Consider the following 123911-nt stretch of genomic DNA (forward strand, 5'->3'; position numbering starts at 1 on the left):
TGTGATGAAGACGTACAAGGGTGTGTGTCGGGGGGGGGGGGGGTTTATATTATCATGACTTTATTTTTAAAGGAAAATGTTGAAGTGACATTAAAATTTACATCGTTTCACACATTGTTGACGTTGGATGTGTGTACGAAACCATGAATTATTTTCATCTGAGATAAGAGTGAAAAGCATCAATGGTCATGTGGGTACCTCCACGTCAGCAATGTGTGAAATGATGTAAATTTCCATGTCACTCCAGCACGAGTCTATTTTAAAAAGTGGTCGGGATATGTAGACTCATGAAAAAGGAACTCATATTTTCACGTATAATCTTATTCGTATAAATGCAAAATCCAATGGTCAAGATAAAAGATGTATCCCGATAGTTCATCATATCACTCTATGATAAATCTTGATCACATGAAAGTTTCTCAACATGCAACAAAACAAGTTAGGAGACCACCCAATTTCAAATGCATGATTTAAAAGCAAACCTTGGTCGTTAGTTTTACTGTTGAGCCAACCTCTTAGGGCTACGAGTTCATTTTTATGAGTTATACAAATCCTTCAAAAATATAAATCGAGTTAGATAGTGTATTTTGATAAAACTGAATAATTTTTAAAAAATAATTTTAACGGTTGAGTTTGAGTAACTCATAGAAGATGACTCAAGTAAAAACACATTTGAATTATACATGTCCAGATAATACAAATCTTGGAAGAGTTGTGATAATCTGAGGCCCCTCTCTGACATCCGACCCCATCACAGAACCATAGATCATTTTCTTCGGGATACACAAGAAAAAGATTTATAATGCTATGTATCTCGAGGCAAATGATCTATAGTTCTATGATGGGGGGCGTATGTCAAAGGGAGCATCAGAAAATCATTATTCGTCTTAAATATACACAATCATGATCATATGTTCTTTCGTAATTCATGGACCCTGACACTAATTTACATATTTATCATCTATAAAGAAAATTAATTTTGTGATCAAACATCTTCTAATCACTTATTAATGGATATTCTGTATTTTCACTTTTTTTTTTAAATGGAGTGCTTTTTGTGTATGTGCGAGGGATGGGGGAATGAGTGTGAATCCTTATTAATTTAGTGTAAGAAAAGTTATAATTATTTATTTAATTTTTTTAAATAATAATATTTATATAAAATATTAATGACGAATAAATCATAATTTTTGTAAGAAGCCGACTAGTCTTAGTAAATTAGTAAGGCTTTCACCCTTTCTAAGGGTCCTTGGGACCAGTTTGTGGCAACCAAAAACATGATCCGATATTTCAAGGTTTTAGAGGATAAAATTGTATGAACTTTGAAAAAATAAATTCTAAAAAAACTATTTTTCACCAGTTGGATTTTAATTTTAAGATTGTGAGTTACACCGACGTTTGGTAGCCGCCCATTTTCAAAACTGTTTTTTTTTATATGAAATTTACAGGGATGTGGTGGTGTTGGATTGCTGATTTGTTAATCCATTTAAGCAAAAGGACCCTAATTATTAAGGCTTAAGTTCGTACTATGTTAGTAAGGAAAGTGTTTCACTTCTTGTAATACATGATGTCACCTATTAGTTTGTTTAATGAGATGAGATGATTCGGACGAGTCAACTCGGTACATTGGAGAAGTGAGACAAGAAACCTCGATTTTATAAGCCATGGTTGATGAGCTACACTCACTTCCAAAATGAAGCGGTTAGAGAACCGTGCCTAATTCAATACTTCAGGGAGTCCGAGTATCACAGCCTCTAAAATGTTTCTCATGTTTTGGGTCATGTTTGGATGATAAGTCAAATCGCTTTAATTATATTATGAGTCGTGTTGGAGTGACCTCAAGATTGTACCTCATATCGCATATCCTGACGCGAAAATGTGTAGGAATCATAAATACTTTTTTACTCATATCTCGATGAAAATCATTTATGGATCTTTCACTTTAGGATGTGAGATATGAGGTACAATCTTAAGATCACTTTAGCATTATTCTTCGGTTATATATAAAAAAAAAAAGTTTCAAGAAATTTTTATAAATGATTCAAATGATGTTTTTCGGTTTTCTTCCCAAAAATCCATCAACTTCGACTTTGGATAAAATCCAATCTTGTTCTTGAGACTTAATGTTGAAGAAAATAATCTACTATGAGATAGTCGTTTGTCGTGTCAATTTAAACAAACAAATTCTACCAACCACAAAACTTATTTAAGAAATTTGAAGATGAAGCTTTGTGCCCTTAAATTTTAGTTGCTTATCCGCAGTGAAAAGATTTTGTTGTTGGAGAAGGTCATGATTTGAGGTTCCACCAACCTCAAAGGTTATCATATATTGGAAGGTGGCATGTGCAAACACACATGTATAAAAATGACTTATTTATAATTTAAAATATTGGTTAAAGAATTTTTCAATATTATAAAAAAAGATATATATGGTAGTGGATTGCAATTTTCTGAGGTTTTTAAAACCAAAATAACCGTAATTATATTAAATTTAATATAAAAGGAGGCTATTCTCAAAATTTGGTATCAAACCAGTTCTACTCCACCTTCTCTCATTGTCATAGTAAATATGTATGTATACATACATACATATATGCGTGGCCTTAACTAATGAGTGTTGGGCATAGTGGACAGGGGCTCCCTACAAAAGAGAGAGGTTTTGAGTTCAAGGCCCGTCATAAAAAATTTATTGAAAAAGACCTTAAAAAATTAAGAAATAAAGAAAGAAAAATAAAAATAATCATTAATGTCTTTAACTCAAATATAGGGCCGTTATATAAATTTATCTCGAGACATCTTTCGATCAAGGCATATGTTTGTATAGTTTTTCTTACCACCATAGTTTTAAATCTCATATTCACCTTTCATAGCTCATCCAAGATAGCGAGATGTGATCAAGGCATCCATGATTTTAAATCTTGGATTACCATCTCGTCTTATTCACTGATGAATTCGACTATTAATCATACCTTTTTCTACATTAAGGACTCTTATCAAATGAAAGAATATAGTGGTAAAATAGAATACTATTAAAAGTTTGTAAAACAAGTAAAAACAGGCCAAACATTGTAGAAGTATCCGACCGAATTTGAGTCGGATCTGAATATGATATTATTTAGTAGGATTTGAATCAGATCAATACACAAAAAATCTGGAAATGAATATGAATATACTTAGATCAAGCAAAGGTCAAAACATTTCATTCCCTTGGTTACCCAAGTGGATAGGAGTTCGAACTTCAAAAGTATCTCCCATGTATATTTGATGATTCTTGGAATCGTGAGTTGTGATAGTTGCCTATTCTCCAAGTGGGAGCCATCTATGTTTTCTAAGTATATATAGAACTTACCCGGTGCGTGTGATGTACGGGCATTGCATGTGTTTCGAGACTAGTCCTTGGACAAGACCATGGTCTATGGACTAGGCAAAGTTCAAATACGGGTTTGGTCCGCTATCTACAAGGCTACTTAGTTATAAAAAAATAAGTATATATATATACAAGGCTACTTAGTTATAAAAAAAAAGTATATATATATATATATATGAAATTATTGTAGTATGTGACTTATATTGAGTGGAACATGTATATAGAGAAAGCAGGAGGATGTCGGAGTGAAGAGTGTAGCATTCCAAACGGAATGGAGCGGAATGACAGTATCTGACTTTTGAGGTCATTTACTATTTTATTGCAAGGGACAATTAATAGGTTGAAGGTGAGAGGGCAACGCCCTCGTGGTACGGTACAAGGGTATTATTAAAAATTTCTAGTACCTATTGTATAGTTAGTTCATATGATATAATCCTAATTTGATATATAATGAAAATTCAGCTCCTCGCTCATGTGGATGTAGGCATACCATCAAACCATGTTAAATATGTGTGTTCTTATTCTCTTTTCGTACCATTCATCATAATTACTGCACGTAGCCCAACAAAAATAGAAAAATAAAGAAGAAGAAAGAACAATGAGAAGGAGACAGATCAAACTCATGCACCATATTTTTTGTCTGCCCAAAGTAAATAAATTAGAAGAATAAGTACTAGTAGAAAAGGGGGAGGATGAAAGAGGGTGAACCCCCTCATTTTTAAGGGGGGAAAAAAAGGAAAGAAGAAAGAAAAAAAAGAAGAACAACAATAACTATTCAAAGTCTATTATTAGAACTGTGGAGGATGCAATGTGAAGAAAAAAAGAAAATCATGTTTCTTCGATGACCTCCATTAACCTTTCCTCCCATGGTTTATCTCTCTCTACTCTTCTATTCTCTCTCATGACTTCTCCCTTATCTTCTTTTGTTGTTTCCACTTTCTCTCTCTTCCCTCTCTCTCGTTAGGATTTTCTTCTTCTTGAATATTTTAAGAAATCCAAGAAAAAAAAAAAGATTCCAAGAGATAATAGGTGGTGTCTCTTAATTCGTATTTGTAGTGAAAGTTGGTATGCCAATAGTGATTCCCTTTCTTAAATAAGCAATTTGTGCACGAAGCCAGGCTTTGAACTCAGGTCTTGGTATCAACATTCACAAACTTTACTAGCTTAGTCGGTTGGCATCTTCAAATATATAGTATTACTTTATAATATATGGCCAGATCGTTTAATGTAATACAAGACTACTTTTATAATTTTTCTTTAAAAATTATTAGTTAGTGTGGTTTTGCCTCATGAATATTCATAGTTCTCTCTTTAGGGCTGTCAATGGGCTGGGTTTTTGCCCTGATCCGGCCCGTCATGGCCAAGCCCACTTTATTATAAGACTGGGTTTGGGTTTTGAATGTCGGCCCATTAGAAGACTGGCCCGCATTATATTAAAATATATTACATAATATTTTTTTATAAATTAATAATGATGCCCATAAAATATGATTATATAGAATGCAATTAGTTTTCTCAAATCTAATAATAAAATATTATTTTGATCAATTTATTGTTATTTAGTATGTTTTTAATATAATAAAAAATAGTTTAAATGGGTTTGGCCCAGCCCACAAATGGCTCAAATATATGTGGATGGGGCTTGGAATAATGTTTAATTGTTAAGCCCGGCCCGATATTTAGATGAATTGTGTTCAAGATTTTTAACCTTAAAAGGCCTGATCCATTTAAAGCCTGGCCCATTAACAATCCTATCTCCCATTATTATAGTAAACAAAATAAAGGCACTATAAATATATTTTTGTAATTTAAAAAAATTAACTAATATTCATTAAGTGTATTTATTTTAACTTTAACAAAATAATTAATCAATGTGAATTTGGATCAAAAGTGTATTATTGAATATGGTCAAAAGTAAAGAAATAAGGAGAGAAACCTGAGAGTATGTTAGTAATTATGGTTGAATTACATGGCAAATTTGGTATTTTGTATAATGGGGAAAATGAAAAACCTTTAAATGCAAATACTTTTAATTAAGTAAACAAATAAACAAATCAGTTTAGATGCACTTCTCTTTAATTAACTTCCTTTTAACTAAGTAGTCGAATCAAATAATCACATATTTCGAATCTAAATATGAGATTCGCTTGTGCACTCAATGAGATGGTGTTGTCAGGATCTAGCACACACTACCCAAAATGCAATGATCCATTTTTTGTTTAATTAGCATCTTCGGATGCAGAGTCTATGGACTTTGAGATGGTTATGTAATCTAAGTTAGTAATAAAGATCGAAAATCAATCAAATTTGAACAAACAAATGGTTGGAACTTTGGATCAATCGACTAGATACAATGAAGAATGTTTGAGAAACAAATGGAGAATGTTCGTATATAATTGGAAGAGAACAATTTTATAGACCACCTATAGTGGCCAGTTGCCACATTTATGCACCACTTCAAAGGGAGTCTTGTGTGTTTGCATTTTGTGATTTATGATTAATGTTTAATCCAAGTAACATGCGTCCATTAGTGTGGTTACCATAGTTCTTGTCCTATCATAATTTTATTCAATATATGTAGTATTGGTATTTAATAATCTTACGAGTTCTTTTTTCTTTGAGCAATGTAGAACTAAAATTATAATTAAAAGATAAACAAAAAATAATTTTCTATCTTGAATATTTCTTTGGATTTGGAGTATTATTTTCATTCATATTAAGTATACTAATCATATAACATTTTTAATGACTGTATTAGAGACAACAAGACTCAACGAACTTTCCCCAAATGAGGGTCCAACACAAGTTATCAAAAGCAGGTACAAATATGTTCATTTAAACCGAAATGAAAATAAAATAAAACAAAACTACCATATAATTAAAAAAAAATATATCATATAATTTGGTGAAGCAAACCAATTTATTATTATTTTTCATTGTTTCTATTTAGAATTTGAATTAATATATTAATATATTTATATTTAACATAGAATTTTTTAACATTATCACTGTACTTATAACTTATATACTTGAATTCTATATATGCACAACCAAACCAAATTAGGGAATTAGAGAGAACTCAGAAACGAATTATCTCTACCTACCCCTACAAATTGGGTACATTCTAGAGTAGCCAACCACAAACCTCTATTTGAATCAAACGAATCGATGAACCAGGTAACATTGTTTGTGACAAAAGTTTTGAGCACACTAGCTTAAAACATAATATGTAATCGAGGCCCACTCTAACTAGTTAACTCGTATGTTTAGAGAGAGGAAGAGAGAGAGAAATTCATATTTCATAAATGGCTCAACAATATAGTAAAGATTGGGAGGTCATCATATTTCATTAAATGGATCAAGAATTGAAGAAGAGTTGCGATGAAACTGACGCCCAAAATTAATGCTCTTGACGTGACTGTGCCCAAAACCATAGATCTTTTTTTCTTCGGGAAACACAAGGAAAAAAATCTATGGGTATCCTGAAGAAAAAAAATCTATGGTTGTACACTGCCACTTCAAGGACCTCAGTCAAAAGCACCAATTTTTACGAGTCAATTTATCATTAGTCATTGAAGAAAGGTTAAGAGTATAGATAAATTATAGGCTACTAAGCATTTAATTCCCCAACTGTGAGTGAGTGAGTGTGTGTGTGTGTGTGTGAGAGAGACAGAGAGAGAGGGATTCATATTTCATTAAATGGATCGAAAATTGAAGAAGACTTGTGATGAAATTGACGCGCAAAATTGACATGACTGTGCCCAAATCATAGATCTTTTTCTTCAGGATACACAAGGAAAAAGATCTATGGGTATCCTAAAGAAAAAAGATCTATGGTTTTGTGCACTACCACTTCAAGGACGTCAATCAAGAGTGCCAGTTTTTGCGAGTCAATTTATCATTAGTCATTGAAGAAAGGTTAAGAGTATAGATAGATTATAGGCTACTAAGCATTTAATTCCCCAACTGTGAGTGTGTGTGTGTGAGAGAGAGAGAAAGAAATTCGTATTTCATTAAATGAATCAAGAATTGAAGAAGACATGCGATGAAACTGACATGCAAAATTGATGCTCTTGACGTGACTGTGCCTAAAACCATAGATCTTTTTTTCTTCGGGATACACAAGGAAAAAGATCTATGGGTATCCCAAAGAAAAAAGATATATGGTTTTGTGCACTGCCACTTCAAGGAAGTCAGTCAAGCGCCAGTTTTTGCGAGTCAATTTATCATTAGTCATTGAAGAAATATTAAGAGTATAGATAGATTATAGGCGACTAAGCATTTAATTCCCCAACTGTAGGGTTGTGTGTGTGTGAGAGAGAAAGAGATTTATATTTCATTAAATGAATCAAGAATTGAAGAAAACATGCAATGAACCTGACGTGCAAAATTAACGCTCTTGACGTGATTGTGCCCAAAACGATAGATCTTTTTTTTCTTCGGGATGCACAAGGAAAAAGATCTATGGGTATCCCGAAGAAAAAAATATATGGTTTTGTGCACTGCCACTTCAAGGACGTTAGTCAAGAGCGCCAATTTTTGCGAGTCAATTTATCGTTAGTCATTGAAGAAATGTTAAGAGTATAGATAGATTATAGGCGACTAAGCATTTAATTCCCCAATTGTGGGTGTGTTAGAGAGAGAGAGAGAGATTCATATTTTATTAAATGAATCAAGAATTGAAGAAGAGTTGCGATGAAACTAACACGCAAAATTGACGTTCTTGACATGACTGTGCCCAAAACCATAGATCCTTTTTCTTCGGGATACACAAGGAAAAAGATCTATGAGTATCTTGAAGAAAAAAGATCTATAGTTTTGTGCCCTGTCACTTCAAGAACGTCAGTCAAGAGTGCCAGTTTTTGTGAGTCAATTTATCATTAGTCATTGAAGAAATGTTAAGAGTATAAATAGATTATAGGTGATTAAGCATTTAATTCCCCACTTATGTGTTAGAGAGAGAGAGAGAGGTTCATATTTCATTAAATGAATTAACAATGTAGGAAAGATATTGAGGTCATTATATTATTAATGTCCTAAATGAAGGAGAGAGAGATGTTGATTTTTCATTAAATAACTAAAGAGAATGTTGAAAGGTTTGGAGTATGTATTACTCTCTAATCCTAAATTCAAGTTTGATGTGAAGGTTTCGCACGATTAGCATTGTGTGAAGTCATGTATGTTTGCCACATCAGTAATAAAATTTCACATTCAATTAGAGTTGTGCATAACTTTTTTTTTTTTTTGAAGATTAGGGGGCGGGGGGAGGGGGTAGGCAGACCCCCAACCAAAAAAAACAAGATTACATTCTGTTATAGGCATGCCCATTCGCATCCTTACTTACAATACTTTGTAACTCTCTAGGTAAGTTCATAGGATCCAAAATAATCACCCCTAGCATGTTAAGAAGAGAAGTTAGGAAGTCAGTTGCTTGATTACTCTCCCTATAACAGAAGGAGAACTCTATCCTTCGGAAGTGTGTTGCTCTTGTCTTGATCACTTAGACGGTTCTTTCTTCTCTCCAAGGAGCGTTAGCACTCCCATTAATGCAATCTATGGCAACTTTGGAATCAACTCTAACCTTCAGGGATCTAACATTAAGGGAGGCAGCCATGTTCATTCCTTCTAGGATAGCTTGTAGAGGCATTAAATTACATGGCTGATGTCGTTGGCATGTGTGGCTTCGCACAACTCAGTGAGAAGTCTTGCCATCAAAAGTTGATGTGACACTCATGCCTTCCTTCACACAATGCTTATTGTGCGAAGTCTTCGCAACAAACTCGGACTCACAAACTTATATTTTTCTTGATAGTCACTCGTTCGCTTCGTGTCATAGATTATAAAAATTGAATAAGTCTTGTGCTTCATTGAGAAAAACAAAGAGGTTGTAATATTTTATGTGAAATTTCAGGAGCAAATCTTCTAAAGCCCAGTTTTTTTTGTAGCACTTTGCAGTTAATATCAACGATTGTGGGTGTGCCACATCATCAAGATGGTTACATCCAATCGTTTAAATTTAGGAGTTTGGTGATCATCTATTTTCAAACACTTGATTTGAGCCAAAAAAAAAAAAAGATTTTGTTTTTTTATATTTTTTTTTTCAAATTTGATCTAAACCACGAGAACAATATGACTAATATATATTTAAAAAATTTTGATTTTTTGTGGACTGTACAACAAAAGCTACAGGAAAATTGGGCTACAGAGGATCCACTCTCCAAATTTAAGGTGAAAAGTGTGTAATAGATTTAACTATTAACCAACTAAAACATGTAAATATTGATATAAAGTCATCAAATAAAATAAAAAGGGTGTTTTAGACATACACCTATGTTTTGCTGGATATTAGAGATACGTCCTTATGTTTTGAAAATGATGACATGCATGCCTTGACCTCAATCTTTTAAATAGACTACGGGAAAAAGATTCAAATGCCCTCATCTTTAATCTCTAGCCAAAAACCCATATTATTTATTCTCTAAAAACCAATCATCTTCAACCTCTTTAGATAAAAAGAAAATTTAATCCTCACCGTGCAGCTTAAGATTGTATCTACTTCAAGCCTTTAACATTCAAATCTCAAAGAAAGATACAATTTTTAGGAAATAAAAATGATGAAATTTTGGATAGAAAAATCTAAGATGTTTTACAAAAGGAGGCAAGATATAAAATGACAGACGAAAATAATGTTGAATAGATTAAAATTATCTTAGAGGTTGAAGAGCTTGAAGATGATTGGCTTTGAAGAAGAAAAATCTGGATTTTTGGTTATATTTGAGTCTTTCCCCCTTAGTCTATTTAGAAGATTGAGGTCAAGGGATGCATGTCATCAGTCTCAAAACATAGGGGGGAATCTCTAACATTCAACAAAACATAAAGGATATGTCTAAATCACCCAAATAAAAATGTATCTAGACTAATATACATATAATATATATATATATATATATATATATATATATATATATATATATATATATATATAAAGCGTTCTGAAGCCCTAAAGAGAGCCAAACATATTTCAAAATAGGGGTTAGAAGTTTTGAAATGGGCTGATTTTTTGTGAGGGTGATCTCTATGGTGAAGATATCATCCTCACCAAAAATCAGTTAGAGATCACCCTCACAAAAAATCGGTTCATTACGAAACTTCTAATCCTAATTTACAAGTTGAAGAATTGTGGACCGTCTGATTTTTGTAAATCACTTTTGATGGGGGTTAGAAGCTTCAGAATGGGCCGATTTTTTGTGAGGATGATTTCCTCGTCATAGAGATCATCCTTACAAAAAATCAGCCTACTCTAAAACTTATAACCCATACATTGAAAAAATGTTTGGCTCTCTTTAGGGCCTTCGAACGCTACCCATATATATAATAGGTTAGGTTCTGTTGATTCAAGATATGACACAAGATCTTAACCGTGTAAACACAAAATCTAATGGTTGAAAGTTATTCTTAAGATAAGTATTATTGAGATATGTATTGTTGAGATATGCATAAAATCTTAACTGTTGGACTTTGTGTTTACACGGTCAAGATCTTGTGTCATAACTTGAGTCAACGGAACCCCACCCTACATATATATACGATTAATCCAACTTCACAATTGGATTTTATATTTGATTAAAAACTAGAGAATTTGGAGTAAAACATATGCACGCTCGTCATGAAGCTGTTCAAGTAATTAGATGTCTACCGAAATGTTTAAAATCTCTTGTTGAGGCAAAGTTTCAGTTGAGAGAAAATTGAGATTGTCATATGCAATTGAGATATTTTGAGACAATTTAAAATATTGGAAGGAGCCAATGGTTCGAGCAAATTGTGTTATAGAATTGATTCAGTCAGTGAATCATTGGCTTTGGTAAATTTTTGGTTCAATCATCATTTCGATTTTCTAGAACACTGCATAATATCTCTGAAATGGTCAATGTTTCATTTTGGTCTCGATCGAAACTAGAATTTCTTGGTCGAAACATTCTAAGACTATGGTCTATATAAACATCACAGTTGTTAGAGTAAATCTATTACACCTAACCCAATTTGATAACACGATCATATAAACTAGTTTCCCAATCAAATTGCATCTTAATAATTCTTAGTCCATTTTTATAAAAACACTCATCATGTGATCCAATTTTATAATTATTTTTCGTAGTTGTTTATTTTGATCAAAATAATTATATATTGTATGGTCACATTTGTTATCTACTTATGTACCCTTTCAATAAATTCAGCACAAAGATAAATTCAACACATTATTCATACAATAGCCATATATCAGATAATATTTAATATATATATATATATATATATATATATATATATATATATATATATATATATATATAGGGTGGCGTTCGAGGCCCTAAAGAGAGCCAAACATTTTTTCAATGTATGAGTGAAGAGATCATCCTCACCCCCTATTTTGAAAAATGTTTGGCTCTCTTTATGGCCTCCAAACACTTCTCTTTTGGCACAATGTGTTAGGATCCCATGACTTATGGAGAATGACTCACAAGAAAACACATGATCTCAACAACGTAAACATGGAATCCAACGGTAGGGATTTACACATATCCAATTAACACAAATCTCAAGGATACTTATTTCGAGGATAAATCTCAACCATTAGATTTTATGTTTACATGATTGGGATCATGTGTATTTCTCAGGAGTCAACAGATCCCAATCCACTTATAGACCTAGCTAAAGATTTTTCCTATATGGGCTAAAAGTTTTGGAATTGGCTAAATTTTTGTGAGGATGTTCTCTAGGTGAGGAGATCATCATCATCCTCACAAAAAATAAAAAAAAATAATAAAGCCTATTCTAAAACTTCTAACCCCATCAAAAGTGATTTACAAATTAACGATAAAATTAAACTGACGATCCACGAGTCTTCAACTTATAAAGTGGGGTTAGAAGTTTCAAAATGGGCTGATTTTTTGTGAGGATGATCTCCTTGCCATAGAGATCATCCTCACAAAAAATCAGCCCATTCTGAAATTTAGCTTATAAAGAACAAAACATTTTGACTATTGAACCCGACCCTATATGTCAATGTTTTAAAAACTGGACCGGTCATTCACCCGTTCGATTGAGCGGGTTGATACGTGCCTAACCGGTGGGTCAAATGGGTCTGATCCAAAAGTAACTTACAATGAATTTTTCTGAGTTTTTTTAGTTTTATACAAACGAGACATCTTCAACTCTTCCTCTTAGTCGAGAAAAAAATACAACTCTTCAACCTTCAAAATCAATTTTATGTTTCTTTCCAACCTTAAAATTATATTTAATTCTTCAACCTTCAAACCTAACAATCTCGATTCGATTTTTGAAGTAAAGGATGATGAAATCATGAATGGAAAAATCTAGAATTTTTTACAAGGGATAAAAGTGATATTGAAACGATGGATCGAAGATGAGGTTTAACAACTTAAAAATAATTTACCATAAGGTTGAAGAGCTTTAAAATGATTGGTTTTGATAAATAAAAAAATTCTGGTTTTTTTGGTCATATGTTGCACAAATAATAGAGTCGAAATATTTCAATACCCGATCGAGCCAACTGAGTCATCGGTTGAACCGGACTGGTCAATTGGTTTTTAGAAAAATGGGTTTTTATATTTGGATCGGACCGTGAAAGCTTCCAGGTCAGATTCGACCCGGTCCGATCTTGGTTTATATATATAGGTCAGGATCAAGGGCCATATGAAAAAACATATGTAAAAACAATGTAACATTAATAAAATTTTAAAATATTAGTTAAAAGTTTCGGATTGAGCTGATTTTTTGTAAGGATGATCTCTATGATGGGAAGATCATCCGAAAAAAAAAATCAGTCCAATCTAAAACTTCTAACCCCATTAAAAGTGATTTAGAATGTGGACCATCAATTTTTTGTCAATAATTTGTAAATAACTTTTGATGGATTTAGAAGTTTCAGATTGAGCTGATTTTTTGTGAGGATGATCTTCTCACCATAGTGACCATCCTTGCAAAAAATCAGCTCAATCCAAACCTCTAACCTATATTTTGAAAAGCCATTGTTTTTACATATGTCCCTTGAATCGCCTCTTTTATATATATATAGATAGAGAGAGAGAGAGAGAGAGAGAGAGAGAGAAGTGTTCGGAAGTCCCAAAGAATGCCAAACATTTTTCAAAATGGAAGTTAGAAGTTTTGGAATGGACTGATTTTTTGGGAGGATGATCTTTATGGTGAAGAGATCATCCTCACCAAAAATAAACTCATTCTGAAACCTCTAACCCTAGTTTACAAGTTGAAGAATCGTAGACCGTCCGATTTTTGTAAAGCACTTTTGATGGGACGAGGAAATCATTCTCACCAAAAACCATCCCATTCTTAAACATTTCAAAATTGTTTGGCGCAGTGTTTAACTCTTTTTAGGGTATTCGAATGCCACCCATATATATAACACAACTGTAAGACCCACTTTTGTGAGATACAAACTTCCATTTAGTTAGGATAAGCATTTCATCTAATAATAGTTTTTGCGGGACTCACTTTATTGTCTTTTCTCTTTACTCCATATAACTTTACTATATTTTCTTATTTTACTCATATTTTAACTTATTTTATTGTTTTACATCTTTTACCTTTTAACTTAAAATTTTAATAATATTCTCCAACTTTTTTTTTTTTACTCCCTTAATCCCAGATGGATGCTCATGCCATAGGCACATGTGAACTCTAGTATACATATGCCATCCTCTTTGGGGTTTAGGGGGTGAAATAAGAAAAACAATAAATTTGGAAGGGTCTAATTGGAAAAGGGGACAAAAGAGTGGGATCCACTTTAGGGATAAAGGGGTACAAGAAGAAAGATAATAAAGTTAGAGGGGCATCATTGAATAAAGGGTGTAAAAAGAGAAAGATAGTAAAATTTGAGGGATATTATTAAAGGGGGAGGGAGGGGGGGGAAGGAAAGACAATATAAAATTGAAGGGGTAAAGAGAAAAAACACTGTTGTAGGTGATGGGAAGTTTATCCCTCATAAATGGGACTCACCACTGTATTTTATTATATAGATATAATAATAAAAGTGGTTTGCAAGTTGAGGAATTGTGGATATTATTAAAGGGGGGGAGAGGAAGTACAATATAAAGTTGAAGGGGTAAAGAGAAAAGACACCGTTGTAGGTGACGGGACGTTTATCCCTCGTAAATGGGACCCATCATTGTATTTTATTATATAAATATAATAAAAGTGGTTTGCAAGTTAAGGAATTGTGGATTGTAGATTTTTATTGTTAATTTATAAATCACTTTTGATAGGGTTAGAAGTTTTAAAATGTGCTAATTTTTGTAATGATGTTTTTCTCACCATAGGAATCGTCCTCACAAAAAATCAGCTTAATCCAAAACTTTTAACCCATATAAAACAAATTTTGGATCCATGGTCTCCCTAATGTGGTCTTCCGAACAAGACCCATATGGAGCCAACACAATTGTCTTATATGGGTTAGAAGTTTCAAAATGGGATGATTTTTTGTGAGAAGGATTTATATGATGAGAAGATCATTCTCACAAAATATCAGTCCCATCTAAAACTTCTAACCCCATCAAAAGTAGTTTGGAATTGTCGATCGTCGATTTTTTTATTGTTAATTTGTAAATCACTTTTGATGGGGTTAAAAGTTTCATATTGGGCTGATTTTTTGTAAGGATGATATCCACATCAGGGAGATCATCCTCACAAAAATCAGCCTGATCCAAAACTTTTAAGATATATAGGACAAATTTTGTCTCCAAACCTTGTCTCTCTAATGTTATATGTCAAACGCTACCCTATATATATATATATATTGGGACGGGTCAGGGTACAACGATTTTTGTCCGATATGGATTAGAAATTTTGGAATGAGCTAATTTTTTTTTGTAAGGATGGTCTCCTCATTATAGAGATTACATACCCTCACAAAAAATCATCCTAAGCAATTTTGAACCTTCTACCATCAATTTACAATGATAATGAATTGTGAATTGTCAAATAGTTATAAACTATTTTTGAGGGGGTTAGAAGTTTCAGAATGGGTTGATTTTTTGTGAGGATGATATCTATGGTGAGGAGATCATCCTCATAAAAAATCAGTCATTTTCTTCTAACTCATATGAGAAAAAAAATCATCGTCACAATGTATGTTCCTTAAACAATTCCTTATATATATTTATTAAATAATGATTTTTTGACGCCCCCATTATAGAATCGTAGATCATTTGCCTCGAGATATATACAGAATTATAAATCTTTTTCTTGTGTATCTCAAGACAAATAATCTATAGTGTTATGTCGGGGGGTTCAGAATATCACAACTCATTTTTATTTTTTTGTAAATATTGAGAAAAAAAAAAAAAAAAGACTGATTCAATAATGCAAAAATATAACTGTTTTTGTAATTTCCTTGGACAAAAATATCAAGTCTCTCTCTATCTCTCACACACGCATTTGTATTGGTCTCTTTCAAATTTCATATTCAAATCAAATCAGATTTGACATACTTTTGAAAGGGTTTCTTTCACATGTCTTACTCAGATCAATTTTAAAGATCTGCACGTCAAGGAGAATCCAAAGAGTATTAAAAAACCAAAATAATAAACCGACAATACCTACTAACCATCCTTCCCACCACCACCAACATTACCATTTGATTGCTATTTCTATGTGATTTTTTCTAATCCAGCTTTGGCGCTTAATTGCAATTATTATTAGGTAGACCCCTCTTCAATAATGCGATTATAATAAAGGATTAGCTCTTATTTTGATTTATTTACCTCATTTTGGCTAATACATGTTTAATGGGTACCTAACTCCTGTCCATTTCTGTTGCCAAGAAGTGATTTGCAATTTTTCATTATTTATTTATTTATTTTAGAGAGTTGTAATTGAATCTAACTAACTTCACCAAAAACAGGAAAATCGTTAAATTTTGATCATAGCGAAAAAAACAATTTTTTTTATCGATCAAACAAGAAAGAAGAATGGAACCAAATTTGAATTTAAATTGCCTCGAGTATGCTTATCATTGATGGAAAAAACCAGTGATCCATCTCAAACTTAATTTATGTTACATTTTTGTATATTATTTTTGCGTAATCAAAATCTAAGGTTTCAATTGACAAAAAATTTCTAGAAAATAAGAGATATAGTGACAGAAATTTTTGGCCGTTACTAAAATAATTACCAACGAATTCAACTGCGACGAGTGGCGACGAAAAACCTGGCCATCAGTATAACATTGTGTGACGGCCTATGAGCATATAGCGACAGATCTAACTGTCGGTACAAGGATTTTTTCTAATAATGGGAAGTCCTAGTCTAGGTAGAAGAAATATTCAACTTGAAAATCTTACAAGAGTAAGAAAAAGATTAAAAAGAACGTATGTAAAGATAGTAAAATAAAATATGAACCCACTTTCAAAAACAGAGACTTGGTTATAAACAAAGTGGAATGGTGGAAAAAAATTTGTTTAACTAAACTTAAATCTACATTGTAAAAAATATTATATTTAAATACATATAAAATAAAATAAATGCTAAATTTCGTAGAGATGTTAGTAGGGGAGGTAATCATAACATGACTCACAAACATGACACAAAATTAATTGATTTGAGTCAAGCCTAATTGGATTTAGGTCATAATAATATTGACTAATCTAAAATGATTATTAAATGGGTCGTGTTTAGGTTAGGGATGTCAACCTGCTTAATCCGTTTTGACACGTTTAGTTATTATGTTATTAACATATTTTAAATCATGAAACATGTGAGGTATCTTAAATATTAATAATTATTTAAGGATTTTTAAAATTACACATTTTTTTACTAGAATTTTGTAGAAAATTTTCATAATACTTTCTTTTTTCAAATTTATAAAATATAGAAGATGTTTTAAGATATTTTTCAAATAATTAAGGATTAAAATTTTAATTTGGAAAAGAAAAACACTTTTCTTACTAAGTAATGACAGTTTCCTGATTGCATTATCTTGTGGCATCCCAATGCCATAAAGACGTAGAAGACAAAACTCGAAGAACTTTGGAATAAAATAATTTAAAAAAATGTTTAATTTATGTTTTTTGATTCTTAATTTATGTTGTTATATATTGATTTATGGTTATGTGATTTTATGTTTATTAATTATATTTTATTTTTGGTGGTGGAAATGGAACGGATTCTTTTCACTTAAAATTACAATTTTATTGAAGGGATTACATGGGTTGGGTCAAGTTACCTATTTAATAAATGTGTCAGGTTCAGGTTTAAGTTTTTGACACAATTATTAAATGGGTCAGGGTTTGGGTTAGGTGATTGTTTAGAATACCCTTACCTCAACACAACACAACACAACATGACATGACTCGACCCATTGCCACCCCTATTAGCATTCTCCACAATTATTTTTCTTTCGTAAAAATCCATTAAAAAAAAACATATCGAATGTCATTTAAAAATAAAGAAAATAAAAAATAAAAAAGTTTGGTGTCTAAAATTGTACAATGACACTTTTGTTAATATTATAAACCTCAAAAAGGTTATTTACTAGAATGCCATTAAACAATCACAACTAATCTCTTTTTTTTTTTTTTCTATTTTTTGTTTTAAATTTTAAAATGATGAGTAGGAATCCCATTTCAAAGATATTTATAAAAGAAATAAGATCGTGAGAGATGCTAATATCCCCATTAAATCTTTGATATTAACATATCCCCAAAATAAAATAATATTTATATCTTTAAAATTTCTCTTGAAAAGTAACAACATAAACAATGGCATATGCCCACAATTTTGAAAATGGGGCACGAAAGCATGCATCCTTTCCCCAATTTAATTTTAAGAGAACATGTCATGTTTTAAATAAGAATAACGATGAATGCACACAATTACGTATATGGCTGACGTGATAAGGGCATAGAACCGCATATCTTTTTCCTGTGTATCTCGATAAAAAATATCTATGGTTCTATGCCCTTGACACATCATCCACATACCCAACCGCATGCATTCATCACGACTCTTAGATAATCAATCTAGATTAAATGCAATAATTTGATTAAGAAACTTATAAAACATATTGCCAAGCAATGACAAAGAAATAATTGACAAAAAAAGATACGTTTTCGATCTTCTCAAATCCTTAATGATTTGTATCATTAAATAACAAATGATCGGTGTGTCTACGCATGTCTTTCTTTTAGTAAGTTTGATTTATCAAAAAACAATTACTTCCAAGATGTTTCTTGCGTTTCGTTTCGAGATTTAGAAGGTCCCACATTTCTTAATTGGGCTATTTCTCATTCCCATTTTGGCTCAACTAATACCACAAAACTTCAGAAAAATAAATAAAGTATATAAATAATTTATAAAATGAATAATTTAATTGGGTTACAAATTTATAAAATGAATATAGTTGTTTAGTCAAAATTCCTACTAACTTAATAGTTGGAGTGTAATTACAGAGAAAACAAAGTTGAAGTTTAATAATAAGAATCAATCAAGGAACTAAAGACAAAAAAAATTAAAATTAAAATTGAAAGAAATTGTGTACACTTGAAATGGTAGGTACGATTTCTCAATCAGGAAAGATCACGTTCATGTAGTCCTCAATCTTGTCTCTTTCTTGTGTCACCTTCTCTAGATTAAGAATAAAAATAAGGGTGATTTGGACATGACCCCTATGTTTTGTTAAATATTAGAGATGCCACTTAAGTTTTGAAAATGATGGCATGCATCCCTTGACCTCAGTCTTTTATATAGACTTAGAAGAAAAGACTTGAATGCCCTCATCTTCAACTGCTAGTCAAAAACCCAAATTTTCTTCTTAACACCATTCATTTTCAACCTTAATGAATATTTTTTTTTACTCTCATCAACCAGGGGCAGAACCAAGATTTGCTCATGTGGGGGCAACTAAGAGTGGATTTTTTTTTTTTTAGAGTCAATAGTGGCAGATTTTTTTATCCGTCGCTAAAATCTATTGCAATAACTCATTAGTCCATAGACTTTGAATATTCTTGTGGGGGCAAGTACCCAAATCTCAAGCCAATATAGAATTTTTTAGAAAATCTAAAATGATCAAATTTTGAGTTGAAAACTAAAAGGTTTTCTATAAAGAAGGCAATGTAGAAAATGATGGATTAAAATAAGGTCGAATAGATTAAAGTTACCTTCAACATTGCAGAGCTTAAAAATGACTTGTTTTGAGAAGAAAAAACAATTCTTTTTTTAAAATGATGGGATTTTGGGTATAAAAATCGGGTTTTATGTAAATGATTAGTTCTAGGTAGAAAAGGATGAATTGAAGATTAAGTGGAGTATAAAGATGAGGTCATTTGAGTCTTTTCCCCATAGTCTATTTAGAAGACTAAGGTCTAGGGATGCATGTCATCAATTTCAAAATGGGGGGGTATCTATAATATTGAGCAAAACTTAGGGGACAGGTCTAAATCACCCTAAAAGTAATTGATTATTTAAATTTGTTGAATGGGTTTGAAGGAATCCAATACCATGAACAAGAGTAAATAGGTGGGCCACCACCCAATTGGACTTTTTTTTATATTTTTATTATATTTTTAGTGGGCTTTATTAGTAGTATAATGTCCGTGAACTTCTGAATTTGTCGGTAAAGGTGTCACAGCTTTCAATCTACTATGTAACGAAGGCTATGGGCTATGGCCCACGCAATTGACCTATTAACTATAATTTTGAAAATCACTGGCTACCAAGTCTTCACATTTTAGTTTTTTTTATTGGTCTTAAAAGAGTTTTTTTTTTTTTTTTTTGTTTTTTTTAATTCTTAAATGTAAGTGAATTATGAAGAACAATTTACTTTGGTGTAAGTGCAGCTTCTAAAAAATCGCTACTAAAAATATGATTTCAAAATTGACATTTGGAGAATGGGAAGCGAGTTTTGGGAACGTGGGCATTTGGCGAAAAACAATTTATGTAAATATTTGATTAATTATATTATTATTATTTTTGGATATTTTGTTTATTAAATTAAAACCATAGTAGCCTAAGGACCATCAGTCCGAATCGGACACATTTTAGGAGAAAAAGACCAGAAATAGTATAGAGGAATTTGTTGAGTTTAGTCCCACATGGAACACTTGTTGCTTTGTCTCTCTCCTTATAAGCTCATGAGCATCTCCACTTATTTCCATTTGATTTTGAGTTGAACCCCCAAATTTATTAAGGTATCAGAGTGAGTCTTTCTCTCTTCCAGGTCATCCAATTCATATCTCCACGTGCTTTGGCCTAGTTTTGCCCACACTTATTAGGACGTGTTGAGTTTACTCCTATATCAAACACTTATTGCCTTGTCTCTCCTTGGCCTCTTCACTCATCGCCAATTGATATTGAGTTGGACCTCCAAATTTATCAAAATTTGCCTAAAGTTACACCATGGGTACAGATAATACATATACTAGTATAAATGTGGATTATTACCATTCTAACTTATCCCTCGACGGAGCTATTGATATGTAGCCCGGGCCAGATCTGAGCACTTGATTCAGCTATTGATGTCTTCACCATACGGCTTCAATAAGCAATTAATCTTTTAAAAATGATAAATTTTTTATACTATTTATGTAACTAATAATTAAAGAACATCAAGATTTTGTTAATATTTACCAAAATAATGGCAACAACTAGTACTTCTCGACGAAAAAAGGAACACGGAACGATGGTGGGACAAGTGATGAATAACATAATAGGATAAAAAAGATAATTAATTAATTTTTTTATTTTAAAAAATCTGACATTTTGAAAAATAAAAAATAAAAAAAAATAGTTGTTGACCAAAATGGTATTTTATTAATTTTGAAAATATTCTCAAAACCTTGGTGGTTAATCCATCTTTCTAGACTTTTTGTAAGATGTCCAATATTAAAAGTATCACATGGTTAATAGGTTTTAGTGAGATCGCCTCAGTGATTAGTCAAAACTGCATGTGAGTTTCAGTGATTCTTCTTCTTTTAGAGACTGAGTTGACTCAATATTTCACAAACTGATTTGACAAGGTAAATTGAGTGGCTGTCAAACTCAATCACAAGGATTTATGGACTATATTTAATTATCTTTGATGTAAACAATCATCTTCATTGTTACTAAAGTTTTATCCTAAAATTTTGGGATCTTTTAACGAATCTTTTTCTTTTGTACAATTCTTTTAATTTAAAATCATGTCTTTTGTTAGTATAGGTGGGTTCATATCTTATTTTTACCATCTTAATCCATGTTCTCTTGAATATATTTTTTTTAAGACCTTTAACTAAATTAAGAGAGCTGCTATTGTAACCTCAAGGGGTTGGCCTAGTGGCAAGCCCAACCTTAATAAGCTCCTTAGGAAGAATAGGTCATGTGTTCGAAAACCCATGAAGCCATAAAGTCCTTGGGGCCACCCTCCAGGGTCTAATTGACCCTCGATTCAACCAATTGCACATAGGACTTTTCGATGAGATTAGTCTCACCTGAAGGGTGGAGATATCTACAATAAGAAAGAAGAGAGGGAGAGAGAGAGAGTTTCCATTGTCCACAACTTTTACTTTTTAAACTCCAATTAAAAATAAAAAAAATAAATGAATGGTCAAGTATAAGTAAAAGTTAGGTTGAGTGCTCTCTCTCTCTCTCTCTTTTGTTTTTTTAGATTCTAACTTTTTGGGTTTAGAATTTTATATGAGCTTAATCATAATTGTAAGCAACTATTGAAATTATTTGAACAAGTGTTTTGATGTTTTGCAATGTTGAGTTTTAATTTGAGCCAAACCTTTGAAATGGTTTGAAGAGTATGTTCTAAACTTTAATGGAGGTGTGTGATAATAATTTAAGAAATTATGGTGTAATAAGTAAAAGTTAGGGTGCCAATAGCAGCTCTCTAAATTAAAGAAAAGTTAAAGAAAATTGAACTACACTTTAATCGTTGAAGTTGATTACTGAGTCGACACTATTCAAGACCTATCACTATGATCATATATGACAAGCTTGTAAAGGTTGCTAAAAGTAGTGGTGATAGAAAAGATACCTATCTTGTATAAGTCAAATAATATTTAAGGAGTGTTGATATTCTTAATTGCTTAGGCACGTGGCAACACAATCAACTTATCTAACGTGACAGGTTTGGAATCGTAGATGTGCTCTCTTCAGGATATAAAACTACGACTCTTCATAAAAAAGTGCAATCTTACATTCTGATGAGGGCAGATCTACGGTTTCCGAGCCTATCACGTCAGGTAAGTTGATTGAGTATGGCACAAGCCTAAGTCAGATTATCAAGACTCATATCTAAATCATCTTTTTCTTTCACTATGATCACGAATGTTTTGAATTTGTCTCCTTGCATGTATAACTCCTCATCATCTCGGCTCCCTTGTATGGTGGGCCCACCAATCTCACCATTATTTATACCAACTGTACTACCATACTCCTTCCCATACTTTTCTCTCTCTCTCTCTCTCTGGTGTCATTTAATCACAAAATCATTCAAATTGTTTCCATTATGTCTCTCTTTCTAGCTCTTTGTGTAATGTTCATGGTCCCTCTCCCTCCAACCAATGCTCAACCTTCACCAGGTTACTACCCTACATCCAAGATTAGTCCTATTGGCTTTTATCAAGGTTTTAGAAACCTATGGGGTCCTCAGCATCAAAATCTAGAACAGAACTCATTGACAATCTGGCTTGATAGTTCCTCAGGTTTAATTTCATTTTATTATAAATTGTATGCTTCTTAATATATAACTCCTTAAATTTCTTCATGGGTGTCTAATATTTTCTGTTGTTTTCTTCAAATTTTTTTTTTTTTTTGCTTGATTTTGAAAATCAGGAAGTGGGTTCAAGTCGATTAATTCGTTTCAGTCCGGGTTCTTCGGCGTCTCGGTCAAGCTTCAACCTGGTTATACTGCAGGAGTGATAACTTCTTTCTATGTGAGAAAACTGATCTAGAGCTCATATGTTGTTTGTGATTTTGGCCAGTGTAGATGACACCTTTAAAAATTATGATCTGCAATGGTATTTTTGTAATTATTTAATAAAATAATGGTAATTTTTTAAAAGTTAGCATAAGGGTATTTTGGGTAATTTCATCTAAAAAGACTCATTTTGAAAGTTAATTTATTTCTGTGTAGAGGGTATAAAGGTAAACTTAAATTAATATTGTGCATATATTATTTTCGTAAGTAATTTTTTTTTATTGAAAATGGATAAATTATCTTTTAGGTAAATATTTTTTTTCCTTCTGTTTATACCCCTTGGGTTTAGCCAGTGTAAGTGACCCCTTATAAATACGCCATCTAAAAGGGTATTCTTGTAATTATTTAATAAATAATGGTAATTTTTCAAAGTTAGCAAAGAGTATTTTGGTAATTTCATCTAAAATTATTTGTTAGGAAATTTAATTTATTTCTCCATGTGTACGGGTATAAAGGTAAATTTATAATTTTCTATTAACATTGTATTTGTACCTATATTTTTTTCGAAAATTAAACAAGATTATCCTTTTAGGTAAATATTATTCTTCTAATTATTTAATTAAATAATGGTCATTTTTAAAAGTTAGCAAAGGGTATTTTGATAATTTCATTTAAAATGATTTGTTTTGAAATTTAGTTTATTTATGTGTATGGATAAGTAGGGAATAAAGGTAAATTTATAATTTTATATTAACATTGTACAATTTTATTTTATTTTTTTGTAAATAAATCTAAATTATCTTTTTATGTAAATATTTTCAAAAGAGACGTGCTGAATAGACCTCAATATTGTACCTCATAACACACTTTCCTAAAAAGGGAATGTATTGTGAGTCGTGATTTTCTGACTCTCCCCTGTGACATACTCTCCAGACGTGGCATGTGCTAGAACCATAGATTTTTTTTCTTCGAGATATACAACTACACAATAGGAGAGTATGTCAGAGGAGGGGAGCCAGAAAATCATTATTCATATATTTCTATTACTGCAAAATAATCAAGTTTCTTCTCATCATAATATTTTTGTAAATATATAATTTTCGAGATTTTGAATTATTTACAAAATAAAATGTCACTCTAGAATAACAATAATGCCCCTCACTTACTTTTATTGTATAAAAAATAAAATATAAAATGCTTTTAAAGATTATTTATAAGTTTGGAAGATTATTAACATCCCCATGAAGTCTTAGATGTTAGCTTCTCCCTCATTTTAATGTCTTAGATGATCCTTATTTTTTTATGAATTGGGGAATGCACGATAGCTTTCAAACAACGAAGCACATCCAAGCAACCACGATGAAGTTGATATTGAGTTCCTTGGAACAACGCCCGGGAAGCCTTATACATTACAAACTAATGTCTACATAAGAGGAAGTGGAGATGGAAGGCTTATTGGAAGAGAGATGAAGTTCCATTTGTGGTTTGATCCAACTACAAATTTCCACAACTATGCTATGCTATGGAATTCTAATGAGATCATGTAAGTAGTGTCTTCAACCACAATTTATTACTAGGTGGTAAAAAATTATTCTTACAAAAAAAAAAAAAAAAAAATAGGACAATTAGAAAAAACATAAATTGAGGTACGAGGACATAGATATATTAACGTTACTTTATAGTACTTGAGGTAATTACTAAATTCAGTTGTTGATTGTATATTTTCCTCTACTCTTAGGTGTGTCAGACCCTAGTTAAGTCTCGTAACTAGCTCTCTCCTTCCCCAGCAAATCAATCTTTTGGAGTAGTTGGTTGGTTAACAACATTGTGACAAAGTAGGGGTTAGAGAATAATTCGGCAGGTGAAAGCTTTGGGAAAATTTGGCAAAAGTCAAGAAAACAGATAAGTTAAAAAGTAAAAAAATAATTGTTTAAAGTATAAAAAATGAAAAAATAATACTTACAAAATGCTAAAAATAAAATTAATCCATGATTTTTTGAAAACAAATTGGGATTAAGTCACGATTAATTGTGATTTTTGGAAAATTAAAGATTTTTTCAAAAAATCATGATTTAATCGGCTATTATTAGAATCGTGACTTTTTTTTTTAAATCGCAGATTGTTGTAACTATGGTTGACACTTGTACCTCTACGTTGGACCCTTTTTGAATATAAATTGCGTCGTGACATATATTTGTTGAATCTCTATGTCAACCGATTCAAATCATCATCGTTGTCTATACCTTATCCCTATTATTGTATATTACATATGATGATGGTAGCCAAGATGTATAAGAATTACATGTTTTATGTTGTGGGATCAGATTCTTCGTGGACGACATCCCAATAAGAAGGTACCAAAGGAAGAGCGACTCAACCTTTCCGTTGAGGCCAATGTGGGTGTACGGATCCATATGGGATGCTTCATCGTGGGCCACCGAAGATGGAAAATACAAGGCCGATTATCATTACCAACCATTCGTCGCTAGGTACACCGACTTCAAATTAAGTGGATGCTCAACTGATGAACCCACCTCATGTCACCCTGTTTCAGCCTCTCCGGCCTCCTCGAGCGGCCTAAGTAGCCAACAGTCCTCAGCCATGGAGTGGGCTCAAAGGAACTACTTGGTTTATGACTATTGCAAGGATTCAAAGAGAGATCATTCCCAAACACCTGAATGTTGGGCTTAAAGAACATATAGATAAGTCAAGTCTTTGTTTCTCTTATAAAACTTTGGGGTGTGTTGAGATGTGTCTCATTTAATTTGTATTGTAAGAGTATTTGAGCGTCCAAGCCTCCAAAGACTTTAATGTTTTATTTGTTTTACTATGTTTTTGAGAGAAAAAAGAAAAAGAAAAAAAAAAGAGAGGAGAGATGGGGAGATAGAAACCAAAGAAATGGGGGTTGAATTGAAGTGTATTTACTTGTCATTTCTAAATAAAAGTTGGGGTTCATAGTTTGAACCATAGTTTTAAAATTGGTTGAATCAACTCAAAACACGAGTGAGTCAACTTGGAATCTTGCCACATCAACTTAAAACTACACTGAGTCAATTTAGAAACTCAACCTTGATGGAACTCTAATAATCATTATGATGTTGTTTCAATCAAAAGAATTTTTTTTTCTGAAGTTTCTGATCATTAGTAATGAAGATTTGGAATATCATGTATGATAGATCAAAGAGAGATTCAACAACTGAAAGAAAGACCGATTCTTTGGGATCCTTCCTTTTTTCATATTAAACAAAAAGTGAGAATTAAATCAAAATTTCCTAAATGTCTTTCAAGAGGTTCACTAGAGATTAAAATTTGTTAAAGAAACGATAAGATGTGTCTTTCCAGGGGTGGATTTACAAAGGGGGCAATTGGGAGTGGCGGATAAAAAAAAGGAAAATGCTGAAATGACAAAAAGTATTTACTGCGATTCTCACAAGTCTAACGTGGGATGTGCACATAACCATAGATGTCTTTCCTCGCGATACGAGTAAAAATCATCTATGGTTATGTATGCATGCCCACGTCAGACTTGTGAGAATCACAGTAAATCCTGTGTCATCCCAGCACGACTCTAAAAAAAATCCACCACTATTACCCTCACAAAAAAAAAAAATAAATAAATTTTAGTTGCCCCCACAAAAAGTTTTCCACTCTTAGTTGACCCCACGTGAACAAAATCCTGTCTCGGCCCTCGTGTCTTTTTACAACTCGTTCTACGACTACATCACATCAAAAAATAAAAGTCTTTTTGGGCTCAGTTTCAAGTTGAAGCTTGGCCCAACACGTGTAGTTGAGCCTAACTCGTTCTGCCCTTCCTATGTAAGGCCAAAACATTCAGATCCAAGCTAGGTCCATAAACCTTGATATCCCAAGGCTCCAAGTCCAAACCCATAAGTTTTGGTCCTCGAAGCCTATTAGACTTACCTACCCTATTAACACATGTAGTTAATAGGGCTAGGGCAGTCAACGAATGCTTATCGGTTCGAATACAGTAATATCCGAATCCGAATCCAAAATTTTTATCTTATATCCGAATTCGAATTTGAATCCGATGGATATTCTAAAATTCTATTCAAATTCAAATTCGATTTTCCTATCGGATATCAGATAATATCCGATTAGAATTTGAATAATTTGTATATTAAAAAAAATACAATTTTTCCTTATCCAATTGATTTTTCACTATTAAAAAAAAACCTATTATATATTATACCATATATATAATAAATAAATCAAATAAAATAATATATATTATATTATTTTGAATCGGATATTATCGGATTCAAAATGTTAATATTCGAATCCGATATCCGATTTTTCAAATTCAAATTCAAATTCAAATCGGATTCGAATTTTCAACTACCCATTGACACCTCTAGATAGGCCGTCAATGAATTGGATCAAACCCAAAATCTGATCTGTGTTCCATCCAATAACTTCGTGTATGGGTCTTTGTTTTGGATTTCGATAAGGATTCAATCCAATAGGTTTCAAATTGATATCTTATTGGATCGGATTTGGATAAATATTATCCAAATCCGATAATATGTTAGAAAGTATATAAATTATATTATATGTTTGAGATGTATGAAGTTTATTTAGATTTTGTATATAAAATCAGGTTAGGCTCAATTCGGATCCAACCCGACTGTTAATGGATCAAGTTTGAATCTTAATATTGAGTTCTGATAAAAACCTGATCCAATCCTAACTGGATCGGTACCAAAATCAACCCTGATTCGGACCCAATCCATTGACAACCTTAGTAATCGACCATCTTTTTTAGGTACAAACTGGGGCCTAACATATAGGCCACATTAAATGGATCTTAACGAGTATTGATTGGATCAGACACAAAATCCAATCGATAACTTGGATCTAATTCAAGGTTAACTTATCAAATCGGCCCTAGATCAAACAGATTCCCATCTAGTAGATCCTAATATGGTAAAATGTGAGAAATTATGGAAATTATATTATCTATATTTTTTATATTATTAAACTTTTCACCTTTTATATATGAATTCGGATTTGGATCATAATCTTTAAATGGTTAAAAAACCATGCAACGGTTTGGAACTAAGTAGCAACTTAGTATAACTTACTATCGACTCTATAATATCACAAGCAAGATCATCTACTAGATACGAAGTCATGAAAGATCTTTCACAATAGTACTTCCCTGACACACAGACAAAGAAGAAGAAGAATGGCACGAAGCATCTCCTACATCACTGGTTCTCAGCTTCTCTCTCTCAAACAACGCCCAAATATAGCCGTTGTAGATGTCAGGTTAAATCTCTCTCTCTCTTCATTTTATTTTTTTTTTAAATTTTCATGTTTTGGGTTCTCAAATTGATGGATTTTAGGGACGATGAGAGAAACTACGATGCGCACATAGCTGGTTCTCTCCACTATACGAGCGCCGATTTCTCTGAGAAAATCCCTAATCTCATACAAGATGTTAAAGGGAAAGATACCCTTGTCTTTCATTGTGCCCTAAGCCAGGTATCTTGATTCTTTGACCATTCTCTTCGATTTTCTGAAATTGGGTTTTGTTGTTTGGTCAATTTCTTGATTTCTAAATTTCAAGCATGATTTTACAAGAAACTAGAAAATCTGATTGAATTCATCAATTCTTGATTTCAATTTAATATTGATTCCTTCCACTTTAATGCAATTCTTTGTTGAGTTGAGCCCTAAATTGTCTTCTTCATATATTGATTTTGTTCTTACTAATAATTATCAATAATGTTCATGTGAGAGTAACATAAAGTTATGTATTTTTTTTTTTTTTGGGATAGACAAGTGGATTGGTTGTTCGTAATTAGTGGGTGAAGGCAGGTTTTGATCCAAGGTGGTGGTATAAATACTCACAAACCTTACCAAGTTAGCAAGCTTGCACCTTTATCGTTGATGATAGTTGATGTTTTTAATCCACTTGTGAGAGAAAAATGAGTAAAGGATGGACCTTTAATGTGCATCACAAGCGATCGAAAATTTATAATATGTGATGTACAATCTTAAAGACTCTATTAGTGCATCTTCTCTGTTTCCTATATAATTTTTAATACATCTTGAGGTGTCAAATTTTTTCGAGTTTGGATGAATTTCTTCATGTACGATTCTTTGTTTCACTTCCAATAGTAGTATAGTTCATTTATACAAATGGTTAGTTCTAGTTGCATTGGATTGCAAGCATCAAACTAAATCTTCTTCTCATGTTTATTGCTTTGGAAAGAGTATGGAACTAATGTGTGATCACTTTGGGAGTATGATAAGTCGATTATGTCTACCCTAGATGTCAAACTTGAGGTCATATGTGGGATGTCTTTCTCTTACCTATGTCACTTATGACAAATGACTAAGTTTCAACACAAGTGATGCCAATCTTGTTAAAATTGTTTTATAAGAAATTTTATATCTGTAGTTTACAAGGGCGGAGCCAGGATTTTCTTGGGCAAACTATAGTTCATGGTAAAGGTTGAAGAGCTTGAAGTTGAATAGTTTTGGAGAGAAAAATCAAAGGTTTTTGGTTAGAGGTAGAAGAAAAGGGTATTTAGGTCGTTTTCAATCAGTCTATGGGTAAAGGCCCAAGTAAAGGGGCAATGTCATCTTCAAAAAATTGGGGGGGGGGGGGGGGGGGGGGGGGGGGAGGGAGTGAGGGAAAATGGGGCATCTCATTAGTTGAAATATAGGTATACTTCAAATTAAAGCATAAATACAAGGGCCCAAAAAAAATTGAATGGGAGCAATTGCCCCCACTGGCTCCTTACTAGCTCCGCCCCTAGTAGTTTACTCCCTCAGTATTAACAATCTTTAGATTTGTAAAGCAATGTACACGAGGCTCTTCTTGTTAAATGGGATTTGTTCAACACATATTACTAAATGTTGGGGGATTGTGGAAATCCAACCCAAGCTTCTCTTGCACCGTTTAACACTCGTGAGTTTATATGGTCTTGGCATAATTGGATGGTACTATCCTACCCAACCCAAATGTTCCAGATTTGATCCTAGTTTACTTATCCATTGAGAAGAGTCTAGGTTACACTATACTGTAAGCTAATTATAGAATAGAGAGAGCTTGCTTTATATGAATTCTTTCTTGTAGGAATGCAATTTTTTGGGGTCGTACAACACAAATCCTTTTTTCCTCCATTCAATTATATGAAGGGCCAAGTATTCTGTTAATTCATGTGTTCTTTCGAAATTTTCTTTTAAACTCAATACATAGTCTTTTTGGCATTTGTCAGCTTGTTATAGAGCCTTCGACAAACATGTTCTTTTTCACTGTTGCCATCATTGCTCTTCGTTGTACATATAAAACATCTCAATCGATTCTCCATAATTTTTCTCTTGTTTGGGGGGTGAATCACAAGTTCCCTCTGATATGTTAATTTTTAGTTTTATCTTTCCTAGTATTTCCACCTGTTCATCTCAGAAATCCCCATTTTAGCTATTCTTATTTTATAAGCATGTTATTTCTTGGTTTTTGCAACATTCTTGTTCATAAAACATAGCTGGTCGTAGCATTTATTTCACCACTGGTTGTTCTTATGTTAGTTACCAACTCTCCACTCGAGACTCCTTTCTTGTCTAATATCTTAGAGCAACTCCAACGCACTCTCCATCCCCTCTCAACTGCCATTTTGGAGAGGTAAGACCAAATAGGGGTCTCCAACCTACTACCCATTTTGGAGAGTGGGATTTTCACTCTCCATTTTGGATTAGCAAGTTTGGAGTCTCAATTTTTTGGCTCCAAAAATTTCATGAGCCCAACTGCTATTTTGGAGAGTCATTTTTGATAATAAGGGTCTCCAATGCACTATTCATCTTCATCTTCATCTTCATTTTGGGTTGAATTAAAATATATATATATATATATATTAAAATATTTATGAGTAACAATTTTGGATAGCATAGTTGGAGTGCATACCCCCCTTGAATTTTCAAAATGCCCATGGCTACCCATTATTATCATATACTTTCTCTTGGCCTAACTATTGGATTATGGATGCTTTTATAGGTGCGTGGCCCATCATGTGCTCGCAGGCTTGTAGATTATCTTTCAGAAACAAAGGAAGATGTTGGAATAAAGAACGTTTTGGTTTTGGAACGCGGCTTTAATGGGTGGGAGGCTTCTGGCAGACCCGTTTGTCGCTGTACTGATATCCCTTGCAAAGGCCACAGCAATCCTTAGAAGTTGGTCTTCATAAAAGCCTTTTTATCATATTTATGCTCTTATAACTCACTATCTGATCTAAGGTTGCAACTGCGTCAAGCATGTTACACTATGGGCCTCGATGCGTTATAAACACATGGCTTATCTCACTATTAACGATATTGCTTAAAAATTGAATCTGTTTCTGTGGTTTCCCTTTAGTTGGGGCAGGTTTTTGGAGTGTTTGTTTCAAAACTCGTTTTTGTAGAAATGGGTTTTTCTTACATGTTGTAATTGGTGCTCAAATGGTCAACCCATTTTCTTTTTCCTACCTTATGCTCAAAATGGTCAAACAATTTGTATTTAGATAAACGACTTACCAATTAACTTACCATCCAAACTACGTTATTTAAAAGAATAATGATTTTCTAACTAGAAAGTCTTCACCCGGTCAATACTGAGCTGTCATGTTATGGACATGGAATCATAGATCTGTTTCATTGGGATAATCAAATGCAAATTTTCATAAATAAATAAAAAATGTATATTTGTGGATCACGAGGACACAGATCTATGGTTCTATATCCGTAACACATCAGCCAAGTATAGGCCGAGTGAAAACTTTCTAGTTAGAATATTAGCACTCTATTTACAAAAGAATCGTGATGTGACAAGTTTGGGAATTGTAAATCTGTGCTCCTCGGAATACATGACTGCAATTCCCCATAAAAAAGAGTTTCATGAGTGAGTTGTATATCCCGAGGAGCACATATCTACGATGAACATGTCACGTCAAGTAGTTGATTGAGTATGTCACGTGGGGTAGTCAGATTATCAATACTCTATTTAAAAAAGGATTGTGATAATCTGATTATTGTGATGTGACAAGTTTGGGAATTGTAGATCTGTGCTCCTCGGGACTTGTATATCCCGAGGAGCATATATCTACAATGAAGCTGTCACATCAGGTAGTTGATTATGTCATGTGGAGTAGTTAGATTATCATGACTCTTTAAAAAAAGGGTAATTATTAAATGACTCCCACACGTGGCCACTGACGTGATGTGCTAGAACTGTAGATTTGTACTCCTCTCACGTGACATACTCAATCTACTTTCCTGACATGATATGTGTTAGGACTGTAGATTTGTACCCCTTGGGATACACAATTGCACATATCCCATGGAGTGCAGATCTACGATTATTGCACATGTCACATCTGGAGTAGTCGTTTTATCAATACTCTTTAAAAAAATCAAAACGATTTATGACGTCGGTGGTTACCTCATCAAGTGTCACGTTATATAGGAAATTGGGGAATTTAATGGCCAATAGTCCATAAAATGTATTAACATATCTAACTGAGGTGAGGTCATTGATGAACAAACTCCTAAAATTAAAGTAATATATAACTAATTTTTTTAGTGATCGTAATCATGATTTTAAAATGGATTCAATAGATCCTAATATTGGGCTTTCTTTCTAAATTTTTGGGTGGTAACTAGACAACTTAGCAATATTTTTCGGATTTTACTATCTTGTCGACGTGGCACTTTCTCAATTATGAAAAAATGCTACAAGATAAAAGCCTAGAGAGATTCCCTTCCCAATCTGTTTGACATCAGTATTCATGAGATGAGATGCAAAAAATTTAGTAGGCGTTTGGATAGGACTCCTTGGCTACTTTTGACTCTTGCAGGGAGTTAGAAGTCATTTGGATGCATTTGGATGAACAACTCCTTCGAAGAGTTACTCCGCGCAAGAGCAAGAAATTACTCTTTGTGAAGAAGTCGAGAAAACCTATTTCTCAAAACTCATCTTGCGGAGAGTCAAAATCTAACGGTTCGTTTTACCAAAATACCCTTAACTTTATTAATTTTTTATGAAAATATTCCTAATTCATTTGCCTTTAAAATCAAATGAAAGAAACATTTATTAATATTAAAAAAAAATTTAAAATTTTGAGTATAATGGATTTAAACACATTATATTAATATTTAATATTTAAAATATTATATTATATTATATTATATTAATATTATTATATTATATTATATTAATATTTATAGTTAAAATGTCAAAAACAATATAGTTTGAAGGCATATTATGACACTAAAAGACAGTCTGTCAATTTTTTTTTTAAATTTTGAGTATAATGAATTTAAACACATTATATTAATATTTAATATTTAAAATATTATATTATATTATATTAATAATTATTATATTATATTATATTAATATTTATAGTTAAAATGTCAAAAACAGTATAGTTTGAAGGCATATTATGACACTAAAAGATAGTCTGTCAAATTTTTTTAAAAATTTGAGTATAATGGATTTAAACATATTATATTAATATTTATTATATTATATTATATTAATATTTATAGTTAAAATGTCAAAAACAGTATAGTTTGAAGGCATATTATGACACTAAAAGATAAAAAACAGTAACTGGTATAATATAAGGGTATTCTGGTCTTTTTTATAAAAGTCATGAGAAGTCAGTATGGTTCCCAAACAGACTTCTAGCACAAAAGTACTTCTGCCAGTACTTCACAGAGTTGATAGTCAAACGCCCTTTCTGCACAGAATTACTTTTCCAACTCCTCCATAGAGTACTTCAGCTCTTGTTCTTTGGAAGAGTAGTTCTGTTCCTGGTATCCAAACAGGCCCTTAGTTATTTCATCTGCTTTATGGTTCAAAAGTCTTTGAAAAATCAAAATTTGTCTTATATATCAATTATCTCAATAGTATTCGTTAACAAGATGAGATACAAATTCGAGATTTAAAATCATGATCAAAATACTTATAAGAGATTTTTTGGATCTCCCACTCCTCGAGATTTATGTGACTCTTGATACTTCAATCCTTGATTTTCATATTACAATAAATGTTTATTCTGATCGTCTTCTCCGATGACCTCTATTTTTTTGTTGTCTTTTCTATCAATTCTTACATGAAAAGACATCGGTGTGGTGTCAGTTATAAAGTCTCCGACAATCAAATTAGTACTTGATAAAAAAAATGCAAAGCAAAGAAAATAGAATTTAAGTAAAACAATTATAGTATGACTTAACCCTTAGGGTTTGAGTGGGAGAAGTCTCCATGTTTATAAAATTACCTCGTTAATAATGGGTATTTAATTGAATTATAACCACTTTCCATGTTATCTAGCATTTATATCAATAAATATTCATATTGCTTTGATGATACTAAAAACCCACTCCTTATAATTATTGTAACTTACATAAGAAATAATTTTAATTATGTAACTACTTCAACTCAGTAATTATAATTGACTTCATCGAGTTATACATCTATAACTCTTTCGAGCACAACGATTATTTTACCTTGGCAGTTGTGTTCATTGTAGTAACTTTCATTACTTGGGTAACTTGATTTGGGATGACAATTGATAGTAATACCTTGTTATGTTGCTACTTGGGTAGTTTTAAACAATTTCCTTAATGTATCAATCCCTTAAAGTAATTCCCCCATGTAGTAGTAGTAGCAGTGAGAGATCACTCTCAAGGTAGGAGTAGAATGGTAGTACAAAACTTAATTGATAAGAGGGTAAATCACTTTTGAGTGATTGAGAGAGGGATCACCTCCTAAGGAGGAGGCCGAATCACCTATGACATAAAAGAGAGAGAGAGAGAGAGAGAGGAGGGGTCGACTCCCATGAGAGAGTCAAACCATCTTCATACTGAGTGAGAGGGGTCAACTCTAATAAGGGGCCAAACTACTTATGTCGATCCCCTATGCAATCGCGTAAGCAAGATGGGTCGGCTCATGTTGGGGGCCAAACTACCTATGTAACTGAGAGGGTGAGGGGTCGGCTCCCACATGAGGGTCGAACCCTTTGTTGTTCGTTTGCTATGGATCGACTCCCAGGAGGGGGCCAACCCATTTGGTTCTAACATAAGGCTCCAGACCAATTTGATTTGGTTAGGATGGATCAAATCGGATTGGATTGGATCCGATTGCAAAAATGTAGTTACTTTCTAATCCCAAGGAAAAAAATATTTACGATTCTTATAATACACCTGAGTAAAAATGTATAATCAACAGAGATAACAGGTGTAACATCACTTGCTTTCGAAAATGTTCTCTCAAATCAAATCTATGGGGGCTCATGGGATAAGATTCTTTCAGACCTTTTACACGAACATACGCGGTTGCACGTGGGAAACATTGAACAAGATAAAGGACCCGGGCCCACTACCCAGCTATCTGATTGGCCCTGACCTTATTAGAATCCATATTTCATGATTATCTATTGATCATTATTACATGTATGTGTCAAGGAGGTTAACCTGTCCATTTGTTGATGGAAATCTTTACTCCACAATCACTCCCAACAAAATACTTCTCTAATAAACAAAAAATAATTTGATAGATTTGATGGTTTTGATAATGGGTCCTATTGAATTGTGGGTCCCTTCATTGTGATCCTAAAGGCCAAATCAAATTTGAATTGGGTCGAGTTTAAATTAGTTGATCCAATCTATGTAAAATGTAAAAATAATGCCCCTTAAATCATATAACAATTGTGTTAAGAGTTGTGATTTTCTGACTCGAGTATTTTTCACTCAGTCTGATGTGGTAAGTATACAAAACCATTGATTGATTTTTCGGGATGTTTCTGGATACACAAAAAACCGATCAATGGTTTTGTGTCCTTACCTTGTCAAACCAAGTGAAAATACTCGAGTTAGAAAATCATTAGCCTTGTGTTAATTGTTCTATAATACCCTTAAAATACTCTTTATGAGATATTTTCAATTAATATAATGAACCATTTTCCTAATTATATGTAGGTTACAACTAAGATATCTTCTCAATCTTTTGTTGATGATGCTTATTTTGTCTATTGAATCACAATAATTCTAACGAATGCACTTTGTCGATAAAGTCAATTATCAATTTTGGTAGAGTGATAAGGGTACTTTTTTGTTGATTTGCATATATTTGCCATCATTCGTTTCCTATAATAAGATTTCATTTAGGTTGGTCATTGTCCGTATCACTCTTAGAAATATCAACATGTGTTAAGTAAAAAGTTTCATATGCAACCATTCCTATACATGCAAACAACATGTTGGCTAGACGTCACGACCTGTTTAATCAATTTGTGGGGTCTTGAGTTCGAATCCACCTTAAGGGCCACCCTCAGGGATTTGTACCAGAAATTACCCGATGCGTGATCTAGAGCATAAGATACATTGTATTTCGGTGTATAAGATACATTAGATCATTGTCAGTGTATCTCATCACAAATGGAAGGTTGTAATGAAGATTGATATATTTAGAATATATCAATTAGTATTTTCTATATTAAGAATGATTTGTATTAATTGGGATTTTTTTAAATTAGACTTACCATCTTGATTGATATAATTTCTATAAATACCTTATTAGGATTCATGTAATGATCATCCAAGAATTCTCAATAAAATCATTTCTTCTACAGTGTGTGTGGAGATGAGGAGATTGCAAGTTCCCCAATGATTAGTGGATCGGTTACTCTAAAAGGCTCACCTTAGTTCCAAAAAAATTAATAAGTGACGATCAAGGTGCCAACTTAATTAACAAAGTTGGTAAAGGCGTGTGAAGTGTTGTTTCCATGATGGTGGATTTTGATTCCAAGCTGCCGTATCATCACTCTAGAAACTTTAACGAATTTATCAAACTGATGCCTACCATATGAACTTAAAAATATTTTAATGACATAAGCATGTTGGCGACATTAGCAATTCATGCTATTAGTAGTACATCCAATGCACTTTGATTTGAATCACTTCCATAAGAATTGAGGTTAGAAAATTGGTTTTTTGGTGGTTGTTTTTAGAAAGTATTTTTTGGGTAAATATAACTTCTATCAATACTTTGATATCAGATTAAAATTTTGGGCTTTTCAATTGTTGATATCTTAGAAGAAAAGTAAGGGTATTCTTCTTTGAGAAAAATATATTTTTACATTTGTAAAAATTTATAAATACTAGAAGCAAAAAAAGTTGGTGTAGACAATTTCTATGTTTAGACAAATTTTATTTATTTATTTTTTTTTTAAGTTTTCAAAGACGAATGATAATCTGACATCCTTTTTTCTTAGACGCTCCCTGACATGGAAGTTACAGAATCATTAATCTTTTTCTTGTGCATCCCTAAGCAAAGGATCTACAGTTTTGTGATGGGGGCGTACGAGGTGTTTGAAAAAAAAAAAAGAGCATCAGATTATCACGACTTTTTTTCAAATAATAATAAGTCTAAGTCGATTTGTAACCAAACCAAATTTCAAATCCTAAAACATTTTCAGAAAGACCCAAACACAGCTCAAAACATTGCGTCCGAAAAATATTGGGTGTGAGTCTCATTCTTGACAATATCTTCCAAACGACCCTCTTTTTTTTTAATTTTTTCTTTGTTGGCCCCACCAACACTATGTTTTGTTTATTCTTGAAGATAAATTAAGGCAGAAAATTAAAAGATCTTGTCGTTGAATCTTTGTTGGGAATCCTCATCAATCCACACTAGTTTGGTTCCCTTTCGGTCAGTCCACATCCCCATACCTCACATCCACAAATGTGACACTTTTTGCCTAAACTTTTGTCACCCTTTCTCCATTTCACATTGATACACCAACTGTTTAGGATCTCTTTGTATACAAAATCTTCCTACATTTCACAATCATTCCGTAATCAACTTGGTCAGTTTGCTTGAAAATCAAGGTTTGGGAGTAGTTAGAATTGATGGCAATTCTTTAATGGTAGTAATTAAGAAGTTAAAAGTCATTTTACGATACCTAATCCAAAGTGTCGACGTCAACTAAAAAAAAACTAGTAAGGACGGCGAGGATGGATTATGTATGATCAACACACCCTAGTAGCAAGTCGAGTCTTGATAAGCTCCTTAGGAACGGTAGATCAAGTGTTTGAAACCCCACGAAGTAATGACTTCCTTAGGACCACTCTCTAGGGTCCAGTTGACCCTCGACTCAATCAGTTGCGTGTAGGACTTTCCGAGGGGCAATTCTTGTGATCATGGGATTAGTCTCACTTGAAGGTTGAAGCAATGAATTCCTTGGGACCACTCTCTAGGATCCAATTGCCCCTCGACTCAACCAGTTGCGTGTAGGACTTTCCGAGGGGCAATGCTTGTGCCCATGGGATTAGTCTCGCTCGAAGGTTGAGGATACCCACGATAAGGGAAAAAAAAGAGTACTTTGGATTTGGACATAATGAATCTAAGGCGGCTTGGGCACGAATGGTCTAGGTCTATTCCGAGTTTAGTTGGTCAAAGAAGTAGTTGTATCTCTGACCCTTCCAAGTGGGAGTTACAATTCCATCAAATTTAATAGAAAATTTCAAACCACTAAATCGAGTCAAAAGAATTGCAACTAGAACTTGAAGTAGATTGGATTGGAACAAAACTTAGGGTCACGAAGTTGAGGTAATCTACAAGTCTACATGGGACCACACATGCCATCTTGACAAAGAAACCAGCTATGTAACATGGGACCAAATATAGTTTGAAAAATAATACAACATTTGGTAGGTGATAGACTACGTCAAAAACTAATTGGATGATAATAACTATTCAATCAAATGCTAGCTATCAGATCATATGATGATGTGATCTTCAATCATGTAAAAGAGAATCGTGATCCTTTTTCGATTAGATTTTTATTGGATCCCACTATTAAAGTTTGTCTAAACATCCTCTTTGGGATTAAGACAGTAGAAGATGAAAGAATTATATAAAATTGAATGGATGTTCTTAGAAAGAGGATGAAAATCAAAGTTAATCAAATTAAAAAATTTGCTCAAGATATTAAGTTTTCCTATGAGGTATAAAGATTGAGAAAAAATAGTGAGATAAATTGATCATTTCTCACATTTATGAAGAGACAATACTAATTTCTAGGAAATCTATATTTTTCCTCTTATCCTGATCAAGGTTACTGAATTTACTTTGAAAGAATCGAACCAATTCACGATACGATTCGCTCTTGGTTCGTGAAACTCAAGGAACCAAGCGACTTCATCATTTAACATTTTTTTTACTTTAACTTTTAACCCCTCTCCACATATTAATAGTATTTGAGATATCCCTCTAATTTTTAAACTGAGATAGTATGCCCCTTTGACCATAGTCTATATAAGTAAACTGATGAAAATTGATCACATACACTCATCTTCAACTTGTAAATAAAAAATTCAAAAAATTTATTTCCAAAATCTATCATCTTCGACATCTTTTTTCTCCTACTCAACACTTCAACCTCAAATACCCTTATCTATGCCTACAACAACATCCTATGTTCAATCAAAGTCAAACCAAGCAAACCCACAAATCAGGTAACATTGATTGTGACTTGAACTATTATAAGTTGCATGTGGAGACTTCTTATCTAAGCTGCCTAAGCAGAAAACTGTGTCCCTCTCGTACCCATCAAAGTTCATATCAAGTAGATCTCGTTAGATTTCGAATTGATGTACTAAGATATAAAAAAAATCTGTTTAAAAAAATCTAGTTGGGCCCACTAAAATGAACGGTAGGCTCGCCTCCACGTAGTAACCTTAACTGTGTTTCAAACGGGTAGGGGTGTTACGTGGAGGCTAGACTATGGTCCATTTCGTTAGGTTATCTACTGAGATAGACACGATAGGGACTTTGATGGATAGGGCGCACGGGAGAAGTTTCTCTGTTCAAAACGATGCTAGAAGTAAAATATTTATACTACACATGGCAGTTGAGAGGAGTCCACGTGTTGCACGTTGTTCCAGATGAGAAAATTAAAAGTTGCTAGCGCTTTGGATGAGGTTACGTGGATCCATCACTATTGAGTAGTCTACAGCGAATTTATTTCCCAATATTCCGCGAAATGTTTTTTAAGAGAAAAGGTAAAATGACGATTTATTGACTCTTGAAATCCAAGGAACCTCCCTAGTCCTTCCTTCATCCTTCATCATTATTGTGAAGGAGTAAGAGTAACCATGTGACCTCTTTAAATCCTTCAAAAAGAAGAAAATAAATAAAGAGAAAATTAATATTACAAAAAGGGTAAAATAATTTAATATTTATTAACACATATATATATATATATATATATATATATATATATATTATATATATATATATATATATATATATATATTTTTTTTTAAAAATCACCACAAAAAAAAAATGAATTAGTAATTTGTTGGACTGTCCAACGTTTTAAATAGAGGGTAAATAATTAGAGTGTTAAAAGTAAGATTAAAACGTTGGACAATCCAGTGTTTTAATCATCCAGAGGGCATTTTTAGTAAAATAATGTAAAACGAGTTACTAAAACGCTCGACTGTCTAATGATTTAATTCGTTTTTGGTAATTTTTGAAAAAATAGATTATTTTTCATAAATATTAAAATATTTTAACCTCTTTTAATAATTTACAAGTAAATAAAAGGATTTCAAAAGAAAAATGAGGGTTGCTAATCTCACACCAACTTCTCTAATGCCATATCAACTGGGTGCCATTCTTTGGTGATTTAAATAGGAATTGGTGTGGCAATGGAATTTCTTGAAAAAATATTCCAACACACAAGACACCAATTCTTTTGGGCCAGTTTAATAAAACTATCAGATTTTGCAATTAGAAACAATTGAAACTGTGAAAAATTTATTTGATAGAGTATTGTAAAAATGCTTTATTTACCAGAATTTGATAATTAGTTTTTTTATGGGTAAGTTGGACTTGAACTCACGACCTCAAAGTAGTTTTGTAATGTGTCAAATCAATTGAACTACAGGTCTAAGTCTTGAATTAATGTTGGATACAACTAGTGGATTATGTTGTATTCTGGTAAAATGATCAAAATGTCCTTAGTGTTTAATAATGTATCAAATATACTAAAATAAATAATAATACCTTAATAATAATACAATTATATAAAAATACATTAATTTTTAATTAAAAAATTAATTAATATTAATATATTTATTATTTTGATAAAAATTCAACAAGTTTTAACAAAATTTCAACAACATATTATGCAATAACCGATTGAAATAATGATCAATTGACCCAAATCGTGAAGAACTAATCCAATTATGAGATAATCGATTGAGATCGAAAGAGAACCAAAGGTCGATTTGCGATAATTGACAAAAATCATCAATAAATAGTAGATTTTTTTTATATATTTAAAAAAAAAAATGTAAATTTAACTCACTTTTAGATATATGAAAATTTGGTTAGGGTATGATGTTGATTGAAGCTCCAACGACAACAACAACAAATGTAATGCACATGTGTGATGTACTGACCCTAATCGTGAAGAACAAATTCAAATTGTAACAATCAACTCAGGTTGAAGGAGAACCAAAGGTTGATTTGAGATAATCAACAAAAATCGTCAATAAATAGTGGATTTTTTAAAATATATTTTTAAAAAAAATGTAAATTTAACTCACTTTAAGATAGATCGAAGTTCAGTTAGGGTATGATGTGGTTTGAAGCTCCAACTACAACAACAACGAATGTGATGCACATGCGAGATTAGGATGGCAAAATGGAAACGAAGAGTTCCTATATTCACTTATAGAGATGGATAGGCATGTATATTGTTTAATTGTCAAAGGGCATTTCGGTCTTTTCACCTAAGTCATTTTTACGGCCTTTACTTCCCTTGTAAACGTAGAACCTAAAAGCTTATATTTATCATTTTTTAAATTACATTTAAAAATCTGAATTTTCATGTGCTTTTCGTGCCAAGCACATATTGTGGTTTAAAATTGTGACTTACAACTGCAAACGCACCATAAGCACATTTCAAAAGTGTTATCAAACACCACCTTTGAAAAATAAAGAATTAGTTTACAGTGTGTCATAAGTAAAAAATTGGTGGATCTATAAAATCTTTTAAAATGCCAAACTGATTAATCAATAAGGGAAGAAACAGAGGGTATGGAAAACTAAAGACGTGAAGTCCTGAATTATATCGTTAAGTGTTATAAATTTTATTTTCATCTATATACACATGACATCATGTTATTGGTTGATCAGTTTAGCACTATTTTTAGCTACTATTGACACTCCAACTTTTACTTTTTACATTTCAATTAAAAAAAAAAAAAAAAATTGGGAGAGCCAGTAGAAGAGCCCTCTCTCTCTCTTTTCTAGATTTCTATTTTATGGTTTTAAGATTTTGTATGAGCCTAATCATAATTTATCAATTATCAAAAACTACTACATTGTTTGATCGACTGCGAAATAATATTTTATAATGTAGAGATTATAATTTGAGTGAAACCTTATAATGTTTGAAGTGTATGTTTTAATCTTTAATTAGAGTGATAAATAATTTAAGAAATTGAGGTGTAATAAGTAAATGTTGGGATGCCAATACCAACTTTGTGTATGTCTCTTATGAAGTCTTGTTAAGGGGTGCCCTTAACAAATACAATTTGAAAATTAGATTTTATATCGAAAATGCCCTTAAATAAAAAAATTTACCAAAATATCCTTACATTTAGTGCAAAATCGAGTTTGAATTTTACCTTGGTTGTTAGGTTTAGTACTCTTATAGTAAAATAAGAAATAAAAAAATTTAAAAACAAACTTTTCTTGAAGACCACGTAAAGGAAGACACGTGTTGAGACTGTCGATCCAAATACAACTAGTGATGTCGGCTTTGAATTGAAGACAGCTTTTACGATATCTCTCCAATTTATCCTTAAAGGAGATAATAAATAATTAAGAATCTTCTTCCGACATCTCCTCAAAGGATATATTGCCGTATCTTGAAAACTGCAAATCAATGAGTTGACTCGTAGAGTGAACCCACTAGGTTAAGCACTTAAATGAGTTTCATCTCTTTGAGTCCTAGAAGTTATCATTTGAGAAAGTCGACGAAAAATCGTCCATCACATTGACTTGATCGAGATCCAAGATAATTTGTATAATATATTTTAGAATTATCAGTCCAATTAATGAAGATTCAATCGAGTAATCTGGATCTTTTATATTTTTATTTTTATGTTAAGTATTTAAATTTTTTATTGATTCCAATATTTATAATCCAAGAAAAACAATATTTTGTGATTGAGCATCTATTGATGTATCATATGATACGAAAAAATATTATAATTTTTTTAAAATGGGTCAAACTCCCAGCCATCGAGATTTATACGTATCCAGATAGCAGAAATCTAGGCTGTCCATTGGATTTTATGTTTACACGGTTGGGATCATTATATTTTTTTAATTAGTTATTTTTCATGAGTCAACGAATCCTAACCCTTTAAATATATATGTATTAATAAGTAATTTTAAAATGATTTTAAAAGTATGCGTTACTCGAGTAATTTATAATAAACATGATTCAAACAGTTTTCTAGTATAAAATGTCATTATCATTAAATAATTTAAGAAGAAGATTCTTCGGATATCCCATTTTTCGGTGTAAAAATAACTTAATTACTTCGTCCATATCTTTACAATTATTTATAAAAATAATTAGATAAATTGATCTAGAATGTCGGCAAAATCTACTACCATTTCAAATAAGTTTGTGAGTTCAAAAACATGTCTGGTCTTATTATTTTTTATATAATTTTTATTTTAATTTTGTTAACCTTTCCAAAATATACGCCCACTTTAACCATTCGTTTCCAGTTATATTGATAGTATCCTCTTTAATCTCTTTCTATCCTTGTGAAACTTCATAGTATTTTTTGACCATCAATTTTTCTTTTTCTATCGATGTTATTACTAAAGTTGCAGAGTATATTAATTTTAATTAGACGTCTGCAATGATAAAATGTAGCATTCACTTCACGAAGATAAGTGACACCTTGAGATACATGCTGAATCTAAGCCTTGAGACCCAGCCCGATCAAATGGTAGAGATGGGATGATTCGTGTTTCTCGAGCTTACGTTAGAAGTTGGTCAATGTGCCTCAAAAATTGTGTTGGGAGTGGATGATATCTCACAGGATGATTGTTTATTTAGGGAGTAGGTGGATATGTTTATTAAAATAATTATTGCTAAAAAAAATGACCAACAATAAGCAAACACAATGTAAAGCAAAACTGATGGGTTACTATTCGTAAATTGCAACACAAAATCTATATAATAAAATAAAACGGTTGTCTTCCCCTAATATTTATCTTCCATAAAGAACGATTCAAATTCAATTTTGCATGCATCTCAAGTAATAATTTCAACTTTGTTTCATTTTCTCTCCTCCTTTGGAAGAATATCCCTTCAACTTTATTGCATCTCCTCTTCTACCCCTTCTCAATAATATTCATCTAACTTTATTTTCTTTCCTCTTCTATTCCTTTCAATAATACTATTCTAATTTTATTATAATTACCTTTTTACCCCTTTTTGTAATAATACCTCTACAAATTTATTATCTTTTTGGCTTTTGCCCCTTTAACCTCGAAGAAGATTACCATGTTGTAGGCACGGGCAAACTCTAGAAACAATATAAATTTAATCATACCATTGCAAGAAGAATATGATAAAAAGGGTTCGAAGTCAAAGCATATGGAACATACAAGATTCTTTTCGGTTATAAAAGAAGCAAGCATCGAAAGTTAAGAAAAAAAAAATCGTGTTATAATTCTTCATCAAAATTTTAAGAAATTGTGAAATAATTTGAATGTTCAAATGGGATCATAGGTATGTCATCAGAGTCAAAGAGAGAAGTGTTACTTCCGTCTTTTGAAGTTTTTTTTTTCGACTTCTATCATTTGATCTATCATTGTTTCATCCAAGGTTTCTTTATTTGTGTGGCTTGCTTCCTCATGAAGAATCCTAGCTTTGGGTAATTTAATTTCACGGGGTTGGATTGTTCTAAATTTTGGCTCCTTGTGTTCAAGGAACAAATAATCTACGAATCATATTTTAATTCATTACCCATTTTCTCAGGATATCTCGATGTCTTTCTTATCTCGTTCTAAGTGAAATGGGTTTTACTTAAATCATTTTTCTTTCTATTGGAATGGTGAATTTTTAATATCTTTTCCATTAGGAAAAGACACATTTGAGCTATCCTCCCTATTGCCATCGCTTATGAGGTCTATAAAAAAGTGAAACAACAAGGTATTCTAGAGCAAAGAAAGTACATCTCAAATTGTATTTTTGGAGATTTTGAGTCTTATGTACTTATGATTCAAGTTGAGCAAGGAGTTTGTAGGTGTCCACTACTAAGACTTTGTGTTTATATGAGCTTCTATTCGTGATTTTTAGTTTGCATTTCTGGTGCTTTTGTTTTATTAATTTTTTCTCACTTATTTGGATGCTATCTCACCATCCTCTTATCTTTCTTTGTTATTTATAAAATTTTACACATAAAAAGAGAGAGAGAGAGAGAAAAAAAAAAGATTGATCATTCTGTCAAGTACTATATGTCAATGAATGATTTTTTTTCAATTGAGTCGACTCAACCGAGTCTTACAGTCTTAAACGAGTTATAAATTTTCTTTACCATGTACTGCTCCTGTATATCTAGCTTCCGAGATCATTGAAATTTTCGATATCTTCAACCAATTTGTAATTTTATAATTAATTAACGAGAGAGAGAGAGAATAAAAACAAGTTAAAAAAAAAAAAGGTAAAACAAGCAGTCAAGAAGACTGAAGCAGAGAAAAAGAGAAGAACGCATCTTTCTTCCTGGATTTTATTATATGTTCTTCGATTGAAAGCTGTAAATCCTGAGTCCAGACCGTCGAAAGATCAGAGTCGAGGAAAACTCGTTGTTTCTTCTACCTCACCTACTCCAATTCTGCTTCTTAACCAGCTTTTTAAAACCTCTTTATGAAGAACAAATCCAAGAGAAAAAACAGAGAAGTAAACCTCAAAAAGATCGATTTTTTCAAAGACCTAAAGTGAAAGAAGAGATGGGTATACCTTTCGATGATGTGGTTGTCGTCAGGAGATCAGAAAAACTAGGTGACCCAAGCGTGATCACTGTAAATTGCCCAGACAAGACAGGCTTGGGTTGTGATCTCTGTCGAATAATTCTGTTTTTTGGGTTGAGCATTGTGAGAGGAGGTAAGAGAAAAGAAATGGTTCTTCTAATTTTCTTTGGATTTGTCAAATTTTGGTGGGGTTTTGAAATTTTTTGTTTGGGTTTTGTTTGATTTTGTGGTGAAGATGTTTCGACTGATGGGAAATGGTGCTACGTTGTGTTTTGGGTGGTTGGGAAACCCACTACAAGGTGGAATTTGTTGAAGAAGAGGTTGGTGGAGGTGTGTCCTCCGTGTTCTTCGACTTCAGAGATTTACTCTTATAGGTTGGAGTCTCAGCCACCGAAACCTCCAGATGTTTTTCTCTTGAAGTTCTTTTGTCATGATCGAAGAGGGATCTTGCATGGTGAGATCTTATTTTCTTCTTCTTCTTCTTCTTTTTTATTTATTTATTTATTTAGAAAAAACATATAAAAAAAGGAGATATGGGGATTTTGCATCTTCTAAAGAGTTCTATTTGTGATTTATTTTTATTTTTTTTGTTATAGAGTTGAGATTTGTTATTTTTTTATCTTTTCATCTTGACTTTTATTGGGCTTATAGGTCTCCATTAGTTTGCTAAGTTTGCATCTCAGACGGGTCTTTTGTGGGATTTTGCATCTCTAATGGATATTTATCATGTTTTGTAGAGTTGAAAATTTTGATTTATTTATTTATTTATCTTATGTTCTTAAGATTTATTGGACTTATGGGTCTCCATTAGTTTGCAAAATCTGCATCTCTAATGGGTCTTGTATTGTATGGATTTTGCATCTTTAATGGATTTTGTCATGTTTGATTTCATTTTTTTGAGGATGGGTCTTTAATTTTATTATTATTATTATTTCTTTTTTGTTTTTAGGTCTTTAATTTTTATTTATGGAGGAATTTTGGCAGATGTGACAGAGGTTCTTTGTGAGCTTGAGCTTACAATAAGGAGAGTAAAGGTATCTATTACACCAGATGGGAGAGTGATGGACCTGTTCTTTGTAACAGACACAAGGTATATCTTACATTCTGTGCAATTTCTTTTTCTTCTTTTCTAAAATATAGCAATATATTTTGCTCATTTTACTTTGAATTTTCTTAATTTCTTGCATTTATTAGTGAAATTCATGTTATCTATTGTGATTACTAGCATACCCAAATAAAATTAAGTTAATTATTGAAGACTACGAGAAATTTGAAGAGGCAAGCCTCATCTTGTTGTAACTACTGAGAACTTACTCCCATGGACATCCTATGTTGTTTATTCACCACGACTCGTGCACACAAGATGACGGTAGGACTCTTTTCTCACTGCCCATCTCACATGGATAACTCAAGGTAGGATTAGTTTGGAATGCTCCTGTAATACAATTTATTGCCACTTTGGTTGGTTTCTTAGTGAGTTGTTATTGCAGAGAAATAAGTAGGGACCATGGGAGTTCCTAGGGCATGTTCTTTAATCAAATGAATTTTTTTTAGCATTAGGGGATTCCTTTTTGCTTATTATTCCTTGTGTGAATGGGTATCTGTTGTGAACTCAAAAAGTGGAACCCTATGGCTATGCATAATGAGATTGAGACCGTGCACCATAGATCCAATCCAAATGTGGAGATTGGGGCACTTGTTGATGTAAATGTTTTCTAAGATGTGTGAGGTGTATGCCTTGAGACACATATCAAGGCTAGGCTTCTTAAAAACACCTCGAGGCTCAAAGAAGAAATATGAAAACGATTGAAGCACAAGCCTTGGTGTGAGGCATGTGAATTTTGGGAGGCATATGTCTCACAATTAATTTTCGGTATTTTTTTACTTCTTTCTTCTCATCTTCAATTTTTTGTTGGTCCTGGCATGCAACATAATTGGAGCATTTAGAAATAATATTTGAATATGAATATTAATATATGAAAAGAATGTTGTGAAATTGATTTTACTCATAAATTTGTGTAATATTTAGTTTTGTGCAACGAAATTTTATAAATGGTATTAAGACCAGCTATGCTTTGTGGAGTTGAATGTTGGGTAGACAAGAAGCATCATGGTAATGAATTGAGTGTAACATAGATGTAAAAGTAACTTTAAATATTCTTGCCTGATTTCAAATAGTCTTTGATAATTTTCTTCATATTCTTCATTTCTTGGTCTATTTTCTCTAATATAAGACGTGTATATTGTATAATTCTTGATAATACATTTTCAGAATTTCTAGTCTTTCTTTTTTGTTATAATTGTAACGAGGCATCATAAACGAGATAAAACTGATAAAAGTAAATAGAACAAACTATTAAACAGGCTTGTTTATAAAGACTTGCTTACAAAGATAACTTACTTACAAAGATAGAATAAGGAAAAGCTGGAAAATACTGACTAAAAGTTTGAAAATTGAAAGATTACCTAAATAGTTTTTCTTTTCTGGAGATGGTGGAAAAGAGTGATCGGTTTCGTGACTTAGGATGGTTAGCTGAAAGGTTGGTTCAAAGGTTTCTTTTCTCAGAAGTTTTCTCGGATGCCTTCAAGTGAAGTTTTCTTTTCCTTTTATAGAACATGGACTTGAAACAAATTATTTTAAGTCCGAATAGTTTTTTGGTTTGGAGTTTGACACTTGGCTCTTGCTTAAGGATTGTCTTTTTGAAAGTAAGATAATGGGATTTTCTTTTTGAAAGTAGGATATTCTTTTGACAGGATAAGCTTATGAGATCAATTTTTGAGGGACATAAAGTTTGATGGGATTAGGATGGATGGATAGGTTAATAGGTGTGTCTCGGACAGGTGGCTTGTTTTCTCCAGAGAAGACACTATTTAAATATTCCTTCTTATCTCTAACAGCACATGGGCGGCTGCCTTTGGGTGGTTTCCCACTAGAGATAATTATGTCGACAAAACTTGACCTTTGATGACTTGATTTTCTTGAAGGTTCTTGAAGATATAACAAAGACTCAATTATTGTTAATGACTTGACTTGACTTTTGACTTTCTTGAAGGTTCTTGAAGAGATAATAATAATATCTTGACAAAGATTAATGCTGTTGATATTCTCTTGATGGGTCTTGAACATTCTTGACTGTTGGTCTTGTTGACTTTCTTGGACGTCTCTTCTCATAATTCTGGAAAATGGCATGGAGGAAGGATGCCTTCACAATCATCTTCATTGAGGGGTGTGAAGTCTTCATAAGGATCTTCATCTTCATCTACTTGAGACAGTGCTTCTAGTAAATGCTTGCGCATTTCAACTTTTGAAGAGGCTCCTGCTAGTTTGGATTGCAATTGTGACTTGGATAAAGGGAAATCTGAAGAGCTTGGTGCAGTTATTCTTGACTGTTGAGGATGACTGTGTAACCATGCTGTTACACCAGCTTTAGTGGCCTTGTCGAATTGTAGATTTACCCACCATTTAACTTTGAATTTCCTGAAAAATGCTGGTAATGGATGAAATTGAGATATTGAACCTATGCAATATTCCCAGCAACAAATCCATGCTAGGGAAAATTGAGAAAAAAATGTTAAAAGATTGGGAGTTTGACTTAAATGTTCTGGTGCCATGAAATTCTGGATGAAATACTGGAATCCTTCTTGTACTGGTGCAGGGAGAATGGCTGGGATTGGTCCGTATTGGTTCCACCAGTCAGCAAACCAATTTGAAAATTGGATCTTGATTTGGTTATTGAATAGGAAAAACCAAGAATGGTTGTATTGATCATTTTGGAAGGTGAAGGTATTGAACCAGGCCTTTTGGTAGTCCCAGTAATTGTAATACTGAGGATTGAAAGATTGGGAGAATTTCTTCATAGTATTGGGATTTTGTCCCCAGGTTGTGAGGGTGAGTATCTTTAAGATTTGACATTTAGAGTGAGAAATTCTATTAGGATCATTTTTATTGTTTGTTCACATGTTTTTATTGTATAGTCTGTTTTGGTGAGGAAATTCCCTTTTGTATAAATGTTTTTGATTAGGACTTTTGGTATATTCCAATCATGTAAACTTGTTTTAATATCTGTAATAGAATTTTCTTCAATATTCAAGACATCTGGGTTTTCTGGATCTGAACTATGCTTTCCAGAAATAAATTTGACTAAGGAATTCATAGTAACTTCACAAGATAAATTTTTCGGACTGTCAACGATTTATTCCAAAAAAAACGGCTCAACTGGCCAACAAGAGGGATACGCGACTTAGGTCAGACGAAAATTTTCAAATGAATCTACTGGAATTACTTTGTCAAACTAATCTCTTGAAAATAACATGAAACAAGTTTGGAAGTACTATTATGAACACATAAATGAAACAAAGAAACAAATCCCTTTCTTTATATGGTACAATAAATATTTCAAGAAACCAATACAAAAAGAAATTGATGTCATAAAGTCAAATCTATGGGATGTTCCCAGATTAGGACAAATAGAATCTGTACACCCTCCGCCAATAAATGAAATAGTAATTCCAGTAGATAAAGATACAGTAATAGGATCACCCTATAAGACAATAACAATCAAAGATTTAGACTTGGTATCTACAAGAAAAGACATAGATAATGTAATGAAACAAAATAATTATACAAACAGATATCTCAATTCAATTGGAGAACAATTAACAAGAATAGAAAACAATTATACAAAACCCACAGAAGTAAAACAAACACCTGTGATAGATCAATCAAAAAACAAGACTCCCCTATTTACCCCATATGAAATACCAGAAAAACTATGGATAACAATTTCAGATAAGCAAGAAATGTTACAAGAAATAAGCGAAAAATTAGCCAAGTTAAACTTAAGAAAAGGTAAAGAAATTACAGTGGTAAATAAAATATCAGGGTCAGAAATAGAAACAAGTTCCTCAGAGGAAGATGAAGAACAAAAATATACAACAAAAGATCTAGATCAAATCTCAAATCAATTCCAAGATGAAGTCAATATGGCCTCTACCATCCATAGAGCAAGAATCAGACCTAATTTGCCAAATTATTATAGTAGACCTACACCACTAGACATAGGATACGAAGAGAGAAACATGATGACCCAATCGGTATATGATGGAAAATCCTTATATGAATGGAACATAGATGGCTTAACAGAATACAATATTATAGGTTTACTACAAGAAATGACTATGGTTGGCACAGCTGCACAACCATATGCATCAGATCACCAGATAGCTCAAAGATTAGTGTCAGGATTTACGGGCCAATTAAAAGGATGGTGGGATCATTATGTCACCGAAGAACAAAGAAACTTCATTCTTACCAAAAATAAAACAATTGAAACAGGAATCCTAATAAAAAATGAACAAGGTCAAGACATAGGAGATGCTTGTCAATACCCTCATACTAGCCATAACAAGACATTTTATAGGAGACCCAGATCCATATAGAGATAGAACCTCAGAGCTATTAACAAATCTCAGATGTCCAAAATTCCATGATTTCCGATGGTACAAAGATGTCTTTCTTACCAAAGTAATGCAAAGAACAGATTGTGTACAAGGTTTCTGGAGAGAAAAATTCCTTTCAGGATTACCTACACTTTTTGCAGAAAAGGTTCGTACAAGAATTAAATCCCAAAACAATGGCACAATTCCATATGATAACCTCACCTATGGACACCTCATAGCTTATATACACTCAGAAGGACTCAAACTCTGTAATGATCTTAGGCTCCAAAACAAATTAAAACAAGATAGATACTCCTCCAGAAAAGAACTAGGTCAATTCTGTGAACAGTGTGGCCTCCCTCCACCTTTCCAATCTTCTCCTTCCAAACTCTCCAAACGTTCAAAATCTTTTCGCCCCCGATATAGTAATAGATACAAGGATGAAAACAAAAACAAACCAAAACAATCTTATTATAAGAAAACTCCTAAGCAACAGAAGAAGAAACCTTTTGAACGTTTCAAACAAGCAAACCAAAAGAAAAAGATACCTACATGTTTCAAATGTGGAAAAGTAGGACATTACAAGAATCAATGTAAAGTAAAGCAAAAAAATAAATGAGCTAGAAATAGACAAAGATTTAAAGGAACAATTAGAAAACTTGATGATAAATTCTGATTACAATAACACTAGTGGTAGCCAAGAAGAGACAGTTGAAGAGATAACACCAAGCTCTAGTGAACAAGATGAAACAAAACATTCACTACAATTTTGTAATACAACTTGTAAGTGTAAGTCAATAAATACCTTGACCAGAGAACAAAAAGTATTATTTGACTACATAGACAAGATACAAGACCCAGAATTACAAAAATGATATCTACTACAATTAAGAGAAACAATAAAGAAAGAAGATACAAAACCCCCAGACTTTCAAGGATATAATCTTCAGGAAATATTCAAGAGGATTAAAACACCAGAAAAGGAAGTAACAATTCAAGACTTGCAAAGAGAAGTAAACCAGATCAAGAAAGAGATAAAAAGATTACACATCATAAATAAAGGACAACAAGAACAGATAGATCTCTTGAATTTTAACAAGCTAAAACAAAAAGAAGTAATACAAGAAGAAGAACAAACAGAAGAACAACATTTTATTCAGATAATCAACAAAATCCAATATCAAAAGTGGTTTGTTAACATTGAGTTAGTAATAAATAGAGAGTTTACCATAACAATTGTTGCCTTAATAGACTCAGGAGCAGATTTAAACTGTATACAAGAAGGGATAATACCAACAAAGTACTTTGAAAAAACTACAGAAGGAGTGTCAACAGCAGATGGTTCAAGTTTAAAAATAAAATATAAACTAACAAATGTCCATGTCTGTAACCAAGGAATCTGTATAAATACCCATTTTATTCTAGTAAAAAATCTAACAAAATTTGTAATATTAGGAACACCCTTTTTAGCTTTAATTCAACCCTTTACAGTAGATTCAAAAGAAATAAAATCCAGACTGTTAGATCAAGAAGTACATTTTGAATTTATAGAAGAACCCCAAGAGAAAGAACTACATATGATAAAAAACAAGGTTATTACAAAAACTATTAACTTAATAGACAGAAAGAAGAAACAAGTAAAGTTTTTAAAACAAGAAATAAATTCGTTAAAAATCAGAAAACAACTAGAAGACCCAGGATTAAAATTACAAATACAAAAATACAAAGAAAACCTCGAAAAAGAAATATGTTCAAAACTACCAAATGCATTTTGGCATAGAAAACAACATGAAGTTACCCTTCCATATGAACCAGATTTTATTGAAAGAGAAATCAAGACCAAAGTCAGGCTCATTCAAATGAAAAAAGAAGATCTAGAATATTGCAAGAAGGAAATACAAGACCTATTAAAAAAGAACCTAATAAGACCAAGTAATTCTCCTTGGAGCTGTCCTGCATTCTATGTAAGAAAACATTCAGAAATAGAAAGAGGAGCCCCTAGACTAGTAATCAATTATAAACTATTAAACAATGCCCTTAGGTGGATAAGATACCCAATACCTAATAAAAAAGACTTACTAAACAGGTTATATGAAGCCACTATCTTCTCAAAATTTGATATGAAATCAGGATTTTGGCAAATCAAGATAACAGAACAAGATAGGTACAAAACAGCATTCACAGTACCATTTGGACATTATGAATGGAATGTAATGCCATTTGGATTAAAAAATGCCCCCAGTGAATTTCAGAAGATTATGAATGACATATTCAATCCATTTTCAAAATTCATTATAGTTTATATAGATGATGTCCTTATATATTCAAAATCAATAGAACAACATTGGAAACATTTAAAAGCCTTTGTCAATACTATCAAGCTTAATGGACTAGTCATATCAGCCCCAAAAATAGTTTTATTTCAAACTCAAATTAAATTCTTAGGACATAATATTAAAGATGGAACAATAATACCAATAGAAAGGTCACTACAATTTGCAAACAAATTTCCTGACGAAATAAAAGATAAAAAGCAGTTACAAAGATTCCTAGGAAGCTTAAATTATATAAGAGACTTTTACCCCAATCTTCATATCATAGCAAAACCCTTATTTCAAAGACTAAGAAAAAAGACGCCAGAATGGAATAAAGAACACACAGAAGCTGTTAAACAATTAAAAATAAGATTACAAGAATTACCTTGCTTAAACATTCCAGACCCACAATTGTTAAAAATAGTAGAAACTGACGCAAGTGAGATAGGTTATGGAGGAATATTAAAACAAGAAACAGACAAAAAACAAGAACAATTGGTAAGATATACCTCGGGGATATGGAATCCTACACAACAAAAGTATTCTACAATCAAAAAAGAAATCTTGTCCATTGTTTTATGCATCTCTAAATTTCAAGATGATTTACTCAATCAAGAATTTGTTTTAAAAATAGATTGCAAATCAGCAAAGTTTGTTTTAGAAAAAGATGTTAAAAATATTGCTTCAAAACATATTTTTGCAAGATGGCAAGCTATATTATCTATATTATCTATATTTGATTTCAAAATAGAATATATAAAAGGAGAAACTAATTCTATACCAGATTTTCTTACCAGAGAATTTTTGCAAGGAAAACAAGATGAGTGAAAATCCTATAAAACCCAAAACCAAGAATTCATATGCCATGGCAACCGCCACACCAGCATCTACCCCAACCAAGATAACTCCAGTAAATCCTCTTCAATTTGGCTCTCCAAGCAACCTATCAAATAGGTTTCAAGTCTTAGGAACCACAAGTTCAAGTTCAATGAAAACATATTCAACCACCTCCAGTCAAGAACAAGAACCCGGTTCTCCTTTTTCTCTAAGGCCTCAATACATTTACAAGCCCAATTTAAGCCCAATAATGACAATAGAACCAGAATTAGAGAAGTCATGTCCAAAAACAATTGCACAATCAATCTTTGTCAAACCGAACCATTTTATCTCCCCTGTCCATACCAAGACCCAAAAATTTTATGAGTTCATCCTCGTTGACTCAGACTCTGCTCTTATTACCCATACTCCAGACAAAAATGATCCTAATAGAATTTCCCACTCTAAATGCCAAATCTTAAAGATACTCACCCTCACAACCTGGGGACAAAATCCCAATACTATGAAGAAATTCTCCCACCTTTCAATCCTCAGTATTACAATTACTGGGACTACCAAAAGGCCTGGTTCAATACCTTCACCTTCCAAAATGATCAATACAACCATTCTTGGTTTTTCCTATTCAATAACCAAATCAAGATCCAATTTCCAAATTGGTTTGCTGACTGGTGGAACCAATACGGACCAATCCCAGCCATTCTCCCTGTACCAGTACAAGAAGGATTCCAGTATTTCATCCAGAATTTCATGGCACCAGAACATTTAAGTCAAACTCCCAATCTTTTAACCTTTTTTTCTCAATTTTCCCTAGCATGGATTTGCTGCTGGGAATATTGCATAGGTTCAATATCTCAATTTCATCCATTACCAGCATTTTTCAGGAAATTCAAAGTTAAATGGTGGGTAAATCTACAATTCGACAAGGCCACTAAAGCTGGTGTAACAGCATGGTTACACAGTCATCCTCAACAGTCAAGAATAACTGCACCAAGCTCTTCAGATTTCCCTTTATCCAAGTCACAATTGCAATCCAAACTAGCAGGAGCCTCTTCAAAAGCTGAAATGCGCAAGCATTTACTAGAAGCACTGTCTCAAGTAGATGAAGATGAAGATCCTTATGAAGACTTCACACCCCTCAATGAAGATGATTGTGAAGGCATCCTTCCTCCATGCCATTTTCCAGAATTATGAGAAGAGAAGTCCAAGAAAGTCAACAAGACCAACAGTCAAGAATGTTCAAGACCCATCAAGAGAATATCAACAGCATTAATCTTTGTCAAGATATTATTATTATCTCTTCAAGAACCTTCAAGAAAGTCAAAAGTCAAGTCAAGTCATTAACAATAATTGAGTCTTTGTTATATCTTCAAGAACCTTCAAGAAAACCAAGTCATCAAAGGTCAAGTTTTGTCGACATAATTATCTCTAGTGGGAAACCACCCAAAGGCAGCCGCCCATGTGCTGTTAGAGATAAGAAGGAATATTTAAATAGTGTCTTCTCTGGAGAAAACAAGCCACCTGTCCGAGACACACCTATTAACCTATCCATCCATCCTAATCCCATCAAACTTTATGTCCCTCAAAAATTGATCTCATAAGCTTATCCTGTCAAAAGAATATCCTACTTTCAAAAAGAAAATCCCATTATCTTACTTTAAAAAGACAATCCTTAAGCAAGAGCCAAGTGTCAAACTCCAAACCAAAAAACTATTCGGACTTAAAATAATTTGTTTCAAGTCCATGTTCTATAAAAGGAAAAGAAAACTTCACTTGAAGGCATCCGAGAAAACTTCTGAGAAAAGAAACCTTTGAACCAACCTTTCAGCTAACCATCCTAAGTCACGAAACCGATCACTCTTTTCCACCATCTCCAGAAAAGAAAAACGATTTAGGTAATCTTTCAATTTTCAAACTTTTAGTCAGTATTTTCCAGCTTTTCCTTATTCTATCTTTGTAAGTAAGTTATCTTTGTAAGCAAGTCTTTATAAACAAGCCTGTTTAATAGTTTGTTCTATTTACTTTTATCAGTTTTATCTCGTTTATGATGCCTCGTTACAATTATAACAAAAAAGAAAGACTAGAAATTCTGAAAATGTATTATCAAGAATTATACAATATACACATGTCTTATATTAAAGAAAATAGACCAAGGAATGAAGAATATGAAGAAAATTATCAAAGACTATTTGAAATCAGGCAAGAATATTTAAAGTTACTTTTACAATAAAAGGTTTGTTTCAAAATTTGGAGTAGAACTCACTTCTGTTCACAGAATTGACCTAGTTCTTTTCTGGAGGAGTATCTATCTTGTTTTAATTTGTTTTGGAGCCTAAGATCATTACAGAGTTTGAGTCCTTCTGAGTGTATATAAGCTATGAGGTGTCCATAGGTGAGGTTATCATATGGAATTGTGCTATTGTTTTGGGATTTAATTCTTGTACGAACCTTTTCTGCAAAAAGTGTAGGTAATCCTGAAAGGAATTTTTCTCTCCAGAAATCTTGTGCACAATCTGTTCTTTGCATTACTTTGGTAAGAAAGACATCTTTGTACCATCGGAAATCATGGAGTTTTGGACATCTGAGATTTGTTAATAGCTCTGAGGTTCTATCTCTATATGGATCTGGGTCTCCTATAAAATGTCTTGTTATGGCTAGTATGAGGGTATTGACAGCATCTCCTATGTCTTGACCTTGTTCATTTTTTATTAGGATTCCTGTTTCAGTTGTTTTATTTTTGGTAAGAATGAAGTTTCTTTGTTCTTCGGTGACATAATGATCCCACCATCCTTTTAATTGGCCCGTAAATCCTGACACTAATCTTTGAGCTATCTGGTGATCTGATGCATATGGTTGTGCAGCTGTGCCAACCATAGTCATTTCTTGTAGTAAACCTATAATATTGTATTCTGTTAAGCCATCTATGTTCCATTCATATAAGGATTTTCCATCATATACCGATTGGGTCATCATGTTTCTCTCTTCGTATCCTATGTCTAGTGGTGTAGGTCTACTATAATAATTTGGCAAATTAGGTCTGATTCTTGCTCTATGGATGGTAGAGGCCATATTGACTTCATCTTGGAATTGATTTGAGATTTGATCTAGATCTTTTGTTGTATATTTTTGTTCTTCATCTTCCTCTGAGGAACTTGTTTCTATTTCTGACCCTGATATTTTATTTACCACTGTAATTTCTTTACCTTTTCTAAGTTTAACTTAGCTAATTTTTTGCTTATTTCTTGCTTATCTGGAATTGTTATCCATAGTTTTTCTGGTATTTCATATGGGGTAAATAGGGGAATCTTGTTTTTTGATTGATCTTTCACAGGTGTTTGTTTTACTTCTGTGGGTTTTGTATAATTGTTTTCTATTCTTGTTAATTGTTCTCCAATTGAATTGAGATATCTGTTTGTATAATTATTTTGTTTTATTACATTATCTATGTCTTTTCTTGTAGATACCAAGTCTAAATCTTTGATTGTTATTGCCTTATAGGGTGATCCTATTACTGTATCTTTATCTACTGGAATTACTATTTCATTTATTGGCGGAGGGTGTACAGATTCTATTTGTCCTAATCTGGGAACATCCCATAGATTTGACTTTATGACATCAATTTCTTTTTGTATTGGTTTCTTGAAATATTTATTGTACCATATAAAGAAAGGGATTTGTTTTTTTGTTTCATTTATGTGTTCATAATAGTACTTCCAAACTTGTTTTTGAAAGTTTTCTGATCTTTCTTCAAATTCTATTTTTTCTTTTGAAAGGAGATATTCTATTTCTATTTGAGGAATGTTTGGTTTAAATTCTATTTTTTCTATTACATGAATTTGGGGTAAGTCATCCTGCATTTGTGACTGTGTAGGGGAAGAATTGGGAGATTGAATATTTAATTTTCTAGGGTCATGATAATATGCTGCTGGAATTGTTTCATCTTTGATTCCTTTGAGCTTTAGATCTTTGCTAGTAGAGGCTCTACTTAAGGATGTTCTTGCTGGGATTAAATTTCCTGTTTGGGCATGTTTAGCAAAAGTCGATCACAACCATAGTTAGAAGAAATATTTAAGTTTAAGATCCTAAAAGAGAGAGAAAGGCTCAAATGAAAAATAATAATATTTTATATTATTATTAATTTAGGGGATTAAAATTTGGAATTCAATTATGCGAATTTGAAACTTGAAATTTTGGGGTATATGGTGGATGCCTTGATTTTTTATTTTAGTTTAATGTTATTATTTTTTAGATGGTTTTGGCATGTTCAATGAAAGCAGATTACAGCCCTAGTTAGAAGGAATATACAAGTTGAAGGTTCTAAAAGAACGAGAGGAAGGCCTCAATGAACATGGATTGAGATAGTGAAAACACGTATGAACATACTTTCAATAATAATAGACATGGCTCTGGACAAACTGGGGAACAAGATTCATTAACCCGACCCTAAATCTTTGGGACAAGGCTCTGATGATTATGGATATTCAATGTTTATATATGTTATATGCAAGCGAGGCTTATGCCTTATGTTGTGAGGCTTATGCTTCTAGTGCTCGCATCACACTTCAATTTCCAAAAATATTGGTCAAGGTCACAATCATGAGTTTTGGGCTATGGGTGTAAAATCTTGATCGTGAGATCTAAACTAGATGGCACACATAGGGAGTATGGGCTTCGAGATGGTAAAAATCAACATCACTAGCTTGTGGAAATGTTGCAAACAAACCTACTTACAAGGGAAAAACTCGTGGTAGATGATCAATGAGGGTATCAAGTAGGTGGATCTTGATGAGCAAGAATATTGATATGAGAAAGCAAGGCTTAAAAGTTATCACTTATAGAATTGATCTTACTAAAGTTCATGGACTTGGAAATTCCTAAAGGGACTTGAAATGCTTTGGAATGGATGTGCTCTCATAAAAAATACCACTAGACTATTGTATCCAAGGATCAAGATCTATGTGATGAAGCAAGGAGAATCAACGATCTTGGGATACTTAATGATGATGAAACAAACGTGTTTGGAGCAATGTCAACTTGATTAATAAAGCAACATTTCAAAGTCAAAGCTTTGAAGGTTGTTAATTCATGGGTCCAGACTTTTCCAGGAAGTGACAAGTTTGTTAGTTGGCTTACATAACCAATTATTGCAGAGCTTGAAAATCTCTTTATGAATCAAGAGCAACTTGTGCTTCGGCCATACAAATGACACTCAAAGTGACAAATTAGTCATTGGTATGATTGTGAGGGATAACAAGAGGAAAGGAAATTGAAAACAACAATAACCATCAATTGATGGGGTGATAGCATAGGGACACAAATTTCCAACTTTTTGAAAAAGTCGTGATTAGTCTATGACTTTTAGTTGGGGATTTAATTCTGATTAATTCGTAAAGTTTTGAAAAAATTACGTTTTTTAAAATCGTAATTTGCGAATTAATCGCAAAGTTTTGAGTTGAACAATATTATGGTTTTGTAATATTATTTAACAGAAACCTAACTTAAAATTGTTGCATTTTTATTACAAAAACTCCATTGGAGTTCTGACAATTCCAAGGAAACCGTACTTTATTAAGTTTGTTACTCATCAAACCTTTATCAAGTTTGTTAGTTAACAAACCTTTGAGTGGGATTCACGTCATTTTAAAAGATTAAATACCTATAATACCTTAAATTCTTAAAATCAAATACCTGTTATATCCTCTTTTCCTTCTCAAAATCGAATCTCTCAGCTCTTAAAAGATGGACGTCCACCGAGCACCCAAATTTAAAATTAAAATTCAATGGTGAAAAATATTTATTTTTGGAAAGTTCTCGGGTGTTTCAGGTCTATTGAAGCACCCCCTATTTGTCCAATAATTTTCTTGGACAACTCGATGAATCATGTTAGATTTTTGAGAGCTCTTCTGTGTTGCTTTGAGGCTATATCCAAGTTACGCATTAACCTGCAGAAGGGCAATCTTTTTAGTGTGGGAGATGTTCCTGAGATCAAGAGATTGGCTGTGATGATGGGGTGTCAGATTGGTCATCTTCCCTTTATTTAGATCTTCCTTTGGGAGCCCAATTTAATTCCTCAAAGATTTGGGATTCAGTTCTAGAAAGGATTGCGAAAAGATTGAGTTGCTGGAATGCTAAATATCTTTTAAAACGGGGGAAGTTGTTGCTTTTGAAGAGTATCTTGGCAAGTATTCCAACGTATTTTTTATCGCTTTTTTCCATCCCCAAGGTTGTGGAAGATAAAATCGAGAGCCTATTTAGGAACTTTTTTTGGAATGGAAGGCAAAAAAAAAATATCATCTAGTCAATTGGAGGCTTGTTTGTTATAGGGCCCTCCCGAGGACGTGGAGGTGTAATTTTGGGGGAAAAAGAGGGAGTTTGTGGAGAAGAGTGATTGAGTCAAAGTTTGAGAAAAAGATTCCGGTTGGAGTGGTGAGGTTATAGATTCTTATAGGTTTAGTGTGTGGAAATGTATTTTGAAGTTGTCCCATCAATTCATTTAGGAGATTACATTTAGGGTTGGGAGAGGGGATAAGGTAAGGTTTTGGGAAGACAGATGGTGTGGGGTCTGCTTTATCAGTTCAATTCCCTTCCTTATTTTTGGTTTCTTTGAAAATGAATCGAATAGTGATAGAGTGCATGATTTGCAATGGAAATGATCTTGGTTGGGACTTGGGTTTTAGGATAAATTTCAATGATTGAGAAATCAACAAGGTTGCTAATCTTCTAGAGCTTGTCAATTATGTCATCCAGTGGTCAACGAGGAAGATAAGAGAGAGTAGGATGACACTAAGGATGGAAGTTTTTCTGTGAAAGCTTTTCATAATGTCCCCCCCCGCCGCTCGCTCTTACCAACTACGACCATTTGGTTGACTTTGATTCCTTCTATGGTAGCTTTCTTCGTTTGGTTGGCCTCCCTTGATAAGATACTTACATGGGACAATTTTCTGAAAAGATGGTTCCGAGGTCCTAACTTTTGCATTCTTTGTAAATCCAATGGAGAGTTGGGCAATCGTATTCTTATCCATTGCATCTTTGTTGTAGAAATTTGGGCTCATTTCCTCTCTCTTTTCCAATTGGCTTGACTGTACCTTTTGTCTGTTGAGTCCCTCTTTGTTGGGTGGTGTCATAATATTTTCTCTAGCAAGAAAATATTCCTTTGGGCTATCCTTCCTTTTGTCATTGCCTGAGGTATTTGGAAGGAGAGGAACAAACAAGTTTTTCAAGGAAAGGAGAGTTCGTCCAAAATGATGATCTTGGAATCTTGGGTCTTCTCTTTGTATGAAGCAAGTTGAATAAGGAATTTGATGGGGTTTTTCTCGTCTTTAGATGGGCTGAGATTTGTGTTCTATAATTTGGTTGTGTTCTTACTTTTGTTTTATTTGTTGTTTCTTGTTTTAAAGGATCTCCCATCATTTTTCTCTCAATAAAATTTATACTTGTAAAAAAAAAAAGACTTGAAATACTGAACCTAAGGATTCTATAGTTAAATGGTGATACTCATTTTGAAAATGTTGGTTCATATGCAGAGAGAACATGTTAAAAAGACATGAAAAAACACAATTACGAAAAACTTCTACCCTAGAAGGCTTGTCATGGTGTTTTAGACACATAGGTGGTCCCTTCCCATGAAGATGTAATCGCAAGATTTCAAGAACTTTCAAAAAAAAAAAATTAAAATTCATCATTGAATTTTAATTTTAAATTTGGGTGTTCGGTAGTCGTCCATCTTTTAAGAGTTGAGATAATCAATCTTGAGAGGAAAGAGAGGATATAACAGATCTTTTATTTTAAGAATCAAGGGTATAATAGGTATTTAATCGTTTAAAATGACGTGGATCTCACTCAAATGTTTGTTGAGTAACAAACTTGATAAAGTGAGGTTTGATGAGTAACAAAGTTGATAAAGTAGGGTTCCCTTGGAGTTCTGACAACTCCCAAAGGGACTTTTTGTAATAAAAATGCAACAGTTAGGTCTGTCCGGTAAATCTCTCTATTTGATATTATGTTTTATGAAATGCATTTTTATATTTTTCTATTATTATTAATAATATATTTTCAATTTTCTCGATATTTTCCCAACTTGCCAATTTAAACAAATAGGTTGATATATCAATCTAATCAGTTGCTTTTGGATGTAAATAAGTTTATGTGCAATAGTTTACAAATATTTTGCATCAATCAATGGGCAGGAGTGAAGAAGTTGGTAGGGTTTGTGAGTGTTGATGACATATTCTTGTGTTCTAAACCCCCTTTAACCTCTGAGTCACTGATCTCCTTGAAAACAGGCACTAAACATTTTCTTCCTAAAAGAAATTGGTTGAACTTCAAACTTTGTTATGTTGACCACAAAAATGTGGCCATGTGATCATCAATCCACTGTTAATTTGATTGTCTTTTAGTGTCTTTGGACAGGTATTATGATAGTTTTAATACGTTATCTTGTTTTAAAATTACGTTCTTGTGTCCGTGTTGTCTATGATCAGGGAACTTTTGCATACAAAGAAGAGAAAGGAGGATACATACAATCATTTGAAAGCTGTTTTAGGCGATGTAATGCTAAGTTGTGATATAGAATTAGCTCCTCCTGAGATAACTACTTGTTCACAAGGAACCTCTTTTCTCCCTCCAGCGATCACAGAAGAGATGTTTAGCTTAGAGTTGCCTGATAAACACCCAAATGGGTCTTCCACCTTAAACTCTGTTTCGGTCACAACAGACAACTCCCTTAGCCCTTCTCACACACTCATACAAATCTCTTGCCAAGATCACAAAGGCCTTCTCTACGACATCATGCGAACTCTAAAAGATTACAACATCCAGGTAGAGAACACTAACCAACTCATTGTGATGAAAAGTTGATTTGCATCTGTTTCACATAATTTATATATTTCATTTCTTCCGTAATAGTTTTGCCATGTGTCAGGTATCGTATGGGAGATTTTCCACGAAAGGAGGAAGAAATTGTGAGTTGGACTTGTTTGTAATGCAAGTGGATGGGAAAAAAATTGTTGATCCAAGCAAACGGAACGCATTGTGCTCTCGCATGCGGATGGAACTCTTCCGTCCACTTAGAGTGGCTATGGTAAGTAGGGGACCCGATACAGAACTATTGGTTGCAAATCCCGTGGAGTTATCTGGAAGGGGCCGACCTCTCGTGTTCTATGACATCACCCTTGCTCTCAAGATGCTCAACACGTGCATATTCTCGGTACTTTCTGATCTTCCTTTTGTATTTAGTAGTGGTGCAACTTGGCCTAGTTCAAATTGAGAATCGAACCACACCAATAGCTTTGGGGAAATTTATGTTTATATATATATATTGGGAATGCTAATGTCCAATACTTCATGGGGACATTAGCATGGTCCAACAATTTTTTTCCAATAATACCCCTCCTTGTTTTGTCTTTTAGTGACAGACAAGGGTGTGTTGGTCATTTACATAATAAATGCTATGAGCATTTAAGTATTTTGAATTAAATATTTTTTTTTTATAAATACTTTGGCAATCAATGTCAACATAATAAATGCATTTTTAATGGCATAATAAATGTATTTGATGTGTAAAAAACTAATATGCCCTTGTCTTTTTCACTAAAAGACAGAATGAGGAGGGGTATTTCGGGGGAAAAAATGTGTTGGACATTGCTAACATTCCTATGAGGTCTTGTACGTTAGCATTCCCATATATATATATATATATATATATATATATATAATATATATATATATATTCATTAAAAATATTTTACTTCCTCTATATGGAATATTGGCAACCCATAGAACCGAACCAAACTGACCTTAGTTCGATTTGGACTTGTTTGGTAACGTTGGCATTTTGGTTGGTTCTTGTGGAACTAACTTATATCGGTTTGGTTCCAATTTGGCTTCAAACCGAACCAAGTTGCACCCCTAGTATTTAGTTAATAGTATTTGAGCTTATTAATGTTTTTTTTTTCTTTTTCATTTTTATAATGCATCTATGAATATCATCCCCTCTTTTACTCGGAAAAAAAATATAACATGCTGACTGGTGGTTTCAGGCTGAGATTGTGAGGCATGTGATTGGTGATCGAGAGTGGGAAGTTTACAGAATCCTTCTCAATGAAGTGGAAGGCTCATCTGTTCCTTGTAACAAGATTGTTGAAGTTGTGCAAAAGATGTTAATGGGGTGGGAATGATAATAGTTGAGAACACTTCCACTTGGATGGCTGAGGAGCACTTTTCGGTCGAACCACTGTGAAGTTATATACTTGCCTGCTTGGTTCTCTACTAGTAGTCAGGTATTGAATGTAAGATTATGAGATGTATATGTTGTGAAAGGGTGAATTATTTTCGGAAAATTCTACTGTCCAACGAACGGCTGAGATGGGAAGATATCCGTTAGGATTCCATCGAGAAATTGATCCGTAGGAAATGTACGTTGTTGGACCCTAGAAAAGTCTACTGTTTTATCCTATTTTACAGCATATAATGTGGTAACTTGGGGAGATAGATGGGGGTTTCTCTTGACATTGTGTACTTATAAAAGAGAGGAAACTAAAGAAGATTAATGTACATAAATGCGTAATATATCTTAAATATAATGTTATGTATATAGCCATGGGAACTGTTTTACTTTTGACTATAATTTGGTTGTAAGTAATCCATTTAGATGAGGTGCCATATTTGCCAAGTTGTTTCAAGTCTGCTGAGTGTTGATAGCAAGACATGGGTTCAAAGCCTTCTCAAGGGAGTCTCTCTCTCTCTTCCTCCTCCATCTTCCCCTTTGACTTATTCCACTGATGAACATCACAATAGACATCGTTCGGAAGCGAACGTCCATGTCATCTAGGTAGAGAAGTAAGTTTCCAGGTTGGAGTGGTTCCCTCTCACACCTTAATATTCCCATGGGAGATTTTGTTAGAGGGACAAATTTTAAGCAAAAAAAGATCTTCTCCTCTTGTTAAGAAAGTAGGTGCAATTGAAACAAGAAAATGAGTTGAAAAATAAACTGAAGATAACATCCAATCACATAAAGAAATATAGAGATTTTACATGGTTTCTTCAAGATTGAGGTATGTCCATGAATCATATTGATTTTATTATAATAAGAGAAAACTCGCAGTTATAGATTACTCTTTCACTAAAAATAAGAAATATAAATATCTTACAAAATGTAATAAGGATTTTACATAGTGAAATTGTAGAAATACTCTTGAAAAAAATTCTTAGCTGTGGTGTGAAGGCGGGTCTTGGTTACAATCATTACTTTTGTTGAATATTACTATTCTGATCTAATCTTTCAAATGAATGTGTATGGAGAGCGCTTTCGTCACTCAAAAGTGCTTTTGGAGTTTTGGTAACAAAATTGACAAGCACTTCACATAAAACCTTGAAGTAAGAAGTTCCCTACATCAACATTCTATGTTTTTTTTTTTTTTCGCGGGGGGCGGGGGAGGTAAAATATTTCTAAGATCTTAATATAGAGAATCGTGATTTTCTAACTCCCTTCTCTGACAAACTCTCCTGACGTAGCATGTGCATGAACCATAGATTTGTCCCTCGGGATTCACAATTGCACATCTGTATAAATTTGCGCAATTGTGCATCTTGAGAAAAAAATATGATTCATGCACATACCACGTCAGGAGAGTTTGTCAGAAAGAGGGGGGGGGGGGGGGGGGGAGGGGGGGGGGATACTCGCTAAAATATTTCTAAGAGCTTAATATAGAGAGTCGTCTTTTTCTAACTCCTCCCTCTGACAAACTCCCCCCAAACTCGCCTGACGTAACATGTGCATGAACCATATATTTGTCCCTCAGGATTCACAATTGCACATCTCCATAAATTTGCACAATTGTGCATCTCAAGAAAAAAATATGGTTCATGCACATGCCATGTCAGGAGAGTTTGTCAGAGGGGGGAGTCAGAAAATCATTACTCTAATATAAATATCAGAAAGTTCAAAGAAGTTGATTCCTAAAATGAACGTCTTAAATAACCAAATGACTAAATTTCGTAGAAGTGCTTCCATCCAAAGCCCATTGAAAGTGATTTTAGCTTCTTGACGAAGTACCCACTTAATGTAATTTCTTTAATGTAATCTTAAGGACATAGATTCAAAAGAATCTAATACAAAAAAGACAATTAATATAATCTAATTTATATATTTGATGCTAATCTATCACTAAAGATACATGGTTCTTGATAAAACAATGAAATCAATTCGGATTTGGATCGGATCGGATATTATCCGATTTGATCCAATAATTTTAAATATGGATCTTATCCAATTTGACAAGATATTGAACCATCTCAAGATCAATCATGAGATAAGGACCAATGAAAAAGTATTGGGTATTGGGAGAGTATAGCAATGTTCCATTCATGAGATGAGTGGGAATGAGGGATAAAAAGAGTGTGCCACGTGGCATATTTAATTAATAGATTAATTCAGCATTTTTTTTATTTTATTTTCCAAGTGTACAAGGCTTTGTGGTTTACAACAATTATATAAGTGGGAATGACATCAGAACACCAATAATACTCTAATTCAAACTCTTCTTTTTAAAGATTGGAACCATTTGGACTTTGGACATTTATTTTGTCATCAAGACTTTATGGTTTAATTTTAAAGTGTTACATTATGCAGCTTTAACAAATTTTAAAAAGTAAAGAAATTAAAAGTTTACTTTGGGTAGTTAATTGGTTAACTTTAAACTGTTCTTTAAGCAAAAGAATTAGTAATATTTTATGACTAATAGAACTTTTTAATAATAATGTTTTTTTTTTAGATGAACATAATAAAAAAATTATTAAAAACCTAAATTGTAGGTAAAATAACTATACATTTGCATTATTATTTGTATAAAAAAAAAAAAAATTTAAGTTCTTAATGGTACAACCGTGCCCATGTCCAACCCGACCTTAGGCATGAACTCAACCCAAACCCAACCAAGTCGGGTTAGTCCGGTTGTTTTGGTAAGTCGAGGTAATTCATTCCTCATTAATTCTAGGTAATCTAGTATTGAAAGGGTTATATAAAAGTAAAAGAACTTTAAATTTACAATTATTTGTCCTAAAAATGATACATAAAATTATAATCATTGTAAGACAATATGGAATTACACTTAAAGAAAAACATTAATAACGAAACAATTATTTATTTAATGAAAATAATCACACATTATTTTTGACATATAGATGAACAAAAGTGTACATATTGAAATACTTTTAAATTATAACCATATTAAGTTCTGATTCGGACAAATCGGATTGACTGATACATATGCCTGAACCCAACCTGATTTGAGTTGGGCATATTTTTTTTTGTTGTCTGAACCCCAACTAACTATACTCATACTTTATCTAAGGTTGGATTCAACCCAATGGGTTCGGGTTTAACCCGCTCAAGTTGCAGTCCTAATGAAAATTTTAAAAATGATTTTAACTCTGAATAAAAATAATAAATATTGATATTGTTTTGAAAATAATGAGAACTTTAGAAGCCTAGCTACAATGAGTGATGCCTCAAAAGAATTCGAGAAACAAGTTCCCTCTATCTCTGTATCTCTCCAACTATGAGGCTACTCTATCTTTTTCTAGGGCAACACGAAAACAAGAATATATATCAGAGAGCTTGCAACATAGTCCGAAGTCATCAATTAGGAATAGAAAATATAACTCAACACGAGATATTCTTATGGATGAAAAAAATTATAAATTGTACAATCGTGCTAAATATATATATATTTTTTTCTATTATATATCACCATCATCACTTACATTCTCAATACCTTATCCCTACCCATTTTTGGTGGCCAACATAACTTCCACCAAATATTTCATTTGTGGTTGATCTTTGTTGGTAAATTTTCAAATAAGTGCTTTTTTTTAATACTTTTTTTTTTTTTTTTTTCTAATCCATGCAAATGACATTTATTAACTAATAGATGTACATACATCTCCATGCTTTGTTTAATATTTAGAAGATCCACGAAATTCTACCTTGACTTCATTCTACTCTAGAAGACTAACAAAAAATGACTTGAATGCCCTCATCTTCAACCACTACCCCAAATCCATTTTCAACCTCTTGTAGAAAAACCCACCAGCTTCCACTTCCCAAAAATCTTATCTTATTATTGCTATTTGAAAGTAAAGGAGATAGAAACTTGAGGTTGAAGTAACAACTATTTAATCAAGAGGTTGAAGATGAGGGCATGTAGGTCATTCCAGTTAGTCTTCCAGTGTAGACTGAGATCAAAGGAGGTATCTCATCTCCTTTAATGAAGTATATAGTCCATTAAAACCCGCAAAAGCCCATAAAAGGAATCTGGCAAAAATTACCAAAATGGGTCAGTATTCAACATGTTGCCATTGTACAGGTCCGTGACCACTTCAGCCCCACTTCCCGCCACCTCACCACTCAAAGCTCTGACATTTGGCTGTTTTGGTCTGAAATATCCAAAACTCTATTTTTATTCTTTTCTTTTTTTTTTAATATTTATTTACAAATAAATGGAACTTTTTATGTACTTGTCTTTGCCCCCACATTACTGGTCGCATGATACAACTGTAGCTTACCACGAATCTAACCAATCAAAACTCGCCATCTGGTAAAAGTACACGTGTTATGCTGACAGAGAAAGTTAGCTATTTTCTGTCAATTTGACAACAGAAAACTTAGACCTCCTGTGGGACCGACTTTGCTTCTGAGATAGAGAATAAAGAACTTGCCACGTGGCATCTCCATGTTGAATATCATTGTTGAAGAGTAGGGATCGTCGATTAATTGGGTCCCACAAGTTTCTTTGTATATTCGATAAATTGGTAGATGCCACGTGTTCGAGGATCCGAGGGAGTTCACTTACGTCTTTCTCTGCAATAGTGAGAGAGATTTCTGACCATTTGATCGTTTCCGAAAAGGGTAAACGGATGCCGTCTGATATGATGACTGGAACGCATCCAAGGGCTACGGATTCAACCAATCTAGGACTCCATGGGGCCCACCCAAGTGGGCAGAGACAAAATACTGACCTTAGGATCTCTGATTGGTAACCGTCAAACCTATGTCGTTTGAGGTAAAACTTTGGGTGACGATTGAATTTATGCCAGATCACGGACCTTACTGCCCTGAAATAAAAACAAATAAAAAAATGGATATAATTTTTTGTGACGAAAATGCCCTTCTATTCAAATAGTGTAAGATCAACGGCTGTAAGTTCATTAAACGCAACAATTACTTGCTGTAAAATCGTCCACTTATGTTCTTTGGATGAACTTCCATTTTGCCCCTAAAAAACACGAAAATATCCCTTTTGCCATTGTTCGAAGTCAGTTCAAGTGTCGAACGTATACTGTCCGGCGACACGTAAGGGGGTATCAACACGTTCTCTACTTCCTGACACGATGCCGGAATCTGACACCAAACGTCTGTAAAAGAATTGATTTCTTCAAGAACAGAGGAATCCCATCTGCAATCGCAACGTCCTCCTTCAAAAAAAAAAAAAAAAATTTATGAAGATTAATTAAACATTTAAACTCATTAAATTTCGAAATTAAAGGAAAAAAAAATTCTCATAAAAATTCGAACTTTTTGAATTTTGAGACTCACCATGGCGTGAAAACAAGCTCCATAATCATGGGAGGCGACGAACACATGATCTGAACCACTGGTTCGATTCCAAAATGGAAATTTGGAGGAAATAAGTTGTATCGATGATGCTAAAAGACGCCGTGCGTGACCAAGTGAAGGGAACCCATTTACAGTGCTGAAATTACAGGAAACATAAACGGGGACAAAGAAGAAATCTGCTTCCCATGGGTTTAACGTCCGTACTTCGCTACCCATTAAAGCTCTATGAATAGCAACTTCAGCAGCAAATAAATGATTGCTGCAACGCTCGTTTGATAACCAATCGGTATTATATTTCGATGGAAGATCGTAGATATAGATTTTCAAATCGTCCATTAAACCTATAATAAAATTAAGGAAATTGAGAAACCCTGTTGAATTAAAAGAAGAATAATAGAGAAAAGGACAAAAAAATCGAACCTTTAGGAGATAAATTTGTTTTTTGTAAAATTGACGTATTGGTTTCGAACAGAGCACGAGAAACAAAACTGCTTTTGGGGGTTTTAAGGAAAGAAATGGATTTATTGCAGGTACTAATGATATAAGAGGTGAAGAAATAGAGAGAAAGAGAAATCCAGAAAACCCATCTGAAACATTTGAAGTAGAATCTCTTATGATCATGTCTTCCATGTCTGTTGTTTATGAGCTTCATCTTCAAATAAAACCCACTATTTTTTGTTCTTCTTTTGAACTCGACCATCTCATCGAATGCTTTAAGAAAAACCCAGAAGAGATGAGAGAGATTTGGATTGACTTAGTGGTTGAAGATGTGGTTTTCGTTTCTGGTTGACGATGAAGTGAAGATGAAGAAACAATGTAACAGAAACAGAAGAGTTGGAGCTGAGTTGTTGGCGGTTCGTTTTTTTCCTTTTTTTTTTTTTTTTTTAATATTTTCCACAGCCAATTTTTTGAGTGCTCTGATCTTGTACTCCTGCAGTTGGATAACTACATGACCACTGCTTTGTTATTTGAGGCCTTAATCTCATGTTATTTAGGTGTAGGTATGCAGGACTTGGGTTCGCCGGAGAGTGATGAGTTTCGGGGGCTGATATGCCCCCATGGGGAACAAAGTTCCCCGCGAGGCAAAACCTCCGATGTTTTTAACATCCGTATGACTATTGAAGGGTATTTTTGGTATTAAAAAATTCATTGGAAGTCTTAGGACCCTATATATTTACGTTCTCGGGAAAACCCTAAATTATATTGTATTGTTATTGTGACTTCATTAATAAAAAAATTTCATTTCTGCCGGTGGACTGACAATTTTGTCGAATCATATAAATCTTGTTTCTTATGTGATTTGTTCTTCTTTCTTTCTCTTTTACATAGTTTTTGGTGTGTTAATCATCTCGATCGTAGGGTATTTGGGTGCTTCGATGTTTTTCATCCACCATTTCATAATCCTTTGGCTTGAGAATTCTTTCATCACTCACGTCTATAGCTATTAATGGGTGGGCTTGGCCAGAGCGAGGCAAGTTGTATATTCTATGCGTCTAAGTCGACTTAAGTCAAAATGGACCCAAACATGTTTGTTTGATTTTTTCGATTTAAAAAAAAATTAAATTCATTTGAAAAAAATTTTGTATTATTTTTATCAAAATTAGATTCAAATCTCAATCTTAATTATATAAAAAAAAAAAGGTTTAGGGATGGAAAATATAGTTATTATTTTATAAGATATTTTAATTATTTTTTGTTATAAAAATATATACAAAGATTGGGATCCATTGGCTCGTATAGAATGACTTAGGAGAAAACACATGATCCCAATCGTTTGAATACAAAATTCAAGATTTATGCTAATCTTATAACACATATCTCAAAGATATTTATCTCGAGGATAAATTTTAATCTTTGGATTTTGTGTTTAAACGGTTGGGATCTTGACCCTATATAAAAAAATAAAAAAATAAAATCTAAATCCATGTGTTTTTCTAATGAGACATTCCTCATCTGACCTTATAAAAAATAATATATTAATGGCTTAAGCAAGACTAGACAATTTTGTTTTACTGATATATTAGACTTGAACCCATAACATTAGAGTTACTTTATCATGTATCAAACGAATTGAACTATGGGTCTAAACCCAAAAGAGGGAGGGGTGCAACAAGAGAACTTCTCAGGAATATAAATATTTTTTCACAAACCACTTTTCTACTAGTAATCATTAAGTTGGATTAGATATCCTTAGTCCTAACTTGATCCTACCTTTTCGGGGTCAAGATCGAGAACCCTTTTTCGGGTGTGGACCCAATTAGATTAGTGGGCTCAATTGACACTTCTGTTAGAGTATCATGTTATTACGCTCGATATATTATAATAAAGTGGAGAGTAACTCCAAAGCAAATAGGCATATCTACTAGGCCTTTTACAGTAGAGAGTAATTTTGCCTATTCATAGGGTCTTCACTCCAATCATAGGAGCCAAAATGACTCTTCACAATTCATCTAAGATAAAATATTTCACAATTGCCTCATTTTTTACTGCCAACAATTAAAGAGAGAGATTCACTATCTTATTTTGCTTCTCTGACTTACTTTCTTCTCCAAAATATTTTGAAATAACGAGTCCCAACTCAAGTGCATTGGAGTGATTTTGGATGATTCTGTAAAATTGTAGTAGGGAAACGATACAGAGACAGGGCCCGAGTGCGTTGGAGTTGCTCTAACAACTCTTTCCCATGTCCAATAACTAATGTTGATGCCACGTGGCATGACAGGTTTTTATATCATCAGGTGTGATCAATAAATTTGTGTCACTTGTATTACATTTAGTCACATTATCTATGCATTTGCCTATAGGACGTTTAAATAAGTTTAATGCATGTAGTAATATAGAAACTTATCAAAAATATAACTACTCCTACGAGAAAACTAGCGGATAACATACGTTTGGTTAATGGGAGAGGTGGGGCAGCTTTGATTTTCTCAGAACCTCACTTGCACGGCAAGTTAGAGTTTCATATACGCCTTAGTATGTCCACAAAGAACAATGGCATGTATGGGTCCTACTTGCAAAATCTTGTCTATCTAAAATTAGTGGGATGAAGAGCTTTCATGAAAAATCATACATTTGATAAACATTTTCAAAATGAATTAAACAAATAGATGTGAGATGTTCGTGTTGAGTTTAGTCTTACATTAGATACTCATTGCCTCATCTCTCAACTTATGATTATGTTTGTCGGATGGTACCATACAATAAACCACCATAAACCTCTACTTTAGTGTTTTTCTAACAAATTTTGAAATGTTAATTAAAATTATGTATCCCACATGAGTTAGCGTAACAACAAAATCTGAGAAAGTGGAATACACGGATTCCACTTTCCAACATAACGTCTCTCTTTTATCATACTAGATTCATTTGAGAAACACTTTTCTTACTAACTTAGAAAGATTTCAAATCTTACTGAGGGTTGTTGGGCTGATATGAATTACTACATTGACAATCCAACACTGTAGCTTTCTTGAAAAACTCATATTAAAAAAAAAAAAATCAAAAAAATTAAAAACTTGTTTTGAGCTTCATCAAGGTATTGAAATTGTACGGCTACTGAACTCCAAAATTTAAAATTTAAATTCAACGATGAAAATTATATTTTTTTCAAAATTCTTAAAATGTTGTCCTTTACATCCCCGTGGCATCGTATCGTATTTTTGGATGATACAATGTGAAACTAGAAAAAATTCTTTTTTCACCTTGGATCAAGCATTTTTTTAAATTGTTTTTCTAAATTTGATTGAAGCCATGAACTCTAAAAGGATGACATAATTTTTTTCCAACATGGTAGATCATTTGGGCCTCGCAACCTTAGTAATATTTGAAATCTTATCAGGATCAAGCATTTTTTTCACCTTGGATCAAGCATTTTTTTAAATTGTTTTTCTAAATTTGATAGATGCCATGAACTCTAAAGGGATGGCATAATATTTTTCCAACATGGTAGATCATTTGGGCCTCACAACCTTAGTAATATTTGAAATCTTACTAGGATCCCCCCCCCCCCCCCCCCAAATATTTAATTTATGAAGTTTAAAATTATAATTCAATGGTGAGAAATAACTCCATTTTTTTTTTCAAAATTCTTAAAATTTTGTCCTCTAGCAACGAATCATGTTTTTTTGGATGCCATAATATGAATTCATGATGCCTAAAAAGATTGGAAATCTTACTAAATTAGTCAGAGTAACCTAGCTCATCTCAATTTTCTCATACTAGTCCATCCAAATTAAATAATTATTTTTAACATTAAGATATCTTTAAATGTCTCAAACATGCTTTGTTGAGCTTCCTTTTCATTTTCATTTATTTATATATTCCAATTGTAATTTCAAAAAAAAAAAAAAAAAAACATTTTGATTGTAGAATGAGTATTAATGTTGATCCAATGAGATCCGCCACTATTACATAAAGAATATGCAAACTAAACTCACATCAAGATTAGTGTCAAACAAATGGCATGGAAACTAATATGGCTAAGGGTTTTCACTACAAGATCAAGGAAAATTCTATTAAGGATATGTAAAACAATTTTTATTGCGACCAAATAGGCCCTATAAGTTTTTGGGCCTCTCCACTTATTGTCAATTGATTTTGAGTTTGAACCCCAAACTTATTATGGTATCAAAGCGAGTCTTTCCCTCCTCCATGTCACCCAGTTCACATCTCCACGTGTTTTGACTCAGTCCGGCCGACACGTTCGGGGGCGTGTTGAGTTTAGTCCTACATCACACACGCATTGACTTGTCTCTCTCTCCTTATAAGTTGTTGGGCCTCTCCAATCATTGCCAATTAGTTTTGAGTTGGACCCCCAAACTTAACAAGTCAAAAGACTAGAAAACCTAAAGTTAGGAATGACATTTAGAAGAAATGTTCGAGCAACTTCAATAGATGATAAATTAAGCGAAACTCTCAAATGATTTGAGCACATTTAATGAAGCTTGGTTAAAATAAATGAAAAGAAGAGATTGACTAACTACAAATCACCTGGTAACAATTATAATCCATCACTTAAGAATAATCCTTGTAGTCAAGTGGTGTGATTATACTCCAAATTAAAAAAAAAAAATGATTTTGGTTCTATGGAAATGTTTTTTTTTTTTTTTAAATTTTCATTTGCCAATTAATAAAGTAGATTTCCATTGACTCTATTAAATTCTTTATTTAACATGGATATGAATTTGATTGTGAAAATTATTACTACCATCGGGAGGGGATCCTTTGCAATACATTTTCTTGTAGTTCCCTGTAGTGGATTTTAAATGGGAGATATTGATACGTTGACAAGAAAAACTAACACCTTAAACGTGTATGGATCATTCTACATCGATTAGATTATAATAAAAAAAAAAAATTAAAAAAAAAAAAAAACATTTTTTGAGATTGATCTGAAGATTTGAAAATGAACAGTCCCTATACTTTCATTTTTTAATGAATGGATTTTTGTATCTTTGTGATGTGACACTCCTTTAACCGTTAAAATCCACTACACAGAACTGCAGGGAAAATGTACTACAGAGGATTCGCCTCCTACTATCACTCCTTTGGAAGCTCAAACTATATTACTACTCTACCTTCTTACTTTGGAATGATTAATGGAAAACAATGAATCAATTTGATTCATAATACAACATTGTTTCCATCAAAACTCATATACTAAAGAAATCCATATTATTATTAAAACCAACAAATAAAAAAAGAACTTTTCTATTGATCTCCAAGAGAATAGTGAAAGATTGAAAGTATCTCTCTTTCTTTCTCACCAACAACAAGGGAATTGGGTTTTCAAAGAAAACAAACTTAACCATCATAGATGAAGTTGACCCCTCCCCATTTTCTCTCTTTTTCTATATAATCAATCAATATATCACTCAAATAGTTAAAGAAAACTTTTATTCCCCTAAATCAAAATGAAATTATTAAAGAAATAGAAGAGATCTAGCTGTTATTGTTAAGTATTTCTTACTTAAATAAGGAGAGTGAGAAAGTTTTTCTTTATTGAAAATGAGACTTTTTCTTTATGTAAGGTGCAATCAACAAAATTTAAAAATAAATATACGTATCTTATAATGTTGGTGTGTAACCACCACTTATAATCGATATCTCAAAGGAAATATTCAAGATGAAGATCCTTAATGTGAATTAAAATAGTAAAGCAAAATACAAATCGACTCTGTTACAGTGGGATTAGTCTCACCCAAAGGGTGAGGATACCCATGATAAGCATAAAAAAAAATATTAAAAAAAAAAAATACAAATCGACTCTTGATAGATTAATGATCAAAAGAATACGATCAAATGAACGGTTGTAATGGTAAGATCAAGTCAATGAACACCACAACTAAGATGCCACTATCACATAGATAAATATCTACTCAACCATATTTAAAAAAAAAAAAAATGGAAGGTAGGCTAGAAATTAATATTTCAAAAGATGTGGTGTGAAGAACTTATCAAGTATTTGATTAGGTCATCATGATAAAGTTGCGTGTGCAATTTGCTAACCCTTTATTATCAAATAATTGATTCACACGTACATGCACACCTGTGAATGTTTCAAAACTAAGAAAAAGCTCTTCAGGATTAGGAAACTTAGGATGTCAGATAGTTCAGACTTTCTGATTGTGTCGCTCAACAGAAGCCAACCGTTTTCTTTTGAGTTGATTTATTTGACCCGAACTGTAATCGGGTTTTGAAAAAAATCAAATGGGCCACCAGATTGTTATCTCCTTTAATTGGACCAAAGTAGTCATGGAGACTTTGGATTCGGATCCAACTAGGCTTCCCATTGCATGTGTCAATGACATGTGTCACATTGAGATACGAGTTAAAATCTTATCTCTCATTTCTAGTACAAGGGAGTTGATTGTATGCATCTCATGACATACACATTCATGCAGGAAATGGTTTGAGTTCATCCCGACAAATATGGAAGAACATAACGAAAAAATAAGCAAATTGATATTAGGTAATATCAGAGTGAAAATTGAAAAATGGGACTAAAATAGGTGATCAAGACTTATCAAACCCGATTGAAGAACCGAAAAGTGAACAAAACCCAAAACTTGTTACCCAGATTGAAAATGTGGATCAAGCCTAAATTAATTTAAATCAAACAAAAACTAATAAAAATCGATTCGAGTCTGGGTTTACCCCTCCAAGGCCAATCCAAGCCTGATTGAAGGATCAAAAATCAAACAAAACCCAAAATTTTGAAACCCCCCCCCTTCCTATAAGTTATATAATTTATATTTTATATAATTGTAAATAACTATTTCTATATAAGTTATATGGTAATTGCAGGTGTTTATTTTCCTTTGTATAAGTTATGTAGGTGTATATTTATAAATTATATATATATATAACCTATAAGTTGAAGTTCAGATCTATGTGAACTCGAATCGAACCAAAACTTGTTATTCGGAAAATTCAAAAAAGTTTTGAAATTTGAATTTCGAATTTTTGGTTATACCCATAACAAATCCAAACCCGAAAAATATTCGAAATTTTTCGATTCAATTTGGGTTTGGTTCAAGCATTTGGAATTTGAACCTGGATCGAGCCCAAAAATTTGGTTTCGGGTTTACTCGAATGTACATCCCTAATAAAAGTGGAAAGAAAAAAAATTAAATGTACAAGTGAAACACTTTCTTTAGTAACATAGTAAGTTTTAAGTCTTACCAATGGTTGTTTTGCTCAAATGGATTATCATGTCAGCAATCCAACACCACAACCCTCTAAGTTTTATTGAAAAATTGCGATAAAACAAATAAAAAATTATTTTGAGCTTGATCCAAGGTTACGAAAATGGACGGCTATTGAACTTTCACCTAACTCCCAAACTTAAAATTAAAATTAAACGATGAAAAATAACTATTTTTGAAAAAAAAAAATCAAAATTTATAGAATTTTATCCTTTACAACCCTGAAGCATCAGATCATGCTTTTGGATGCCAAAAGGTGAGGGACCTTTACTATGGGTGAAATCCTTATTAACTTAATAAGGCTAGTTGGAGTCGATGCATGATATCAATTTATGACCAACTTGTAGAGGAATTAGTCAAAAGTCCAATACATCATTAAATATTCATCGAGAGTTTGACAAGATGAATCCCGAGGACCACATGCCTAAGATTATTTCTTGGCAATTTGCATTTTCCACCAAAAGAAAGAGACCTTCGACACCATCTTATCACTTTGAAAAGGCCATCAAAATAAATACTATGTGGTGTTCTAGAATTTGGAAAGAGTGGGTCTAAATTCATGACTAAGTCCAATTCAATTTGATGACAAATGAGTTTTCTTTGACAAAATAATTATTTATATTAGCGCTCATCAGCCTCACATCATCTTGAGGGGCATGGATTCAAGGAAATTTTATCTTTTTTCATTAATAAACATCCAAGTCCCATCCATCTTTCCAACTAAAAGAGAACGTAGAAGTCAACTCATGATACATAGAAATGAGGATGAAAAAGTAAATAATATGGCTTATGTGGACCTTAACTTGTACCGAAAATATTTTCGATTGATGATTAAAATTGCTATTAACATATATTATTGGAAAATTAACTGTTGAGTATATATTTTTCTTCACTCTTGGGTGTGTCAGACTTCATCATTTAAGCCTTGTGACCTCTTATATTCATAGTTCTCCCCTTCTCCAATAGACCGATCATTTGGAGTAGTTGATTGATTAACATGGTATTAGAGTGCTAGGTTTGTATAAGTTACAAGTTCGGTTATTTTCACCTTTATGGGTGAAAGGGAGTGTTGAGTGTATATTTTGCAACTCTTAGGTGTATCATACCCCATTTAAGCCTCGTGACCCTCATATATATATTCATGATAGTTCTCCCCCTTTCCAATATATCGATATTAGATTTGTATCAAATTGTCTCACGATATTCTAAACCTAGGTTACATACTATTTTAATGACCAAACAACCCAATTCCTTGGAGCATACTACACTATTAGATGGAGAAGAGCTAACATGAAGTTGAACTTTGTTATATTTAGTAATTTTTCAAAAAAAATTTAAAGTTGCTATTGCCACACTAACTTTTACTAATGCTACACCAACTGTGTGCAATTCTTTGGTAATTTACATAGGAATTGGTGTGGCATTAGTAAAAGTTGGTGCGGCAGTAGCAATTCTCTTTTTTGACAATGCTTGAGTGACTCGAAATTGTACCTCATATCTCACTTTCTTGACGTGGAAGTGTGTAGGAACCATAGACACTTTACATTGATTAGGTCCAGATTGACCATTAGATGGGACATGCTTGCACTATGATCTTGGCTGCAGCTTGGGCAGGTAAACCAGAATCTGATCGGTTCAACCTAACCTTAGGTTAAGTTTGGGAACAATTGGCTAGGGTTTGGACTCGGGTTGAGCAAAAAGAAAAATTTGACCGAATCACATCGGGTTAGGTATGGGCATCAACATCGGATTGACTTAACTTGAACTTTGCCTAACCCCGAACTTAATATAATTATAATTTAAAAATATTTTTAAAATATCTTGGTTTAATTCCCTTCACAATTCACATTTCAAACTTTAGTTAATCATCATCTTTTTTTTTTTTTAAGACAAATAATTGTAAATTTTATATTGTTTTACGTACCACTTATCTTTTTCTCTTATCTTTATTATTATTATTTGACCGCCCTTGTATCTGGGTTTTGCCTAGTCCATAGACCACGGTCTTCTCCAAGGACTAGTCTAGGGGCACGTGCAACACCCGCACATCACACGCATTGGGTAAGTGAGGGTACGCCCTTGCGAGCTGCCCTGGGGAATTATTGCTCATACTAGGTATCGAACTCACAACCAACAGTCTCTCACCACTTGTCGATTCGAAATTGTCATTGAGCCTCGGTATTAATAAGGAATGAACCAACATGATCAACCCGACCAACCTGACTTGAGTTGGATTTGGATTGAGCATTTTATGCCCAAGGTCAGGTTGGGCATGGGAACGGGAACAGGAACGGGTTGATCCCCAACCCGCCCAAGTTGCAGCCCTTGACAGGTTTCTCAACATTGAACAAGGCCCGATGTAATAACACCAACAAATTCAATATAAAAAAGTTTAAGAATAAAGTTACATATGTATATCTTACAAGTAGGCCACAAACATTGAGAATGGAAAATCAACTAATCACACAATTAACGACGTTTTTGTTTTGTCGATGAATCTGATTCGATTTCATGCTTTTCATAGCTTCCAGTAGATACCCAATTTGTGCAAGATACCAGCAACTACTCCCCAGAAGGTGATCTCGGCGAACATCACGTATAACAGTGTACCTACCCTCTCAGATTTCCACACATCGTTGAAAACATGTTCTTGTATCCAATTTACCTGTTCATCCAAGTAGGTTTTCAAGCAATTAGTTTTGATTGTTTTTTTTTTTTTTTAGGTTTCATGGTTTTTGTGATCACTTAGGCCTGTTATAACACAATGTTAATGGGCTTTTTTTTTAGAGTTACTATTGGCACTCTAACTTTTACTTATTACATCCCAATTTTTAAATTATTTATCACACCCCAATTAAATATTAAAACACGCCATTCAAACATTACAAAGGATTAGCTCAAATTATTATCTCAACATTACAAATTAACACTGGTTCAAAACAATTTCAGTAGTTGTTCCATATAGAATCTTAAACCCAAAAAAATATAAATCCAACAACAACAAAAATGAGAGAGAGAGCTTCTATTGGCACCCCAACTGTACATAAGTAAAATTTGAGGTGCCTATTGCAGCTCTCGTCTTGTTTTGGAAGGTTATCAGTTGTTAAGTGGGCCCTTCTGCTGCTAATATTAATCAAGAAACATATTAATGGTTTTTTGACTCTAATTTCAAAAATACTTAATTTGTATCACTAGTTTAGAGTGAGGGGTTGGGATCCTTAGACTCATGAAAGTGAGCTCATATGTTCACACAAAATCTCGACCGTGCATTTGTGAGATTCAACAGTTGAGATATATCTTAGAGATCTATAACATATTCTCGGGATTCATCTTTTATCCCAATCATTGAATCTCACAAATACACGGTCAGGTTTGTGTGTGAACATATGAGTATCGACCAAGGTTGGACACGAGCCATAGAGTCGTGGGCCTTCATGCGGATTTTATACATTAAAATTTTAGAAAATGTGATTTCACTTAATATTTAGATGATTAAATTGATTGTTAATTGTTAATTGTTAATTATTAATTTTATGAAAAATTTGGATCGCTTTAACTATCGTCTGAGAGATGAATCAAATATTATTGGCATTTTGAACTTAATTAATGAGATGAAATGTTACTTACTAGCGAGTTATCGGGATTCTCGTAATACCACCCATTGATGAATGCGGGGAAGATACCCTGTGCCGCCATCACGAACACTAGCATTGCGTTCATCCCGATCCACTCTAGGAATAGAAATGGTAATCTCACTTCCAAAACATCAATCTGTTTGCACACATCAAGATGAAGAAAGAAGTTCAAGCAAGTTTTCGGAGAAAAACAAAAAAAAAAAAATTGCTAGACACCCCAACTTTTACTTATTACACCCCAATTTCTTAAATTATTTATCACACCTCAATTAAAGTATAAAACACACTCTTCAAACATCACATAGGTTTGGCTCAAATTCTAATCCAAATACCAAAACAATATAACACTCGTACAAACAATTTCAGTAGGCACCCCAACTTTTACTTATTCTCAACCATTAATTTTCTTAATTTTAATTGGGGTGCAATAAGTAAAAATTGGGATGTGAATAGGAGCTCTAAAAAAATGAGAGCTACTATTTGGACCACAACTTTTACTTATTACACCCTAATTAAAAAAAAAAAAAAAAAGTAAATAGTTAAGAATAAGTAAAGTTGGGGTGCCAATAAAAGCTCTCTTTTTTATGCCAAATTTCTATTTTTGAGTTTAGGATTTTATATGAACCTAGTCATAATTGTAAACAACTACTGAAATTCTATTAACGAGTGTTATAATGTTATGTGATGTTGAGATTAAAATTTGAGCCAAACCTTTGTAATGTTTGAAGAGCGTGTTTTAATCTTTAATTGAGGTGTGATAAATGATTTAAGAAATTGAGGTGTAATAAGTAAAAGTTGGCGTGCCAAAGTTAAAAAATTGTACCAGAATGTAGAACCCAGAGAACACTATTCCAGCTGCCCCAGCAGTGAAGCAGACATAGCTGAAGCTGTAGAGCTGTTTGTTTATAGGAATAGCTGCAAGCCACGAAAATGAAGTTAAGATTTAGACTCATTGTTTCGAAATTGGTTTATCAAACATTTTTGCTAAGCTCACCATCTGTAAAATGAAGAATGATGGCTATAATAAGCAAGACGAATCCCATCGACACCCATTGTTTAAGGCGCTCCGCATGACCCTATGAAAGATCAATTATCGGCGTTTATGATCGTTAGATTCACATACTATGATCGACGAAAAATTAGTTAGAAAATTTTGAAAAAGCCGAGAATTAACCTTGAAATGTATCAGAATGTGACCATAATGGACCCCGATGGTGCCCGAAAGGATTGCTGAAATTGAACTAAAAAACACAACAACCACTTCAATCCATCTCGAGCTCGTAATTAAGGTGTCGAATAAGTTTAATAAGGACATCGACATACCTTAGCAGGCCTTCGGGTTCGAATGGGCCTCGACACCAATTCGGAGCATCCTCCCGAAATGGGCCTGAACTTGGTGAACTAAGCGTGCAAGCCTACACAATCACGAACAAAATAGAAACAATTAACAAAAAATACGTGTATTTAGGTCTTAAACATTACGTAGGATGGAGTTCGGTTAACCTTTAAGCGTGCCCACACGGGTTGCGAATAGAGATGGTTAATACCCCAGACTTGGCGGTCCACATAGCCAACTGCATTGCAAGCCGGTCCTAGGTGGCCTGTCATGCCACATTTTACCTGAAAATGGGTTGTGACCTCTTAGTTTTATTAGTAGAAGTTATGATCTGTGGGCAACAATTAGGGACATAGGCCGTCGTTTAATAGGATACTAAATACGTACTGTAAGTCTCTCCGTGTGATGATGACTATGTGAAACGAAACTCCAATCAGGAACATATAGCGCGAATGTCGTCACCATGTAGATTAGAAAGGCGACGAACCCTCCAATCCTACGGATGGACCCAATAGACTAAGTACAGTAAAATTAAGAGAACACATAACACATAACACGAGAAGATTTACGTGGATCAATAGTGCCTACATCGATGAATGTATGCGATGTGAGTGATCACTAATTGTGACAAAGAAAATATATAAGATTGGGTTACTCACCATTGCCAACTATAGTTGTGGAATATGGAGAAATGGCCAGAGCCAAGGGTGGTGGGCCTGACCTTTGTGGTCATGACTTCTATTAGAGCCACTATCATGTACACCAATGCTATTCTCTGCTTAGAGAAAATACAAGTAATTAGTAAGGAATGAAGTATGGTTTAAGTGGTTAACCACTATGGTTAGAGGTGTCAATGGGTCAAGTAAAGCCCGAATCAAGCCGTGTGCCCAAACATTGTCGACCGAAACCTAATAATTAAGTAGAATGGTTGGGCCCATTATATTGGGTTGATCGTAGATTTGAAAATCACATCTTTCAGAAAAAATCATTTTCCCTTTGTTTTCCATAATCATATGGGCTATAATTAGGATCTGATGAAAGATGGTGGTGCTGGCAATGGGTCGGATAATATCCTCTCACCCGACTCATCCTACCCGAGTTATTCGGGTATGGGTACAAAAATTTTAACCGATTAAGAATTCAGGTAAATTTATCTATAATTATTTTTATCCGAATATTAGTTCATCCAAGTTTAATACGATAAATTCACAATAAAATATATGTATGACCCAAAATTAAGGTTTTTCCATCATCTTCACAATTGAGGTATATATATATATACACTTGGATATCCGCTTGAAATTTGGGTAGAAGTTTTTATGGATATCCTTTGACAAAGTAGGTAAAAAATTGAATATGATAAGCGGATATAGAGTTGCATAAGGATATGGAAATAGCTTCATCCGACCCACACCCAACCCATTGCCAGTCCTAGGTATGTCATCAGTTTGGTAAAGAGTCGTGATTTTCTTACGCCCCCTTTGACATACGCTTCTTGATGTGGCATGGCTAGAATCATAGATCTTTTTCTTCAGGATACAAAATTTTACATCCTAATAAATATGTGCATTTGTGTATCCCGATGAAAAGATCTATGATTCTAACACATACTACGTCAGGGGCATCAGAAAATCATTATTCTTTGGTAAAACCTCAATTTTCATCAAAACAAAGAAGAGTAACGAAAAATTACCCTATTTGGGTAATAATAATAATAATTTCTTATAGTACCTCTATAACTATTTTGATTTGTTAATATTAATAATAAAATTATAAAATATTTTAATATATTTTTTTTAAATTGTAAATCTACTTGAGCATCAAGTGTATATCACATGCCTCCACCAATCAAATACACACAGAGAGAGAGAGAGAGAGAGAGAGAGAGAAAGAGACCTGAAGAATACCACACCATCGGATTTGCTTCATGTCAACTCCATAAGACAGATCATCAGGAGCATGAGAGTATCCACCTATTACATCATATATGTGTGTGGTGTGTTATTATCAATTAAACAACAAAACCAACAATTTTACTTGTTTTCCTGTCTTGCTATATGGCCTACATACCTTGCAAAAGAAGCCCCCAAAACAGAAGCTTTATTGTTCTTAAAATGATTTTCTTTACTGCATCATTCACCTTTGGAATTCTCTGCAACATCTCAACATGAACACTTAAAAAATCATGATTCCATCATAAGATTGGTCCCATAATACTATGATCTGATCCAACGGTATGGCAGCAAAGTGGGCCCACATTTGATATACACATCAAAGTGTGGGACCAGAGAGAGAAAGAGAGAGAGAGTTGTTATTGCCACACCAACTTTTACTTATAACACACCAATCCATGTGTACTTAATTTCAAAAGGATTGGTGTGTCGTAGGTAAAAAAATTTTGGTGTGGCAATAGAATTTCTCAAATTATATATATTACCTTAAAAGCCAGGGCAATTGCAACACCCACAATGAAGAGAAAAAAGGGCATCACAAAGTCAGCCAATGTACACCCATTCCATGGCGAGTGATCGATGCGCGCGTATGCACCTCCCGCATCATCCACCAATATCATAAGCTGCATCGTATCTCGATGTAAAATATGAGAATATATATATATGTAGGAATAAAGTATATATTATATGGATCACATGCATTTCACCATCATTTAAATTATTGTACCGTATTGTATTTCAGTCGAGACTCATACGAAACTTTGACTTCAAAATATTGAAAGTTTCAGATAGGGCTGCCAATGGATCAGATCATATCTAGAATCCAATCCAATAACTTTGGATATGGATCGAGGATTTGGGTTAACATATTGGAACGGTTCTAGATCAACCATATCTTGATGACCTTATCCAATTAAATGTGAGAAAATATGTAAATTATATTATGTATTTGTTTTAATATATGAAGTTCATTTATTTTGTATATCAAGACAGATTTGATCCAATTTGGATTCCATCCAACTATTATCAAGTTCAATTTAGATCATTATATTAGGATCCACTAAAAATCCGGTCCGTCCAATCCATATCAAATGAGTCCCAAACCGATTTAATCCAATCCATTAATAGCCCTAGTTCCAAAAATGTTTCGGTCGAGATAGTCTCAATTTTTCTCCGGACCAAAACATTATCTTAATCTAAGATAAATAAACTTGATTTTCATAACTCATAAATCTTAACCATGATTGAGTAATCCACCTCTTGGATTAGCCAATGAGTTGTGATTTTCTGGCTCGAAAATTTTCACTCGGTTTGTACTTGGTTGACGTGGCAAGGGCACAAAACCATAGATCTTTTCTTCGGGATGTGCAAGAAAATGATCAACGGTTCTGTACCCTTGCGACATCAGCCGAGTAAAGATCGAGTGAAAATTTTCAAGTCCGAAAATCATTAGCATTAACCAAAACATGCTCAATATGGGCCTTTGGATCCATCACTGGGTCTGATATTGGGCTATATTAATGGGTCCATCAAACAAGTGGCCCACCCAATAAAAGTGGCCATGGCCCATAGAGGAATACATACCACTATGGTGAGGCCTCTGAATGCATCCAACGTGGCAATTCTCTTGCTCTTATGCTTTATCAAAGGTTGCTCCTCTCCTTTTTGTTCCACTAAATGATCCGGTGCTTCACTCTTCTCTTCTTTATCGTTGTTACGGTGATCTCCATCGTCGATCTTCTTCTCTACTTTGTGATGATCATGTTCTTCTTCCTTTATCAGAGGAGTATTCCCCAAACCTTCTTCTACTCGTCTTACATCCGCCATTAATGCAATTCAAGTCCTTCTCCCAACACAAAGGAATTTAAACAATCAAGAATTATAAGTAGATGTAAATCAGACAAAAGTCAAAGCAAGAGAGACGTTATTAGATTCAACGGCCGGCATTTGTTTGTATCTGAATCGGATAATGGGGCCCATGTAGTTAAATATATCCCATTTTATGGATCGAGCGGAAGAATCCGTGGATTTTGGGCAAAAAAGGACAGATTCCTTGTGGGCCTGAAGGGTATCTGTCACCAACTACGTATTAATATGGAAGAGTTAGTGCCCGAAAATGCTAAACAGTGGAGTTTAGATCCTGTACTCCAGGAGTTGGATAATTGCAACCCTCTCTTTTTGCCACATGGCATATTATCTCTCCCAACTTTATTTCTTTATTTTTCATGGGTTTTGGGGCCAGCCTTTTAATAAACCCATTGTTATTATTATTAGGAAAATGCTGAAGAAACATTGAAAAAATTTGACATCATTTCACACATTGCTGACATGGATGTGTGTCCAGAACTATAGATGATTTTTATTGAGATACAAGTGAGACGCATCTATGGTTCTGTGCACAATAATATGTGAAACGATGTCAATTTTTTTCAATGTCACTCCAGCACGACTCTTATCATTATTATTATTAGTAGTAGTAATAGTAATAGCAGTAAGGGTCCATTAGGAATGCCATTGAGCTTGTGAATTGAGAGGAAAATGCTTAATTGACCTCCTTTGACTTTGCGCTGATGTAGTAGTTTGAAAGAACCATTGATTTTTTTTTTCCTTCTATCTCGACGAAACAAATATATGGTTCTTTAAACACTACACGTCAATGTCGTAGGAAATCAATTTAAGATGACTCAATCTGAGATATGGTTTCAAAACTCATCTGAGATCGAGATGTATCGCCCGAGTCATCTCGATATCAAGCATGGACAAGACAGACAAACAAATCAATTTCTTGGACGAGATTTAAAATCCCATGTTCATTTTTCAAAATTTTGAACGAGACGTCTCAAATATATCAGAAAACTCATCTGAGATGACTCAATCTGACATGGACGAGATAAGACGCAAAACCAAGTTTTAAAACCATGATCTGAGATGCCCCCCTATGTTCTTAAATCAAATACATACCACTATGTCAGACATCTACAAGTTGGCTCAAAAGAAAATGATCAAAATGCCCTTATCTTCAATCTCTAGCCACAAATGGTTTGTGTAGATACGTGATTTTCGATTTTCAAAAATCATCATTACAAAGGTTTGGAGTCGCCACCATTCCTTTTTGTAATAAGGTGTGAATGGTCACCTAGAGTGTATTTTTAGAAAAAGTGTCGTTTTGGCGTTTAGTGACTCTTATACGGATAAAACACCGATACATCTAAGATCTAGGTAATTGATTTGATTAGAGAAAAAAGAAGGTGTTAAGCACCCATTTCTCTCGATTAATTGATGGTAATATCTAAAGTAACTTAGTCATTTACAGATAAAACGAAATAAATAAAAAAGGAAAAGTATCGCATGATTGATGACTTGTTCCCTAAAAAGGGATTTACTATCGATTCAGATTATAGGGATCATATATATATATATTAAAAGTGAGCTACAAAGAGGATTTGCAATTGCAATTGAATGAAGAATTGTTGACCTCAAGATTTGGATCATAAATTATGAGAATAGGTGAAGATGAGAATGTGCACTGTTATTATTATTTTTTATTTTTTTAAATATCCAATTTGATGATTATGTTGTAGTATTTGCACATAATGTAATCAGTTGTGTCGACAAGCGAAAATGTGGGAAAGGGTCGAGTTAAGGAATTTGATGGCAAATCTGCTTCAATGACAATCTACAGATTATCGAGGAGGCTAGTTTTAGAGTTTGTAGGACTCAAGGTATTGAATGTCCGTCCCCCCTCTCGGTGTTATTTGTAGGGAAGAGGAGAGCACTAATACCTCCTTCGGCCGGATACATAAATTTAAATTTGAAACTGATTCCTGATGAGATTTTTTTCCCTTTCCTTTTTATCTACTTATTTTTATAAGTATGGAGGAGCATACCGTAATATACTCAACAAATTCATGTACCTCTACATAAACAAAATCACACTATATGAGAATGCTAACCAACTTTTTTTCTTATAAAAACCATTAATTTGTATCTTCTTTTTCTTGCTTTTGGTCACATTGTTTGGCCATCGACGACGTATTCTTTCTCATGCAAATGAGCCATTAGTATTTGAAGTGAACTCTTAAAAGGTATTATGAGTTTTTATTCTGGTTCTTGAGCTAAAATTGGTTTTGTAAGGTTAGTCCATATGTTTCTTGTGTGGATCCAATAAGATGCAATTGTTCATCAAGAATTAATATGCCTTTGTAGTACCATCTGTGCACCAACACTTATTATCTTTTACAGTTCATCTAAAGCTATAAATCTCTATTAACCTTGAAGGTTATCAAAGTTTGAACTCAACAAGATTTAAACTTCACCATGAACTCATAATTTTGATAGTCTCGAAGGCAGTAAGAATTTGAACTTACCAAGATTCGAACTTTATGAAACCGAGGATTTAGTAAACACCCTTTACCCAACTTCGATGTCAATCGTAAATGGATCGATTCTAAGCATGTTTTCATCATTTTCAACTTGAGAGTAATCCAATGCTTCCAATCTCTGCATCCAAAACATTCAAGCTATATTATTTTAAACAAAAATAATCCTGGTTAAAAATTAGGACGAAATATAAATTAGTAAAAATCCCCTCTTGTAAAAATAATTATTAGCATTACCCCTCACGCATAACAACTTTGTTATTTCTTTCAAATTTTCAAAATAAAATAAGACTAATGAGCTCAAAAAAATTGAAATAACTCACATGAGCCTTCTCACCTTCATCTATTGTATCAAAAGTCACATCTTAAACAAGATGGCTACCTCTCTTCTCAATACCAAACTCACTGAAATAACAGATTAAGCATGGTTAAATGATGAGAATTGAAAATCCTAATTCATCTTCATCCTCTTAAAGAAGATGAACTTAGGATTTTGGATTCAATCCGACGGTCTACAAAATTTCAATCCAACAGTAAAAAGAATTCCCTTTTTCTTTAAAGGGTAAGTGTAATGAATGACATTTTCATAAACTAACAATTATAAGGGTGTGAGGTATTAAAAAGAGACGTGATAATCCGGCACGCCCTTATGACATATGCCCTTATCACAGAATCGTAGATCAATTGCCTCGAGATACACAAGAAAAAGATTTATGATTCTACGTATCCCTATGCAAATGATCTACGGTTCAGAAGAGGGAGTCAGAAAATCATTATTCATTCAAAAAATATGATGTCCTCAAAATAAGCAATGTTAACAAATAAAATGGTGGTAACCCTAATTTCACCCATTTTACATGGTGGTCTTACTAAAAATACACAGTATTTTAAGGAAAATTATAGGAGTTTTCAAAACTTAGGGCTTGATATAGTTAACCACGTGGCATTTTGTGGATTGAAATTGTAAACAAATTATCTCCCCATCAGATTCGCATCTGTGCTTTAGGTTTTCGTTCACAAAAGCTCAGTCTATCAAACTCGTTTGAGAGAGAGAGAGAGAGAATAGGTGAGTAATGTTAATTAGGGTTTCTGAATTCTGATCAACATTTAATTCCCAATTAGTTTCAGGTTTCTCTTTTCTTCACAATCGATTTGACTGACCTGGTTCTAACGCTTGATTCCATTTGTGATTTTTTAGGGTTTCTGGAGATGTCTGTTAAAGTAGAGAATCGTATATTTGTTGGAGGTTTGTCTTGGGACACTACGGATCGGCAGCTCGAAGATGCATTCAGCCCTTACGGAAAAATTCTCGAAGCTCAGGTATTATTAGGGTTTCAAAGTATCAATTTTTAGCATCTTTTTTCGGTTTTCGATTAATTAGTTTTCAGTACAATTAAAACTTAACAATGTTTATAACCACAAATTGTTCCCTACATTTGATTTAACTGAAATTAGTACTTAAATGGCCACATTAAAGAATCAGATCTGGAAGTTTTGATTGTTGGCCAAATGGTATTGAAATTCTACTACTTAAGGCTAGAACATAAGTATTCCCAAGAAGTGCTTTTTCAAGTACTGTTTGGAGTAGTTTTAATAGAGTTTTGTGTTTTGATGAGTTGACGAGGGATATATCGAGTAAAATGTAAAATCTCATGAGGGTATAATTGGAATCGTAACTTATATTTGACAGACAAAATTGCTCTGCACAAAAACAGTTTTGAGAAGTACTAGTCTCGGTACTTCTCTTAGAAGTACTATTTTTACTCTTTTGCGAAATTACTTCTCCAAGTGCTTATGTATCCAAATGATTGATATAGTGCTTCTGACTCCTCGCAGGAACCAGAAGCACTTGAAGAAGTCAATCCAAACGGGCCCAAAAAGTCTTGCTTTTGAGTTTGCTGGAGTGCCTTTTGTTAATGGGTCAATGTTTACTTTGTATATTACTTTTGATTGAATTTTCGACATTGTTTGATCACTAGAAGAGTGGTGTGAGAAAATATGAGAGAAGACTAAGATCACTATTGGAGCAAAGATTTTTATAAAGAAATCTAGTAAAGCCCCTCCTCAGTGTGCTAATTTAGCAATCCCAAGAGTTTAGGATGTATGACGGACCAAGGGTTTGTGGGTATATGTTTTATAGTGAGTAGGGGTTTTTCTGAATTTAATCAAAGTTGGAAGGGTAATATGATTTGTGGCAATCCAGTAGGAGTATTCCTGTATTTAATAATCTTTGTATTTGGAGCCATACCCTATTTCCATGGGTTCAGTCATCATTTACTCATCAAGTCTTGGCTTTATTAAAGAGGAAATATAACTCTGGTCTAAAGATGACCTGTTACCTTTGAAATAACAAACATAAGAGCATTACTAGTCCGAGACTCTGAGTCAACTCTTTCTCCGAGCACAACCTCCAATTTCACTTTTTCAAAAGGCCATCATTGCTTGTTTGGCTCTCCCTAAACCATTTTTACAAGTCTTGTTGTTGGAGAACTGTCAACAAAGTAGGGCCTCATCTTTATGTGTGAGCATAAAATAACTGGTAGCTAGGTAGGTTTTTTTGTTGCTTTGTGCTGATAAATTTTTTTTCTTCTTTTATATTTCCGCTGCTACACATATCTTCACATTTTATCGTTAAATACATTGTATTTTGTTATTGTGGTTTTAATTACTAGTTGATTCTAGGCTTTTAGGTGGTGTTTGTTAATTGTTATTATTTACTTCTCCATTCCCCATTTTATTAATCTCCTTCCTGTGTTTTGTTGCCCTGCTTCAATGGTGGTCTTGATCTCTTGAGTTGCCTTAGATGGATTGCATCGAGTCGCTGAAGCTCAATTTCATTTGTATAACTATGTTTCTATCAGATGTGTCCTTTTTGAGATTACCAGGCCCAGAAATATCCGCATCAGTGGATGGTATCGAGATTTCTTTGGGTACTCAGGATGTGTAACTACAGTTAACTACCTGGCTGTTTGACATGGTTGTGTTATGTTGAGAAGAATTAGTATCCATGAAAGGAACAGGGGTTTGTGATCCACAAAATGACCATGGTCATAAGATTTTGGAATATGATTCAGTGCCACAGGTCAAGAGTCCATTAATGAGTTAGTCATAATGATGAAACAAACATTGGGAGTATTCATTGTACTATGACAAGCAATTATTTTTGTGTGAATTCAATTTTCGGACGATTCCGATAAAAATAAAAAAATCTGACGAATGAATGAACAGTAGAAATTGGTTGTCAGTCACCTTTTTGTATGAATCCCTGGTATTATTAACAACTGAAATAATCTTGATCGTTTAAGCCTCGTAGAGAAGATCCCGGTGTTTGTAGGTGAATGTTCTTCTATCATGTTAGTTGCTAGTTCGAATTGAAACACGGAAGTAAGATGTCTGTTGGTGAATGATCACAATGTCTGCAAGGGCCATTGTACTGCTGTAACTGACATTTGATGTATCACTTATGGAATCATCTCGAAGGCTACTACTTCATATGACTTTTGATTTTTGATTAGTATGCTCTTACCTTGAACTGCAAAACAAGTTATATACCTGATGGATGATCAGAATGTTAACAATGGTATGAATGCAAAGCTTCCAGTTGATTGATTTGTTTTGTACAATAGATATCATCCATGTCGGCCAACCAAATGTTTAGATGAAAGTTCAAGTATACCTTGCACAAGGATTGGGTGCTTGTGTGAGTGCACCCCTTGTCTTCTTCTGGATGGCAAGAAAACCTATGAAGCACCTTTAGATAATTAATGAGCCACAAAATTCCATCTTCTAACCTAGTTCATGTCAATGGCTGTTGTTCCTTCTCTTCAGTACCCATTCAAGAAACCTGGTTTATCACCTTCAGTATAATAGTTCCGACCTTCTTTAGCGAGTTACTGTTTTTCTGTTATTCAGATCATTGTGTGGCCTCTCTCTTTTTTCCTTTCTGATTTGAACCAGCTGAGTGAATCCTGATTACTTTTATGAGCCTAAACACAACATGATTTTGTATAGCTGTGATTTGAAACGGCAGAGAACAGACATTGCATTGCCTTGGTTCAAAGATGTTTTGTTGCCTGCATGGTTTTGAAATAACGGTGCTAGCAGAGTTTGGCTGAGACAGTAACCTCAAAAGTTTAGAAACAAAAGTTTGTAGTGAAACTGTATTATATCATAATTCATAACCACCTGAAGGACAGAATCTTGTTGTCTGGCATAGTATCTTTAGCCAATTCTTCCGCACAATATCCGAGTCATCCTGCCCATTATACAGAATACTTACTAAACAGCGGTGGTTTCTACGTGCTTGCCTGTCAGTATTATTAAGTGGAAGAAGTTATTCTGAGTATATCAATTTTGCACAGCAATTACATGTGTAAAGCTTTTATTCATGAATGCTTTCCAGCTAACTCTATTTACTACAAGTTGTCCCGAGATGATGGAAGTCTGAAGAAAGTAGCACAAATTTGGCAACTTGTTGGTTTCAACTTATATTTCTGAAAAAGGAGGAGTTTGTGATGCTTTTTCTGGTGCAAATTTGTGTTTATTAAGTATCTTGTTTTTAATACTGGAGCATTGGATTATATGGAAAAGAAAAAGGTGTCCATTTCTAGCTGCTTTAATGCTCTACTGCACCTTTCTTGTGTCAACCATGTGTCCTATTAAGAATTTGTTGTTCAGTGGCTTCTACAGATCAAATCTGGGGGCATTTTTGGGATTATGTCACAGAGATGAGATATATTAGAGTTCTTGATGCCTATATATTATTTGCCAAGTTTTATTGGAGTTCGTCATTTGAGAGGTTGGGGTTTTTGTTTAGTTGGATGGCAGACATGCTTGTGCAGATTCTGATGTTTTGAGTAAGAACTTATATCAATATTGACAAGCTAACATGCTTTAGTCGATGTATATTCACATAAATCATGCCTTCTCTTTGTTCAAAGGTATAATTATTTTGCCTTCATTTTTCTTCTTGTGGTAGATTTTTATATTTAATTGTAATTGGTCGAGTGATATAGATCATGTTTGCATTTTTCCATTGTATGCTATAGCTCAAGTGTTGGTTTATTGAATTTTTTTAATCATGTATGTATTCTACATTCTCTATGTATTTCAGTTTTTCAGTTTGGTCACGTCACCTTTATTTTATTTCTTCTAACACATTGTCTTAGAAATTATGTTCTAGCCAAAAAAAAAACTTCTTGTTGTTCTACCTTCATCTTTGAACCAACCATGTGAAAGCTCCTTCAATAAGTCCTTTGATATAGCACATCTTACAAAAACAAAAGATAAAATAGAGTGTGAACCAAATTAAAAGACCAAAAGATAAAGACTACCGATAAATCGATGCTGCAAAACATACGTTTTCTGTACACGGCTGACATGGCAAGGGCACAGAACCATCGATCTTTTTCCTTGTATATCCCGAAGAAAAAGATCTATGGTTCTGTGCCCTTGCCACGTTAGCCTCATACAGACCACGTATGTTTTGCCACTCCTGACTCATGTTTCTTACACCTTTTATATGCCTCTCTGTCTCATGTTTTTCGTACCCCTTTTATATGTCTCGTATTACGAGAGGTGCATCCTATACACATATTAGCCTAGCAAGAGGGAACTTCTGTACCACTCAAAAAAAATATCTTCGCCTAGCAGAATTCATCGACACACGTTCTCTTTTCCTCTATGTATTTATTTATTTTTAAAATTGTAGTTCATATGACTAAGCAAAGAAAGCTATTTCTAGGAAATACTACAAAAGCTGACCATGAGATTAGCAGAAAAATTACTACAAAGATCAGCCAGAGAAAAAGCCTATTTTTCTCGTTAATCGTTTGATTTCCCTGTCTATGTTTTTCGTAAGAGTCTGAAAATGCTCAGACACATTATTTGTTTCTGAATGGAAACTGTCTTTCGGCTTCATCTAGCTCACTACCACAGAATCCATCTTCAGGAATACATGAGAGTCAGGATATCCTCTATATGATTGGAAATAAATCAAAAAGTCGAACTTTAACCATCAAATGTTTGCTTATTCATGCTTTCCATGCAAATAAGCAAAACTTTTTCATACATCAATTGTGTGTTTACAAGCAAATTACCCGCTTATTATGTTGCACCCATATTGTTTCTTAGTTTGTGGTGCTGTTGTAGATTATGTTGGAGAGAGATACAGGTCGCCCTCGTGGATTTGGTTTTGTGACCTTTTCAGATCGTCTGGCAATGGATGATGCAATTAGAGAGATGCATGGCACGGAGTTAGGTGATCGAGTCATCTCGGTTAACAAGGCCCAGCCGAAGATGGGGAGTGATGATTCAGGCCATGGTTATGGTGGGGGCTTCTCATCAGGCAGCAGGGGCAGCTACGGAGGAGGAGATAGGCCTGTAGGGCGATCTGAATGCTTCAAGTGTGGACGCCCAGGACATTGGGCCCGAGACTGTCCATCTGGTGATGGTGGCGGTGGAAGATTCTCTTCACGATCCAGGTTCAGTGGTGGTGGTGGCCGTGGAGGAGATCGATTTGGTGGAGACCGTTATGAGGATCGCTACATGGATGATCGATACGACGGAGGACGTTATGGAGTGAAGGATAATTTGGAAATCAGAGATAGCAAGTATGGGGGCCGTGACCGTTATGCAAATGAGAGGTACCCCGTTGGCAGAGATCACTTTGGTAGTGACCGTTACGGTGGATCAGACCGGTATCCTCAGAATGGATATGGCAAGGATAGGGATGGAGGTGGCCCTAGGGGTGGTGGTGGAGACAGATATGGGAGTGGAGGCCCAGCACACTATGGAGGAGGAAACTACAGAGACAGACCGGGTCCTTATGAACGCCCGATTAGGGGAGGGCGTCCGTCATCCTACGAAGATCGCTACTAAGTTTCACATATTTCTTGGGACATTTTGAGTTTGTATCTAGAGGATTAGATGGACATAGTCTAATAATATATGGAGCTATTTTTGGGTATATATATATATATATATATATATATATCTTTGGATGGATTCAAATCTAATTGTTTGTAGTTTTCACATCGAATCTCAATTGGATGGTTATGGTGACAAGAGCTATGGATTGGGAGTTATGAAAACCACTTTCAACCATTTAACTTTTAGGGTAATTTAGAGATACCCCTCAACTTTTAGTGAATATATAAGATAGTATCAGCCCCTTGTATGTTCTAACTGATTGCATGTCCCTTGTCCTTAGTCTTCTCTGAAATAGTAGTAAAAAATGACCTAAATGCCCTTCTCAAGAACTTCTAGATTCATGATTCAGATTAGATTTTAGAAGAAAAAAGATTAAAAATTAAATAAAAAAATTCTTATTCATTGAATACTTTAAAATGAACGGCGACTGAACTTCCAAATTTAAAATGCAAGGAAATGCAATGTTGGAGTTTTAAACTTCATGAGTTCAAAAAATATCTGAACTAAGCCAGATCAAAATTTCCTTAAAACACTGGAGAAATTCAGATCCTAGTTGTGCTTTAGATTCTACAACTAATCACAATTTCATGCATAAAAAGTTTTGCATGATCGAAGATATCTTCAAAATCCTATATTGTGGGGAGCAATATAGATAAAATTAGTAGTCATAGTACGACATGATGCAAGATTTTGGACCCAAAAAAATAAAACTATTAATTCAGAAGTTAAAGTGAATTCTCGCATTCATGGTGGCTACATTAACACCAAAAAAAAAATAATAATAATAATAAAAATAATTACTACATTAACACCATCGTTGACAGGAATGTCAACTACAATCCTACTTAGAGAGGTCGAAGAACAACTTCAACTCAGCATCAATAAAGAATCCCACATGGAGGAGGAACACCACCTCATCATCCCACAATGGGTGGAAGAAGACTGCAGCTGAAGACTAGCACCAAAACTATACATGATCATGTACTACTTATAATATCTTTGATTAGCAGAAAATATAATTATAAAGTTCAAAAAAACTTGTGCAAAGTGTGAAACAATCTCTCGCAAATTTAATTGAGCAAAATAAGGCTATTTAACTCTTTAAGTCCACTAAAATTTTGATCAAAGCATCCATTAAATGGGCTTCAATAAAAAATGAATTATCATATAATAGCAATTCTTCCTTATTAAATTAGAATATGGAAAATAGAAAAGAAATCTTAAAGAAAAACAAACTCTGCCTAAATATAAGCTAATCTAATTAAAATCTATCTTGATTTCCATGAAAATATGATTTGATGTATTACTAACAAATATTATGGCAGCTTTAATTAACTCACACGTCCAAGGAGTTGATTTGATGTACTATTATCAAGTTTGTCACAGATAATCTTTTGCGACAAAAGTTCCCATTTTCATCAAAGAAACATGATGGAAAAAACATGCTTTAAATAGCTCTATGCATCTAATTAACTGTCAATCACATACTGATCATGAATCATGATTGAGGTAATTCAGGACAATCTCTCCTTATTTTTTTTAAATGATCTTTCCATGAATGAGATGATCATCATTGAGATCTTTCCTATTTTGATTCAGTAGATATGCCTAGGACTTAAAATGGGATGGATTTTATCTGAAATCCGAGTGCATCGAATCCGAATTTATCGGGTTTGGTCCCATCAAGTATATCCGAATTAAAATATGATTTGGATATGGGTTGATGTCCCTTAAACCAAGTCGGATACAGATTCATTCTTATATTCGCTAAGATCTGTATGATATATGACTTTGCAAGTTGTCTTTTTATATTTTTCAAGTTATTTTCCATCAACCAACAATAATTGGGTGTAGTGGTCGAGACTTCTCTTTAAAATGGAGAGGTCTTGAGTTCAAGTCACCATTTGACCACATTTTAATAAATTTGTTTAAAATAACCTTAAATGGTTTGACATTATTCGACCTGAATCAATTAATTTGATCGGATCTGGATATGGATTTGATAAAAGTAAAATGGTTGGATATGATTTTAGCTATTAGGATCTGGATATGGACATACTCATATCCGGACCGTATCCGACTCGATTAAAGCCCTAGATGTGCCCATACGAAACTACTATATTCGTCTACAAAGTATATTTTTCTTCAAGTGTTGGAGTAAGGAGCCAAACCAACCCTTCAACATTATGTTCTTCAAAGAAGTTGCGAAAACTAAAAGGCAATGAAAACATTTGTAACTTTCTTTGCAAATATGCAGATACCCAAACAAAGCATTTCTCATGAAATACTAATGGAAGAAATACAAACAAGAGCCAATTATTTCTTTTTTGTGTTGATTTTGAGGTTCCATTTCAGATTTTTTTTTTTAGTGAACGATTGGCTCTACGGATTTCCAAGAGTGGTCATAAAATAGAGAACAAAAGTTTAGATCGGTAAAAAAATTAAGAAAATCAAGGTAAAAAAGAGTATAAATACTAAATACCTGGAGCTGCTTCCCTTCCCTTGGTGAACATGGTATACACCCTTTAGAAATCTATATTATGTTGATCTCTGTACAAGAGAAACAAAGCACTAAAACAGTTGAGTACATTCTCTTCAATTATTCTTCAAACCATAATATATCCAAAGATGAAAAATCATGAAAAGAGCTTCAAGAACTTCAACTCTCGCTACTAAATTCTAGAAATTTGAAACCATAAAACCACACAACACCCACAAAAATCGGAGTGCTTGAAGGAAAATTCGCATAGCAGAGAAGAAAAAGTAAGATGAAATATGGGAATAGGTAAGTCTCATCTACTTCCACTATCAGAGATTTTGAAAAACAAGTTCACATTCAACTGAGTTTCAACTAATGCTTTAGCTTTCACATTCAACTACAATTTTCCATTAAAAAACCCAACAAACCAAACCCATGTCCATAAAACCCAAGAAATAAAAATAGAAATACAAAACTAAAAGAAAAAATTGAAATTTTCACATACCCAATAATGTAAATTTGAAGAAATACAGCGAAGTCGAGCTCAACATAATCAATGATCTCAAACTCAGACATACGGAGAGCTTAAGGCATCCAATTGATGAAAGTGAGACCAGTCTTACAATTGAGATTGACGAATCATCCCAGAAGATTACCATGAGATGAGTGTGTTGAGCATCTTGGAGCCATTAATGTACCATTTGAGGAACTAAACTCAATCATTAAGACATTGGAGTCTGAGAGAAGCGAAGAATTTCTCCAAGAATATTAAGTGCAGAGAGGGACTTAATAATATATTCATAACCTAATATACCAATTATTCTTTTAAATCCAGCAATATTTATTAAATAAAGCTCAATCGGTTTGAGAGTGCTAACTTGTCCAATTCAATTTGGATTGGCGAATCTAGGCTCGATGAGATCCGATTCGAAAAATCGTTATTGAAATTATGGATTAAACGAAATACATAATTCAATGCCTTCAAAACCGCCTCCAACAAGTTATATTTATCTACTTCAGCATCCTGAATCAATCAACATCTACCACCCAAGAGCTTGCTTATATATTTTTTGGAATTACATTCCAAATAGGTGTTTATCAATCAAACTTTGAACTCTTCTAGCAAAGTCGCAGTGGACAAAAAAAGGATTTATACTCACTCTCCTCATTCCATGGTTTCTTATCTAGTCCATGAACGAGTCTGAGTCGTCTCGGACGAGTTATTCGATTTATTTGAGACGCCTCGTTCAGCAATGACACAATAGCCTTAATTTTGAGACACAATAGACTGACTTTTGAGAAACACATCAGGTTTGAGACGACTTGTCAACCTGTCTTGTTGGTGGATGATACTAAGAAGAATCGGACGAGTCGTCTCGGTCTCGGACGAGATTTAAAACCATGCCTCATTCTCCTTCCGCTATAATTTTGCATTTTTTTATTATGAAACACTAGTCCAATATTTTGATATTAAAATTTCTCAAGAAATTTACCAACAACTTTCAACCTCCCACCTCAATTTTCTGCGGATAAGCTCCAATTGAAACCGAATATATTCCATTCAAGTTTCAAACAATCAACACACGCACAGTTCATACATAAAAGTTGTAAGAAATATTCACAAAAAGTTGCTATAGGGATTTCAAAGCAACCCATTGAAAAACAAGAACAAAATATTCACAAAAAGATCAAACAATCTAAGCAACCCATCTACATTTTCTTTTTAAATAAGTGGTTGCTACATCTAAATCCATAATTGCTACTTCTAAAATCTAAATCCAAAACCTAAAATAACCACTATAGTATCAGGAAACAACTAACCTGTAAAATGACGGAACCTCGAAAACTTGAGAGAAGATAAAATGACGGACCATCTTATCAGCTCTGATGCTGCCTGTACCACCAAAAGAAAAACGAGAAGAAATCAGAATAAAAAGTAAACAAATTCGAAATTAACAAACCAGAATCAAAGAAACTAACAAAGCTAAGTTCTAAACAGCACCATTTGTTCCCCCAAATTCATCCGAAATTAACAAAAACAAATCAGAATTAAGAAGAAGAAGAAAAAAAATAGAACAACTCGAAGCTAAAACTTTTGCCTACAAATGCCCTTTTTTTTTCTTGATTTCCTAATGGATTCCAACTCAAGATTTGTCCTCTGCAGCTCTTCCTTCAAACAGAGAAACAAATTAGCATAAAAAGATACGTACGGCCTTGTGAAGCTTCTAGATGAGAGCCATGAGTTTCCTCTTAAGACAGAGCTGAAAACTTCTGTGAGTCCTACCATGGAAGAGCTTCACCAACTCATTGGTTCCCATGCTGAGCAATAGAGAATCTAGTAGAAATCGTGATGATCGATCAGAGAGAACAGAGGCAGATGTGGAAATCTTATCCTCGGCTGGATTAGACTAGAGGCAGCAATTACAGTTTTCTTCTTCCTGTGGGAGGAATTGTTGAATCGATTGAGAATGAGATCGCGAGAATCACAGGTAAGATGAGGAGTTTCGAGAGGAAATGGAGAGCACTTGGAAGATTAAGATGAAGACAAAGCAGGGTTGCAAGATTTTATGGTTTTGATGATTGATCTCTCAAAAGAGATGCGAGGGAGGTGGAGAAGAGAGACATTTCAGATGAAGACGAAGATGGTTGAATCAGGATATAGAAGGAAATACTATATTAAATAAGATATTTTGGACAAGTAAAAAAGTCGTGCGAAGAATTCTCTTTTTATATAGGTAATAGATAAAAGCATGTGAGGCCCACTTACACTTTATTACAGACGTGGGCCCACACAATAAAAAATTAACTCTAACAATTATTATTAACTATTGTAAGAACAACACAATAAATGAACAAGAAATGTATTTATTATATACTGAGTCATATTCATCTTATAAACGCATGGAGTAAAAATATGACAAGATACACCTCTAAAAGCTGCAATTATTTATTATTGTAGGCATTATTCGTTACGTTCATGCCAATTTTTTAATGGTCCTAGAAATATCAAATAAATTTTCAAAGTTGAATAGATCACTAGAATAATAATCATAAGATCAACAACACTTGCACCATTTTGTACTGTGGTAAGCAACATCAGATAAAGTGAACAAAAATTCATCTCTCATGAAGAAAAAAAAAATTAGCCATCGCTTTAAAGCCTAAATAGCTACTATAAAACAGCCAAGATGTGTTTATTCTCATAAAGGATTAGTGCTTACAATTGCATCCCTTACACGCGGAAATGAGGAATGTGATTTTCAGCTGAGAAGATATATTGCTAGGAATGGAACTTTTCATAGTAACCAACATGCGTTGGGCACAGTGGCCAAGGCATTCCTTCAAAAAGGGAGAGATCTTGAGTTCAAGCCCCCTCGTTTACCTGGTAAGAGTGGTTTGTGGGGTATTGCATGTACACGGGGGTTTTGGGCGAGGCCAGTTGCCTTGCTTTTGCTAGTCGGGCCTACAAAACCACCTCATCGAGAAAAAACAAAAAAAACAAAATCCGTGGCAGGTGTAATCTTGATTTAAGGAAATCTATAGCTCACTATAAATGAATATGTGGGAGGGGTGTAAATGCTTCATAATTCCTAATTCAAACTATTTAGGTTCATAAACATGAATCCTTTGAAACCAAACAAAGGATGACTCTCTTTCATGCAAATATTGCACCAAACCCCTGCACACCCCAATCATGTGCAGATGCAACAAGTGTGGTAAAAGTTAATCACTCAAATTCTATTGAACTTTTGACATAAAAAAAATATATCAGAACATGTTACAGTAAATAATCTGCAAATACAGCCACCAATTCATAGAGTTCTACACCCAAAAGTCAGAGAATAGAATCAGTTTCGAAAAACAAAGTTGATAACTGTTTAACATTCCAACATTCTCAGAAACAATATCTGGAGAGATAACCAAGGAAAAAACTCAGACCTCATAATAGAAATTTGATTAATGTTTCAATAAATGTGTGACATCAGTGTGAAACCAAGGGGAAGAAAAGCTATAAGGCAACAAATCTACGTTATAAAAGTTAATCACTCGTAAGAGATCCCTGTTATAAATAAAACCAGTCAGACCTAAAGAGTGTAGCATATTCAAAATAAAATGATAAAAAAGGTGGCACATTGACGCTTCTACAACGATATAAAACATGAAAAAGGAAACATAATGCATTATTTCAAACTCAAAAGTCCCGTATTCCTCATGATACAAAATTGGCAAGCTTAAAAAATTATTCATATCTTAAAAGAACATCATTTAAGGCAATCAGAACTTATTTGATGCTCAACATTTGCTGGCTTATTAGATCACTTTTCTTGGGTATTTGATTGAAACTTTAAGAGTTTACCCATGGTGTTACAAGCAGATATCATTTCCGGATGATCCCATCCATAAAGCACTTCTCGAATGCTTATTGCAGTTGTGCAAAGCTGTTGTCCGATGTCATATTCCCCACCTTGAAGCATAAGTTCCGCCCTTCTCTCACTTTTTTTTTTAACTTATCAAAAAAAAAAAAAAGTTTCACCCTTCTCTCAAGCAATATTGCTTTCAAGGGAGCTAATTCTTGATAAAGGACCTGGTCGACCCGGTCAAGCCTCCCCAACAAAGCAACTTCCCCAGCCCCTTATCAACTAGTGAACATAAAGACTCCTCCACGGCTTCCAATTCACTGGTGCATAAGCGCAAGAGCTCTAAGCTTCATTGCACCGTGAGAAATTTGCAAAAGTATAAAGAGCTAAAGGTAGAGCTAATCGTTTTATGAAAGAAAGCAACTCGGAGACTTTGGGCTTGAGAATAGCAGGATTTGTTCCGAACTTGAAGAGTAAGAAACTGGCAGCCCATATATGTTCATGTTGTTGAGGAAGAGATTCTCCAGTATTAATGGCCCGAAACATAGCTTGGATAACCCCATTATCACCTCTTTTGTGAGCATATAAGTTGATAATTTCATGGAAATGGAGATATCCCTGCTTTAAGACGTTTCTTGCAAAACCCAACCTTACCAACAGCATGGATGGTTGTTCTTCCGACCTCTTAGTCTGTGACATGAGGCATCGACAAGTTACAACTCCCATAAATTTCTTCCAAATATTGACTTTATGATGCATTTCCAAGGCTTCAGATTTTGATGCCAAAGCCAATAGTGAAACGGGAATTGGTGATGGAGCAAACCAACCGCTCACTAGAGCCATTCTTGATGCCACCTCATCGACATTATTCAATATTAAGAAACAAACTTCTAGTAGTTGCAAGAGAAAGGGATTGCGTCTCAACACTGGATCTTCTACAGTAGTCCATGTGAGATCTCTATAGGGGACTTTTTCGATGGTGTCGAGTAGTCCTTGAGGGCTAATAGAAAGCTCAGAAAGGACTCCCCCTACAAGAGAGAGCCCAAATGTAAGTCTACCCAATTTCTCTTCAATGATTTGAAGAGCATCATCTTCAACTATTGAGATATTTTACAACCTTCCTCTCCTCAAGCACATTGCCTCCGTGTAAGGTAAGTAAGAAAGCCTCAAAGGTTCCGAGTTCATCATCCAAGGAAGATGTGGATGTAATTATGTGGGTTTCTCCACCAAAGCGTGGGAGCAACTCCATATGTTCCTTCCATTCCACCAATCCTTCCCACGCTCCAAGTTATCAATCTTGATAAAAAACGGGATGTCCCACATGAATTCTTTCCTCACTCTGCAAAGGGCTACTTCCTTTTGTTCTTCAAAGCCACGAGGTTTGTTCGTCTCGAGACAAAGCTAGTTCTCTATGCTCACATCAACTTCTAGAAAACGCAATAAATTCATGTAATTTTGATGAATATATCTTGCTTCCCCACCCACCCACAAACCATCCTATACCTTTGAGCAAATCTATATGTGAATTCTAACAATAACTCCCTCTTACCAATTCCACGCTTAACAAATACACAAGCAATCCCTTTACCATACACTACCTTTGTGGACCTCTTCCAACTTGTTTGTCTTCCCCCGAAAGAGTTTAGAATGCCTTTGTGGACTCCCGCCAACTTCCATTTCGATCTCTTCCTCAGATTCCTTTGACACAATTGGTTCTTTGCCCTTAGCCATACTCTCTTTTCATTGATCTTCTACGCTTTTGCTCTTACTCCTCCTACCCACATTTGAGTTCTTTTTTTTATTGGTAGTTTTGAGTACAAAACATTCACTCTGCCTATTCCCACTAACATCACCAAACAACATGAGTTCAAGCTCGAGAAGTTCTCTTCCTTCCGACAAACTTATCATTCCTCGGAAAAAGGAAATTTCTCCTTTTCAACCCCCTCTGTCCATCTTTTAACCCTCCACCACACTTCTCTTCCCCAACCTTATGCCCAAAAGAAGGATAGCCTCGGAAATGCAATTCTTCCAATTCCTAGAACAAGCCTCTAACTTCCAAATATCCATGAGTGAAAGAGCATTGACGACCTCATTCCATTACTTACTCGTTCCCCCATAAGAACTCCAAAGATCCCCACCATGTTTCTCCCACAACTCCCCTCGCTTTCCAATTATATCCATCACAATGCAATCGTAAGGACCCAAACTATAAAAAATGGGAACCAAATTCTTCTTAGCCAAGAAACTCTTGAGCTCATAGATGCTATAAGGATTCAAAAACAACTTCTTGGAAACAATAACCAATCCAAAAGTAGCAGTATTCATCGCCCTCTCAACTATACTATGCCCCACCGCATTCTTACCACGACTACAATTGGCCGCAAAGCAAGAAACCTCTTGTAATTCTAGCTCTACACAGAGTCATTTTGCGAATCTAAGTAAAGTTAGCTTAGAACAAGGCAAGCCAATATAAACATTACAACTCCTCAACGTAACGAAAGACGGGAGAGAAAGCGAAACCAGAGCCATCATCCGAACTTCCATTTCATCTCACTTTGACCCTCGAAACTAAAACTCAACGAATCATCATCGATCATCTCTATTGGGGGAGTATTTCGATTGGCAATTCGAATATCCTCAATATGTTTGCCAAAATTACTCAAAGAAAAAACTGTCGGGGACAACAAAACAAGTGGAATATCAAGTGAGGATGGTTCAGACTTCGGAATTACAATGCAAAAAATATGATCAAATGAATTTAGGTTTGGGTCTTTGTACCTAACATCAACAAATCCGAACCGCCCAAAATATGTGAGTTATCTTCTAGCATAAAAGTCAGAGCAGAGGATGAAGAAGATTTACTTCCAATGGTAGAACTCTCCATGAGATGGTTCTAGTAGATGAGAGAGGAAGACTATTTGTGAGACCTGAAGTGAAGTTGAGCTCATTGTTGAAGAATAAATATGGGGGTCTAAATTAAATGCAAATCTGAGGAAGATCTTAATTATGTACTATTTTTTAAATGTTAAGGAGAGAAATCAAAGTTGTACACTTACTATGATTATGAAGTGTTGAGTGATAGTTTTTTGTTTCATAGCCCATATGTTTTCGTCTTGCAAGATAGCCAAACAAGCCTAACACGTTCTTCTGACAATTTCTACTTGTTTGGTGCAAGAATATTTAAGTTGACTGCCGATTCGTTCGATTAATTTTCTACTGAATCACTCGGCCATTATAAGTTATCGAATCTCAGAAGTGGAAAGAGGAAAAAAAAAATCTTATTTAGACATGCCCATCCATGTTTTGGTTAATATTAACGATGCCCTATGTTTCCAAACTGATGACATGCCCTTTAGCTTGGTCTTTTCTGAAATATTTTTATATAATTGTCTAAATGCTCTCCTTCAACCTCTAACCAAAGACGCTTGATAATCTTCTCCCAAAAACCAGTCATCTCCAAGATCTCTTTTAAAATCGACATTGCTTGCCCGTTAGATGTTTATATCTTGAAATAATATAAAATACCACAACACTGTCACTCCCCTCTAATTTAACAAACTCCGCCTAAAATAAAAAACTATTACTCGACACCCTCATAATCATAGTAAGTTTACAGTTTGGATTCCTTCCTTAATATTCTAAAAATAGTAACATAATTAAGATTTCAAAATCCTCCCCAGATTTGTCTTCAATCCACAGACCCATTTTGTTCTTCAACAATGAACCCAACAACTCCACTTTAGGTCTCACAAACAGTCTTCTTCTCTCTTCTACTAACAACCATCTCATATAGAGTTCTACCATTAGAGGAACAACATCTTCATCATCTGCTCTGTCTTTCATGCCAGAAGATCACTCGAATATTTCGAGCGGTTCGCATTCATCAAGGTCGGGTATGAAAATCTAAACCTAATTTCATTTGATCTTTACTTCTAATATTGTAATTCCAAAGCCTGAACCACCCCACACTTGATCTTCCACTTGTTCCGCCGCCATTAAAAAAATTTCTTTGAGTAATTTTGACAAATAGATTGCGGGTATTCGATTGTCAATCGAAATACTCCCCCAATTGAGATGGCTAATGTTGATTCATTGAGTTTTAGCATTGAGGGTCGAAGTGAGATTAAATAGAAGTCGGATGATGGTTTGGGTTATCTCATTGGAGGGATCTTCACTTTATCTCCTGTCTTTCGCAAGATTGAGAAACTGCGATGTTTATATTGACTTACCTAATTCTAAGGCAACTTTCCTTAGTTTCACAAAATGACCTAAGTTTTTAAAAGGTGTTGAGTAATAGTTTTCCTCCAATGCGTTTTAAAAATACCCACTAAATGTAGAAAACTTGCAAAGGAACACACTATCTATGAGGATAATATGGAAAAAATCAAGCGAATACCACAAACAAAGAAAAACAATATGAGAAGGCCAAGTAAGTATCGCAACAATTCCATCTCTTCTAGACAACACAGGGATATCTGCACAAGAAACAACATCGTACCGCAACAATTCCATCTCTTCTAGACAACACAAGGATATCTGCACAAGAAACAACATCGTACCGCAACAATTCCATCTCTTCCAGACAACACAAGGATATCTGCACAAGAAACAACATTTGGGCACTCCCTCTCCACAACTTCTTTAATGTGAACTTAAGTTACTTAAGGAAATCTATAGCTCACTATAAATGAATATGTGGGTGGCGTGTAAACGCTTCATAATTCCTTAGTCAAACTATTTAGGTTCATAAACATGAATCCTTTGAAACCAAACAAAGGATGACTCTCTTTCATGTAAATATTGCACCAAACCACCGCACACCCCCAACCATGTGTACATGCAACAAGCGTGGTAAAAGTTAATCACTCAAATTCTATTGAACTTTGAGTTTAAAAAAAATATCAGAACATGTTACAGTAAATAATCTGCAAATACAGCCACCAATTCAAAGAGTTCTACACCCAAAAGGCAGAGAATAGAATCAGCTCCGAAAAACAAAGTTGATAACTGTTTAACATTCCAACATTCTCAGAAACAATATCTGGAGAGATAACCAAGGAAAAAACTCAGACCTCATAATAGAAATTTGATTAATGTTTCAATAAATGTGTGACATAAGTGTGAAATCAAGGGGAAGAAAAGCCATAAGGCAACAAATCTACGTTATAAAAGTTAATCACTCGTAAGAGATCCCTGTTATAAATAAAACCAGTCAGACCTAAAGTGTGTAGCATATTCAAAAGAAAACAATAAAAAAGGTGGCACATTGACACTTCTACAAGGATATAAAACATGAAAAAGCAAACATAATGCATTATTTCAAACTCAAAAGTCCCATATTCCTCATGATACAAAATTGGCAAACTTAAAAAATTAGTCATATCTTAAAACAACGTCATTTAAGGCAATCAGAACTTATTTGATGCTCAACATTTGCTGGCTTATTAGATCACTTTTCTTGGGTATTTGATTGAAACTTTAAGAGTTTACCCATGGTGTTACAAGCAGATATCATTTCCGGATGATCCCATCCATAAAACACTTCTCGAATGCTTATCGCAGTTCTGCAAAGCTGTTGTCCGATGTCATATTCCCCACCTTGAAGCATAAGTTCTGCCCTTCTCTCAAGCAATGTTGCTTTCAAGAGAGCTAATTCTTGATAAAGGACCGGATTCAACTGGCTGGTTGACCCGGTCAAGCCTCCCCAACAAAGCAACTTCCCTAGCCCCTTATCAACCTGTGAACATAAAGACTCCTCCACTGCTTCCAATTCACTGGTGCATAAGCGCAAGAGCTCCAAAGCTGCACTGCACCGTGAAAATTTTGTGAAAGTATAAAGAGCTAAAGGTAGAGCTAATCGTTTTATGAAAAAAAGCAACTCAGAGACTTTGGGCCTGAGAATAGCAGGATTTGTTCCGAACTTGAAGAGTGAGAAACTGGCAGCCCATATATGTTCATGTTGTTGAGGAAGAGATTCTCCAGCATTAATTGCCCGAAACATAGCTTGGACAACCCCATTATCACCTCTTTTGCGAGCACATAAGTTGATAATTTCATGGAAATGGATATAGCCCTGCTTTGTGCTGTTTCTTGCAAAACCCAACCTTACCAACAGCATGGATGATTGTTCTTCCGACCTCTTAGTCTGTGACATGAGGCATCGACAAGTTACAACTCCCATAAATTTCTTCCAAATATTGACTGTATAATGCATTTCCAAGGCTTCAGATTTTGATGCCAAAGCCAATAGTGAAACGGGAATTGGTGATGGAGCAAACCAACCGCTCACTAGAGCCATTCTTGATGCCACCTCATCGACATTATTCAATATTAAGAAACAAACTTCTAGTAGTTGCAAGAGAAAGGGATTGCGTCTCAACACTGGATCTTCTACAGTAGTCCATGTGAGATCTCTATAGGGGACTTTTTCGATGGTGTCAAGTAGTCCTTGAGGGCTAATAGAAAGCTCAGAAAGGACTCCCCCTACAAGAGAGAGCCCAAATGTATGTCTACCCAATTTCTCTTCAATGATTTGAAGAGCATAATCTTCACCTGTTGAGATATTTTCTAACCTTCCTCTCATCAAGGCCATTGCCTCTGCGTGAGGTAAGTAAGAAAGCCTCAAAGGTTCCAAGTTCATTATCCGAGGAAGACGTGTGGATATAATTATATGAGTTTCACCACCAAAGCGTGGGAGCAACTCCATTATGCTCCTTCCATCCCACCAATCATTCTCACGCTCCAAGTTATCAATCACAATCAAAAAGGGGATGTCCCGCATGAATTCTTTCCTCATTCTACGAATTGCTTCTTCCTCGAGTTCTTCAAAGCTTCGCGGTTTGTTCCTCTCGAGGCAAAGCTGGTTCTCAATGCTCACATCAACCTCTAGAAGAGGCGATAAATTCATGAAATTTTGACGAATATACCTCGCTTCCCCACCCACCCACAAAACCATTCTATACCTTTGAGTGAATCTATATGCGAACTCTATCAATAACTCCGTCTTACCTATTCCTCGCTCGCCAGATACACAAGCAATCCCTTTACCGTAAACTACCTTTGTAGACCTCTTCCTACTTGTTTGACTCCCCCCATCCTTCCCTCGAGAGAGTTTATAATGCCTTTGTGGACTCCCACCACCTTCCATTTCGATCTCCTCCTCAGATTCCTTCCACACAACTGGTTCTTTGCCCTTACCCATACTTTTTTTTCGTTGATCTTCTATGTTCTTGCTCTTACTCTTCCTACCCACATTTGAGTTCTTTCTTTTATTGGTAGTTTTAAGTTCAAAACATTCACTCTGCCCATTCCCACTAACATCACCAAACAACATGAGTTCAAGCTCGAAAAGTTCTCTCTTCCTTCCAACAAACTTATCATTCCTTGGAAAAGGAAATTCCTTCTTTTCCACCCTCTCTTTCCATCTTTTGACCCTCTCTACTACGCTTCTCTTCCCCAACCTTGTTCCCAAAAGAAGGATAGCCTCGGAAATGCAATCCCTCCAATTATTAGACCGAGCCTCTAATTTCCATCCATCCATCCGCGAAAGAGCATTGACGACCTCCTTCCATTCCTTACTCGTTCCCCCATAAGACCTCCAAAGATCCCCACCGTGCTTCTCCCACAACTCCCCTCGTTTTCCAATTATATCCATCACGACACAATCGCCAAGACCCAGACCATAAAAAATGGGAACCAAATTCTTCTTGGCCAAGAAACTCTTGAGCTCATAGATGCTATAAGGATTTGAAAACGACTTCTTAGAAACAATAACCACTCCAAAAGTAGCAGCATTCATCGCCCTCTCAACTATAGTATGCCCCACCGCATTCTTACAGCGACTCCGATCAGCTGCAAAGCAAGAAACCCCTTGCAATTCCAGCTCTGCACGGAGCCATTTGGCGAATCTAAGCAATGTTGGCTTAGAACTAGGCAAGCCAATATAAACATCACAGCTCCTCAACCTTGCTGAAGATGGAAGAGAAGGCGAAGATCCCTCCAATAAGATACCCGAGCCATCATCCGACTTCCATTTCATCTCACTTCGACCCTTGATGCTAAAACTCGATGAATCAGCATCGGTCATCCCAATCAGGGGAGTATTTCGATTGAAAATTCGACTATCCTCAATCTGTTTGTCAAAATTACTCAAAGGAAAACCCATCAATGACAATGGAACAGTTGGAAGATCAACTTGGGGTGGTTCAGACTTTGGAATAGTATCAAATGAAATTCGGTTTTTCGTACCTGACTTCGAAGAATCAGAATCACCCGAAATATTCGAGCAATCGTCTGGCATGAAAGATAGAGCAGAGGATGAAGATATTGTACCTCTAATGGTGGAACTCTGCATGAGATGTTTGTTAGTGAAGGAGAGAGGAAGATTGTCTGTGAGACCTGAAGTAGAGTTAATGGGTTCATTGTTAAAGAAGAGAATGAACCTCTGGATTGAAGGCAAATTTAGGAAGGATTTTTGAGATCTTAATTATGAACTATTTTTGGAAAGTTTAAGGAGGGAAATCCAAGCTGTTGCTTGTTCACACGAGTTAATGAGGACCCAAGAGAGAAAAAAAATACGAGTATGGAAGGTGCTTCCTCTCGTTTCCTTAAATGGAGCCAGAATGGAAGAGAGAGGATTGTCCTCTCTCTCTCTCTCTCTCCTCTGAAATTCGATTTAGTTTAGGTTTGAAACTCCTCTGAGACCACACTTCAAATCTGTGATTTTTTTTTTTCAGATATAAGTAAGTGGTTGGTTGGCAATAAGTAAAAGTTGGGGTGCCAATAAAAACTCTCTCATTTTATTTTATTTTATCTTTGTATAGATTTCTATTTTTTTGGTTTTTAGATTTTATATGAGCCTAATCAAAATGGTAAACAATGAACTTGTTTAAACCTATTTTACCCAATTCATACTGGGGTTCGTAAAATCAAGCAAACCACAAACCACCAAATTTTAGTTGGGTTGGGTGACCCAAAGCATGAAATTCGACAAACCCACCATTTTGGTTTGACAAATCAAATATTTTTTGAATTTATTTTTTATTTTTTTCATTGTTCATATTTTAAATTTAGATTATTTTACGAATTTATTTATATTTAACTTAGAATATTTAATATTATAATTGTAATTATAACTTATATATTTGAATTATATATATATCTATATATATGTACAAGCGAACCAAGCTAGCGAAACGATCTAGGAACCCAAAAATGAATTTTCTATACCTATCCCTACAGACCAGGTACATTTTAAATTGTCGAACCACGAACTCCGAACCCAAATTTGAACCGACAAACCAGATAACATAGGTTTGAACAAGTGTCATAATGTTTTATAATTCTTGAGCCAAACCTTTTATAATGTTTGAATGGTATGTTTTAATCTTCTTTTTTTTTTTTTTTTTGTTAGTCCCAGGGAGTATCCCCACCTTTAGTGAGACTAATCTAATTGGGACCGCACACACCATCTAACACCCTGTCAGGTGTTACAATATTTAAATAGTCACATTTCTCTGAAGGGGCATGTAGAGATTCAAAGACACAACTTGAAGAGCAAACTCAATCGCTCCTTACCATCTCAACTAACCTCTGTGGGTTGTTTTAATCTTTAATTGGGGTGTAATAAGTAAAAGTTGGGGTGCCAGTAAGAACTCTCTCTCTCATTTTATTTATTTAGTTATTATAGATTTCTATTTTTTTGGGTTTAAGTCATTATATGAGTCTAATCATAATGGTAAACAATGAAATTGTTTGAACAAGTGTTATACTGTTTTCTAATCATAATTGGGTGTAATAAGTAAAAGTTGAGGTGCCAATAGTAGCTCTCTTATTTTATTGCAACTCTTTTGATCTTCATTCCTTAGAAATTTCATACCCACATCAAGAAACTCTAACACTTGAATGCTTAGGAAAGCCTTATTAGTTTTTTCTTCATCAACTCTAGGCAGATTAGCTTCAACTCTGCTACTTCAAGCCAAGGATGTTTGTTTTGTTATGTTAGAGATGTTTCACTATCTGTTAGTGGAAAATGCATTGTATTTTGTGATAGAGATGTTAAAGATGCTTGTTTTATGTTAGGATTTTTTTTTTTAAATAGTATTAATTCTTTTTTTTTATGATATATATTTTTTTTTTCATTTTAAATGCTCAACCAAACAATTACAATATTTTACAATTGTTTTTTTTTTGAATGGTCTACCAAGCACTAGAATTGTAAATGATCGTGAAAGATAGAAAATGCAAAATTTTACATTTTCCTATCTTTTGTGGCAAATCAAGCAAGGTCGCAATGATTATGACGGTGATGAGTAATAATTTATTTTTTAAGCTGAGTTTGTTAATTTGGAGGGGGGTGACAGTGTTTTCGTATTTTTAAAATTTAAGGATTCTTATATTATTTCAAGATAGAAACGTCTAACCGGCAAGCAACGTTGGTTTTTAAAAGAGAGATGCTATTGGCAGCCCAACTTTTACTTATCACATCTCTAATTAAAAATAAAGAAAATAAAGGAATAGTTGAGAATAAGTAAAAGTTAGGGCACAAATAGCAAAGCTCTCTCTCTCTCTTCTTTTTGTTAGGTTTCTATTTTTTTTAGGTTGACTTTATATGAGCCTAATCATAATTATGAACAACTATTTAAATTCTTTGACCAGATATTAGAATGCTTTGTAATGTTGACATTATAATTTGAGTCAAATTTTTGTAATGTTTGAATTTTGAAGAGTATGTTTGTCTTTAATTACATAGTGATAAATAATTTAAGTAATTGGGATGTAATAAATAAAAAGTTGGTGTGCTAATAGTAATTTTCTTTTCAAACTCGAGTAGTATGTCTAATTAGTCAAGTCAAATTATTTTAAAATTTAGAGTTTTGGGGCCATTCATTTGCAAAGTTTTGACGAGACAATTTGGTCTCCTTTGTTCTACTGAAAATTGCATTTCCAAGAGACTCTCTTGTTTCCTTATTGTAAAGACAAAAATGTAAGAAAACGATTTTCAAAAGACTCTTTGAAAGCAAATTTAAAATAAATGGTGATATTCCATTTGCCACATATAGAGTGTCTCCAATACTAATTATAAGTAGAAGAATAATAAAATATTTGAGAGATTTTTAAGGTTAAAAAATAAAAAAACATTTTTCTTACTAATTTAATATGATTTCAAATCTTATTCCAGGTCCTTGGGAAATGAACGCAATGGCTTACCACATTGACAATCCAACTCAACATCCTTCGAGATTTTATAGAAAAACTTAGATTAAAAAATAAATAAACAAATAAACTTCATCAAAGGTGTTGAAAATGGATGGTTACCGAACTCTCATAACTTAAAATTAAAATTCAACAGTGAAACATAATGTTGTTCTCTACAAGTTTGTGATATCGGATCATGTTTTTGAATGTCAAGATATGAACTCACGGCCTTTAGTAAGATTTGAATAGATTTTAGTGTTAGAGGAAGACTTTTGTGGGATAAACGTAGTTGGAGCAGATGCGTCGAATAGAATTGAATGAACTTTTTACGATAAGATTTTAATGATAAATTGTTGTTTTCAAGGCAAGTTCTTTCTTACATTTAATTGTCTAGAAAATTACCATAAGCAAAAATAACCAAGGTGACATTGCATAGGTGAGAAACAAGAAACAAGTTTTGAGGCTCTAAGAGCAACTCCACGATAATATTCCATAATGGAGAAGAAGAATATTATGGACCACCATTTTACATAATCAAAGGGTTTGCACTTAGAGGTGTAAATTAAGTCCGTCGACCAGCTAACCCGGCCCAACCAACAAAACAAGGGCTAGGGCCTACATATAGCGCCCGCAAAGGTAGTGCCGGATTTAATAATTTTTCTAGTAGTTAAATCCGGGTTGGGCTAGAGCGTTATAGTACCAACCCGGCCCACTAAAATCTTATAGAAATATTTATAATATATTTAATTAGAATAATATTTTTTTTCATATAAGCAAAATATATTGTCTAATTATAATTTAACTCTCATTTATAGCTTTAATAGGTTAATAAGACATTAATTTGAACTTCAATTGGACAGTCTTCAAACACGTACAAAGCCCAAACCCGACTCGAGTCAAGCCCAATCTTGTTAGGGTCAGACTAGGCTTAGTCGACTTAGGCTTGATACTAGTATAGGGCTGGTCTAAGTAGAGCCCGCCTTTTTAGGGTTGGGTTAGGGCTCAACCAAGCCCAGCCCGAACCTGCTCATTGACACATCTATTTGCACCCCAACCATGTCTTCCAATATACTTTTCAATAAATATTTTTAATTCAACCCAAATGGATCAAGTTGAGATGTCTGACTGCATTGGAGACCCTAGAATCCAAAATGATTCTCTAAAATGGCAGTTGGGGGTAGAAGTTTTAGGAACCAAAAAGATAAAACAACTCTACCTGCCTTCCATTTTGAAGTTTGAAAGCTTGAAATTCGAAAATGAAAGGGGTTTTGGAAGACTGCATTGGAGACCCCTCTAGTGGATTTTGCACTCCAAAATGACAGTTGAGAGAAATGGAAGAGGTTTTGGAAGATGCGTTAGATTTTCTCTAAAAGAGCTGGAAACAAGACTTCAATGGTGGACGAGGATTGACGTGGTTGGAGCGGGTATGAGTCCACACACAATATTTGAATGGTTTTTTTAAGATAAACTTTTGATGATGAGAATGTTGATTTGTTGGGTTAAATCGTGATTCCATGGTTCGTGTGTGTGTGTGAGAGAGAGAGAGAGAGAGTCATGGAGACATATTTGATTTGACTAGTATTTTAATGGTAAGTGAAACCCATTCCTTACTAGCATAGTAAGATTTTGAGTCTTAGAAAAGGTTGTTTCACTTAAATGAATTACTACATTAGAAATTCAACATTACAACCCTCTAAGTTTCTTCGAAAAACTCAGATCCCAAAAATAATTTCTTTTAAAAGATCCAAGATTTTGAAAATGGATGACTACCAAACTTCCACATAACTCTCAAACTTAAAAATGAAATTCAACGATGAAAGACAATTTTTTTTCAAATTTCATAAAATTTCTTCTTCTACAATCCTTAAGCATCGGATCATGTTTTTATATGCCAAGAGATGAGCCAAGGACCCTTAGTAAGGGTGAAAGGCTAGGGAGACTCTAATGGGTGGGTTGGACTTGGATTTGGGTTTCATATTCACGTGCAGTCTTGCTTGTCTTATTCTATTTAATTATCTAAGAAAAAAGAAATGTGGTCCATGGATACACGGGAGATTAAGTTGACTTGTGATGCACAATGTTTGCTTTCTCGTGTCTTTTCGTCCTTATTTGCTTTAAAACCAAAAGAATGATCTTTCACTCCAACAACTTTTTTATTCTTACTTATGTGTTATAATATATATATATATCATGTTGAGACATGTGACGCCTACCGAAATAGACCTTTGAGGTGTCATTGTAAAATCATGCATATTTAAATTTTGGGATCGGCTAGTTGCACACCACTAATAGTTGGTTGCAAATCATTCTTTAAAAAATTCTTTATTTTTTATAATCACTTTTTTTAACTTATTAATTGTTCTTCAATATATAACCTTTAAGGGTTTAAAGTTTATTCATCTTTTTGCAACTTTGAATTCTTTACTGATGTTCTATTTTTTCATGATTTATTTCGCCTATGTTCTCTTTGGAATCAAAGTATTTCTTGCAAAATATTTTTATATGTGCAACTTTGTAAACATGATTTAGAAATAACTAAGTATTTATTGCAAAAATTACTGAATCAATAAAAACTTTTACAAATATAGCTGAGGAAGAAGAATTTAAAAAAAAAAAAAAAAGACTAACATTTTTTAATTAATTTGGAGTTTGATTATCAAAATGGAGTGCAAAGGGGAATTTTTAAGTTATGGGTGCAATTGGTAATGGGTGATGTGCAACTAGTCAGTCCTTTCTATTTTATAATTATAATTATATAGTAAAATACACTATGGGCCCTTGTGATTTGGCATAATTCCATGTTGACCTCCTAACATTTTGACAATTGCACTTACTTTCCCTATAATTATATAATGGGTTCATTTACCCCCTTTCCGTCTATTTGCCGTCAACTAAATAGTTTCAAACTGTTTTTTTTTTTTTTTTTACATTTTACAAAGACCATTTCACCTTTTTTAAAATATTATTCTTTTTTTATGAATAAAAATATTTCCATGAAAAAATAGGTTTACTTGTGAATGCTTAGGTGAGCACATTTATATAATTTTAAAATTAAACTTCAAAAAAAAAAAATAGAATGAGAGGGTAAAATGGTAAAATGACATCTACATTTTTAACATCTTGTGAAAAGAGAGGTAAGTGCCATTGTCAACATGGTATTGTGTCAAACTAAAGAGGTTGAAAGTGTAATTTACCTTTATAATTATCAATGATTCCATGTTAGGGGATCAACATGGAATTGTGTCAAACTAAAAGGGTTGAAAGTGTCATTTACCTTTATAATTATCAATGAATTATACCTAATAACAAATGTATCCAAATAAGACTATAAAAATATATCTTATAATATGATTATAAGGCTATTTATACTTTATAGAACTGAATATTGGACACTCAACCCTACTTCCTCAAAGACACCCATGAGGGCGCACCCTCACTTACCCAATGCGTGTGATGTACGGATATTGCACTTGCCTGAGGGAGGGAGCCATATACCTTGGCTCCGACCCTAGCTCTTCCAGTCATCCTAGTCGAACGTATGTTCAAACACCCTCGTCATCAAAAATAAAAATAAAAATAAAAAGATATTGGACAGTCAAAAGACATCAATTTAATAAATTGAACATTGCAAGTATGAAAATATTGAGATGGATGAGTGAAAAAATAAAATTAGAAATGAACACATTTAAAAAAATATATAAGAATAACTCTGATGAACAAAATGAAGACTTTAAAAAAAAATAAAAATTAAGTTGATGATCCTAAAACAACGAGAAGAAGACCTAAAAAACATGAATGAAGATAGAGAAAACAAATATAAACTTATGTTTAATTTTGAACTAATCCAATTGTTAACACATTGGATCTTGAGCGAGACTTTAGTATCAAATCCATATCAAATAGTTATTATATTTGTTGTAAAAGAATAATTTTATATTAATTTATTTATTAATTATGAACATTTATGTATAATAATCTCCAAATTATTTCAACTCTTAGGTTCCAAAAGCAAAAAGGTGGCTTTCACCACCATTTTGGACTTTTCCATAGAATGCCAACCTTTTCCTTTTTCTCTTCTTATTTGTTTTATAATTTTGTTTGGTTTCGTTGTTGGATGATCTTTCTTTATATGAAATGTGAAAAGTGGGCCAACCAATAATTCTCAGTAAGAATAGAAAAAAGCGGTAGCCACAAGCTTTGGTCTTTCTTTATGGGATCACACTTTACTTAGAGTCCACAAATTCATCAATATCTGCTTCTCTTATGAATTTGCATAGAAAAATTAAGTTTTGATTAGTGATTTCTAAATAATGGAATTTTTTTGTTTTTTTGATAACTGTGATGTCCGGGCTTACGTCTAACTAGGGGAGTCAGATGAGCCAGGGCCGCGACCAAGGCATATGAGGAGGGTACGTGCAACGCCCGCACATCACACGCATAGGTAAGTGAGGGAACACTCTCACTGGTGGCCTCGAGGAAATATTATTCATACTGGATATCTAACTAATGGATTTAAAATATTAGTAATTGCCAACTTGAGAAAATGCTCAAATCCATTTACTAGAGAAATCAATCAAAATGATGGACGATAGATCAAGCGTTATTCGTCAATTTGAATGTAGATTATTATTTTTGTGATGATCGACCAGATTGAGATCATGGTGGTCATGATATCTCTCTGGTTGGAAATTGACAATCAATGTAATGAGACCTAAATAAGATAATTGCATGTTAACAATCTACCATTCACAATTAATTATATAAAAAAGAATAAGATGAAAGTAAAGATATGCAATCTCAGCTGAATTTAAACTTATATTTTGTTGTTTTTGAAAATAGAATTGGATATCGGAGTGAAAATTCTCTTCGAACATCAATTGAATATTCGAAGAATATAATCATAAAATTCTTATTATCCATACTATGCATCTTGAGGTGTACGAGGATATTTTTTCATAATAATATTTTGCTAGGCAATCAAAATCAGTGATCAGCAATTAGTAGGTTAAAATGGGTTTTGAACCCAAATCGTGGTATCAGTACTCATATACATTAACCAACTTAGCAAGTTGGCATCATTGACTTTGTCGTAACAATATTACTTAATCTAAATGTACATTATAATATTCATTAAGTAATTAAACTCTCCAAATTATAATATTTTTCACAAGGGGTTGGCCTAGTGGCAAGCCGAGCCTTGATAAGCTCCTCGGGAAGAGCAGGTCAAGTGTTAGAAACCCTATAAAGCAATAAGTTCCTTGGGGCCACCCTCCAAGGTCTGATTGCCCCTCAACTCAACCAATTGCACGTAGGACTTTCTAAGGGGGCGGTGCGTGTGATCGTGGGATTAGTCTCATTAGAAGAGTTTGGATACCTAGGATAAGCAAAGAAAAAATAGTACTACTATTTAAGGTAGTTTTGTAATTTCCAAATTACCTAAATTTACGATACTGCCAAATTACCTTCTTTTTTTTTTTTTTCAACCAATTGCATTTACCTACCTAAATGCCTCTCATGTCATCTTTCTTTAAATGTAATTTTATCCAAATATTTGTTTTCTAAATTCCTAAACATACCATATGTAAGTTTGTTTCCATAAATAACATTATTAGAAAATTCTAATTTTGTAAGATACATAAGGCACAACATGACCATATGTTAAATAACCTAAATTTACAATCAAGCCAAATTACTGATTTTTTTTCAACCAATTGCATTTACCTACCTAACATGTCTCTCATTTTATCTTTCTTAAAATGTAATTTTATCCAAATATATAATAAATTAAAAAATCTAAATTATAAAACTTCCCATTTGTAAGTTTGTTTCCATAAATAGAATTATTAGAAAGCTCTCATCAACAATCATAAGTCTATAGTCATCGTCTCCCTCATCATCAAGACGTTATCCCAAAAATATAAAGTCGATTAAACAAATCTTGTTCTTCCATTCAATTACATCTTAAAAAGAGATTATTCATTGAATAAGTCTAAAGTGACCTCAAGATTGGACCTCACATCACACACTCTGACGTAAAAGTATGTGAGAACCATAGATACTTCATCGAGATACGAATGAAAAAGCATATACGAATCCTATCCACTTTCACTTTAAGATGTGTGATATTTTTTGAGAATATTCTCCTATCAAATTCACTCTCAAAAGATTTAAAAGAAAAAAAAAAAGTTTAAATAAGACTGAAGTGACCTCAAGATTGGACCTCACATCACATACCCTAACATGAAAGTGTATGAGAATCACAAACACTTTTCTCAAGATACAAGTGAAAAAGTATTTATAGTTCCTATACACTTTCACCTTAAGATTTTCGATATTTTTTTGGAAATATTATCCTAACAGATTCACTCCCAAAGATTAAAAAAAATGGATTACTCTTTGAATAAGACTGAAGTGACCTCAAGATTAGATCTCACATCGCACACTGTGACGTGAAATTATATGGGAACCATAGATGTCCTCAAGATACAAGTGAAAAAGGACCTATGGTTCCTATCCACTTTCACGTCAACATATATGATATATTTTTTTTGTTGGAATATTCTCCTATCGAAGTTGCTTTCATAAGCTTCGCGTGATAGAATCGACTTTTTTTTTTCCAAGATATGATCCGGTAGTACAGGTCCATCACTACCAAAATACCCAATTTGAGCCTAGTTATAGTGGTGTCAATGGTTTCGATCGATTTGATTTCTGAAGGTAGTAGAATCAAAACGATTAATTTTTATTGATTTCAGATCCAATTTTTAAATTAAAAATGTCAAAGTTGAAATCTCTGAAAATTTCTATTTAAATTTTCTCGATTCCAATTCTCAATCAATATGATTTTTATTTTTTTTAATTAATTCTAATAAAAAAGTATCTATAACTGAGGTTTTTAAATTTTTTTTTTTTTTTTAAGTTTAGTCATAAATAGTATGAAGAAATTAGCATTTTTGGATGATTACGTTTCCAACGAATCCACTTGATTATTACCCGCTCAAATCTTTACACGTGTCTCATTTAGGAGTATAGGGCCCACCACTGCGGAGCACCGAAAGACTTGGATGATCGTGGCGTTGAGCAATGATGCACATGTGCACCACGTGTAATGTCTGCCTCAAATGATTAGAGCTCTATAAGTTGTAGTTCGTTTTTTTTTTTAATTTAGGCACAACCCTCGGAATTTTGCTAAATATTGAGATACCCCTGACATTTTCAAACTTAAAATCATCTTGATCGCCATATAACATAAAATAACCAAAATGGACTTATCTTCAATCTTTTAGCCAAAAAAAAGAAAAAAAAAAATCTTGACTTTTTCTCCAAAAACCTAATCTTCAACCTTGAGTTTTGGTAACAAGATTAACTCTTATTTTGCCTTGTCTACAGTTTGCTAATTACCCAATTATCTTATTTTTTTACAATAAAACAAAATAAATCTTACATTATTAATTAAAATTTTCAAATAAATAAAGAATTAAGGTTGACAGATCTTTCTCTTTTCCTATTTATTTATTTATTTGAGAGTGTAGTTTTAAAACTCGTTTTAACGTATCATCTGGGACGAGTTTTATAATATGTTTGAGATGTCTTATTCAACAATGAGAAAAATGAATGTGAAATTTTAAATCTCGTCCAATACATTGACTTGCCTGTCTCATTCATGTCTGATATCAAGATGACTCGACGATACGTATCGATCTCAGACAAATTTTGAAATCATGTTTGCGAGAGAATTAAAAACTTTTAAAGAAAAAAAAAAAACCAATCAAGTGAGAATTTGATAAGAGATTGAGATGAGGGTGTTTAGGTCATTTTATCAATCACTCCAAGTAGACTATAGTAGAAAGAGGGAGAGGAGATTTTGAGAAGAAAAGTCATACGATTTTGACCGAGGTTAAGATGAGGGCATTTAGATCATTTCCATTAGGAGAGAGAGAGAGAGAGAGAGAGGAGAAAAATTAATAGATTTTAGATTTTGGTAAGAGGTTGGAGAGGGCATTTAGGTCATTTCTATGAGTTGCATCAAGTAGACTGTAGTCAAGAGTGGTATGGCGTAAATTCGAAAGAAGGGTATCTCAAATATCTAATGATGCGTATAAATCACACTTTTTATTTTACACGTGGCACTCTTTGGAGGCCGTTGGTCCGCTACATTTTATGACAGTGGCGCACTCTGGCGTAGTTGGACTTGTGGAGTATACTCAAGTGCTTCATATATCTTGTCTTCACCTTTGACTTTCTTTTCCAAATGAGTAGATCCTTTCAAGGTATTGATGTGCCGAACATCTCCATATGACCGATATAGATATACCCGATCTAGATATACCTGATCCCCATTTTGGTGAATATTTTTTTGATACTTTTATGTTTTCAAGGTAATCCCATCATACCCCCTTTAACCTCAATCTAACGGGGAAAAAACTTTGAACCGCTTCAAAATTTCGAAGGAAGTCTCTTTTTTAAAATACACTTGACATCCTCAAGGAGGTATCCCAAATATTAATAAAAAGTAGGGATGTGAATTAAATGTCAAAATCCCCATGCCATAATGAGTAGAGAGTTCCTTCAAAATTTCCTACCCGATTTTGGAGTGGGTAGGCCGCTTCAAAATTTCGAAGGAATCCTCCTTGTTAGAGGACACGTGGTGTTTTTTATTTATTTCATACTCTTATATTTTTTTTTGTCAGAATTTGAAATATCTCTTTGAAAACGCCACCAGTAATTCAATGTAAAGGGTTCCTTCAAAATTTTGAAGCAACCTTCCAGCTTTGATTAATAGAAAATAACCTAATCACTCTCTTCTTGAACCTCTAATTAAAAATTAAAAATAAATAAATAAATAACCCTTGTTTGTAGATCACAAGTTATTATTTGAACTCCCAACTCAAAAAAAAAAAAAAAAATCTCTTTTTGTCTTCTCTCCTTTTTTTTTCAAGAAATTTTTACAAATCGTACGTCACTCCATTATTGGTTGAAGGATAGAAGATTAGGGAACAAAGGAAATTTTTTAAGTGATATTCCTGATGATTTGCAAGTAGTAGCTCCTAATCGTATTGTCTTCAACTACCTTAAGAAAATCTTTGATTTTTATATGAGTAATGTTGTGGTGACATTGGGATTTATTTCGATTCTCATATTTTTGACGTGAAGGTGCGAACATAACCGTAGATGCTTTTGACTCATATCTTAAGAAAACACACCTATGACTATTGACTACCACATCAATGCAGTGAGAATCACAATGAAAAACAAAAAATAAAGTCTCCTAAGATTTTCCTTTTTATATATAGAAAAATCATTTGTCTTTAATGTCCTCAAATATTCTATCTTTGAAGGTCTAATAATAAAGGAAA

At 33.7% G+C, this 123911-nt stretch overlaps 7 protein-coding genes across 16 annotated transcripts; 4 read left to right on the forward strand and 3 right to left on the reverse strand.

The window, feature by feature from the left end:
* Positions 1–22799: 22799 nt before the first annotated feature.
* Positions 22800–26275, forward strand: LOC147384818 (putative xyloglucan endotransglucosylase/hydrolase protein 32). Its single transcript, XM_086425043.1, has 4 exons — positions 22800–23082; positions 23213–23313; positions 24623–24840; positions 25622–26275. Exons 1-4 carry the CDS (start codon positions 22887–22889, stop codon positions 25986–25988), a joined length of 882 nt encoding a protein of 293 aa, XP_086281169.1. The 5' UTR covers positions 22800–22886; the 3' UTR covers positions 25989–26275.
* Positions 26276–28427: 2152 nt separating this feature from the next.
* On the forward strand, positions 28428–31791 carry CDC25 (Rhodanese/Cell cycle control phosphatase superfamily protein). The gene is made up of 3 exons (XM_086425044.1): positions 28428–28586; positions 28664–28802; positions 31321–31791. The coding sequence occupies exons 1-3, from the start codon at positions 28504–28506 to the stop codon at positions 31492–31494; spliced, it is 396 nt and encodes a 131-aa protein (XP_086281170.1). The 5' UTR covers positions 28428–28503; the 3' UTR covers positions 31495–31791.
* Positions 31792–46041: 14250 nt separating this feature from the next.
* LOC147384820 (ACT domain-containing protein ACR10-like) lies at positions 46042–65565 on the forward strand. The gene is made up of 6 exons (XM_086424736.1): positions 46042–46513; positions 46616–46834; positions 47365–47470; positions 63449–63785; positions 63889–64173; positions 65006–65565. The coding sequence occupies exons 1-6, from the start codon at positions 46360–46362 to the stop codon at positions 65141–65143; spliced, it is 1239 nt and encodes a 412-aa protein (XP_086280862.1). The 5' UTR covers positions 46042–46359; the 3' UTR covers positions 65144–65565.
* Positions 65566–68747: 3182 nt separating this feature from the next.
* LOC147384821 (putative glucuronoxylan glucuronosyltransferase IRX7) lies at positions 68748–71541 on the reverse strand. The gene is given in 5 exon segments (XM_086426640.1): positions 68748–70079; positions 70190–70355; positions 70358–70439; positions 70561–70922; positions 71002–71541. Coding segments are annotated over 5 exon segments (1374 nt in total). The 5' UTR covers positions 71282–71541; the 3' UTR covers positions 68748–69595.
* Positions 71542–80662: 9121 nt separating this feature from the next.
* Positions 80663–87050, reverse strand: LOC147384822 (uncharacterized). Its single transcript, XM_086426197.1, has 13 exons — positions 86798–87050; positions 85699–85836; positions 85332–85413; positions 85158–85234; positions 83921–84036; positions 83649–83757; positions 83429–83545; positions 83249–83340; positions 83100–83166; positions 82920–83001; positions 82749–82840; positions 81918–82061; positions 80663–80955 (listed from the first exon to the last, which is right to left on the reverse strand). The coding sequence occupies exons 1-13, from the start codon at positions 87038–87040 to the stop codon at positions 80809–80811; spliced, it is 1506 nt and encodes a 501-aa protein (XP_086282323.1). The 5' UTR covers positions 87041–87050; the 3' UTR covers positions 80663–80808.
* A 3518-nt stretch (positions 87051–90568) lies between these two features.
* LOC147384823 (glycine-rich RNA-binding protein RZ1B-like) lies at positions 90569–96565 on the forward strand. Of its 4 annotated transcripts, XM_086425908.1 has the most exons (4): positions 90641–90658; positions 90791–90912; positions 92396–94532; positions 95801–96565. In XM_086425908.1, the coding sequence occupies exons 3-4, from the start codon at positions 94493–94495 to the stop codon at positions 96469–96471; spliced, it is 711 nt and encodes a 236-aa protein (XP_086282034.1). In that variant the 5' UTR covers positions 90641–90658; positions 90791–90912; positions 92396–94492; the 3' UTR covers positions 96472–96565. The 4 variants fall into 4 exon arrangements, with proteins under 4 accessions (XP_086282035.1, XP_086282034.1, XP_086282033.1 ...); XM_086425909.1 differs by lacking the exon at positions 92396–94532 and having other exon boundaries at positions 90569–90658; positions 95743–96565; XM_086425907.1 differs by lacking the exon at positions 90641–90658 and having other exon boundaries at positions 92387–94532; positions 95743–96565.
* On the reverse strand, positions 96231–112059 carry LOC147384824 (uncharacterized). 7 transcript variants are annotated; one of them, XR_015172749.1, is made up of 5 exons: positions 108850–112059; positions 103359–107956; positions 100823–100895; positions 99005–99072; positions 96231–97477 (listed from the first exon to the last, which is right to left on the reverse strand). XR_015172749.1 is itself a non-coding variant. In XM_086425904.1 (5 exons), exons 1-4 carry the CDS (start codon positions 111778–111780, stop codon positions 99048–99050), a joined length of 2913 nt encoding a protein of 970 aa, XP_086282030.1. In that variant the 5' UTR covers positions 111781–112059; the 3' UTR covers positions 96231–97470; positions 99005–99047. The 7 variants fall into 7 exon arrangements, 5 of the variants coding, with proteins under 5 accessions (XP_086282030.1, XP_086282026.1, XP_086282027.1 ...); XM_086425904.1 differs by lacking the exon at positions 103359–107956 and having other exon boundaries at positions 96231–97470; positions 108850–111490; positions 111607–112059; XR_015172750.1 differs by lacking the exons at positions 103359–107956; positions 108850–112059 and adding an exon at positions 101212–102216.
* Between the last annotated feature and the right edge of the window lie 11852 nt (positions 112060–123911).

Source organism: Akebia trifoliata, chromosome 15, assembly GCF_017979445.1.
Source record: "Akebia trifoliata isolate Shusen 1 chromosome 15, ASM1797944v1, whole genome shotgun sequence".
Taxonomy (NCBI): domain Eukaryota; kingdom Viridiplantae; phylum Streptophyta; class Magnoliopsida; order Ranunculales; family Lardizabalaceae; genus Akebia; species Akebia trifoliata.

What these genes read in the sequence shown, in the direction of transcription:
- LOC147384824 (XM_086425900.1), bottom strand. Translation starts at nt 111,712, where the DNA reads ATGCAGAGTTCCACCATTAGAGGTACAATATCTTCATCCTCTGCTCTA. An exon ending in ATCTGCTTGTAACACCATGG is followed by an intron (nt 100,896 to 108,849) that starts GTAAACTCTTAA and finishes TTGGTGGTACAG; the next exon opens with GCAGCATCAGAGCTGATAAG. An exon ending in GAGGTTCCGTCATTTTACAG is followed by an intron (nt 99,073 to 100,822) that starts GTTAGTTGTTTC and finishes TCTCTTGTACAG; the next exon opens with AGATCAACATAATATAGATT.
- LOC147384818 (XM_086425043.1), top strand. Translation starts at nt 22,887, where the DNA reads ATGTCTCTCTTTCTAGCTCTTTGTGTAATGTTCATGGTCCCTCTCCCT. An exon ending in GAGTGATAACTTCTTTCTAT is followed by an intron (nt 23,314 to 24,622) that starts GTGAGAAAACTG and finishes AATGCACGATAG; the next exon opens with CTTTCAAACAACGAAGCACA. An exon ending in TGGAATTCTAATGAGATCAT is followed by an intron (nt 24,841 to 25,621) that starts GTAAGTAGTGTC and finishes TTGTGGGATCAG; the next exon opens with ATTCTTCGTGGACGACATCC.
- LOC147384820 (XM_086424736.1), top strand. Translation starts at nt 46,360, where the DNA reads ATGGGTATACCTTTCGATGATGTGGTTGTCGTCAGGAGATCAGAAAAA. An exon ending in GTTGAGCATTGTGAGAGGAG is followed by an intron (nt 46,514 to 46,615) that starts GTAAGAGAAAAG and finishes TTTGTGGTGAAG; the next exon opens with ATGTTTCGACTGATGGGAAA. An exon ending in TAAAAGATTACAACATCCAG is followed by an intron (nt 63,786 to 63,888) that starts GTAGAGAACACT and finishes GCCATGTGTCAG; the next exon opens with GTATCGTATGGGAGATTTTC.
- LOC147384823 (XM_086425909.1), top strand. Translation starts at nt 90,802, where the DNA reads ATGTCTGTTAAAGTAGAGAATCGTATATTTGTTGGAGGTTTGTCTTGG. An exon ending in GAAAAATTCTCGAAGCTCAG is followed by an intron (nt 90,913 to 95,742) that starts GTATTATTAGGG and finishes GTGCTGTTGTAG; the next exon opens with ATTATGTTGGAGAGAGATAC.
- LOC147384822 (XM_086426197.1), bottom strand. Translation starts at nt 87,040, where the DNA reads ATGGCGGATGTAAGACGAGTAGAAGAAGGTTTGGGGAATACTCCTCTG. An exon ending in CACAACTATAGTTGGCAATG is followed by an intron (nt 83,758 to 83,920) that starts GTGAGTAACCCA and finishes GTCCATCCGTAG; the next exon opens with GATTGGAGGGTTCGTCGCCT. An exon ending in GAACCCGAAGGCCTGCTAAG is followed by an intron (nt 83,167 to 83,248) that starts GTATGTCGATGT and finishes TGTGTTTTTTAG; the next exon opens with TTCAATTTCAGCAATCCTTT.
- CDC25 (XM_086425044.1), top strand. Translation starts at nt 28,504, where the DNA reads ATGGCACGAAGCATCTCCTACATCACTGGTTCTCAGCTTCTCTCTCTC. An exon ending in ATAGCCGTTGTAGATGTCAG is followed by an intron (nt 28,587 to 28,663) that starts GTTAAATCTCTC and finishes GATGGATTTTAG; the next exon opens with GGACGATGAGAGAAACTACG. An exon ending in TTCATTGTGCCCTAAGCCAG is followed by an intron (nt 28,803 to 31,320) that starts GTATCTTGATTC and finishes ATGCTTTTATAG; the next exon opens with GTGCGTGGCCCATCATGTGC.